This window comes from Triturus cristatus, chromosome 4_2, assembly GCF_964204655.1.
Source record: "Triturus cristatus chromosome 4_2, aTriCri1.1, whole genome shotgun sequence".
In the NCBI taxonomy this organism is placed as follows: Eukaryota; Metazoa; Chordata; class Amphibia; order Caudata; family Salamandridae; genus Triturus; species Triturus cristatus.
The window spans coordinates 587,841,601-587,985,779 of record NC_140586.1 but is presented as its reverse complement, the minus strand read 5'-3'; positions in this window follow the sequence as shown (position 1 = coordinate 587,985,779).

Genomic DNA, 144,179 nt, shown 5'->3' with positions numbered 1-144,179 from the left:
ACTCTTGTGATCCTCAGTTCTAGATATGGGTCAAGTCCTTCTCACTCAGGCAGAAGGGCAGCCGGGCAGCACAGCAGGGCAGCAGAGTGGCAATCCTTCTTGCATCACATCTGCACAGCAGCCCTTCTTTTGATCTTCTGAGTCTTCCACAGGTTTAAATGTGTAATGGACAGTTGAGGTCTGAGGTCCACTATTTATTCCTGGTGCCCACTTTGAAGGAGGACAAGTTTCTAGAAGCTTCTACCCACTTTAAGGTGTAAGGCATCCACTTCGGAATATGCAAGTGCGGTAGTTGACAGTTCTTCCCCCTCATTAAGTCAAAGTGGCCCATCCTGCCTTTGTCTCAGTGTATTGGAGCAATACCTAAAGACAAACTTTCAGCTACACCTAGTCATGTGACTCACGGAATGGCTGTAGGCCCCAAATGCCTGGGACAAAAAAATGCCAAATGTAAATCTGGGCCTACATCTGAACGTAGAAATCTTTGCCACAACTTCTTCTAGGACATTCGTGATGATGCCTCCATTTCGAACACCGCCAGCTCCGTTGCCCTTGTGACATTTATCTACTCAGACATTTTTCTTCAAACCTTCTTCTAAGTCCTAAGGTAAGCAGAGACCTAGCCCAATCCACGTCGTGTATCTGAACCGTGCTACATTTCGGTCGCCCATAACGTTTGACTCTGCCCCAGTCTTGCACCACTAGATGTCTGTAATAGGTGCTATTTTTCACTTAAACCTTTGGTTGGATTGTTGTTGTTTCGTGTCAAATTATTCATTAGAATTTACTCTTTTTTCTCAAATGTTGTGTTTTCACCTTATTTCTGTTTAAGTCCTGCATAAATACTTTACACATTGCCTCTAAGTTAAGTCTGGCTGCTTTTGTGTCAAGCTATTATGGGTTTAGCATAGCTTAGCAACTTTTTGTGCTTTACTCCGACAAGTACTGCAGCTGTTGCTTGCATATGGTCCTACCCCTGTCAACCAATCTAATTTTTCACATTTATGATGTAATAAGGTAACCCAGTGTTAGTCAGTAGTCACAGATAGGACACGTAAAACTTAGACTCACATTTCCTACTTTTTAAATACCATGCACCCTTTCCTATTAGTCTTTAGAGCCTTCATTAGGGTTGACTTATAAAACAGAATATTTGGCCTGGCAAAATGTTTATTTAAAACTGCACCTTTAGCTGTAGTGACATGCCAGAGACATGTTTTAAAAAGGTTACTTTAGTGGGTGGCACAGTGACTGCTGTAGGCCCATTTGTACCATTTAATTTACAGTACCTGGGTACCTGTAGGACCATATACTAGAGACTTACAAGTACATTAAACGTACCAATCAGGTATATGCCAATTGTTTCACATTTGAGGGAGAGATCATAGGCACTTTAGAGCTGGTTAGCAGTGGTAAAGTCTGCAGAGTCCTAATGCCAACAAAACATTCACCAACAGAAGGCAAGAAATCTTGTGGATGCTCAGCAAAATGGGACAGGTCTAACAGTATATCTACCCAAAAAGATTTGTGCAGGCACACGTGTCGCTATCATGTGGCAAACCATAGTGCTGATGTACTATAAATGGCCCACAAACATCTGTGTGGAATATTAATACATTTTCTCCTAAGTGTGCACCCTTTTATGGATCACTTCACAGAAATAATTGAAGGGAAAGGTCAAGGAGGCTTGACCAATCAAAGTATCAATCAACTGTCATAGTTTTAATTTATTTCGGATTTGGCTTCCACCATTGCAAGGAGCAAACAACCCATACAAATGATACAGTAAAGCATCTATGAATAAGGAACCCCCTGCAAGTTACAAATAACATGACATCTGCTTGATGAAAACAGACACGTTTGTTAGATTACAATTAACACCTTATAGAACTAAACATCACTATGAGCACCACTTGATCAACTAATCAACTAGCATCCATTTAAACCAGAGTTATTGAAATATTCAGTTAAACAGTGCAGTCAATTTCAGTTTCAGGTACTCATCCCTGACACAGCATTATCCTAAATAAAGAGTCAATGCAATAATCACTTCCTCAAATCAGTGTAGTAGTTTTTAATACTTACGATTGTAGAACTGCTGTTTTCTTATTACTCCGTTAATGGGATTGATCATGGAGTATTAGGTCATTTAACCACCTTCTTGTAATGATGGCATATGTCCACTGGGTGATCATTATATTGGGAGCTCCTTCCCTTTACCAAGGCAATTTAAGTATTGCAAAGTACTTGAGGGATGGCAGGATGGTTACGATACTCTAATAGGAATACAATTACTCAATAACTAGTTAATTAGTTCACCAGTCAATGAATCAATAATATTTTTTGGAATGAACCATCCAGTGGGTCAATTGTATCTAATAATGCATAAAAGCATATGTAAACCCCGCAAGGTGATGAGCTATACATTTAACTCAACATTTGCTGTCTTGCCCATGTGATCCTGAGGTCCGAGGTTCCTTGAAGGCACATCCCTCTACCAAGGGTACAAGTTATGGAAATAATGATGATTAAAAAAATTGCTAATATCTTCTTTGATATGTTAACTTAAAATGTTCGATGTATAGATAAACTGGTATGGCAAAATCAAGAGATTTGTATTACCTGCAATATACAGTCATGTTTTAAATTATTGCAAAAAACCTTCCTGAACTGTAGCCATTGTGTTTAGCAAAGACCTAATGACATTTCTGGCTGGCTATTATTGAGGGCGCCTGATAACTCAGAGTCTTTTCTTCAGAAATCCTCAGTGAATGGGCCCCCTGTCACTGCCCTGCTGCACACCTGCAGAGACCTCTAACAACGGGTATATTATGAGATAAATGTTATACTGCACTACCTAAGGGGGTGAAGATATGCAGTGTTAGATAAGTAGCGCCAGGACTATTCCCAACATTGAATATCACTGTCCAATTGTTTTGGTTTCCTTTGGTGACCTTGGAATGGAACAGCTTGTTGCTCAAAGGAGACTTGGGTCTGCCTGAGTATGCCTTTAGGTATCACCATTAGTAGTATATTCTGCAATCAGAGTTTGGCCTTTGAGTATGACTATCCAGACTGCTGCTTTGAGAAACCTTTATGGAAGTGACCCTGAGGTTAGGATCAGGGATCTATGGAGAAGGGAAAGGGGAAGAGACATGCATATCCTGTTGTGGTGAGAGCAGTGGGAGAAGTGCTACTTGCTCTTGTAGTTGAAGAATCAGTGCCTACCTCTGGAATTACCCATTCTGGACTGCTAGGAAAGTGTAAGGAAAACTTTCGGTCCCTGGATACTGGCCTGGAGCAGCTGAAATTATGGTCTCATTTTATGGACCCTGAGATGGTGGAGCTGAGTGTGGATGCATGGTTTAGCATGAAAGGATATCACCGTCGAAACTGAAAGCACATGTTGCCTTGATATCCAAATGAGGAATCCAGTTGGGCTCTATATCCCATGGGTGGGTCCAGGGTCTCAGCCATCTCTGAGGTGGAGGGGTTTAGGACTGTATGCTGGGGTTGTTCGATTCAAGGAATGACACCGAGGGGAGTGCTAGCAGGGTTCCTTTAACTGTAGGATAGTGAAGTGGAACCTACAATGATGGCTGGATTAGAAGTCATCTAAAATTGATAAATCAATCTGAGGTTCTATCAGCCACAATGGGCTACCAGGTGATGGAGGAGGGAGGGTTATGGGGAACTAAATGGGACACCAAAGATACCATGAGAGACTTATTGAATATCCTTGAACAGAATCAGATGGAATCTATATTTTTGTACCTAACTTCTGAGCACCATTATCCTCTTTGGAGCACAAACAATTCTTAGTAATCCCTTGCAATAAGCTTTTGCTCTAAGCACCATTCCGACCCATTGCTCTTTTGTCCACTATGTCACAACAGTTTAGATCCAGCCACATACAAATCAGTCTTGACCGTGCTCCGATAGGAATAATTCAGCCCGTAATTGCCAGGCTACATCCTCCTCGTACTGGGACACAAGCAATCCTAGACTGGTTTCGCTCTCATTGGGGCTATTCTGTCAGGTGCAGCTTGGTTCCAGTGGCAAAATGAGCACGGGACCCACATCTGAGCATCCCCTTGCTCATTTAGAGCATAACATCAAACAAATTAGGAATGCTTGCAATGAGGGTAAACTGAATTGAAACCTAGGATGATGGCTGGCCTTAAGCCATCAATCTGAGGTTCTATCAACCACAGTGGACTACAAGGTAATGGAGGAGGGACGGTTCCAGGGCACTCAAAGGTACTCCAAAGAAACCTTGAGAGGCTTTGAATATTCTTGGATAGACTCAGATAGAATTAATACACCTGTACCTGACTCAGAGCACCATTGTCTTCCTTGGAGCACAAACAAATCTAAGTTGTCCTTACGTGATTGGATTTGGAAGCCCTACTGTCCATGGTTATTACATGTCTAATATGTGTTCTACATGCTATAGGGCAATGCTACAATCTTGTAGTACCCTCTCTGGTTGGACATGTAAATCACGTTTGGCCTTGCTCTAAAAGGAACCGTTCAGTTCAACTGCCAGACCAGGTCCTACCTGAACTGGTACACAAGCACCTCAAGATTTGTTTCATTCTGATTAGGGCTATTCAATCTGTTTTAGCTTAGTTCCAGTGGCACCCAGTGATTGTCAGTGGTTAGACTCATTGGAAGCATTTCTCCAATCACCTTTTATTTGTTTGATACATAATATTAAACACTGTGACTCCTCGAACAACTCAATTCAGTTTTTAAGTTTTTAAGCCACAGTGTTTAATATTTCCAAAGCTTCTGTGTCAATCACAGAATAACAAAGACGTATTCTTTATTTCAAGCACAATGTAGATTTCATTCTACATTAAGAAAACATGCTATTTCCTACAATCTTTTATTATGCTGGGTTAATCTCTGGTATTTTTAGGGGTTATGCAATATGCTTGTGATTCATATTTGCTGAAATTTCACCATTATGTCACATCATGCAAAGACATTTTAGTTCAGGTGAAAAATCCTACAAAAAGCATGATTTTTGAACTTTTTTAATGCACTTCTTAGTGAATTTTTATGTACCTTTGATTTATCATATATACTGCTCTTTTATGTGTGGTTATTTTATAACTGTTCTTTTTTTCTACAGTATTAACCCTTATTTTATTTCTTAACAATTTGTATACTTCTAAATGTGCTTTTTTTGTTAATAATCATTATATTTATACATATATATATATATATACATAAAAATGTATGTACATTTTTAATATCTATATCAATATATCTATCTATCTATCTATCTATCTATCTATCTATCTATCTATCTATCTATCTATCTATCTATCTATCTATCTATAGCCAAATCTATATCTATCTGCATCTATCTATAGCTATATATATCTAAATCTATATATCAATCTAGCTATATTATCTACTGGCGGTCGCCAGTAGAAAGTTATAGTTAGGACCGAGTTTCCATAGGAAATCTCAAAATTCAATTTTGAATAACTTTGGCGCCGGTTGACGAATCCTCGTGAAATTTTCAAAACTAATGGGGCGCTCCGCTCAGCTCCTACCCTGAAAGTCTCGGGGTGATTCGTCAAGCAGGGGCCGAGAAAAAGGGGGGTCCCAAAACGCTTTTTCCCCATGCATTTTCCCATAGGACCTTTAGTCGAAGGTACAGCCCGAACGGCTGAACAGAATTACTTGAAATTTGGTAAAGATGTAGTCCTCAGGTCAGGCATGTGCCTTTTGCATATATGGTGTCAATCTGTTCAGTAGTTCCTGAGAAAATTACAGTTAAAAGTACACAAATATCTATATGCGCGCACGGTGCCGTGCGCGAGCGTAATTCTGATTGGTGGTTACATGTCAGTCAACATTCGAATCGGTCGAAATCAGGAAGTGTCGGCCGCCATTTTGTGTGTTGTGTGTGTGACAGGGAAAAAGAAAGGTGGAGAACGTGAAAAGGGTTTTGAGTTTTAGAGGCAGAAGAGAGTTAAAAACACAAGTGGAGAACGTTAAAAGGGGCAGAGTAGAGAGTTCCTGACCCCCTAGGCCTTCTCAGGGGGACCATGAAAGACCCCTTAGGTCACACAAAAAAAAAAATTAAAAAAAATATCACGGGGTGCGCGCACGGTGCGCGCACGGTGGCAAAAAAAACATAAAAAAATAGAATTAAAAATCAAGTTTAAGTGTTTAGATGTAGGTTGGCTCTAAAAAGAGCCGTTGTGTTCATTGAGTGTTTTTTTGTACCTACAAGTAAGTACCGATGCAGAGTCTAAAGTTCAAGAGGAAGACTCTGTTGCCTTCATCTGTGAAATGTACACCCTCTCCTCTATAAATGCCTTGCATGTTATAACGCAAGTTGTTGTGGTATATAGAACCCATACCATAGTCTCTGAGGAAAGCAGAAACAGACTTATTGACGTGCTTTCTTGCTTTGTCAATCTGCGTACAATATTGGTTGGACCAGTTCCACTTTTGCCTTTGGCATATATTAGAATATACAAAGGTAGTTTGTGGAAAAAGTGACATCAATTGCACAAAGGTGTCCTTAACAAGCATTTCCAGACCTACCCCAGTTAAAGTGCCTAGGTCATTTCCACCACCTTGCACAATTATAAGGTCAGGCTGTGGGAGATGTAGAAAGGATTTCACCAAAGGCATTAATTGGTGCCACTTTAACCCTCTCTGACCAATCCATTTAATGTCTACATTTGGCAAAGCAAGGTCTTTCACAATACCTCTTTTTTCTGCATACTTTTCACTCCAGAAGACATAGCCATGACCTACAATCCACACTGTGAACATCTTTCAAGGAGATCTGGATGCACTCAGAAGGTGTCTTTCGGTAGAATGGCAATATGAAAAGAAAGATAGTTATAAAATGGAGGCTTACATACTTTTTTTTAAAATAAAAAGAACTCATTGGCTGTTTCAGACCATTCAACACTAAAAACTAGGCTGTATGTTTACATTTTTAAAAGCATGTTTTGTATTGGTTCAGAAAAATGTGTTCCCACAGAACATTACTTTGGATTTACTGTTAGGTTTGAAAATTCAAGCACTCTTGCTCTTTGGATTAGAAACATTGTGTGCTGAACTTCTGACCTCTCTGCTCACACCAGTGTTCCATGACCTGTTGCTATGGTAGCAGGCAGAAGTCATGTTGGGGGTAGGGATCATTTGGAAAGGGTTGAAATTTGCAACCAATAGAAATGTGTGTTTCCATTTGAAAAAATGTGGGAAGCACTGTGATTTGAAGTTAACATGTATATGTGTGAACAAAAAGAGGGAAAGATTGTCATTTACTGGTTCTGGTGAGAGGTGTACAGCTCAGAGATTCTGGCTCTGATAATCTGCTGTATGAGTGCCACGTTTCTTTCTCAACTAACTACTTTTAAAGTTGAGTTATGAATTTGAGAGGGGATGTATGTGGTGCATTTTGATATAAATAATAGAAATGTGATTCTTGTTTTAAAGTTGTGTTTTACATTTTATGTTTTGGAAGATATTTAACTGCCTTGAACTTGTAAGATATTATGGAGTATCTCTTCACCATAAGTTAAGGTGTACTGGTATCGCCCAGGAATACTGTTTTCTGCCTATAATCACACCATGAGTCTGTATGCACAAAGGAATTGTTGTCAGAGATTTAATTCGTGTTGGTCTGTTTCTGTAAGACTTGCATTCGTAGGAAAGGGGCAGCTTGTTTTCTTGAACTGAGATGGCTAGCATTCAGCACAAATCAATATCTCACAAATGAGAGGCAAATGCTAACACATTTGAAAACAACAGGGTAGAGTTTCCTTCCACTCCTGCAATAGGTGAGGTAGTTCCTACATGTTTAAAACTCCAATTAACCCTTACCCCACATGTACTCTTACATACATCTCTGCAGTCGTCATGCAGTTGTGCAAGCGTCCATGCAGATCTCTCTTGCACCTGACAATACACAGTCTCCAGAAGCACGCTCTTAGCACACAGGCAGCTGCTTCTCCTGCTTTCCCATGCTAAGTATTCAGCACTGTGTGGTATTTTAGATAGTAGTGTGTAACGCTACCACATTCAACATCACCAAGGCTCATTTCCTTTGCTCTAGTCTAATCACTCACCCAGGTTCCACATGCTCATGCTCTCAAGTAGCTGTTAGGACATGTGCTCTTTTCTGCCTCTCTAAACTATACGGAAAATGTGTCAGGGTGTTACAGTAATTATCACTTGCAAAACCACAGTAGTAAATGTGCTTTGAAATTGCCAATCAAATATCGTTTTCTGCCTAGAATCACACCATGAGTCTGTGTGCACAAATGAATTGTTGTCAGAGATTTAATTAGTGGTGGTCTGGTTCTGTAAGACTTGCATTCGTAGGAAAGGGGCAGCTTGTTTTCTTGAACTGTGATGGCTAGCATTCAGCACAAATCAATATCTCACAAATGAGAGGCAAATGCTAACACATTTGAAATCAACATGGTAGATTTTCCTTCCACTCCTGCCATGGGTGAGGTAGATCCTATATGTTCAAAACTCCAATTAACCCTTACCACACATGTACTCTTACATACATCTGTGCAGTCTTCATGCAGTTGTGCAAGCGTCCATGCAGATCTCTCTTGCACCTGACAATACACAGTTTCCATAAGTATGGTCTTATCACACAGCCAGCTGCTTCTCCTGTACTCTCATGCTTACTATTCAGCAATGTGGGGTATTTCAGATAGCAGTGAGTAACGCTTTCACAATCAATATCACTAAGGCTCATTTCCTTTGCTGTAGTCTAATCACTCACCCAGGTTACACATGCTCATAGTCTCAAGTAGCTGGCAGGACATGTGCTCTTTTCTGCCTCTCTAAACTATAAGGAAAATGTGTCAGGCTGTTACAGTAATTATCACTTGCTCTACCGCAGTAGTAAATGTGCTTTGAAATTGCCAATCAAATATCGTTTTCTGCCTAGAATCACACCATGAGTCTGTGTGCACAAAGGAATTGTTGTCAGAGATTTAATTCGTGGTGGTCTGGTTCTTTAAGACTTGCATTCGTAGGAAAGGGGCAGCTAGTTTTCTTGAACTGTGATGGCTAGCATTCAGCACAAATCAATAACTCACAAATGAGAGGCAAATGCTAACACATTTGAAATCAACTTAGTAGATTTTCCTTCCACTCCTGCCATGGGTGAGGTAGATCCTATATGTTCAAAACTCCAATTAACCCTTACCACACATGTACTCTTACATACATCTGTGCAGTCTTCATGCAGTTGTGCAAGCGTCCATGCAGATCTCTCTTGCACCTGACAATACACAGTCTCCAGAAGTACGCTCTTAGCACACAGCCAGCTGCTTCTCCTGCACTCTCATGCTTACTATTCAGCACTGTGTGGTATTTCAGATAGCAGTGAGTAACGCTAACACAATCAATATCACTAAGGCTCATTTCCTTTGCTGTACTCTAATCACTCACCCAGGTTACACATGCTCATAGTCTCAAGTAGCTGGTAGGACATGTGCTCTTTTCTACTTCCCTAAACTATAAGGAAAATGTGTCAGGCTGTTAAAGTAATTATCACTTGCTCTACCACAGTAGTAAATGTGCTTTGAAATTGCCAATCAAATATCGTTTTCTGCCTAGAATCACACCATGAGTCTGTGTGCACACAGGAATTGTTGTTAGAGATTTAATACCTGCTGCTCTTGTTCTGTAAGACTTGCACTCGTAGGAAAGGGGCAGCTTGTTTTCTTGAACTGTGATGGTTAGCATACAGCACACATCACTTTCTCACAGATGAAAGGCAAATGCAAACACATTTGAAAACAACAGGGTAGATTTTCCTTCCACTCCTGCAATGGGTGAGGTAGTTCCTACATGTTCAAAACTCCAATTAACCCTTACCCCACATGTACTCTTACATACATCTCTGCAGTCTTCATGCAGTTGTGCAAGCGTCCATGCAGATCTCTCTTGCACCTGACAATACACAGTCTCCAGAAGCACGCTCTTAGCACACAGGCAGCTGCTTCTCCTGCACTCCCATGCTAAGTATTCAGCACTGTGTGGTATTTTAGATAGTAGTGTGTAACGCTACCACATTCAACAACACCAAGGCTCATTTCCTTTGCTCTAGTCTAATCACTCACCCAGGTTCCACATGCGACATGGTCTAAAGTAGCTGTTAGGACATGTGCTCTTTTCTGCCTCTCTAAACTATAAGGAAATGTGTCAGGCTGTTACAGTAATTATCACTTGCAAAACCACAGTAGTAAATGTGCTTTGAAATTGCCAATCAAATATCGTTTTCTGCCTAGAATCACACCATGAGTCTGTGTGCACAAAGGAATTGTTGTCAGAGATTTATTTCGTGGTGGTCTGGTTCTGTAAGACTTGCATTCATAGGAAAGGGGCAGCTTGTTTTCTTGAACTCTGATGGCTAGCATTCAGCACAAATCAATATCTCACAAATGAGAGGCAAATGCTAACACATTTGAAATCAACATGGTAGATTTTCCTTCCACTCCTGCCATGGGTGAGGTAGATCCTATATGTTCAAAACTCCAATTAACCCTTACCACACATGTACTCTTACATACATCTGTGCAGTCTTCATGCAGTTGTGCAAGCGTCCATGCAGATCTCTCTTGCACCTGATAATACACAGTCTCCAGAAGTACTCAGCCAGCTGCTTCTTCTGCACTCTCATGCTTACTATTCAGCACTGTGTGGTATGTCAGATAGCAGTGAGTAACGCTAACACAATCAATATCACTAAGGCTCATTTCCTTTGCTGTAGTCTAATCACTCACCCAGGTTACACATGCTCATAGTCTCAAGTAGCTGGTAGGACATGTGCTCTTTTCTGCTTCTCTAAACTATAAGGAAAATGTGTCAGGCTGTTACAGTAATTATCACTTGCTCTACCACAGTAGTAAATGTGCTTTGAAATTGCCAATCAAATATCGTTTTCTGCCTAGAAACACACCATGAGTCTGTGTGCACACAGGAATTGTTGTCAGAGATTTAATTTGTGTTGCTCTTGTTCTGTAAGACTTGCACTCGTAGGAAAGGGGCAGCTTGTTTTCTTGGACTGTGATGGTTAGCATACAGCACACATCACCATCTCACAGATGAGAGGCAAACGCTAACACATTTGAAAACAACAGGGTAGATTTTCCTTCCACTCCTGCAATGGGTGAGGTAGTTCCTACATGTTCAAAACTCCAATTAACCCTTAGCACAGGTGATCTTACATACATCTCTGCAGTCTTCATGCAGTTGTGCAAGCGTCCATGCAGATCTCTCTTGCACCTGACAATACACAGTCTCCAGAAACACACTCTTAGCACACTGGCAGCTGCTTCTCCTGCACTCCGATGCTTACTATTCAGCACTATGTGGTATTTCAGATAGCAGTGTGTAACGCTAACACATTCAACATCACCAAGGCTCATTTCCTTTGCTCTAGTCTAATCACTCACCCAGGTTCCACATGCTCATGGTCTCAAGTAGCTGTTAGGACATGTGCTCTTTTCTGCCTCTCTAAACTATAAGGAAAATGTTTCAGGCTGTTACAGTAATTATCACTTGCTCTACCACAGTAGTAAATGTGCTTTGAAATTGCCAATCAAATATCGTTTTCTGCCTAGAATCACACCATGTATCTGTGTGCACACAGGAATTGTTGTCAGAGATTTAATTTGTGTAGCTTTTATTGTGTAAGACTTGCAGTCGTAGGAAAGGGACAGCTCATATGATAGGATTTGAAAATCTCATAAAAAATATAGTAATATATTTAAATTACATAAAGGTATTTTTTTTTAGTTTCTTTCAGGTATTGCTGAACAACACTGAAATAAATTAAAGATGCCTATAAAATCAAGAAAGAGAAAAGAACAGCAACAACATCTATATTTGAAGACAACTGGACAACAAAAATTAGTTGAAGAACCTCATGTTGGAAAAAAGAAAGAGTCTTCTGGTAAGCAGACTAAGGATTTTATAAAAAATATCCTCAAGCAAAGAAAAAATGTAAAAAATATATCCACTGCAAATAGTGTTTCAAGTAGAAAACAACAAGACAATCAACAGAATATACTAAATGCTAATGTACAAATAGAAGTAAGAAAGAATGACTTAAAAAGAAAAATAGATTTTAAAAACATTCGTAGAATAATGATTCAGAGAAGAGTGATGTTCAATTTGCTAAAGGATGTGAAAAAATATAGGAAGAAACCCAAATTTTATAAGAAAAAGAAACATATAGAATCAATTGTTGCAAAGGCTTTGGAACTAAAAAGAAAACTATTCATTTTAATTTTGAACAGGATCCGTACATTAGATAAATTAGTGAATGTAATGAAGTCAAACAGCAAAAGAAAAAGAGAAGTGAAAAAAAAAAACTTTTGTAAAGTGTTCTTAGGAGAATGGAAGCATAGTTCAAGTACTGAACCATTTTTTAATGAAGAGAGTTATCTTCAAAGTAATAGTTTGCTGCATGCAGTTGACACCAGTGGTCGAGCATATGAAGTTAAAGATGGTTGTATAATGGAAAAGGAGAAAATGGTTCCAAGAAATGAGGAAGAAGTGTTAGCTGATGAGGTTATGGGGAGACGTCCTAAAGCCCCAGTGTACACTTGGAATTGTAGTAGTATTTGTACTGTACGACAGGAATCTATTGATAAATTATGTGACTTTCTAAGAGAATATAGTAAAAAAAAAGTGTTAAACAGAAGATTAAGGTGCTTCAAAGACTAGATCCATGCAGAGTGAGAGAGAATACTGGTTTGCAAGGACATTATCTGGCTTGTCTTTCTAGGAAAGTTTGTCAAAGTGTTTTTCACCATTTTAGGATGCTTGCAGTTCATCATACTGAAATGAGAAAATTTGTGAGAAGATTGTATTTTGCTAAAAGTCCAGCACTAAAGTTAAATGAGTTGAATAGTGCTCTGTTCTGTGGATCTGTATCAGATGTGAAGAAGGTTTGTGAGGATATTGAGTTTTGTTACTTTGGTCCAGAGCAAGAAAGTGCAGGAAATGACATAGTTATTGAAGAAAATGTGGAAGAGAATGTAGAACTCACTGTTAGTAAAAATTTTATAGATCAAATGACAAAATTTACTATCATCTCTAATGAAAGACCAAATATTACTTGTATTTGTTGCCGGAGAAGCCATTATAAAAGTAAAACAAGGAATGTTGATCTCTATAAAAAAAGTGAAAAAGAAAATAATTCTAAGTGGAAGGATTTTGCTACATATTTATTTCTGGAAAATTGTTTTGATTTGGGTGAAGATCAGCGTATTTGTAAATACTGTTATAACAAGTTAGAAGAAAATAAAATGCCAGCTAGAGCTGTACATAATAATTTAGAATTGGTTGATATTCCTGCAGAACTTAGTGATTTAAATACGTATGAGTCTATACTCATTCAATGTGTCCATCCATTTCAGACTATAGTTCGTATGCAGCCCAAAACAGGTAAATTACCTCCTTCAGATTTACAAAGAGGTTTAAAAGGAAGAATTATCTATTTGCCATTAGATTTGAAAAAAAATATTGAAACAATTGATGCAGATAGTTTGGAAACTGAAACATTAGTTATTCTGGTTAATGGTGTACCTACAAAGAATAAGAAAATTTGGCAGGAGCTGGTAGATGTACGAAAAGTACAAAGAGCAAATTTATATTTGAAAAGAAATAATAAATGGTATGAATCAATTTATATGGATGAAGATGAAGAAGTTTTAATAGCAGACACAGGAATACCAACTGGGCAAATTGAAAAAGTGGATAAGTCAAAAGAAGAAGAAATTTATGAACATTTCAGCATACATCCTCTTCATTCTAAAGAAGTTATGGGAAACACTATTGATCTGTTTCAGATGAAAAAAACAAAAGGAACTCCCGTGAGTGCTTGGGAGGAGAGCTGGAAGCTCGTTGTTTTCCCCAGCTGTTTCCTACAGGAAAAGGTGGACGATATGATGAACGTCCAGTACAGATTCCTGCGTCTGAGTATCGGACTACAAGATTATATGCAGAAGATCCAAGATTTCGTCAAAGTATTCCTTATTTGTTCCATCTTTTATTTGAAAGTGACTTGTCTGCACTATCTTATGCAGTAAATCACATTTTAAAAACTGGAGTACATCTACATAATGTGTCTGCAAAGGATTTTCTGAACAAAGTGCAACAGCAAGATGATCATTTGGAATCTCAATTGATTAATCTGATGGCTTGTCAGCGTGGGACTAATGAATATTGGTACCGACGCCATGGAGAATTTAAATGTATGTTACGGAATTTAGGAACTCCTACATGGTTCCTTACCCTAAGCTGTGCTGAGTACGCTTGGGATAATTTACTGGATTTTCTTCGAGAGGCAAATTCAAATATTGAAAACATCCAATACAAGACAGCAGGAGAATTGTGCTCATTGGATCCGGTTAATGTTTGCAGATATTTCAATCATAGATTTGAGGCTATGATGTCCTTCATCTGCCATAAAAAAAATCCACCTCTTGGAGAAGTTGTGGATTTCTTTTGGAGAAAAGAGTACCAAGCAAGAGGTGCTCCTCATATTCATATGCTGTTGTGGATCAAGGATGCCCCAAAATTTGTAACAGATTCTGATGATGCAGTTTTATCTTTCATTGAAGGATATGCAACATGTGCTATACCTAAAAGCACAGAAGAAAAAAACTTAAAAGAGCAAGTTTTACGTTTTCAAAGTCATCGGTGTGGAAAATACTGTCGACGAAAGTAAAGATAAATTCTACACAAAATGTCGATTTGGATTTCCACGACCTGTTCTTTCAAAAGGAAGAGTAAACAGTTTTATGTCAGCTGTGCGACATACTATTACAAGAAAATCGCCTAAAAATACCTACAACCTAAGAAGAAAAGAAGAGTCAAAATATATAAATGACTACAACCCAGTCATTTTATCCATGTGGAATGCTAACATGGATATTCAGTATGTACCTGACAATTCTAATGCTGTTGTTCGGTATGTCACATCTTACATCACTAAATCTGAGAAAACGGAATTTAAAGAAAGGTGGGAAGAGATTTCTCACGAGAAGACTGTCAGTAAAAGGCTATACAGTTTCAGTTTAAAGATGTTATCGCATCGAGAAATTGGGTCATACGAATGCTCAGATAGGTTATCATCTGCAAGTCTGTACTCCAAATCCAGAAGAATAATTTGGGTAAGTTTAGGCCTTGCAGGAATGCGAAGTCGGGTATTGAAATCTATTCGAGAAATTGAATATTTAGCAGAGCACGAACCAGAAAGTACAGACATTTTAAGAACAAACATGTTGGACACATATTACCCAAAGAGAAGTCATCATCTTGAGAACATGTGTCTCTATGAAGTGCTGCAGAACTACATTTTAAAACTGAATACCACAGAATACATCAACAATGGAAAATACAAAGTCATTGGTGAGGAAGGATGTTTGGTAAAACAAACAAAAGGAAGTTTGATTAATCACAGAAAGCTGAGTTGCGACACTACTGACAAGAAGGAATTTTACTACTTAGCACTTTTACAGTTGTTTAAACCATGGCGTTCAGAGGAGGAATTACTTGGACATTTTCAAAGCTATGAAGATTACTTTAATGCATGCAAAGATACCATAGAATGCAGTACTTTCACAACTTATGTACAAATGTTAAATGAAGAAATTGAACAAGAAGCAACAATTGCAGCTGAAGTAGCTAGAGACAGTTCTCAAGACAGTCAAAGTTCTGGGACGCTCAGTCAAGATCCTCTAGGACAACCAATCGTAGAAAATGAAGCTGCAATAGCCATGACTGAAGTGGAAACAGCTATGAATCAAGCTCAGGAAGATTTAATAAACTTACCAAATTTGGAACAACAACTGAATGATGAACAACAACAAATTTATGAGGAAGTCACAAAACAAATTGATCATGGATTACTACATGAAAATAAAGAGTGCTCATGCACATCATTTGAACCAATCAGAATGTATGTGAGTGGACAAGCTGGAACTGGAAAAAGTTTCTTAATTAAAGTAATTAGAAGCTACCTACAGAAAAAAAACTGATTAAACTTTGTCTTGTGTTGTTACTGCTCCAACTGGGTTAGCAGCATATAACATAAAAGGAATTACCCTCCATCGTTTGCTAATGTTACCAGTAGAGCATGAGAACAAAATACAATACCACAAGCTAACAGGGGAAGCATGTTTTGAAGTTTCAAGGGTATTGAAAAAAATGAAAGTTCTCATTATTGATGAGGTACGCATGGTATCAAACTTAATGCTTGCCTTTGTGCATTTAAGAATGCAGCAAATTCTAAAGACAGACTATGACGTGCTATTTGGAGGAAAACATGTTATAGTTTTTGGGGATCTACTGCAGCTCACTCCAGTTAAAGGACAACCAGTATTTCATACTCTTACACATGAAGACACGAAAAAGTCGTTTGGACATACTTTGAGTACAAAGAACTCATTACCAATATGCGGCAAGCAAATGATGATGATTATGCAAGTATTCTCAAAGATATCAGAATTGGACTACTCACAGAACATGGCAGAAAAGCTTTACAGAGTCGATTGCTATGTAATTTGTTTCTAACAGAACAAATAGTTCTAGAGAAAATATACAAGAAAATTGCAGGAAAAAATACTGTAATCTGCTTAATGCCAACACTACATGAATGCTCTATATTCAATCAGGAACTTTTGAAATTGGAAAATGAAGAGATTATAAAACTGGAAGCTGTGGATAAAATACAGCATGAAGGAATAACTATTATATTGACAAACAAATTGACAACTTAATTGGATTCTCTAGAGAAAAACATATCGAAAACAGCTGGTTTAGAAAAGAATCTTTATGTATGTATGAACTGTCGAGTAATTTTAAGACGTAATTTAGATGTAGAAAAAGGTTTAGTGAATGGAGCTATGGGTAAAGTTGTGGGTTTTGTTAATTACCAGAAAAAAGATGGAATTGAATTTTTAAAAATAAAATTTGATCAGATTGAAGAGGTTAAAGACATTAGTCGTTGTTCAGTTCGTTTCTTGCTTGTGAAAGACTTATATGTACGTAGGAAGCAGTTTCCGTTTTCTCTAGCATATGCTGTAACTATTCACAAATCTCAAGGATTAACTGTAGATAGTGCTTTTGTAAACATTGGATCTAGTGTGTTTAAAGAAGGTATGGCATATGTTGCTTTGTCACGCGTGAAAAAAATATCTGGTTTATTCATGATAGACTTTGATGAGTCAAAAGTTAGTGCTGATGCAAACTGTGTAAAGGAGTATAATAGATTAAGAAGAAGCTATGCTCCTCATTTAGGTCAGTATCCTGTGTTTGAAAAACGTGTTGTTTGTCGGAAAAGGAGAATTGAGAATATCTGTAATGAGGATGTACAGAAGAGTAAACAAATAGAGACTGATGTGATTGCAAGCAAAAAGAAAAAGGACAATGCTGAAGAGGTTGTTGGTTGTCATTTTGAAAATAGCTCTGGTGTCAACTGCTACGCTAATGTAGTGCTGAATGTTGTATTTTATCTTGAAAGTTTGAAAGAGCAGATAATACTAAATCATGAAAAAAGATTCTGTTCTCTGCTGAGTTTCCTTTATGAGAAGCTGATTAATGATAAAACTAAAATAGAAAGTGCTTCTGATGTTAGAAATCTTTTAGATGTATGTTCTGGATATGTGGTATTTCAGATAGCAGTGTGTAACGCTAACACATTCAACATCACCAAGGCTCATTTCCTTTGCTCTAGTCTAATCACTCACCCAGGTTCCACATGCTCATGGTCTCAAGTAGCTGTTAGGACATGTGCTCTTTTCTGCCTCTCTAAACTATAAGGAAAATGTTTCAGGCTGTTACAGTAATTATCACTTGCTCTACCACAGTAGTAAACGTGCTTTGAAATTGCCAATCAAATATCGTTTTCTGCCTAGAATCACACCATGTATCTGTGTGCACACAGGAATTGTTGTCAGAGATTTAATTTGTGTAGCTTTTATTGTGTAAGACTTGCAGTCGTAGGAAAGGGACAGCTCATATGATAGGATTTGAAAATCTCATAAAAAATATAGTAATATATTTAAATTACATAAAGGTATTTTTTTTTAGTTTCTTTCAGGTATTGCTGAACAACACTGAAATAAATTAAAGATGCCTATAAAATCAAGAAAGAGAAAAGAACAGCAACAACATCTATATTTGAGGACAACTGGACAACAAAAATTAGTTGAAGAACCTCATGTTGGAAAAAAGAAAGAGTCTTCTGGTAAGCAGACTAAGGATTTTATAAAAAATATCCTCAAGCAAAGAAAAAAAGAAAAAAATATATCCACTGCAAATAGTGTTTCAAGTAGAAAACAACAAGACAATCAACAGAATATACTAAATGCTATTGTACAAATAGAAGTAAGAAAGAATGACTTAAAAAGAAAAATAGATTTTAAAAACATTCGTAGAAAAATGTTTCAGAGAAGAGTGATGTTCAATTTGCTAAAGGATGTGAAAAAATATAGGAAGAAACCCAAATTTTATAAGAAAAAGAAACATATAGAATCAATTGTTGCAAAGGCTTTGGAACTAAAAAGAAAACTATTCATTTTAATTTTGAACAGGATCCGTACATTAGATAAATTAGTGAATGTAATGAAGTCAAACAGCAAAAGAAAAAGAGAAGTGAAAAAAAAAACTTTTGTAAAGTGTTCTTAGGAGAATGGAAGCATAGTTCAAGTACTGAACCATTTTTTAATGAAGAGAGTTATCTTCAAAGTAATAGTTTGCTGCATGCAGTTGACACCAGTGGTCGAGCATATGAAGTTAAAGTTGGTTGAATAATGGAAAAGGAGAAAATGGTTCCAAGAAATGAGGAAGAAGTGTTAGCTGATGAGGTTATGGGGAGACGTCCTAAAGCCCCAGTGTACACTTGGAATTGTAGTAGTATTTGTACTGTACGACAGGAATCTATTGATAAATTATGTGACTTTCTAAGAGAATATAGTAAAAAAAAAGTGTTAAACAGAAGATTAAGGTGCTTCAAAGACTAGATCCATGCAGAGTGAGAGAGAATACTGGTTTGCAAGGACATTATCTGGCTTGTCTTTCTAGGAAAGTTTGTCAAAGTGTTTTTCACCATTTTAGGATGCATGCAGTTCATCATACTGAAATGAGAAAATTTGTGAGAAGATTGTATTTTGCTAAAAGTCCAGCACTAAAGTTAAATGAGTTGAATAGTGCTCTGTTCTGTGGATCTGTATCAGATGTGAAGAAGGTTTGTGAGGATATTGAGTTTTGTTACTTTGGTCCAGAGCAAGAAAGTGCAGGAAATGACATAGTTATTGAAGAAAATGTGGAAGAGAATGTAGAACTCACTGTTAGTAAAAATTTTGAAGATCAAATGACAAAATTTACTATCATCTCTAATGAAAGACCAAATATTACTTGTATTTGTTGCCGGAGAAGCCATTATAAAAGTAAAACAAGGAATGTTGATCTCTATAAAAAAAGTGAAAAAGAAAATAATTCTAAGTGGAAGGATTTTGCTACATATTTATTTCTGGAAAATTGTTTTGATTTGGGTGAAGATCAGCGTATTTGTAAATACTGTTATAACAAGTTAGAAGAAAATAAAATGCCAGCTAGAGCTGTACATAATAATTTAGAATTGGTTGATATTCCTGCAGAACTTAGTGATTTAAATACGTATGAGTCTATACTCATTAAATGTGTCCATCCATTTCAGACTATAGTTCGTATGCAGCCCAAAACAGGTAAATTACCTCCTTCAGATTTACAAAGAGGTTTAAAAGGAAGAATTATCTATTTGCCATTAGATTTGAAAAAAAATATTGAAACAATTGATGCAGATAGTTTGGAAACTGAAACATTAGTTATTCTGGTTAATGGTGTACCTACAAAGAATAAGAAAATTTGGCAGGAGCTGGTAGATGTACGAAAAGTACAAAGAGCAAATTTATATTTGAAAAGAAATAATAAATGGTATGAATCAATTTATATGGATGAAGATGAAGAAGTTTTAATAGCAGACACAGGAATACCAACTGGGCAAATTGAAAAAGTGGATAAGTCAAAAGAAGAAGAAATTTATGAACATTTCAGCATACATCCTCTTCATTCTAAAGAAGTTATGGGAAACACTATTGATCTGTTTCAGATGAAAAAAGCAAAAGGAACTCCCGTGAGTGCTTGGGAGGAGAGCTGGAAGCTCGTTGTTTTCCCCAGCTGTTTCCTACAGGAAAAGGTGGACGATATGATGAACGTCCAGTACAGATTCCTGCGTCTGAGTATCGGACTACAAGATTATATGCAGAAGATCCAAGATTTCGTCAAAGTATTCCTTATTTGTTCCATCTTTTATTTGAAAGTGACTTGTCTGCACTATCTTATGCAGTAAATCACATTTTAAAAACTGGAGTACATCTACATAATGTGTCTGCAAAGGATTTTCTGAACAAAGTGCAACAGCAAGATGATCATTTGGAATCTCAATTGATTAATCTGATGGCTTGTCAGCGTGGGACTAATGAATATTGGTACCGACGCCATGGAGAATTTAAATGTATGTTACGGAATTTAGGAACTCCTACATGGTTCCTTACCCTAAGCTGTGCTGAGTACGCTTGGGATAATTTACTGGATTTTCTTCGAGAGGCAAATTCAAATATTGAAAACATCCAATACAAGACAGCAGGAGAATTGTGCTCATTGGATCCGGTTAATGTTTGCAGATATTTCAATCATAGATTTGAGGCTATGATGTCCTTCATCTGCCATAAAAAAAATCCACCTCTTGGAGAAGTTGTGGATTTCTTTTGGAGAAAAGAGTACCAAGCAAGAGGTGCTCCTCATATTCATATGCTGTTGTGGATCAAGGATGCCCCAAAATTTGTAACAGATTCTGATGATGCAGTTTTATCTTTCATTGAAGGATATGCAACATGTGCTATACCTAAAAGCACAGAAGAAAAAAACTTAAAAGAGCAAGTTTTACGTTTTCAAAGTCATCGGTGTGGAAAATACTGTCGACGAAAGTAAAGATAAATTCTACACAAAATGTCGATTTGGATTTCCACGACCTGTTCTTTCAAAAGGAAGAGTAAACAGTTTTATGTCAGCTGTGCGACATACTATTACAAGAAAATCGCCTAAAAATACCTACAACCTAAGAAGAAAAGAAGAGTCAAAATATATAAATGACTACAACCCAGTCATTTTATCCATGTGGAATGCTAACATGGATATTCAGTATGTACCTGACAATTCTAATGCTGTTGTTCGGTATGTCACATCTTACATCACTAAATCTGAGAAAACGGAATTTAAAGAAAGGTGGGAAGAGATTTCTCACGAGAAGACTGTCAGTAAAAGGCTATACAGTTTCAGTTTAAAGATGTTATCGCATCGAGAAATTGGGTCATACGAATGCTCAGATAGGTTATCATCTGCAAGTCTGTACTCCAAATCCAGAAGAATAATTTGGGTAAGTTTAGGCCTTGCAGGAATGCGAAGTCGGGTATTGAAATCTATTCGAGAAATTGAATATTTAGCAGAGCACGAACCAGAAAGTACAGACATTTTAAGAACAAACATGTTGGACACATATTACCCAAAGAGAAGTCATCATCTTGAGAACATGTGTCTCTATGAAGTGCTGCAGAACTACATTTTAAAACTGAATACCACAGAATACATCAACAATGGAAAATATAAAGTCATTGGTGAGGAAGGATGTTTGGTAAAACAAACAAAAGGAAGTTTGATTAATCACAGAAAGCTGAGTTGCGACACTACTGACAAGAAGGAATTTTACTACTTAGCACTTTCACAGTTGTTTAAACCATGGCGTTCAGAGGAGGAATTACTTGGACATTTTCAAAGCTATGAAGATTACTTTAATGCATGCAAAGATACCATAGAATGCAGTACTTTCACAACTTATGTACAAATGTTAAATGAAGAAATTGAACAAGAAGCAACAATTGCAGCTGAAGTAGCTAGAGACAGTTCTCAAGACAGTCAAAGTTCTGGGACGCTCAGTCAAGATCCTCTAGGACAACCAATCGTAGAAAATGAAGCTGCAATAGCCATGACTGAAGTGGAAACAGCTATGAATCAAGCTCAGGAAGATTTAATAAACTTACCAAATTTGGAACAACAACTGAATGATGAACAACAACAAATTTATGAGGAAGTCACAAAACAAATTGATCATGGATTACTACATGAAAATAAAGAGTGCTCATGCACATCATTTGAACCAATCAGAATGTATGTGAGTGGACAAGCTGGAACTGGAAAAAGTTTCTTAATTAAAGTAATTAGAAGCTACCTACAGAAAAAAAACTGATTAAACTTTGTCTTGTGTTGTTACTGCTCCAACTGGGTTAGCAGCATATAACATAAAAGGAATTACCCTCCATCGTTTGCTAATGTTACCAGTAGAGCATGAGAACAAAATACAATACCACAAGCTAACAGGGGATGCATGTTTTGAAGTTTCAAGGGTATTGAAAAAAATGAAAGTTCTCATTATTGATGAGGTACGCATGGTATCAAACTTAATGCTTGCCTTTGTGCATTTAAGAATGCAGCAAATTCTAAAGACAGACTATGACGTGCTATTTGGAGGAAAACATGTTATAGTTTTGGGGGATCTACTGCAGCTCACTCCAGTTAAAGGACAACCAGTATTTCATACTCTTACACATGAAGACACGAAAAAGTCGTTTGGACATACTTTGAGTACAAAGAACTCATTACCAATATGCGGCAAGCAAATGATGATGATTATGCAAGTATTCTCAAAGATATCAGAATTGGACTACTCACAGAACATGGCAGAAAAGCTTTACAGAGTCGATTGCTATGTAATTTGTTTCCAACAGAACAAATAGTTCTAGAGAAAATATACAAGAAAATTGCAGGAAAAAATACTGTAATCTGCTTAATGCCAACACTACATGAATGCTCTATATTCAATCAGGAACTTTTGAAATTGGAAAATGAAGAGATTATAAAACTGGAAGCTGTGGATAAAATACAGCATGAAGGAATAACTATTATATTGACAAACAAATTGACAACTTAATTGGATTCTCTAGAGAAAAACATATCGAAAACAGCTGGTTTAGAAAAGAATCTTTATGTATGTATGAACTGTCGAGTAATTTTAAGACGTAATTTAGATGTAGAAAAAGGTTTAGTGAATGGAGCTATGGGTAAAGTTGTGGGTTTTGTTAATTACCAGAAAAAAGATGGAATTGAATTTTTAAAAATAAAATTTGATCAGATTGAAGAGGTTAAAGACATTAGTCGTTGTTCAGTTCGTTTCTTGCTTGTGAAAGACTTATATGTACGTAGGAAGCAGTTTCCGTTTTCTCTAGCATATGCTGTAACTATTCACAAATCTCAAGGATTAACTATAGATAGTGCTTTTGTAAACATTGGATCTAGTGTGTTTAAAGAAGGTATGGCATATGTTGCTTTGTCACGCGTAAAAAAAATATCTGGTTTATTCATGATAGACTTTGATGAGTCAAAAGTTAGTGCTGATGCAAACTGTGTAAAGGAGTATAATAGATTAAGAAGAAGCTATGCTCCTCATTTAGGTCAGTATCCTGTGTTTGAAAAACGTGTTGTTTGTCGGAAAAGGAGAATTGAGAATATCTGTAATGAGGATGTACAGAAGAGTAAACAAATAGAGACTGATGTGATTGCAAGCAAAAAGAAAAAGGACAATGCTGAAGAGGTTGTTGGTTGTCATTTTGAAAATAGCTCTGGTGTCAACTGCTACGCTAATGTAGTGCTGAATGTTGTATTTTATCTTGAAAGTTTGAAAGAGCAGATAATACTAAATCATGAAAAAAGATTCTGTTCTCTGCTGAGTTTCCTTTATGAGAAGCTGATTAATGATAAAACTAAAATAGAAAGTGCTTCTGATGTTAGAAATCTTTTAGATGTATGTTCTGGATGTACACAGTTTACTCAAAATGTCCAGCAAGATGCACAGGAATTCTTAATGTATATGCTTCTGGTACTGGAAGATGAAGGGGTAGAAATAGAAAATATGTTTGCTCTCTCTTATAAATGGGAACATAGTTGTGAAAACTGTTTGAACACATGCAGCTCTAATGTTGATTCTGAAAGGTTCATATATTTAACATTACCAGAGAGTAAAACAGTGACTTTTAGTACATTAGTTAAAGATGCAAATCACAACATAGAATGTTCTCAATGTAAATCAGAAATGTTATCAACGTCATTTTTAAAGAAATATGGACAGTATGTAATTTTAATGATGCAACGTTGTAGAGCTGATGGAACAAAATTGGACACTTTAATAAAGAAGTTTACAGGAAATCAATTATCAATATCAGGAAAGACTTTTGTTGCAGTTGCAATAATTTTCCATGATGGACCTTGTATAACTTCTGGTCATTACACAGTTTATCTAAAATGTGAAAAAGGCTGGACACTGTGTAATGATTCACAATTGATTTTCAAGCAACGTTTGCCTGCAGAATTACCAAATTCCTACTTAATTTTTCAAAAACCAAAATTTTAGATACAAATTGCAGCATCTGAAGAAACCATTAGTTCGATTTTATTGGATTACCATTGGATATTTCACCAGAAAAGAATTTAAAAATTACAATTTGGCCTCATGGATAGGTAACTGTTTCTATTGTGGACTTCTTTGACAGATATTATTTTGGTGTATGTGCTTAAGCAACAATATTTACAGACGATATTTATTGCAAATAGTTATTGTTCTTGGAAGATATTTTTAATATATAAGTTACATTTCTATCAAGGTGTAGAAGCCACGTTCTGTGGTGATACCAAATGCAGCAAATTGGTAGGCCCTGTTAAGTTAGCATGGCAAACTCTGCGCACTAGCATTATTCTGCTACAAAGAAATAGCTTCAGTAACGCAAGGCTTGCTCATAAACAAATACGTGGCAGGACAAGATGCTCGCTTCAGCACGTACACTTGCATATCGCATTTCTCAACCATGTCTTTGGACATCTCTATTGCTGTTGCAATCATTAACTGGAAAAGCACCAGACTGATATCTTGCATTATAATGGAAAGTCCCAGAAGCAGATCTGGGTCACGCAGCCAGCAACAGTACTTCTCGGTCCTTAAATGGTATGCAACCATTTAGGACCTCGCTAATTGGTCCGGCGAACTATGCTTAATTTGTGCAACGTATAGTATGATGCTACATCCTTTGTGGTTTGGGCCTATAAAACCTGTCAAGCACGTCACCTCAGTGGGCACTCAGTATCTAGGCTGGTACCCCCGTGCTGCACGTTACTCTGTTGTTGGTTCTACCAATAAACACTCTTCTCTCACCCTTGGCTGAGAACTGTTTGTGTGGATTCATTTCTTGCATTTATTTCAGGTTCCACATTTGGTGGAGAATGCTGCTTCCAGATCATTGACGATTTCGCTGCCTGGCAGCTTGGACTCCAGCTTCCTTCAGGGTTCGGAGACCTGAGGTTCAAGGACCTTTACTTTGCCTTCCTCTCTCCTCCGCCTCCCTTGGAACGCTGGGGGCCTGCCTGCCAGTAAGTGGACTTCGCTTTGCCTCTGGTATCCCCCTCCCCACCCCCTGCTTTCTCTCTTTCTTTTCTTTCCCCGTCTTGTTCTCATGTCAAGGGTTGTTTGCGTATGCCCTGGCGGCATCTCTCGAGCATGTGTCACTGATTGGTCAGATACGCAGATGGCCATCATTGCGCCTATCCTTATTACCTTCTTCTGTGTTCTTTTTGTGGCCCTCGTAATTTATGTTTCAGTTTGTCATCATTCGCGTGAGGACTGCGCTCCTGTTTAGTGTCTGCTTACCGTTCATAGAAGCCGTTAGGTTTTCTCTGTCTCTCTTTCTCTCCCTTCTAGTACTGGGCGTAGTTTTTGATCTCTGACATCGCTGCCGCCCTCTTCCAGGATACTTTACATGTGCATCTTTGCCCTCTGATACAGTTTTTTGGTCCGGACACCCTCCCCACCTGGCCGGCGACAGCGCCCTTCTGCAAGTTCCCAGCCCGCAGTGACTCCCCGGTGCCCGGCGGCTCCTACCTGACGGTGCCCCACGGAGGGCGACCTACTGCATCCCCGCCTGGCTGGCAGAGAGTCCTCGGCCGATGGGGGTGGTGGACATATCTGGATTCTTTCCTTTGACTGGAACAGAGGTCGGTACGCTTTGCCAGACTCAACGGACGCCGGTAAGTCTCTTTTGGGAGTTCTGTACTCCAGTTTTGGGTGGTAGCAGGTAGCTCCTCGTTCTAGAGTGTAGCGGTTTGGCTCCCCAGGTTTTGGGTGGTAGCATGTAGCCCCTCGTTTTAGAGTTGTGGCACTTAGGCTCCCCAGGTTCAGGGGGTGGCGGCTTTGCCCCCCTGACTGCGCGCACCCTGTTTGGTACAGGTACGATATCGTGGGAGTGGCGGTCGCTGGACTGCCCCTCTCTTGGTTGCAACAGTTTCTTGGGCGCCAGTTCTCCAGGTCCCTGTACTTCGGTCCCGGCACCAGCTGCCTCGCCCCAGCGCCACTGGACCCGGGTACCCAGTGGTCCGCTGCCTCCTCCTGGACGCCTGAGGCGGCCTCCAGCTGTGCCTTGGGGGTTACCCTGGGCACAGAAAGGGGGGAGTATTAGTTGACCTGTTTGTTATTATTCAATTGATTGTTAGTTCTTTGCTTCTTTTGTGGGTTTCCTTGCCTTTTTATCTTGCACTACTGCAGAAGCCTCTTCATTTAAATGACACCACCTAACTAGGATTTCAGGGCACAGTGAAGTCTCTGCCAGACATACTCCCTTCTTTGGGTATTACGACACTAACATGACTGACACTCGATGCTGCTAATATGTCTGACTGACCGACATCTCTTGTCCAGTACGCCATCACCCACCAATACTAAACAGGGCAAGTGACCCCGGCGTCCTGTCCCTCAAACGGATAAAATTGCCCTCCCTTCTTCGTCTGGGATCAGTGTAAAGGCATCACACATACGTTAAGACACAGCCTCTTTCACAGCGCTGCGCGCAGGGATGCATTCGGTTTCATGTGTGTGCCTGCCTTGAATGTAGAGTTCACCACCTTGCACTATTTAGTGAATCACTTGAAAGGCTCCAATCCCGCCTAGCCGCCCCTTTTGCCCGATTATGGGATAACGGAAGATTGCAAGGAGGCGGGATTACTGAACTTCCTTCCCCCAACTATTCTGTCACCTTCTCTTCTGTTCATGGGACGCCAGTAATTAGCACCCAGAACTATTCCTATATCTATTCTATCGTCTTCTCTTCTGTTCATGGGACGCCAGTAACTAGCACCCAGAACGACCATTTCCCTTTCACTCATGACCGCTTGGGTGGACTTGAATTAATTGCTCTGTCTGTTTGCCTGACGAACGGCTTTGCTTCTTCTAACATTAGCTGGAGAGTGGCTGAAAAGCAGATGACTACGTTCGTCAACCTACTGTGGTGGTGTCTGTCCAGTATATAGCGCGAGGCCCCACCAAAATCTGTCCGGTGTGTTTGCCCTGTCCCCGTTTAGCGCTTGCACACCACACACTGCACACTCACATCTCACGATGGGAAACTCGCTAGGTAAATACAAATTGGATGGCAGTAAGCCAGCCCCTCCCAAGGACTCCCCGGCGTACAATGTGGCCCTAAGCCAAGGACTCAACTCCATATTATTTATCCACAAATGGCATGACATGACCGCTAACAGACCAGACCTGCAGTTCCCGCGGCAAGGTACATATGACATAAAAAAACTGATCTATTTGAGACAGATGCTAAAACTAAAAGGAAAGAAGATACGCCCAGTTGAATGGGAGTGTTACCATAGCTGGGACATCGTATTGCGCGATAGGCGCGCAACTAACGACGTAAAATCAAAGGTCCACAAAGAGCTAGTAGAAGTGAAAAACAGGGTGCTCAATGAGATAAGTAAAACTAAAATAAAAGAGGATTGGCGAAAAACACAATTAGATATGGTAGGGGTATACCCATGTATATCATTGGCAAACGATAATAAAACAGCAAAGGAAGATCAGGGGGAAGAAGACACAATACTAGAAGACTTACTGTTGGGGCGGATGCGACCAACGTCAGCATCACACTCAGCTCCCACAGACGAACCCTCTGAGCTATCAAAGGAGCAGCAGGCAGGCGCCATAGACTTAACGCACAAGCTTATCAATGAGGAAGTTACCAAAATACACTTGGACGCTGTCCAAGACATTGCGGTTTTGCAGCTGATGAGGACGGAAGCAGTCCTCGCAGCCAGAAAATACAGTAAAAAGAAAAAACAGTTGCTGTCCCAATGTACACAGGAAGGCAGAACACTACCGAAATTAATAGACCATAAATGGCAGCAACAATTCGAGGACGAATCGGGAGACTACGCCAGGCCTCTACCAAGGTGGCAGGCCTTGGTGTGGGACCTGTGCACCTACATATTACAAACAAAGCATGACATAAAATTGCTCGAACAGGCGGCCGAAGGCCCTTCACCGGCGCAGCAGCCTGCACCCTCAACAAGACGTAACAGTATAGGAGACATACACTCACCACAAATACCTAAACGATTACTTAAATCAGACACAAAGAAATGTCTGGACTTACTACAGAAAATGGTGGAGGACAAATTAACGGTAGCTGCCCTCATACAACAGTACAACAAACAGTATCTAACAGAAGTACTGTCACTGGCGCGCGCCCAATTACTGGACAAAGGTGCACACGTTCACAACTTATATATACAAAAGGAGAAGACAGCATACACAGGTACTACAGGGATGGCTCCCCAACTACCCCCACAATATGAGTGGGACACGGCACAGTTTGGTTTCACAGACTCAGACTTGCAGACATATACAGAGGACGAACTGAAGGACAAGCTACAGTATGCAGTACACAAGCTGCAACAGTGGAAACAGCTGGTACAGACATTTGCCGTGTTAGAAGTAGCGCAATCCCTCTCCCCTCAGATAAGGACACCAGCGCCATCCACAGCTGCCACACACACACTGGTAATGCCCCTCAGAGAAATACCAGGTGGCTCACTGGACGAATTAGCGTATGTCCATGTCCCCTGGTCCAGACAAGACATTATGTGTTTTACCAAGGACTTCCCGAAACTTAGAGATGAACCAAGGAAATGGTACTCAGAACTAGATAGGATGGCGGGCTTGGGAGGACTCTTATGGCGAGATTTCGATGTCCTGTTCAATATAATAGTTCCGAAGGACCTGTGGGAGGACTGTAAAAAACATGTGGACTGGCCCATGGGGGAACCAGCAAGAGGGAAGGGAGGGGCGCCAGGAGGAGAAGTAAATGACAAATATAAAGAAGTAGTAAAGTATTTACAAGATAAAATACCAGAAGACAAGGTGGACTGGAACAAGATCACACACACAAAGCAAGACAAAGATGAGAGTGTGAACGCGTATTATGACCGCTTGCTGCAAGTCTATCAGCAGAATAGTGGGTTGAAAAACCCAATGGGGGAAGCAATGCCAGCCTTCGTCACCACTTTTGTCCAAGGTCTGAGGCCACCCATTAAAACACACCTACAAACTTCTTTTGTTTGCTGGCAGCAAGAGCCTGTAGAAAAGGTGCTCACAGCAGCACGATACTGCTCTGACTACCAGCTAAACGAACAGTCAATGGAGGCAGAAAAGATAAAAAAGGAAAAAGTTAGACTAATGGTGGCACAGGAAAGGTTCTATTCAAACAGGCCAGGAAGAGAGAGGGGTAGGGGTAGGGGTAGGGGCCTAGGTAGGCAACAGAATAACAGATCCACCTCCCTACCACCTCCAGGTACAGCTTGCTTCCACTGTAAGGACCCGAGCCACTGGAAAGCAGATTGCCCCCTACTAAAAAAGAAATACCAAGAAGAACGGCCAAGGCAGAATAGGAGACAAAATGAACAACAATACCAGCACAATGCCCCGCACACAGACTATAGAAACAACGAACAACAGGGATACCAGTCAATAGATATGCCCCCACCACCACAGGACTGGGCCGGGAGGGATGGGTGGGGACAGCAAGACAATTCTTTCCCACCGCCACCACAGAATTTATTTTAGGGGTGCCCGAAAGTGAAAGACTGCATAATTGCTCCAGTAATAGCAGTGGACCAATCAGGTCCATACATACAAGGGACGGTCCAGGGCAAGACTGTGACCTTCTTGATAGATACAGGAGCGCAAAGATCAATGCTAATGGCATCAGTGATGCCGGAGGCACCACTTTCGGGAACAAAGATTACTGCAGTCGGAATGTCAGGACAACCAATAGATGAATTCCTAACACAACCATTACAGCTACTGGTGGGCACAATAACTGTCAACCACCAGTTCATCCTCAGCAGATTCTGCCCAGTAAACTTACTAGGGAGGGATTTACTTTGTAAAATGCAATGCACCATCCACTGCTCTCCAATGGGGGTATTCCTGGAGAGTAGACCACACGGCCTAATGTTGCAGGCCTTCATGACCTGCACTGACTTCGCCATCCCACCAGAATTACGAGACAGTGTGCCACCCCAGGTCTGGGCAACTAGCGCAAATGATGTAGGGCAAGTGCTGAATTACCCCCCAGTACAGGTCACCTTGAAGCCTGGAGCACCCCTCCCGAGAGTACCACAGTACAAAATATCAAAGGAAGGGGAGGAGGGCATAGCACCAGTGATCAAGGACCTCCTGAGGCAGGGAATAATTAGAGAAATACGCTCTAGCCCGTGCAACACGCCCATACTCCCTGTAAAGAAAGCATCCAAGGGCCCAGATGGAGCCCCTGTATACCGTTTCACGCAAGATTTGAGGGAATTGAACAAAATAGTGGTTCCCTCTTTCCCAGTGGTTCCAAACCCAGCAACGATATTGTCTAACATCCCAGTCACAGCAACACACTTCACAGTACTGGATCTGAGTTCAGCCTTCTTCACCATTCCACTGCACCCTAACAGCCAGCCATATTTCTCGTTCTGTTATAGGTCAAAGCGATATACATGGTCTCGACTCCCCCAAGGTTTTACAGAATCCCCCTCTATCTTCACAAATGCCCTGAAGACAGATCTAGACACCCTAGTGCTAGGAGGTGGCTCAACTCTTGTCCAGTACATAGATGACTTGCTACTGGCTTCCCCTTCAAGAGAGGCCTGCATACAGGACACCATCGCTGTCCTACGCCATCTAGCGATGAAAGGATACAAGGTTTCCCCGAAGAAATTACAGTTCTGCCTCACCGCTGTGAAGTATCTAGGCCATGAACTCTCGGAAGGGACAAGGAAACTATTACCGGACAGGATCTCAGCTATTACTCATTTTCCCCGACCACGTACACAAAAGGATGTTAGGGCATTTTTGGGAGTGGCAGGATATTGCCGCCACTGGATCCCAAATTTCTCCCTCATCGCGAAACCATTGCAAGCACTGACACACAAAGAGGTCCCAGACATAGTACCTTGGCCCCCGGATTGTGAGACAGCATTTAACAAGCTAAAGAGCGAACTGAGTGGGGCACCAGCGTTAGGGCTCCCAGACTACAGCAAAGACTTCCACCTGTTCTGTCACGAAAAGGGTGGATGCTCACTGGGAGTACTGAGTCAGAAGCATGGATCTTATTACCGCCCAGTGGCATACTACTCAGCCACATTAGACCCCGTGGCTTCTGCCCTCCCGCCTTGCCTCCGAGCGGTGGCGGCAGCAGCACTAGCAGTAGAACAGTCAGAGAACATAGTGCTGGCACACACCATGATGTTGCACGTCCCCCATGCAGTAGACACCCTACTGACGTCCACAAAGACCCAGCACCTAACCAATGCACGTCTCACTAGGTATGAACTAATTCTATTAGCACCACATATAATGATCAGGAGGTGTACCACTTTGAATCCAGCATGCCTTTTGCCAACAGAGCATGAGCTGGACGACCTACAATCAGATGATGCCTTTCATGATTGCACCTTAGCAATTGATAGACATACCAAGGTACGCCCAGACCTACGGGACACGCCACTTCCCGATGCACAAAGGGACCTGTTTGTAGATGGGTCATGTCTCAGGGACGGTCAGGGCATTTTGCAGGCCTCCTATGCCGTTGGCACAGCTCATAAACTGCTGGAGGGTGGTAGGCTAGTAAAAGCTAAAAGCGCACAAGCAGCCGAACTCGTGGCGCTCACGAGGGCATGCACATTGGCCAAGGGAACAAGAGCAAACATATATACCGACAGCCAATATGCCTTCGGGGTGGTCCATGACTTTGGCCAGCTCTGGTCAATGAGGGGATTCCTCACATCCGCAGGCCAGCAAATACAACACGCACAATTGATAAGCGACCTCCTCCATGCCCTGCTACTGCCTTCAAGGGTGGCTGTAATAAAATGCGCAGCACATACTTCAGCAAAAGACTATGTGTCGAAAGGGAACGCATTCATTGATGGGGCAGCACGGAGAATAGCACTGACCGGCTGCCAACTAGCTATGCTACAAATGACAAGCCCAAGCAACAACACAGAGGCCACCGATGATACTTTACACTTTGACCCCATACATATTCAGAGCAGAGTAGGGAAAGAAGAAAAAGATGAGTGGGCAAAGGGTGGGTGTGTGCAAAACAGCGAGGGACTGTGGACAGGGCCCAATGGGAAAATATGCCTACCTTCATCAATGCTCCCCTCCATGGCACGCCTCTTTCACGGTCCCACACACATTGGCAGGGACGGCATGATCAGACTATTTGCCCAATGTTGGTACAACTGCAAATTCCGCCAGACAGCAGAGAGACTTTGCAGACAGTGCACTGTTTGCGCACAGTACAATACTGGGAAGGGCACGCAAACTGCACCTGGTCATTTCCCCCCTCCCCACGGACCATTTGAAAGCCTCCAAATGGACTTCATTGAAATGCCCCCCACCCACAAGTACAAATACGTGTTAGTGATCGTATGCATGTTCAGTAAATGGACAGAAGCATACCCGACAAAGAATTGTGATGCACATACAGTTGCTAAATGCCTCCTCCAAGAACTGATCCCACGCTTTGGAATACCTGCCCTTTTGAGCTCCGACAATGGGCCAGCATTCATCTCCCACGTCATAGGGGGAATATGCAAAGGACTTGGGGTAAAACAAAAACTACACTGTGCCTATCACCCCCCTGCTGCAGGCGCAGTGGAAAGAAAGAACGGGGTGCTGAAAAATAAAATTGGGAAAATATGTGCATCAACTGAACTTTCATGGGTAGATGCACTACCACTAGCTCTGCTGGCAATGAGAAGCACACCAGACAGAGTAACGAAGCTTAGCCCCCATGAGATACTGTTTGGCCGTCCCATGAACATTGCAGGCCATATGTCAACAGCCCCACTAGCAGTGACAGATGATTTACTCTTATGTTATTGCAAGAAACTAACTGAGACTTTACGTTATCTTCACCGCCAGGTACTGCAGGCCCTTCCAGAAGCAACAACACCACCGCCGCATGACCTGCAGCCTGGCGACTGGATCTGGATAAAGGCCCACACCCGACGGCACTGCCTTCAGCCAAGGTGGAAAGGGCCACACCAGGTCATCCTCAGCACAGCAACAGCAGTGAAGTGCAAAGGCCTGACGTCTTGGATCCACAGCTCCCACACCAAGAAGGCGGACGGACCAGACAACGAGAAACAAGCGCCACCCGCACCACCTGCGGCATCTGAGGCACCTCGCAGGTACAACCTCCGATCAACGACGCAAGACAAAGACAACGGAAGATAAGAGGCAGACACCTGCTCGGGGCAGGCCAGGCCTCCAACGGACAACAGAAGACACCAGAAAGAAGCTGCATTTCAAGGGAGTGCCTACTGTCATGTGCTAGTAACCTCTGACAGTACCACATCCAGGCATCAACGTTTTCTTCTAATGGTTGACTGGTGCCTGCACCAATGAAAACTTAGGAGGTGCAGCGCCCGCTAGTTAGGATAGAAGGTGGTGCTCCAGAACTTAACAGTATGCAGAGGCCTACAACAGACGCAAGCCGCGATCAATGACAACAAACAGGTCGGGACGGCTTCGGTCTGTAAAAGTAGGAGTTGAAGAGTCACGATTAACAATTCATATCGGGTTGTTGTGTCCTGGACTAGGCATTGGTGTGCTAGAACTAACTGTGCCAAACCCTCCCCTGTTGAGTGGGCTGAGGGATCTGATTCTGCAGGACATTTCATTCCCCACCTTTGGGCTAGAAGCCACAACGCAAGACATTGCCAACACACGCCTTGATATCTTGGACTGCATAACTGAGGAAATAAGAAACATCGGATTGAGCATCACCAAAGACTGTACCTGAACTGATGGGAGACAGAGCAGCAATGCAGAAAAGAAAGAAAAACGAAAGGATATGGCCTTCAGTGCTAGTAGCGGTATTAACACCAGTACCCGCAATAATAGTGACTGCATTAATAATAACATTTGCAAATGAACTTGAAATACCGTTCCTTAACGGCAGGCAAGGAGAGGAGGGGGGCAACAATGTGACTAAGGATGTCGAACTATTTGAGTTTGAAAATGACATGATTCTCGGCAAGGGTGGCAATAAAGATGAAGGGGACGGGGTACTGTGGGATGAGTACAATGGAAACCAATATGTGGAAATGGTGAAAATGTATGTACACATAATGAATATATCAGGATGTTACGTTTGCACGCACTTGCCCACTAACACAGAAAGCGGAATGAGCTACAATGTGTTGCCGGTATCACAGTATATAGGGTGTATTTTAATGAGAGATCTACTCCTCAAACAACACAATATGTCAGTGTCAGTTGCCCCACCAGTGGCCAGCAGAAAGACAACAAAGCAGGGTAGGAAAGCACACGAGAAAAAGAAAGGGCCCTGCACGAATATAGCACACACCACAAGGGACACAGAAATGTTAGCACAAATAGAGGAGGTGGAAAGAACGGATGAGTGGAAGAATAGGAGAGGGTGGGACAACCCGGGAGTTATGAAGGAGGGAAGATTGAAGGTCCCACGGTTCCAGATAGACCAGCTACGACATGCCCCTTCATGTATTCTAAACAACAAAGTAATTCAGATAACAAGACGACCCAAATTGCCCCCGGAGGGAAAGAGCTGCACAATACAAACACTACTGCAGAAAGACGCATGGAAAGACTGCATCGCATTCGGATGCACGATAGTAGAAATGGCACAAGGGAGCAAGGGTCTGCTAGACTGCGAAGATAGGATAAACAAAATTAAGGGAATAGAAGCAATGGGCACAGAAGAGGAGGCGGAGGGACAAATATTTGTGGGCCAGAGTAACTGCACGCACATAACACGGCTGTCAAGAATAAGGAAGAAGAAAGAGGGTTTATCACCCGGATTAGTGGGATTCAAGGGATTGTTCTTCGTGTGTGGCCAGTGGGCTTATTTCTACCTACCACCAGGATGGTACGGCAGTTGCTATCTCGCTTTCATCATACCTAAAATGACCCATTTCCCAGACATAGGCCAGATGGCACTCCAAGGTGCATTTCCCAAGAGGGTCAGAAGGACACCAGAATGGCTGGACCATGTAATGACAGCTGTAGGGGCACTGGTTCCCCCTGCAGGGCTTATCTACACCACTGAGAGAATACATCAGCTAGCGCGCATGATTGAGGACTTGGCTAGCTCAACGGCAGCAGGCATGGGAAACATTACGGAGGAACTCACAGCTATGAGGGCCGTGGTGCTGCAGAACAGGGTTGCGTTAGACATCATTTTAGCAAAGGAGGGTGGAGTCTGCCACGTCGTTCACCAAAAGTGCTGTGCATATATCCCTGATAACAGCGGCAATATAGATGATGCCATTAAAAGAATTATAGACATCAGGGACAAAGCACACGGCATACATACCGGCAGCATGTGGGACAAAATGCTATCATGGCTGGCCGGCTGGGGCTCCTGGATACTGGAAGTAGGCATAGTTATAATAGCAGCACTAATTACCCTGTGTGTGATGTGCCACGTTTGCCCAACATGCTGCGCTGCCTTGGTGTCCCGTTTTGCGCATCGGGGACACCACAGCAAGTGGCGTGCACAACATAGACCCGACTCAAAGTATGACTCAGGGGCAGATGGAGAAGGAGAGGAGCTGGGGGTAATAGCATAGGGGATGGTGATTTGGTATCAGATGGGGCAATGTAGAAGCCACGTTCTGTGGTGATACCAAATGCAGCAAATTGGTAGGCCCTGTTAAGTTAGCATGGCAAACTCTGCGCACTAGCATTATTCTGCTACAAAGAAATAGCTTCAGTAACGCAAGGCTTGCTCATAAACAAATACGTGGCAGGACAAGATGCTCGCTTCAGCACGTACACTTGCATATCGCATTTCTCAACCATGTCTTTGGACATCTCTATTGCTGTTGCAATCATTAACTGGAAAAGCACCAGACTGATATCTTGCATTATAATGGAAAGTCCCAGAAGCAGATCTGGGTCACGCAGCCAGCAACAGTACTTCTCGGTCCTTAAATGGTATGCAACCATTTAGGACCTCGCTAATTGGTCCGGCGAACTATGCTTAATTTGTGCAACGTATAGTATGATGCTACATCCTTTGTGGTTTGGGCCTATAAAACCTGTCAAGCACGTCACCTCAGTGGGCACTCAGTATCTAGGCTGGTACCCCCGTGCTGCACGTTACTCTGTTGTTGGTTCTACCAATAAACACTCTTCTCTCACCCTTGGCTGAGAACTGTTTGTGTGGATTCATTTCTTGCATTTATTTCAGGTTCCACAAAGGTATGTTTTAAAGAGGATAGATTCAGGGCATTTTTTAAACAATCTTTCAGATTGTTAATTTTTTTGCCCGCTGTTAAGTGATGAATGCAATTGATATCACTATTTTCAGTGGATTGTTTTACAGCACCAAAACAAAACTGGGATTTAAAAAACTGCTCAACAGGAACAGAAAAAAAAAAAAAATTATGACCTGGAGCATGTGTGCTGCTGTATACGGTTTTCAATTAAATTTATGCTACTCTCTCCGTAGCAAATTACCTCATTGCACATATTGCAATGAATGTGCACTTTTTGGAACAGGGGCCGGATGTCAAGAGGCCTGGTGCATGGTGAATCTGCAGCCGCAGATGATGTACTCGGCTGAGAAGGTCCACGTGGAGGGTTCTCCCTTATGGCTCTTGTGGTTTCACGAGCAAACCGAATTGGATGCATTGATTTAAAATGCCTGAGCATGCAATAAATGCTGAAGGAGTATTTTTTGGCCGGATCCCCTCTAGACAGGACACTTCCGCAAATTGTACAAGTGACCTTTGGCGCATTCCCTTTTTTTTGCTTGTCTGGAAAAGTGAAATAATTCCAAATGAAAGAGTGCTTCTGTTTGCTCTTTCTTGGTGGTTCTTGAAAGGTTTCCTCACTGTCTGAAGATGACTGGTGTTCTGCCATTTCACTGGAGTAGCTCTTCAGCAACCTTCTCTCAGAAAATTAGTAGAAAAAGTGAGGGGAGTGGGTGTGGTGTTTGAAGATTCTGAAACATCAGTGATGTCATTTGAGATGTCATCAGTGTTGTCATGAGTGATGTCACTGACCATGTCATGAGTGATGTAATATGTGACGTCATCAGCAGTGGATTGCAGGCGCGCGAGTTATAGTTAGCTGAACTAACTATAACGGGGGAATTTCATTGGTTTTTTACGAGTGAAATGTCCAGCTAACTATAACATGTGTGAAACCTATGGTTTTTTCAGTGAATATATATATATATATACATATATATATATACATATATATTACCTACTGGCATTCGCCAGTAGGTAGTTATAGTTAGGACCTAGACTATTTTTTGCTTTCCCTAAAACTTTGGCGCTGCTTGACGAATCTTCACTAAATTTTCTAAATGTATACTTTAGTCGGTTTAGCTGCTGTGCTGAAAGTATCTGTGTGATCCATCAAGCGGGGGACGAGAAAAAAGGGGGGGTCCCAAAGCACATTTTCCTCATGCATTTTCCCTTAGTGATTATAAACACAACTACAGCCTGAACCACTGAATGTAATTACACCAAATTTGGCAGAAAGCTAGATGTTGATCCAGAAAGCGTGCATTTTGGGATTTGGTGTAAATCTATTGAGTAGTTTTTGAAATATTAACAGGCAAGAAAATATAGAGATATCGGTATGCAGATCCCTCTGCAGATCCAACAGACCCTCTCCTGACATCTGATTGGCTGCCAACACTTCTACCAGGAAGTGTAGGCAGCTATTTTAGTACTCGGCTTCAAGATAAGTCCACAAAAAATGTAAAAAATAAAGAAAAGGGGCAGGGTAGGATAAATAAAAAATTATGTGTGTGGGCCACATTGACCTGCCAGCCCCAGGGACCGCCTCCTCCCCGGGGCTGCAAATACAAAAATGGGGAGGCTTCGGACCCCCATGCCCCGGAGGACCCCACCTCCCCAGGCCTATATCAAAAGCCATGGGGGTGCCTCATAGACCCCTGTGCCCTTGGGTCTACCACCTCCCTGGGGCATAACTTTAAAAGGAGGAGGGGGCCACACAGCCCCCTCCTGGATTATAGACAGCCCATGGGACCAACACCTGCCCGGGGCAGGCCCTATGACACACAAATGGAGCCATGCATGGCCCTGGATACCACCACCCACTAGGGCTGGCATCTGCTATGTTACCGGGAGCCCACCCCAGGACATAGCAGTAAGCAAGAGAAAAATGCTCTCACTTGCTGGAGGCGTAGCATTTGCTTTGGCACAGGGAGTTGAATGCTGATCAGCTCCCTGTGAGTCAAAGCAATGCCCATTCCTGCAGAAGGTGTTGAGCCAGCAGAGAAACCAGGATTATTCAGGCTCCTCCTGTGGTCTCCAACAACGATGTCAGTCCCTGAGGGATGGGGTCCCTGAGGTCAAAATTTGCCCTTACCCCCTTTCACATTTGTTTTTCAAAAGGGGATGGGGTTCCCAGGGGTTCCCAGGGCTAAAATTGGCCCAGGGAAGGGGTGCGATGTGGCAACCCCTTCCATAATAAAACCAATAAATGTGAAAAAAGAGACGGCCCGGCAAGTCACAGGAGGCCAGCACCCTTTCACCATCACTCTGCAAAAGCACCTCCTGGCACACTACTTGTTGGGGTATGAAGTACCCTTGTATGCTGAGGGTCCTCGAGGGTCAGGAACGTCTCCTGTTACCTCCAGTAAGTCCCACAAAGTGAGATTGCTGATAGCTCATCTGAGGTCATACTGCCTTTCTTCACCACCCTGCAAACTTGCCTCCTGGTGTACTACTGGTTGGGATGAAGTCCCCTTTGCTGCTGAGGGTCCCTCCTGTTACCTCCAGTAAGTCCCACACAGTGGGATTGCAGAGAGGTCTTGGGAGGCCATGCCCCCTATCTCTACCACTCTGCAAACACGCCTCCTGGCACACTACTGGTTGATGAATGAAGTCCCCTTGGATTCTAGGGTCCTTCGGGGCCAAGAACCCCTCCTGTTATCTCCAGGTCCAACACAGCAGTATTGCTGTAAGCTGGTCAAAGGCCCCATCCCCTTTCTCCACCACTCTGCAAATGCACCTCCTGACACACTACTGGTTGGGAATGAAGTCCCCTTAGATGTTAAGGGTCATTGGGATCCAAGAACCCCTCATGTCACCTTCAGTAAGTCCCACAAAGCGCGATCGCTGCAAGCTGGCCCTTTCTGCACTACTCTGCAAATTCACCTCCTGACGCACTACTCAGTCATTGGGGGATGAAGTGCTCTTGGATGCTAAGGGCCCTTGGAGGCCAAAAAACCCTCCTGTACCGTCCAGTAAGTCCAACACAGAGGAGTTCCTGAGAGCTGGTTGGAGGCCTGCTCCCTTTCCCCACCACTCTTCAAACACGACTACTAGTTAAAAAAACGTAGAAATTCACTGAAAAAAAACTAAGGTTACAGGGATGCTATAGTTAGGAAATAGAATTTGAAAAACCTTAGAACTTCACTTAAAAATCCAAAGGTTACAGGGAAATTTTAGTTAGGAAATAGAATTTTAAAAAAACCTTGGAAATTCACTAAAAAAAGAAAAGGGCACAAGGACGGTATAGTTAGGCTCAGATTTTACTCATAAAAAGGCTATAGAAATTCAGAAGTTATAGCTACCTGAGTTAACTATACCTTACACCTCTGCAATGCACTGCTTATGACTTCACATATTACATCACTCAATGCATGGTCAATGACATCACTCATGACATCATTGATGACATCTCAAGTGACATCACTCATGAAATCACTGATATCCTCCATAAAGCCAGTCACATACCCACTCGCACCCCATACAACCTCTTGTACTTTCACTCACACACCCACACAACGACTCACATACTCATTCTCAGAGCCGTGCCATTACTCACACACCCACTCACTCCTCCATAGAGGCACTCACATACCCACTCACTCACTCATACAGCCACTCATACAACCAGTCACTCACCTGTACCACCAGTCACATAGCCACACACTCACCCAAACAGATACTCATACACCCACTTATTCACCTATGCAGTCACTCACACACATATTCACTCACCCATATAGACTCTCAGCACAGCCACTCACTCACCCATACAAGTACTCACACGCTCACTCACACACCCACACAACCACTTACATATCCATTCACATATCCATACAAGCACTCACACATTCACTCACTCACCCATACAGCTATTTAGACAGATACTCACTCTCCAGTACAGCCACTCATACACCATCTCACTTAACCAGACACCCACTTAAATTGCCCCTCACTTACCCATATTGCCACTTACACACCCAGCCACTCACTCATACAGCCCTTCAGACACCCACTCACTTACCCATACAGTCACTACACACCTACTCAATCACCAATACAGCCACTCACACAGCAACTCACTCATCCACACAGCTACTCACACACCCACTTATACATCCATACAGCCATTGCACATCTATACACACAAGGATACATACAATCACATATCCACTCACATAATATATGTAAGAAGCAGTATCACTCAGTACTAGTGCACCGAGTATGCTAATTTAACTTTTGTTGTAGGGTAGTATATAGGTTTCATAATCATTAAATCCTCAGCAAAAATACTTACACTAACTGGATGATGTAATCAGTGATGTCATCAGTGATGTCATTTGAGATGTCATCAGTGATGTCATCAGTGATATCACTGACCATGTAATGAGTGATGTAATATGTGACGTCATCAGCAGTGCATTGCGGGGGCGCGAGTTATAGTTATCTGAACTAACTATAATGGGGGAATTTCACGGGTTTCGTATGAGTGAAATGTCCAACTAACTATAACTTTCCCTAAAACCAATATTTTTTTCAGTGAATTTACAAGGTTTTTAAATGCTCATTTCTAACTATAAAGTGCCTGAAACCTATGGTTTTTTCAGTGAATATAGATATATATATAGTCACTGAATCCTCGCAAATTTGCAAATTTGGGGAAAGGTCTGCACTCTAACACGGAGTTACTGCATTTGTTTTTATTTACATTTCTCAAGCTAACACTCAGGAACACGTTTCAGCTTTTCAGTAAGCCTTTCTCAACTGAAAGGAAGACCATGTTTGAACTTTATATACTAGCATGTGTGCACAATTAAACTCTGTTCCCAATTTCAATATTGCAATTTCTTGACAATTTTCATTTTTTATAATTCACAAATCAGGAACAGGCATGATTTCAGCACACTATGCCACAATGATTTAATAATAAGAAAACCAACAGTCCTTTACATTACTGGCAGTTGTTATCTGCAGTCCGTGCAACTTTAAAAATAAAATTTATGTCCGCTTTTTCCATGTTTCACCACTTGTAAATACCTTAAATACCTTGAGAGGTGCCCAGCTCCAAAGCACACACATATATATATCTTCGTGTGTGTATAGTGCCTATGAGTTTGTCAGTTTGATTGGGTCCTTTTATTCAATTGTCAATAGCCTATGGTGTCGGTGTGGTTTAAAAGTTAACAAATCAAATTAAATTAATAGAGCACTTTATAGTGCATTTTACGCAGTCACACTTCAGCTACCCATCTTGGCCACAGGTGTTTACAAATTAGAAGGTCAAAATGTTGACTGCGGATTTCATTGTAAATGAGTCAAAATCCACTCTGTACAGATATATTCTATACCGAAATGGATACAATATGTAAGTGAAGATTCAGAGGAACTCAGAATTGTGACTTTCTCCCATGAGCTAAGATCCATTATTCAAATTAAATACAGTCCAGCAAGAGTGATATTGGACAGACACTTCTATTGTTTGCAGAAAAAGGGCATTGTATTAGTAGCGACGGGTGAGCAAAATCACACAAGGTGAAGACTGGGATAAGAAATCAATAACGCCAAGTACTTGTAATGAATACATTGTTAAAATACCTCTTTTGTAAAAATGACATCAAATAATTCCGCTGCTGAATATATATTCAGACGCAGAATCAAATTATGTTAATGGTCTATATGTAATGAAACCCTCTAGCCAAATGAGCACCTGTTAAGGGAGCATATGTCAGAGGAATAGATGTGTGCATATTAAAGTCAAAGAGGTTAAGAGTTCATTGGATTCCATTGGAAGCTGGTAATAAAAGAGCTGGGTTTTTTTCCATTGTTATAATTCCGGTAAGGTTAATGTATCCTGTGTGAATAGAACTGACTTCTGACTTAAAGCAACGGATTATAAGATGTGTCATTGAGAGTCCAGCATAAGCTGAGAGTGGTCTGGCAATAGAGCTCACAATATAAATACTGTCATGTGATAACATTTCAAGAAAACCATAAAGAAATCTATTTTATTTTCAACCTAAACAGATAACAACAATGAATGGATCAAAGGGAAAAAACAAGGTTGAGTATTGATATTGATTTGTTAACTCAAAACAATGAAAGGGATATGTTGCCTGCCACTGGGGGCTTTGTCTATCTTTTGTACAACAGTTAGGGTTTGTTTACTACTCATATGTATCCATGTCCTTGTTTGCTGACATAAAGTGGTGGTAACAAGGTATTGATTGTTGTGGCTTAATAGTTTGCATCAGACCTGTTTTTGTTTAAGGGGCAGCGCAGTCTATTGCTTCCACTCATATATAGTTTTGCTTGGTAGTGACACTCAGATCCTGGTGCTGACATGCCGTGTGCTTGTCTAGTGCATGTGTGCATGGTGTATATATAGAACATAGGCGATAGCGAGACTCAGTGTGTGGTGTGTGTATGACTGCTGTCACCAAGAGATTCATTATGGGCTGACCCTGGTTTAGAACAAGATGGAGGGTGGATACAGTTTCCCAGACAATGGAAGTGTTTTTACATCATTACTAAAGCTGGAGGGAGGAGACCCAAACACCGAGTTGAGAGAAGATGGAGGCATCGCTTTTCTCAGAAATTCTATGAAGACCTTTTCTGCAAAGGATTGCTGATTAGGGGTGTATGAAATTTGCTCAGTTACCAGTAGTGTAATACCACAGAAATCCTCCCAAAGTACATGATATTGTGTGTGATTACACAAAATGCATCTCTTCACATCTTATGCATAAAAAAATGCAAAAAGCACAAGTGGCATGTAGCGCCGCACACACGCACAACCATTTTGATCAGAAAGTGTCATTCTCACTCGAGCCTGCTCCTTCCTTGCGCAAACACTAATCCAACTTCGTCCATTTGATTCCTGTTCATCTCTCTCAGTATCTTAACTTTATTTTTACTTTTTTTTCACTATTTGATCTCTCTTTCATGATATTTGATTTTATTCTTGTCACCCCACAATCATCGCAGTGAGAAGCAGGGCAAATAATTTTGACAGAGAGGATGAGGCAGTTCTCTCTCTCTCTCTCTCTCTCTCTCTCTCTCTCTCTCTATATATATATATATATATATATATATATTTATATATATATGCACACACATGTGTGTGATACATATATGTTCAATGGCGTTCGACCAGGAACAGGTGGAAGCTGGCCATGTACACATTTTGCTGCAGAATTATGCTTTCCATTCAATGCACTTATGATCCAGTGCTTTACTTAAAGTAAATATTTCAGTTGAGCAGGATCAGAATGCTGATGCAGTTCTGTTACCGGTGAACCATTCTCAGGCCTGGGAACCATTCTCATGACCATTAGCTCCTGCCATCCCATCGCAAATAGTGTGCTCCGCTTTGAACAAGCAAAATCATTACACTCTCGCTTGTTCAATTCGGGGCACACTTTGCTTTTTACACCCAGGAAGCTGCATGTTAGCCGCTCCCTGGGTGTAACAGTAATGTTGGGTCCTGCAGGAGGTGGGAGCCAGCTGGGACTGCAGGGGCCTTGAGGCTCCCCTGCCGTCCTCAACGAGAGGTTATGCCCCGTGGGATGGGGTCCCTGGGGCTATAAATGGCTTAGTGAGGGGGCCGTGCAGCCCTACTCCCTAAAAAAAAGAAATAACTGGGCCCTGGGGGATGGAGTTTCCGGGGCTGAAATCTGCCTAGGAAGGGAGGCCACATGGCCCCCTTTCCATTACAAAAAAAAAAGAAATGGCCGGGCTCCGGGTGACGGGGTCCCTGGGGCCAATATTGGCCTGGGAAGGGGGGCTGCACGGCCCACTTTCCCTTTTATTACAGTTTATTAATAAATACCTATCCTCAGTGGATGGGATATCCAGGACAGAAATCGGCCTCAGGAGGGGGCTGCCTGACCCCTCCCACTTTATTTTATTCAAATTTTTAAAAAATGGTGCCACACCCCATTTCTCTAGCATTTTGCACACACACCTCCTGGCGAAATTTTGGCTGGGGGATGAAGTCCACTTCGCTGCTGAGGGTGCTCAGGGGCCAATTAGCCCACCCGTTACCTCCAGTAAGCCCCACACAGTGGGATTGCTGAGAGGTGTTGCAGGCCACGCCCCTTCATCCACCACTCTGCAAATGAGGCTCTCGGTGCACTGCCTATGGGGTGATGAGGTCCTCTTCACTTTGGGGGGCAACTACCCCTCCTGTTACCTCAGTAAGTCCCACGCAGCAGGATTGCTGAGAAGTTGTCAGAGGCCATGCCCCTATTCTTCACGACTCTGCAAACATGACTCCTGGCACACTACTAGTTGGGAGATAAGTCCCCTTGGCACCGGAGGGACCTTGGGGGCCAAGACACCCTCTTGGTACCTCTTGTAAGTCCTACGCAGCTGAATTCCTGATTGCTGGTCGGAGGCCCTGCACCCTTTCTTCACCACCCTGCAAACGTGACTGCTAGTTAAGAAACCTTAGAAATTCACAAAAAAAGCCAAGGTTACAGGGACGTTATAGTTAGGGTCAGATTCTATTCATACAAAACCTGAGAAACTCAGCCGTTATTGTTATGTGAGTTAACTAGAAGTTGCGCCCCTATAGAATCTTCTATATACCCACTGCCACTCCCACACAACCATTCACAAACCCATTCACAGAGTCAAATGAGTACTTACACACCCATTCACTGATTCATAGATCTACACACACATCCGCTTGCTCACCCATGTTGCCACTCATAGACCCAATCACTCATTAAGACAGCCATTGACCTATCCACTCATATACCCATGCAGACACTCACACACTGATCGAGTCATCCATAGAACTACTCACACACCTTGACACTCACCTATACAGTCAATCACACAGCCACTTACTCACCCAATGAGTTACTCACACACCAACTTATTTACTCATACATATAGTAACATATACCCACTTACTTACACAGTCATTGACAGAAGCAAGCACTCATCCATATTGCCACTCTTGCATTCACTCACTCACACATGCAGTCACTCATATAGCCCGTCACTCATATATACTGCCTTTCACATACCCAGTTACTCACCCATATTGACACATGTACTCAATCACTGACACAGCCATACAGGAACTCACTCACCCATACAACTTCTCACACATGCACACATTACCCCACACAGCCACTGACTCACCCACTCACTCATCCATACTGGCAGTCACACACTTTCTCACCCTACACACAGACACCCAGACAACCATAGAGATACTCTGACCACCAATCAATCACCCATATACCCATTCACATACCCACTAACACACTCACACACCCACTTCTACATCAAGTGACAGACAGATACACATATTCACACAACCAGTCACTCACCCATACATTCACTGAGACACCTAATCACTCACTTATGCAGTCAGTCACACACCCACTCCGTCAACCATTCAGTCACTCATACACCCACTGATTCACCAATACACCTTGGTATATATATTTAACACTCATGAACGTGAGGAACTTCGATTTTCGATCACGATCGAATCGACCCGCCAATTTGTAACCCACCGCCATTTTGTGTTGCCATCACTCAGGCAGCACGGCGAACGAAGTCTATTCTGCCTTTCCCGTAGCTTGGTGTCAAAATACGTCCTCGCCTTGTTTGCGAGGCTGGTGTTTGGACTAGCCGAGTACACTAATCCGTGTCTGGCTCTCCTAATCCCTGTATCTGTAGGCTCACACCATTCTTTCCTGATCATATCTTATCGACTGGCCTTCAATGTCTCCTGCCAGCATTCTCTTGTGTTATGCACGTCCTCCAATACACACAAATGTATCTCACCACCTGCAAGTCAGTTGTATTCTGTTAATGAATCAGTTCGGGGGTGGGATAAAAAACATAGTTGGAGGAGCGCACTCTTCGAGACATCTGATCTTTTTGTTTTCGAACATTTCTTACTGGTTCCGCTTTGTTTTCCACTTACCCTATTGGCTCTTTTCTTCTTTGATTGGGGCGTGTGTTTCGTTAATAATTCTGTATTGTATAGTATTTAATCTGATGCGCCACAGAGTGAAGGGGCAGTCTCCTGAGAACCTACTTTGTGTACTTCTAGGATAACTGTACTAGCTGCAGCTAAATAAATCCAATCTTCTAACGCCGACAGAGTGTCCCGTGTCTCTGTGTAACGAAGCAGGTGAACCCAGAAGACGGAGGGCGTACCCTGCGCCGCCAGGTCCAAAAGGTTCTGGTTCTTCAAACGTTTTACAAACACTCAGTCATTGGATGATGTCATAACTGATTTCATCACTGATCTCATTTGAGATGTCATCAGTGATGCATCAGTGATGTCACTGACCATTTTTTAAGTGATGTAATATGTGAGGTCATAAGCAGTGCATTGCGTGGGCCCAAGTTATACAAGTTATAGTTAATTCAGGTACCTATAAAAGCTGAATTTCTCTGGTTTTGTATGAGTAAAATTTGACCCTAACTATAACGTCCCTGTAACCTTTGTTTTGGTGTGTGTGTGTGTGTGTATATATATATTCACTGAAAAAACCATAGGTTTCACACACGTTATAGTTCGGAATTAGCATTTAAAAAACCTTGCAAATTCACTTAAAAAACCATAGGTTTCACACATGTTATAGTTAGCTGTACATTTCACTCGTAAAAAACCAATGAAATTCCACGTTATAGTTAGATCAGGTAACTATAACTTGCACGCCCACAATAAACTGCTGATGACGTCACATATTACATAACTCATGACATGGTCAGTGACATCACTCTTCACATCAATGATGACATCTGAAATGACACATTGTGGATTGCGGTCGCGCAAGTTACAGTTACCTGATCTAACTATAACGTGGAATTTCATTGGTTTTTTACGAGTGAAATGTACAGCTAACTATAACATGTGTGAAACCTATGGTTTTTTAAGTGAATTTGCAAGGTTTTTTAAAGGCTAATTCCTAACTATAACGTGTGTGAAACCTATGGTTTTTTCAGTGAATTTGTACGGTTTTTTAAATGCTAAGTTATGTATTTATTTTTTATTTTTTTTTCTGGTTTTTCACCGTGCGCACACCCTGCGCGCACGGTGCACTTCGCGCACCGTGCCCGCGCTGTGGGCACTCGGTGCGCTTCGCGCACCGAGCACCCACGTTGCGCAGTTCATACCGTGCGCGCCTCACCTTTTTTTACACAGTAACAATTTTTTTTTCTCCCTTGCGGGTCCTTCAATTTATTTAATAAATGTGATTGTTATTTCGTGTATTTTTTTTATTATTATTTTTTGCCGTGCGCGTACGGTAAGCTTACAGTATTTTCAGCGCTGTGGGGAACGTTGTGCTTCCAGTTGGTGGAAATCGAATTTTGGGAAGGTGAGCAACAATGAACTTACATGCTAACCTACTACAGGATTAACAGCGTTTTCATCTGGCAGCATGCACTATGCTAATATTGTGGATACTACATCTACCATGATGCCGAGTGAACCAGGGGCGTGTATTTAAATGAGGCGCAGGTGCGCTTTGAAATGTTTGCTGCTTCCTGAATTTGCCTTGGATTTTAATGCCAGTGATCAAGGGAAATGCTGCCCGAAACATGTTTGGTTTTTAAGGCAAAGCTGAATAAATATGCTTGTAAGGACAATGTTTACGAGCCTTCCTTCTGCCAGCAAGATAGGAATTCATTGCCACAACGTGAGAGGCCCTCTAATGCAGAGTAACTTTTTTGTGGATTTATTACGGTCTGACTCAGATCGGGGAGGGCCCCACTGCAGAAGTGCAGGTCTCTGGCACTAATTATTTTCAGCGCTGTGGGGAACGTTGTGCTTCCAGTTGGTGGAAATCGAATTTTGGGAAGGTGAGCAACAATGAACTTACATGCTAACCTACTACAGGATTAACAGCGTTTTCATCTGGCAGCATGCACTATGCTAATATTGTGGATACTACATCTACCATGATGCCGAGTGAACCAGGGGCGTGTATTTAAATGAGGCGCAGGTGCGCTTTGAAATGTTTGCTGCTTCCTGAATTTGCCTTGGATTTTAATGCCAGTGATCAAGGGAAATGCTGCCCGAAACATGTTTGGTTTTTAAGGCAAAGCTGAATAAATATGCTTGTAAGGACAATGTTTACGAGCCTTCCTTCTGCCAGCAAGATAGGAATTCATTGCCACAACGTGAGAGGCCCTCTAATGCAGAGTAACTTTTTTGTGGATTTATTACGGTCTGACTCAGATCGGGGAGGGCCCCACTGCAGAAGTGCAGGTCTCTGGCACTAATTATTTTCAGCGCTGTGGGGAACGTTGTGCTTCCAGTTGGTGGAAATCGAATTTTGGGAAGGTGAGCAACAATGAACTTACATGCTAACCTACTACAGGATTAACAGCGTTTTCATCTGGCAGCATGCACTATGCTAATATTGTGGATACTACATCTACCATGATGCCGAGTGAACCAGGGGCGTGTATTTAAATGAGGCGCAGGTGCACTTTGAAATGTTTGCTGCTTCCTGAATTTGCCTTGGATTTTAATGCCAGTGATCAAGGGAAATGCTGCCCGAAACATGTTTGGTTTTTAAGGCAAAGCTGAATAAATATGCTTGTAAGGACAATGTTTACGAGCCTTCCTTCTGCCAGCAAGATAGGAATTCATTGCCACAACGTGAGAGGCTCTCTAATGCAGAGTAACTTTTTTGTGGATATATATATATATATATATATATATATATATATATATATATATATATATATATATATATATATATATATATATATATATATATTATTTACTGGCGTTGTCAGTAGATAGTTATAGTTAGAACCTAGTCCCAAAACTTGTTTTCTCCATGCAATTTCCACAGGAAACTTTAGACAAAGCTACAGGTCAAACTGCTGAGCGGAATTACGCCAAATTTGGCAGGGAGAAAGTTCTTGGTCCAGAAAGCACGCTTTTGTTTAAATGGGGTAAGTCCATTAAGTACTTTTAGAGAAATATTTACAGATGTTGATACTTGAGAATTCAGAAATTTGATTGGCTGAGGCGTTACAAGCACAAGAGTGCGGATCATTGGCTGCGAATTGTTGAAACGAGGAAGTGTTGGCAGCCATTTTGTGACTGAGTTGAAAGGCGTAGGGCAAAAAAATTAATAATTGTATAAGAGGGTATAGTAGGAACACTGTGGTCTTAGTTTAAGCAGTCTGTACGGTGCAGGGGCAGGGAGTTTGAATGTTGAGTAGGCCGTGGAAATCACGTCCGCAGAACAACAGTGCGCGGTATTGCGGCAAGGTTGCGTAGGCTCTTGAAATCCCATCGGGAAAACAATGTGCCGTATTGCGGCAAGCAGTGTTTACGGTGCACACACAGGTATTGTGAATGTGCGGTATTGCGGCAATGTTCACTAGGCTGTGTAAATCATATTGGGAAAATAACAATGCACCATATTGCAGCCTTCCTTTAATACAATACGCAGTATTGTTTACTTATAATGCAGTGTTCACTTTTATCACGGACAGTGTCACTTTCTTAGACGAAATTTAATATTACTTTTAATTGGCTGAGGTGTTCCAACAACGAGCTCAATGTTCATTGGCTGCAAACAATTGAAAGTAGAAGTGTTGCCAGCCATTTCCTCCCCGTCCGCGGAGTACCAGGGACATCTGATTGGCTAACGTGTTCCAAGCAGGGCCTTCCCAAGTTTAATGTTCATTGGCCGCGAACCATTGAAACTAGAAGTGTTGCCAGCCATTTCCTCCCCGTCCGCAGAGTAGGAGGGACATCTGATTGGCTGACGTGTTCCAAGCAGGACCTTCCCAAGCTTAATGTTCATTGGCTGTAAACAATTGAAAGTAGAAGTGTTGCCAGCCATTCCACCCCCTCCGCGGAGCAGCAGGGACATCTGATTGCGTAACGTGTTCCAAGCAGGACCTTCCCAAGCTTAATGTACATTGGCTGTAAACCATTGAAAGTAGAAGTGTAGGCAGCAATGGACATTTTATTGGCTAAAGTGTTCCGAGTACAAGTTTGCTCATTATTGGCTGGGAATGGTTCACTGTTGTGAACCATATTGTGACGCACTTCAATAGAGTACGGGAAAACAAAGTAGTAGCGGGGAGGGTAGGAACACTATTAACTCCGTACAGAGGTCACAAGGTGGTGGATAGGGATAATGAAGGTAAAAATTGTTTTTTATATATTTTAAGGGCCATTTATATAATTGGCGTGGGGTGTACAAATCATGGTGGGAAAATAAGAGAGTGTGTTGCAGTCTTCTTTTTATTAAGATTGCGGGAGGGATACTTACCAGGAGCACTATTTACTTATAATGTGGTGTTTACTTTTCTGGCGGGGAGCTGTGGTTGCGCAGCAAAAATTTCAGTCTAGGTTTGAAACCGTTTTTATTAAGCAATTACAAATATACTTTCTTCGGAAACTGAAGCTGTATATATCAAAGAGTTGACAAATAAAAACGCAATTCATAAAATATCCCTTAAGTGTGGCCACACCCTTCCTTTTTTTCTGCTATAGTTTGTAAAAGTGTTGCCCCATATTCTTGAAAATGTAAGAGGGCATGAGCTACTTTTAGATAAAGTAGAAAAGAAATGCTACAAGAAACACTCTTGCACTACATCATCTCAGGTCACAAGAACAATAACAAGTAAAAAACAGTTAAACACAAATGACTTTATATTAAATAGAAATTAACGCTTTATCATTTTTTACAATTTCTATTCTGTAGAATTTGGGAAAGTTCTGTCTTAGTGCTTAGAGGTCGCTCACTGCTCCGCTAACAAATCACATACTCTTTTAAGAATATATAGGATAGTAGAATAATAATATACACTACTGGTCCTATATATTCTATAGGGAGAAGGTGAATAGGAACCGCAACAGAGAAAAATAGAAATACCAAAGAAACATTCAGAAATGTAGGGTTTATCAAAGGTATTCACTAAGAAAGTATTCAAACTATCTTTTTTAAACTGCAATTTTGAAAAATATTCTCACTGTAAAAATATCTGATCAAGCTAAAGGTCAGTAAGGTGTATTTCAGATGGTTTACTCCTGGTGGCGACAAATCGCCAATTCCTGTTGTGTGAAAATATCACACTCTATTACAATATACAGAGTGTCACTGATGCCACACAAAAAGGAAAAGGAACATAAACTCATGAATACAAAACAAAATAAAAACAAAATACTTTCCAGCGATGAATATGTTCAGAGCTTCTTTTCTCCGGGACTTCGAAATTTTTAATCTTCGTGCCGACGGGTCATAAACTCCTCTGAGATCACAATGACTGTTAATATTATAATATACATATTCACAGTATATGATCCCAGGGAGAAAACAGACTTTGAACCAGAAGGTGCTGACGTTACATATAAATCTTTACTCTTCGCGCCGACGGGTCTCCAACACCTCTGAGGTGAAGTAGAGTGTCAATATTATAATATATTATAATATACAAAGTCACACTATATGAGCTCAAAGGAGCCAGAAAAGGAACAATGTTTGCTGTATTCTGTCTGTTTCTGAAAACAAGCTGCGGACGTTACATATAAAGGACAAAAACAACCAATAACACTTTTATCTAAATACAAGTGTTTAAATATTGACAAATAACTACGTATTATAAATATTTACTATGCCATAATCAAACAACTTACAACTCTGGATTATGCTTTGTGGCCGCAAAAGAAGAATCCGACTCTACAAAAGAGCACCTGCATCACTGGATGGACATGCGTAAATAACTTGCAAAAACGAAACTAATCATTTAACAGGTGTGGTTTGTATACTTTTTGGTTATTGAATAGTCTACGGAAGGAAGATGCGGCTCCGCCCATTTAGATGTCATGTTTTACAGTTGACACGTGCTCACGTTTTAACTGTTTAACTTGTACATGTGTTGGGAAAAGTTACAAAATGTGAGGCGGTAAAGGTTTCGATTCTAACACATGTAAGGTCCTTAATATGTACATACGTTGGAGAGCTTAAAAACTGTTACCCTGCAAACCGTGTCATTTCCATTCCTTTGACTAAATACATCTATTAATTGACGTAATTCTAAATAGAAGACATAAAAAAATATCAGAATAGAAACGTGCTAATATTTCTCATCACTATGATTTTATATAAAAACAATGCGAGCATTTGTAAAGCGTACAGCTACCCCTGGAAAGGTATGCCGGAGCTCGGGGGCGTCGGAAAGATTAAGCAAGGTCTTGACCACAGTGACATAGTGGTGGGCTAACGTGCCACTGGATCCGGGAATCGAACTGTGAACGATGTTGTTCTAAGTCAGGTATCATAGCTGCTGCATCACACTTTTTCCACACTTATATGTTAATTAGTGCTAATTAGGTTTTAAACATTGTTAAATTATGACTTATAACAGACTACTGTTACAGTTTGTTTTTCACTACAAAAAGTATGCACGTCTTTTTAATATTTACTTAAAAACAATATAGGTTTCAGGGACATTGTAGTTAGAAATTAGCATTTATTAAACCTTTGAATATCACTGAAAAAAACATAGGTTTCAGGGGCGTTATAGTTAGCTGGACAGTTCAATCGTACAAAACCATAGAAATTCCACCTTTATAGTTAGTTCAGCTAACTATAACTCGTGCCCCCGCAATGCACTGCTCATGACGTCACCTATTACATCATTCATGGTATGGTCAGTGACGTCACTGATGACATCACTGATGACATCACTGATGACATCTCAAATGACAACAGTGATAACATCATCCACGTGAAAATCTGATGCACCTCCTCACAGCCTAATATAACCTTTGATACACCCACTGTAAAATACAGACTACCATTTTCGAAACCATCGAGACTCCAATACCAGTTACTACATATGCACTCTCTGATTCCTAGGTCTACACACACATCCACTCATTCACCCATACAATCACTTATACATGCAGTCACTCATCAATACAACACTATCATATGCACTCAAACACCTATTAAGACACTCACACACCTAGTCAGTCATGGCGTTACTCACACCTAGTCAGTCATGCAAAGAATCAATCACACTCCCATTTACTCACCTATACAGTTATACACACGTCACCTCACTAATTCATACAAATACTAATGCATACTTACTCTTTTATATAATCACTGATACAAGTACACACTCATCCATACAGCCACTCTCACAATCACTCATTCTCACATATAGGTATTTATATATACCATGACTCACATATACTGCCTTTTACATATGTGGTTACTCACACGTACCACTGAGACATCCTTTCACTCACCAACATACCCATACACACACTCACCCACCCATACAGCTGTTTCCACATGCACTCTTGAACCCATACAGGGAATCAACCACTCACACATCTATGCACAGAGTCACACACCTCCAACCCACCCACACACACACTCACTCTCCCATACAAATACTCAGGCAAACAATCAATAACCCATATAGACACTCATGTAGCTACTGACCAACCCATGTAGCAGCTTACACAACAACAGACTGACTGATACAGACATTCACACAGTTTGGTCACTAACCCATGCATTCAGTAAGACACGTTTAATCACTCACTTATACAATCAGTCACACACCTGCTAAATCCCCCATCCAGACACTTATACACCCACTCAGCCTTCAATACACCTAGGAATATATATAAAAAATATTTAAAAATTACAGAAACACACAGTCACTGGATGATGTCATCAGTGATGTAATTTGAGATGTCATCAGTGATGTCATCAGTGATATCACTGACCATGCCATGAATGATGTAATATGTGATGAGCAGTGCATTGCTGGGGCGCGAGTTATAGTTAGATGAACTAACTATAACGGTGGAATTTCTATGGTTTTGAACGATTGAAATGTCCAGCTAACTATAACGCCCCTGAAACCTATGGTTTTTTCAGTGAATTTTAAAGGTTTTTTAAATGCTAATTTCTAACTATAAAATCTGTAAAACCTATTGTTTTTTTCAGTGAATATATATATATATATATATATATATATATATATATTCACTGAAAAAACCATAGGTTTCACACATGTTATAGTTAGCTGTACATTTTACTGATAAAAAACCAATGAAATTCCCCCGTTATAGTTACTGTAGGCAACTATAACTCACGCGACCGTAATCCTCTGCTGATGCTAATACTGAATTTAGACACTTATTTGCTCATGTCTTCTTCCATTAAATTTTAGCTATACATATATTACAAATATTTTTTTTTCATAAAGACACATATGTCATCAGCAGAGCATTACGGTCGCGTGAGTTATAGTTGCCTACAGTAACTATAACGGGGGAATTTCATTGGTTTTTTATCAGTAAAATGTACAGCTAACTATAACATGTGTGAAACCTATGGTTTTTTCAGTGAATTTGCAAGGTTTTTTAAATGCTAATTCCTAACTATAACGTGTGTGAAACCTATGGTTTTTTCAGTGAATTTGTACGGTTTTTTTAAATGCTAACTTACTTTACGCCATTCGTGGCGTGCGCGCCCAGTTAACGCAGTTCGTTCCGTGCGCGCACAGTGAGCACGCGGTGCGCTTCGTGCACCGCGCGCCCACTTTACGCAGTTAGTGCCATGCACGCACGGTGGTCACGCGGTGCGCGCAATGTGAAATGTTTTGTTTATTATTTTCGTTTAGTTGTTAAGCCATGCACAAATGGTGCCATTCGGGCACCATTTGAACATGGGGTGGGGAGAGTGTGGATAATTTTTTTTTTTAAACAAATTTTTACCGTACGCGTACGGTAAGCGTAATCGGCGATTTTTCGAAAAAAAAATAAAAAAAAATTTTGGCCTTGGGGGTTGTTTGGAGGCCCGTATATCACTGCTGGGTGATTATTATCTCAATATACTTCCCCTTTACACATTTTTGGGCTTCATTTATGCTGCCCCACTCAGAGTGCGAGAGAGAAAATGGCGGCCGCCGCTTCCTGGTTTCGGCCGATTCGAATGTTTACTAAGATCTAAGAGCCAATCAGAATCGCGCTCGCGCACGTCACCGTACGCGTACGGTAAGCGCACCGTAAGCGCACCGTAAGCTGGCTCAGATATGTATATTGATTTAAAGGCTATTTTCTCAGAATCTACTGAACAGATTTACACCAAACCTACAAAAGGCACTTCCTTGACCTGAGGACTACCTCTCTGCCAAATTTCAAGTAATTCTGTTCAGCCGTTCGGGCTGTAGCTGTGTCTAAAGGTCCTATGGAAAAATGCATGGGAAAAACGCGTTTTGGGACCCCCCTTTTATCTCAGCCCCCGCTTGACGAATCCCCCCGAGACTTTCAGGGAAGGAGCGGAGCATAGCGCCCCACCTATTTTGAAAAATTCGCGAGGATTCGTCGACCGGCGCAAAAGTTATTCAAAATAGAATGTTGCGGATTTCCTATGGAAACGTGGTCCTAACTATAACTACCTACTGGCGACCGCCAGTAGGTAATATATATATATTATATATATATCTTTTCCTGTTGCTTGTGTTTGCCCGCTGCTGCTCCTGAACAGATATATATGTACATGCATATAGATTACATAGCGGTGGTCACCCCTGTGTATTATATTTGGGTCAGAGATTCCGTTTGAAGAGCGCTTGATGTTTCACTAATAACTTTGGTGAAGACTGGTGAATTTTCACTAAACTTTCCCAAAAAAGTACTTTCACATCAGCTAGTTTCTGCGTAGTTTCAGGATGATCCATCAAGCAGGGGCCAAAAAAAAGCTAAGAGGTCCAAAAACATTGACTAACTGTTAAATCCCATAGAAAAGTTTCAAAGCATTTAAAGGAAAAAAGGCTAAGCAGAATTTCACCAGATTTGGCAAAAACATAGAACTTTACTCAGAAAGCATGCTTTTTATTATTTGGTCTAAATCCATTTAACCATTTTCAAGAAATTTGTGTTTAAAAAAGTGCTTTGGTTGGTTATGAAGGGGTTGAAAAGATAGGTGTATCTGGACAGTTAGTCCCGCTTATGTTCTGTGGAGCCATAAAATCAAAAAATAGAGGCCTCCGATTGGTCAAGAAAACATTTTCTCCTGTTGGGCTTTTCGGTACCAGTCCTGCTGTCTGACTGGCTAGCTGCAACTCGGAGAAATGTTATGGCTGCCATTATAGGACTCGGGGACTCGGTTCATGTATCTTAAAGTTTAAAAAAGGTATTATGATGCAAGGGAGGGATACCCTTATATGGAGATCTTCCTGGTGAAGAAGTTCCTCCATGATTTTCCTGTCATTGAAGAGACTCCTTCTCTGTGAGTTGCAGCACACTATTGTTGGGTTTCAGATTGCTTCTGTGTCATAATAGTGAAAGCTTATGAAGGTAACAGAGGAGTGATTTCATTTGTACTTATACCTAATTTATACATTGAGGAACTGCTTTTAAGATTGAGATTAAAGGAGGAATTGGGTCAGTTACTCAAGCAGTACATTTATTTGCCTGCAAATTCTTTTTACATGTGATTTAATATTGTTGTAGATAGCACTACTAATAATCAGTGTCTTTTTTTCTGCCACCACCAACACAACAGAATGCATTCTCTCTGGTACCAGTAAATCAAATATAATAATGTATTTAATCTTCTTAGATTTCAGTTAATAATCTCACCTATACTAACCTGCAGCGTGGCCTTTTTAAAAATTGTACTTTCTTTTGTTTATTTGTTTCTTAACTTCCCCTTTATCTGCTTCCGTTAGTGTTCATATACCTAGCATACCTATTTGTGTTTCCTGCAATTATTCCCTTCCATTTTCATTGCCTACCTTCTTGTAATTTCTCTACTTTTCCCATCTTTCCCCCATTTTTCAAGCTTTTGCAGTTTTTAATTTTTGAGTATGTGATTTTTTAAATATAGAAGTACAGATTTAAAATGATTCTTTGCTTAGAATACATTCAGATTTTTCTCATAGTAGTGCAAAATATTGTGGATGGTAGTTTAAACAGGTGCCTTGTATTTCTAGATTATGGTGAGGCATATAACAGGAGGAGGGCATCAGAAACATTCTGAGGAGAAGCAAATAGCTGCTGGGGCGAGCAGTAAGTCAGGGTTCCACTCCCTTCTCAATCACAACTACTTCATTTGTTGTGTTTTGTTAAGTTATTCCCCAGCCATCTTGAAGTTCTCCACGTTCCTATCTCTGCACTTCTTTAATATAAAATATTTAGAAGAAGAGGTGTGTTTGTGAACTCACAATGGATGATGAACAACCGGGTGAATATGGCGCTCACTATTTACGGATGTGTCAGAGCATAAATGAAATCAAAATGTGGTGTTCCCAGGGTGGGGGTACCACACAACCCCCTACAATGTGACCACCAAGGTCTGTCTGTAATAAACAACCTCAACCCAAGCACAACTTAGTTCAGTTACATGAGTATCACAGTCATTTAATAAAACACATTTCATAATAAAAAACATCTCTTGGTCTTTATTTTCCTTTTATGTAGTCCGGAGGAAAAGGAACGTATAAATGGCCAGTCTAATCCCTTGTTACATATGAAAACAATAATTGAAGAACATATACTTGAGAATGCACCAAAGATCTTACCATAATGAGGGCGCATAGGATTCCAGCACAACCTTCAGTGGTGTCTAAGTACCCAAGGACAATGATTGTAACTTTTTCAGATTTTCATATAAGAGAAGCAAATTTAGGTAAAGCAATTCAGAAAAAGGATATTTTGTTATCTGATGGATCCAGGGTGAGAGCTTTCTCTGATATGCCGAGACTTGCAGCATGTCGGCGAAGAGAGTTTGTTGGGCCGGTTGGTCATTTTAAGAGTGCAGGAGCACAGGCTTCTATCATCCAACAGTCCAAATTGCAAATTGTATTTAATGGCCAACTCCATCTATGCACTACTCTCGAAGAAGCTCATGCTGTACTACAAACAGTGACTTAAGCAAGTGAAGGCTAGTGCTAACCAGGGATTAGATCAATTGAGGAGAGAATGGGACAATAAGAGAAAAGAAAAACTATTACAGCGATTAAGGGTACAGGTTGTAGATGTTCTGGCTACTTTGGGGGCTGTGGATAGAGGGATTGCTTGATGTGTTATATGAGTTTGGATCTGGTACACTAAGTTTATTCTATTAACGAACTCATGAAAGTTATCAGGTTTAGATCCTCAGCACTTCTGCACTTTACACACTTTACACACTTTACACTTTGCACTTTTATATACCTGTACTTTTTCTATAAACTCTGAATTGGTAATCTTGTTATTATAGCACTTTAGGATCAGCGTAAAGATTGCAATTAATGTTCTGTAGGTTTATAAGTGGTTAGAAGTAACTCCATGCACTTGCACATTGCCCTTTTTTTCTGCTGGCAGGCTAATATACCCATATACCTGAGGAGTGTTTGTTTGTTACAAGGGCTCTTCAGGGATTAGGTAATTTGGGCCCTATTTAGGGTAAAGGGGGCTGTAGAATGATGCTTACCATTTACAGCCCACCAATTTTAACATTTTAGAAAGGTTCTTATCCATTTAACCAGCAAAAGCCTATGGTTTAGGATAAAAGCTAATGTACGGATGGGCATTCCCTAGCCTGTGATGATATGAACAAGGGTTGCACAAGCACTTTTTATCCAAACTGTCAGCACTTTACTGTGGTTTCAGGGTGGTCATGAAGGGGTTATTTAAACGTCACAGAGAAAATGTTTCTGCGTGAATAGGTGATATTTATTCATTATCAGCCGTCTTCAAATTTAGTTCATCATATCGCTTGATTTCGGCAGTGATATACAAATCTGATCATACTATTGGATACAATCATCAATCCCTTCTCCATCCCGATGCATTTCTGGCTGATGAGCCCTTCATCAGGGGAACTTTCTGCCACAGATCACACAGCATGCTCACTTCGCACAGCACTTCTTTTGGGTTGAATTGGCCAGAAATGCATCGAGATCGAGGAAGGGATTTATGATTGCATCCAATAGTACGATCAGATTTGCATATCACTGCCGAAATGAAGCGATATGATGAACTAAATTTGAAGATGGCTGATAATGAGTAAATATCGCCTAATCACACAGAAACATTTTCTGTCTTATTTTTGTTGATAACTCTAACACAAAATAACCCCAGGATCATGGGGCCCTTTCAGTGCTAGGGGGGTTGGACCCTATCAGGGAACGCTACATTGTGACAGCTGATTTACTCCATTGTTCCACTTAAATTATGGGTTACCCTTATAAAGGCTTTTAGAGAGGTGGACGTTATTAACCTTGACATTAGTGGGTCAAGTTTCACTAGTTAAAATGTCAATACTCCCCTTGTTCGTATTTTTGTTTCTGAAACTCCCTTTTTGAGTACCAAACTCACATTTTAAGGAATTAGACAAAGTTATCTGGGAATTTTTATGGGCAAAGAAACAAGTTAGGGTAAAACTCTCTATTCTTCAATTAGACATAGAGCAGGGGGCTAGCATTACCCCACTTTCTTACATATTACCAGGCCTCTTTGGTTAGCCAGGCAATATAATTAGCAGCACCTGCATCGAAATGTGACAATTTTATTTTAAATCATATGTTAAAAGAAAATGCAATCAATTTACCAGTTTCTTTTCGGTCAACGAAACTATCTAAGAAAACAAGGTACAAGGTCATAACAACAATAGCATTACGTACAGCGCAATTCTATAAAGCATATACCGTACCAGAATGCCATGCACTTACCTCTCTCCAATACTGTGGGATTTGGGGCTTACAGCTTCCGCAAGGGGTGTTGCAGTCCTGGAGTGACCTAGGATTTTTGAAGCTTGGTGATTTTTATAGTATTACTAGCTTCAGAACATGGGCAATTTAGTAGCCAAAATCAATCTTTATGGTTAAGTTTTATCCAATTAACATGCTTCCTTAAAAATAATGATATAATTATTAACGAAGTAGAAAGAACAATAATAAGGGTTATTAATGATATAAAATTGTGTGGAGTAGAAAACTGGTTTAGATTTTTTACGCTGGGTGCGAATAGTAAGCTTATTGAGGAGATGCTTACAAAACATTTGCAGGAAATTGGCTGCAGGTTTAACATGAAAGAATGGCAACGACTAAGTGGGATTGGTCACAAAGCTGTGAGAGCTGCTAATTTCAAGAGAATTAGTGTTCTATCTAGATGATTGACATATTACACACCTCTTAGACTTCAAAAAGTTTCCCATCTTCTCTGGATCAATATTTCAGACGTAAGATGGTTGGGGCAGAGGGGTGGGTACATATATTTTTTACATGACCCAGATTACAGTGCTTTTGGGAGGAGTTTTTTAAGTTTATTAGTTATTGCATATCAATAGCTATCCTTCCGTCAACGTCGGTGGCCCTATATGGGTTCTCCCATGTAGGGTTCCAGTTAACAAATATAGGCAATATTTCATTTTCATTGTACTAGCGGTAGCTTAGGTCTTTGCTGCTGCAGAATTGGAAATTATCCAAGGTACCAACAATAGGACAGTGGGTTACTAAGTTGACCCAGACCTTTCAGTTAGATTTAAGGCTAATTGGGTGGACTACTCTTCTGTCTCTTTCTCAATATGAGTATGGTAAACTTCCACTCTCAGTGTAAAAGGGTAATAATGCTTTATAGATCTTAGTATTGGCTCTATGCATATTTATTGTCATAATTTCTTTAGGAATTATTGCACTATGACCGCACAGAAAACCTAGACTTTTGATAGTATGGTCTGTGCGTAATGACGCAGACACAAAACCTATCAACACTGTGGAGCCAATGCAAATAGGGCCACTCAAGGACCTTCATCGAGTGACGAAAAAGGAAGCTGTAGGAAATTGAACTTATGCCTATACTAAAGGAAAGCAGGGCACTCCGCTTGCGATTGTGGAGCTAAAACCAAAGGTGTCTGAAAGGTTGAAGCCACTAGTAAGGAAAACTAGCAAGCTTGACTAGTATAGAGGTTGACTTGGCGAGTATGGTGACAAAACAGACCTCTCAATACATGGCTCATATCCTGGGGCACATTCCTCATCATCTGAATATCCTAGTTACTATGATCATTTCCACGCAGCAGAGAAAGGCCCTACCAATGCTCCTGGATTCAGGAGCCACTTGGAATTTTCTAACATTGTCAAGTGCTCTAAACATACCTAAGATCAGAAAAATTGAGCCAGATATTGTAGGAGCTGTTGACGGCTGCGGCTGTCTTTGGGGTGATTCAAAGTAAAGACTATTCCATTGACCCTTGTTTGTGAGAATGGTAATTCTGAAACACTAACATTCGATTTAGTCAACACACCTACATTTGGAACCATCTTAGGGGTACCCTGGCTACAACTATACAACCCTTTAATTGATTGGTCCTTGTAGTTGATATCACTAGGGTCCCAATATTGTCGATTCAATTGTTATTCCACAGCACAAGCTATGATTCCACTTCTAGCTTGTGCAGTAGCTGAACAAGAGAACAAGGCTCCTCCTCTTCCCAAGGAATATAATGACTAACATGACGTGTTTGATGAGGTAAAGGCCACATCATTGCCTCCCCATTGGAAATACGATTTCTGTATGGATCCGACCCCCAGGGTAGTGCTCCCATGTAGCTGCATATATGCCCTACCAGAGCCTGAAATAAAGCATCTGAAGAAAAACCTTGATGAGCTACTACCGTTAGAGATTATCCGGCATTCATCCTCACCTGCCTCCTCCCCACTATTCTTCATTCCAAAGAAGAACGAGCTTTACTTGCATGTCTCGACTACAGGGCACTGAACAAAGTGACAGTTAAGAATTAACACTCACTTCCTCTGATTCTGGTCTTTTTGGATCAAGTACAAAACTCCATAATTTACATCAAGCTGGATCTGCAAGTGGCCTACCACCTCATTTGGGTTAAGGAGGGCAACGTGTAGAGTAAAGCCTTCGAACAAAGTTTGGCTTGTTTGATTACACCGTCATGCCCTTGGGTCTATACAAAGCCCCAGCAGCCTTTCAGTTCTTCAGTACTGATGTTCTGCAGAATTTGTTGGACATATGTGTCATCATCCCCATTGATGAGATCATTATCTAATCCCAGAACATGACCGAGCATGTGGGACTCGTACAAGCCATCCTAGAATGGCTTCTAAACAACGCCCTTGTTCTAAACTGGAAAAATTTACATTTCACACACACTCAGTGGAATTCCTAGTGTATATCCCATACCCTGAGGGAATCGCCATGAACAAAAAAAAGGTATAGGCTATTCTGGATTGGCAAACTTCTACAGAAGGTTTATCACATATATTTCAGATATAGTAAGCCCCAACACTAAGTTGTTGCTGAAAAAGCTACATTTAATTTGGTCTCAGGAAGCTAATGCAGCCTCCTGTCAGATAAAGAGAATATTCAAGTTTGGCCCAGTACTATGACATCCAGATCCCACACAACAGTACTCTGTCAAGGCAGATGCCTCCCTAGTAGCAATTGGGAGAATCCTTTCTCAGCGAAATCCCACCACTTGGCATATGCACCCATTAGCGTATTTTTCCAATACATTATTACCAACCGAGCAAAATGACACAGTTGCCGAACAGGAACTGCTAGTCATGCCCACACCAAAACAACAGATCAAAAGTCTCGGCATACGGCTTGACAGCTCTCTCAGTTTTAATCATCATACTACTAAGCTCTCGGCCGCATGTTTTGGTCTACTACGTATGCTCAGGAAAATCCTTCCCTTGCTCCCCTTTTAAGCTAGAAGAATCATAGTTCAAGCCCTGATTCTATCCCGCCTGGACTACGGGAATGCACTTTACCTGGGCGCCCCTCAGTCCACCTTGAATAGGCTCCAGGTTATCCAAAACTGTGCAGCACGTCACCTATTACAGATTCTCCGCAGACAGTCAGCCAAGCCTGCTTTAAAAAATCTACACTGGCTACCCATTCGAGCCAGGATCCAGTTTAAAGCTATGTGTCTGACTCACAAAGCTTTCTGGAAATACGGGTCTGACATTATTCAATCCCTAGCTGTTCCCTATCAACCTTCCAGAACTCTCAGTTCTAGTGCTGCCTTCCTTGCCATGCCTCTGAAAGTCCGTAGATCTAGATGGGGCGGCCGCTCCTTCACCCTGAACGCCTCCAATCTCTGGAACACCCTCCCACACACGCTCCGTAGCAAACCTAACATATCGGTCTTTCGTAAACACCTCAAGACCCACCTGTTCCTCTCAGCTTTTCAGTGATACTCCTTCCTTCTGTGCTCTCCGTGTCTGCAAGCGCTAGGAGGCCTCCGGGTAGCTACGCGCTATATAAATATAATTTCATTCATTCATTCATAAAATTAAGTTTTCAGGAATGGTGACTTTATTTGCTCGGAGATGTACATACCATCACAAACACATCAACCATAAGAATCTTCAGTTCTTCAGATCTTTAAAGGCCTTAACACCAAGACAGATCAGTTGGATACTGTTTTTTAGTGAATTAAATTTTATCATCACTTATCACTCTGGCACGCAACATACTAAGGTCGACAGGCTCTCTTGGTGGGATCATAATGGACAGGAGGCAATACCAACATCACCACAGAACATTATACCACCTGAGCAGGTCATAGGTACACGTGACAAACATATGTTCCTGGATAAAACATGATAACACATGACCCACCTCAACATTACTGAGAAGTTAGCAGGAAAAGAAAATCAAATACATGATGGGCTCCAATATCATGGCAACACCTTGTACGTCCCTCAACATGATCTTAGACAATAAGTATTATGTTCATGTCATGACACATCTTTTGCAGAGCATCTGTTCAAGGATTAGCTTGACTACATCCAAGCCTGCCTCATTTGTGCTCAAAGCAAGGCGCCCCATTCTGCACCAGATGGGTTATTGCACCTGTTACCTGTACCTCCCAATCCATGCACACCATCAGCATGGATTTTATTACTGATTTACCTCCTTCCAATTGATTTACCCGATTCTGGGTAACTGTGGCTTTGTCTACTAATATGGCGCATTTGGTACCCTTGAGACAGATTAGAACCACCAAAACATTTGCATATCTTTTAATTTTACATGCCTTGCGCGTGCATGGTCTCCCCTCCAGTATAATTTAAGACAGAGTACACACTTTGTTTACCAGTTCGGGTGTAGTCTGTGCACCTCCTTGGATATTGACACTTGTCTCTCATCTGTAGATCACCCACAAACTGATGGGCAGACGGAGCGAGTCAATCAATGAATGTAACAGAAGTTGCGATGTCAGTTGTTATCGCATACTTCAGAATGGGACTTGCTGTTACCACTGATAGAGTTCGCTTATAACAATTCAGACCTCTCAGCTACTGGAGTGCCAGCTTGTGTTCGTATAACAGGCAAGAATCCGCACATGTTAACCAAAAATCTACCTGTTTCTAGACCAATTGACCAGACTTTAAAACACTGTACAAGAACAGTTGCAGCAATCCAAGAAGGACATGGAAACATTGCAAAAGCAACCTGAGTACAAAATTGGGGATCAGGTGTGGTTGTCCACAAAACACTTATGATTCCAGGGGCCACGCAAACTACAACCTCACTACATTGGGCCGTTCCCTGTCATTTAAATCATCAACTAGGTAGCTGTGAAAGTGCAATCGTCAGAAGATCACCCGTTTCATCCAGTGTTCCATGTGACCCTACCACAACCGTACTGTGCTCAAACATAGCCTATGCAACTACCCCTTCCAATCAGAGAGGATGATCATGTAGAGTTTGAGACTCAATGCATTATGGATGCCCAAAGAATTGGCAGACATTTGTTTTGAAGGGGTGCGGTCCAGATGATCGGTCTTGGTAGCCAGCTGCTAATGTGCATGCCCCTCATTTGGTAGTCTGATTCATACCCAGCATCCTGTGAAACCCCTCCCCATGAGTCATTCTTTGTGAGGTGAACTGTTATGGATACCGCCACCTGTGTTGTATGTGCTCTGGGGCATGCTGCTTAGGCTCAAATTGCTGTACCCTGAAGCCTGTTTGCCTAAGAACCATGTCAGGCAGTATATGGTATGTTATGTGATGCCCCAGGGCTAGCTCTCTTTCATGTGATGTGCTAGCTTATGTTTATTTGCATGGGATTATGTTTTATTATGTGTTCATCAGGGCCGGATCCTCATATTTAGACTGTTCCATTGATTGCTTCTGTTAATTACACATGCACGTGTAATTCCCCGGGGTCTGGCCGTTTTCACGCAGCCGTTGTTGCCACGTGCTACATGTCTAAAGGGGTTAAAAAACTTAACCCGAAGATCAAGCTGGCACTTGGCTTCAGACGGGATGTGATGAAACTCCTCTCCGCCTCAACTCCCCTAGTGACACCTCCTGGATTCCAACTCACCTGTTCCAGCATGAGGGCCTCTATTGTGATGCTGTTCAGCATGCTAGCTCCTGCTCCTGCTTTCTGATGCAGATCAACCTCTGATGAGGAAAAAACGAAAAGGATATTTTTAAAACAAGGTCAGTGCGCTGACTTAATTCTGAAATTAGTTTTTAACTCCTCAGATACCAAAGAACTGTGCAATTCAGCATAGCACTCCAGAGCGTAAGGCCTTGCTCATCCTTCCCCTAACCAAACCATGGACCTCTGACATAATAAAAATGGCACAGAAAGTGCATTGGCACAATTGGTTTGTTTTACTTCCAGACATATATTTGGGTGTCAACGCTGCAAGACAGTTCAGTGCCTGTAACACACCCACGCACAGAATTCTCATGGTGTTTCAAACGTGCCCAAGGTGTTATTGTGCATTCCTGTGCACATTCTTTGATTTTGGAACAAGATATCTTCATCGGACTGCTCAAGAATCAGACCTTATACATTCTTTGCTGTGATAGACTAGGTATGGGCAAGTAAGCACTCAAGCCAAATATAAATGCAGGTAATAAGTAGGTCACTAGTGCAGATGTCCGCACACTCTGAGGCAGAAGACATTGGGTGCAGAGACACAAGCAAGTGTAAGCAGAACACACAACCAGTCTAGAGAACCCAGCCACAGAACCCGGAAGTCTCAAGTTTTTTCTTTGGAATTTTCTTCAACCCATGTTCCCTTCTGGGGCAATGCCTGGCTCAAGTTTCATATTCGTTGATCAGACGCTGTGCTATGACTGCGTGGGGGCCCAGCGTAGTCTCTATGGACAAGTACTCCAGATGAGTGGCATGACAATTTGTAATAAATGAGCGCAAGGATCCAAAGTTTTTCATAGGAGTCTTCCACATGCACAGCTTTTTATCGGGATTGCAAAATACCAATGCTTGGTTCCACCTCTTTCCTCTTTCTTCACCACTCTTTACTTCCTGTCTATTTATCACTCTCTTACAGGTTTCTTATCTTGTCTGCTTCCCCCTTTATCATTTTATTCTTATCTTTCTCCTTTGTTGCTTTTTCCTTTCTCACTCTTGCTCTTTAGAAAAGTCTAACAATGGAAAATAAGCCCAAAATGAATGCCATTTCCCACCCCCCTGAAGCCGACGCCACAAATGTAAGCAAAGAGTGCAATCCCAATTCAATAAAATCCCCCAAATATTTACTGATAACACTTAGCAAACCTGAATTTGATCTCATGACCTTACTTGCCACATCTTTCTTCCCTTTACCCTAACAACTATTTCCAAAGAAAGGGTTCTGGATGTTCGATCTTCTTTAAGTACCTTATTTCAAAACAGTCCTGGCTATGTAGCAAGGTCATCAGGACTTTTGCTTTATATACTTTTTTTCAATGAATCCCCGTCTTCTGCAGTCTTCACATAGAAATGCATCAAGCTGTTTCTATGTGAATTGCCTCTGTCTGGAGCATCGCTGGGGCACGTGGGAAGTGTTCCTCACATTCCGAGAGAAAACAGCCACAAGATAGCAGAAACCCTTAATGACTTCAGTGTCTTAATTATATAGATGCTACTTAAATGCTTACTTACTTACTTAATACTTCTTTATTTCGGCACAAGATAATAAAATAATAGACAGAAAACAATAAAATATAAAGCTAAAACAGTTTGCAGAGATAGTCCAGCAAACCTCTGACAAGACGCCTACATACATAATTCTATACTATTTAACAATCACATCTACATAAAATGCAAGATACAAATTAAAATCACTTTACTCTTAAAAACACATTATTCATAAAAAAGAACAGGAATTGGTCAGCATAAAAACTACACCCACTAACTTATTGATTTCTGATGTCTATACCTCCCATAAATATATCTAACATTGAGAGACAGAGAACACAATACATTGACTGATGTTACTAATTAAAATTCTAGCTGCAGTTCTATAATTTCTTATCCCCAGGTTGCAGCAGACAGGTAAAATCCACTTCATTTCAATTGCTTGACAAGCAGGTCAAAAGAAAATCACATTCTCAACCGTCTCGTCAATTGAGGGGTAAAAAAAAACACAGGTGCTATCCCCAACACCGGGGTGATGGTACCATTTGGCAGTAAAGACACGTATAGGAAAAATCCCCAAACAGAATTTAATATAAAGGGTCTTTGCCATTGAAGGTTTGGTTTCATCCAAATATGCTTCCATACAGTAATCTGCTTTAAATTCTAGAAAAGTGTCAGTAAGCGATCCTTCCCTTGAGTAGCACAATTCCTGGTTATCTATAAATCGCCAGGGACATTTTAGCTCAGATTTGGGGATTGCCCCGGCATCGCCAGGGAAGACCACAAATTGGAGAACCCAATCAGACCCATACAGACTTCCAAAGACCGCAGCAAAGGAATCTTATAAACCTCAGGTAGCCTCATAACATCTTCTAGGGCTATACGAAAAGGATAGAGTTCTGGAGCAACCCACAGCCTTCGTCAGTACAGGAGTGGCATTAGCCAAACAACATGATTAAGCATTCGAAGGCCATGATCCAGCGGTACCAGGATGAGCGGAGTACTCTCTGGTAGACCACACAGACTTCTAACAAATCGGTTTTCGATTAATACTAAAGGGTGGGGGTCGTGAAAACCCCAAATTTCTCCACCATACAGGGTAGCCCCCAAAGCATGACTTTTAGAGAACTCAAGGGCGGGAGTCACTGGCCAATAGGAGGATCCACAGTGCACCCTCAAAATACCCCCACAATGCTGCTCCAGTTTAAAGCCACGCACCTTGATGTGGATTGACCAGTCAAAGGTCTTTGAGAGCGTAATCCCAATATATTCAAACACTTGTACTCTTTTCAGGGGCGCACCATTGAGGGTCTAGTTGGCACAAGTTGTGGGGCAAGGGTTAGAAACCATAACCTTGGTCTTGCCAAGGTTGATCTCAAGCCCTCACTGCTTGCAGAAAGTCCCAAAGCAATCCAAAAGATTCTGACTCCCCATGGGAATGTGGATAGCTAAAGGGTATTGTCTGCAAAGAGGAGGGCTGGTACCTTAACCCCGGCAAGTCAGGCGGCATCTCCATCACATTGCTCTAGTTTTGACACCAAATCATTGATATATAAAAGGAAAACAGCTGGAGCTAAAATACACCGCTGTCTGACTCCCATACTAACCGGAATGGAGCCAGACAATTCACCATGCTGTCCACATCTAACTTATTCAGATGTAATCGGCTGAGGATGTCCACGAGGTACCCCAGTGCCTCTATCTTCCTCAAAAACTTACACAACAGGTCTCTAGGAACTAAGTTGAAGGCAGTATGCAAATCCACAAAGATGACATATAGTCGTCCTCCTCCCAGGAGCACATGATTCCAAAGTAACATTTGCAGGCTAAAAACCTGGTCCATTGTCCTTATACTATCTCTACACTTGAAGAGTATCGGCGGGTCCGTGATCTAAGAACTCGGAGTTTCATGGCGTCGCTTATTTAAGAATTACTGATGCTTAGAAAATAATCTCACCAATCGAAGCGAATTTCTGTGACTACACCCAACTTTTGGAGAAAATTTTCCTTTCTTTCTGTGGTGACTTATTGATGAATTCCTTGATACATTTATTCTCACTAATTTGGACACTTGAGGAGACCTGTCGCTGAAAAGTAGAGTGATCCAAAGTCGATATTGCGTCAATCGTTAGGTTCTGGACTGGATTGTACCACGTTCTGATTTTTGCCCTGAGGAAGCCCGCTGTTGGGCGAAACGCGTTGGCTGTTTCTCTGCTGCCTGTTCAACCTGCAACAATTAAAGAACCTATTTTCTCTATCTGTATATTTGTATTTTAAAATGTTATGTACAATTTTTTGAAGTGTTGCCTCTCTGTCAAATGATTTTTCTGTGGTGAAACGTATATGGTCTTTGGATAGTGGACTTTTGAGGTGGGCAACCTGAACTTTTCAAATTAGTGACACTGTGTGTATAGGTGGGTAGTGCAGCTGTGGCTTTCCCTAACTATCCTTTTGCTTCATATATCTCTAAAACCAGCCTGCTGAGGAGTTAAAATGGTACTGTTGGTTACCCACTAACTCATCCGATTCACGATGACCCGGCTAACAGCTTCTGGGTGCTGTCAATGAGGCCGATCGGCCTATAGTTTGATGGCAAGGACCTAGAACCCTTTTTAAATATTGGAATAATCTCTGCCCCTGCCCAAGTAGGGGGCATAGGTACACCATTCAATATAGCACTAAAATACACTGAGAAATAAGGGCACCAAACATCCCTGTCAGACTTAAAATGGTCATCGGGAACCTTGTCTAGCTCAGGGGCCTTATTAGGTATTATCAGGTCCATGGCTCTATAAATTTTGGAAATAGAAATATTGGAAACTTCCAGCAGTGCAGGCTCAGTCAGAGGGACAATTAAATTGACAGACGTTAAAGTGGGTCTCATCACCCAGAGGGCCAGGCCATTGGAAATTACCTGTGTCGATCCTTGGCCCTCTGTTCCAGAGTAAAACTTAGAGAAGTGATCTTCCTGTACAGTTACAGAAATGTTACTATCCAAAGCAGCCTGCTCACTGGTGTCCTTGTTGGCAACAAGGTGCCAAAATGCCTGATAATTCTTGTTGCTAATGGCATTCAAACAGGGCCTCCCACTTAGACCGCTCCCAGTTCCTTTTTGATTTGGAGATCAAACCCTTATACAATAACCGACTGGATGGTAGCTCTAGACTCAGACTTAATTGTACAGGTAAGGGCACTCCTAGCTAACTGACAAGTTTTACATACTAGTGGGTTACTTTCTTCCCCTTAGGGATTGACTGGGATTCAACCATAAACATGTCCCCATGTGATGAGAACATGTGATTATGAATATCATTGGACTCTCAATTACAGAGATTACAGCATGCAGGTCTGCAGTCACAATCTTAAACACATTGCCCAGGGCATCCTCTGACCCTGCCAAGAAGCACCACTTAAGCCTTTGTCGATTATTGGTAAGAACCAGCCTTCTATCAAGTGGCTCATGTTGGGGGCAACTGAGAGAGTTGCCAAGGGCATGCAGCGACAGCCCCAGAGCTTTGTGATTGCTATCCTGTCTCAGAACTACAGCCATATTAAACAGAGATTGCCATAGCCTCATATCTAGTAGAATATAATCCATAAGGCTAGTACACTGGGGACGGTGGTATGTATGATTCCCTAATCAATCAGATACAGTTCTCCCATTACACTCACTAAGGCCATTGCTATATGTGAAGGCATTTAGCTGGAGAATGGCAGCAGTTCACCTCATGATTGGGAAAAGAGAAAGATCTGGAATGCTCCAAAATTGTTCCCCATCATCCATGGGGTTCACATGGAGGACAGAGAGGGGCTCAAACTTACAAATAAAGCCACGTGCTACGATTTTAAAGGAGTTAGTGGGCAGGGTAGCCATATGTGCTCCAATCAGATCAATGATTTTTAACTCTCCACTTTTACTTTCATGCCTACAATACACAGTATACAAAAAATACACCCTGCCTGACGAAAAAGAGAGGGAGACACACTGGGCATAAATACTCCCCAAGGCGATCTCCTTTAATGTGCAGCAAAGTAAGGTTTTAATCCACACTACCAGTCCGTCTGACAGTCTACCCATCCCCATTGAAGAAGCAGCTACAAAAAAATTAACAAAGAAAGCTTGATAATGTGGATCAACTGACCAATTCTCCTGAAACACACATATGTCATATGAGTCAATAAATAAACCCCAATTGGGGCACTCAAGTTTTGATACCAAACCGGCAACTTTCCAGGAGGCAATCTTGGTAAGAGGAGGCAAGGCAGAGGACACCAATACTATGGGAGACTCGGCTTGAGTCCCCGCACAATGATTTGATGGAAAATCAGGATCTAGAGGAATAGGTGCAAGACGTGGTAGCACAGGAGATAGAGGCGTGATTGGCACATCCTTGGGAAGGGGGACTTAAAAAATGTTGTCCTAACACCCAGTTGGTTGCCATGAATGAAGGGCAAAGCTGGTTGTCAGTCCAAATATATTGGAAGTTGTAACAGAGAAAACCTATTCTCTAGTATTCCTCCAAGGTTGTTGCCAGGAACCCAACCTTGCCCTTGGTGTCAGGTGTTTATAAAAAATAACCAATGGGACAAAGCTTATCTCATCTGTTCCAAAATGAGCTCTAGCTCAACTCCTAATTAACCACTGGGTCAAGTCAGAATTCCTACAATTAACAACCACACAATCCCCTCCAATGCTTTTAAAGGATGGACCCACCCATCCCACCATCATGACCAACAGGGTATCATCATATTCATATAAGCTGAAATCTGTGTGCCTGGTCAGCCAATGGTAAACCTTGTTTTTTAGCTGTGCATATGGTTCTATACCAGGACCTTGGAGCACAGGAACTCTGGTTAAGATAGCAAAATATGGGCAAGATGCAGGGGGTAGGTTCAACGGGCCTGGGAATGAGGAGAGAAAGATCCTGAAGTGCATTGGTCCACGATAAGTGTCCTTCCCTTAGATCCCAGCTGATGGAGGCAAGAAGAATCTGCGACGGGGGCTTGAGGGAGCTTTGGATGGCCCAAATTGGGTACAGGAACAGGTGTGGTGAAGCGTGTGCTATCATGACCAGAATCATGACCAGAACTGAGAGACTGCAGTGGGGGCTCCACTAGAGCCATCTGACCCCAAGTATCAGTGGAAGGGGAAGTCAATTGCTTAACACTAATCTCCAAGGAGCAAAGTTTGTCCACTAGAGGAGAAAGTCAAGCAAGTACATTTGAAGAAATGTTGTCTAGGAGGCAATCCCAATCAAACGGTAATGGGTTACCCACATTAGCTACCGACCGACTCAGGGGCTGCCCTGGTGGAGGCCTAGGAGAGGCCACAAAGGGAACCACATGCTACTAGGACTGGCTTTACATTTGCTATTGGGATGTGATTTGGAACTGCCTTCACGTTTAGGTTGACGCCTACTCTTTGCGCAGGATTCATTATCACTAAGTAGTGTGGTACCCAAATTAGCATTGCCTACTGGAGCAGACATTTTAGGTGATTGTTGCGTGTCCAAGGCAACTAATAAACCCAAAGGGCTAGTTGTTTGACCCACCAAGCTAGCTGGAGCTGTAGACGATGGACTAGCTGGTTGACCCACCGAGGAATTCAGAGTGCAACCACAGGCAACATCAAAGTTTTTAGACAAGCGTCTTTCTGCTAATACAATTTCCTTGGAAACCACTGACCGCACAAGCCAAGAAGGAATCCAGAGTTGTCCCCCCCCAGGGTACTGCCTAGGTTATTTGGTTTCTCCTCTTGTATTTTCTGCTTGCCCATATTTCTTCCCTAGGGTACAAAGGCCACACAAATAAGGAAAAACTCTTCACTCACCAGAGCTAGCAACCACATCCAGGGTAAACAAAAGGAAGAAATATGGCCAGCAAATAGCACAAGAAAGAAAAATGGACCTCTTATGGGTAATGACGGGAAAAGATGGTTGAATATGGACCCCTCCCCATGACCAGGCTCCACCCGCCTGTGTCCCACGCAGCAGGGCCTTGCAGCAATTAATTAGCCAAGAGGAATCTGGGACTTACAGTCTCAAGCAGCAGTAGGATACTGTGCCTACTCCGAGGAAAACTGCATTATGCTGTGCAGGAATGAGAGCAGGCCTCCAGCAGATTCAGGAGCAAAGAGAAGCAGGAGCTCCTCTTCCTTTCTTAAACTTTGTCGTTTTTGGGCTGTGGCTACTCCCCCTTCGATTACTGTAGACCCTCAGGAAACAAAAGTGGTCTTTAGCAGACTGGACTACCAGGTTGTATCTTACCACCAGTCACCAGTAAAGCTGAGTCTTTTCCAGTATAATATTCAGGATCCATTTCTAGTGTACCCCTTGAAGCAAGGCTGTAATCTCTGGGCCCTCACCTGGCCCCTGTGTAGCCCCAAACAAACCCACTACCGCAGTCCCCTTCACCACTCAACTAGTAAACAACTGGTACATACCTTGGACTATGGCTCGTTTACTGAGCCGTAGTATTGTCGATCTCAGCATCCTTTCCCTTGGGGCCGCCGGGTGAAAGCAGGAATGCAGGTGGCGTAGTCCCCTCACTCTACTCACAGTCTCCTGATCCAACCTCCGCTCAAGGGCGCTTGTCTGGTCCTGACCCCTTTCACCCTCGTAATCAGTCAAGGAAAGTGCTTCACACAATGAAAGTGAGAGTCTAATTCCTCCAGGTCAGATGCTTCAAAAAGACCTCATTCATAGACCTAGAAAGTTCCCTTCAGCAGATGTCCTAATCCATCTCAATTGCTGTACATGTCAGCAATAATATCTTGTTTTCAATCCTCCAGTAACACTTATCAGTTAGTGTGCATTGATCCTCACGTCCAGAATCAGCCACATGGAAAATACAGGCCATTCAGCCCAATAGTGACACTGTAATTGGTAGCACAAGTCGCATGAACCCGTCCCTTTCACATCACTTAAATGCATTCTTTATTAGGCCTGGGCGGAGTTGTGCAAGCAGAGGAGTGCATTAGGTCGCACCGTTCACTTTGATTCTTAGCACTGGGTTTTGTCCAGTGATGGAATTTTTCCTGCATGAATGGCACCATGCCCAGCACTTGAGGGCACTGCATCGTTCTGCTGCTTAAGTAGATTTTGTACTCAAGCAGCAGCTTCCTCATCGTGAATGGATGCTTTCTCAACATGAGTGGTTGTGACCAAACGACACTGCCCGCGTTAAGAAATTTCACAGAGAGGTGGTCTAGCAGTGGATCTGTCTTGTTCATGCTTGCCAACTTAATGCATATGGAGCTGAGCTTTTTTGGAACACCACGTGCCCTGTGGAGTGCAGAAAACTCTGTGAATGGAGCAGAGTTCACCTCCCAGGCCTATTATTTATAGCTTTTTTCCAAAGTCATTATTTTGTTCTTTTTTTATTGTTTTGATTGGTCACATTTGAAGTAACCTTCCCCACCATTCACATTCGCAAGGTCAGTATCATTCACAACCAGCGAGTGGCCATTCCTTTCCGCCTACCTTTGTCAAGAATCTTAGCTGATTTTCAAAGTTTCAAGCCGGCACAATAATACAAGTGAAAAAAAGATGCAAGGCCACAGCCCTGCGTTATGTGTATTTTTGCTCTGCAACTTAATGTTCAATTTGTAAAAAAAGTAAGTGCCAGATGACAGGTGATTCTCAGAACTCCATTAGTAATTGCACCACCCACTGTTAGGGCTGCTAAAAGCCAGTACTAAACCCATACAGTAACCATTAGGTTCAAGCATATATGACAATTTCAACTGTTCAAGTCAGCCAAAGCTGTAAGAATGCCCTGGACGCACTTATATTATTATTGCTTTTTTATTGTATTGTATTATTATTATTATTATTATTATTATTATTATTATTATTAGGAGTAGTAGTAGTAGTAGTAGTAGTAGTAGTAGTAGTGGCAATAGTAGTAAAATAAATATTCATGCATATTTGATTGTTAAAGAAAATAGACAGACATCTTCACCATATTGTAAATAAGTGCTGACACAAAGCACCAAGAAACACTGGCACAAATTAAGCAGTGCTTGAACCCTGACAATACCTAGATCCAAGGATATGCATGAAATGTAATAACCACAAGTCTTTCCTACTATTTGTGTTATAACTCTGCTGTGGACACATGCACCCTCACCTTGTTGTTTCCGTTGCCGAGTCTACCCACATCATGAAACATAATAGTGGGGTGCATACAGAGTGCCATCTGACAGGAATTTGTTTCAGTGAACCTCTTACAGGGACCCTCCACAGTGAATTGTATAGGTGACTCTGGAAGAGCAATTTCAAATGTAACCAGAAGCAAACATTTATAGATAGTAGCTTTGAAATGTGTCTGGAACACTTATTTTAAGGCTTGCTCCTGTTAACCCTAACAAAAGCTCAGCTTGTGGTGTTTATGATGGTTTGAATTTTTGACGTTTTCCACAGAATGCCTCAATGTGGGTTTGTTCACTATGCAGGTCGTGGCTACAGACAGCATTTCAGTCATAGTGTTTGGGTGCATTTTATCCTTCCATGGCATACTCGTACGACTCTTTTTTGCTATTTAGTGCTCCACGGAACCACATGTGTTTCCTCGCTCTCCCACCTTTTTCCTTTTTATTTCCTCCCACCTGCCCAGGCGCGCTCTTTTTTCTCACCTGGGTGCCCCACGTTCCTGTCTGTCTCTCCACCCACTTGTTTTTTTCTACATTTAAGTGATTGCACATTTCTGGGATGTGTATATTAGAGATACCAGAAAATGTTTGCAAGTCAGAATGTCTGATGCCCAGGGTGACAACACCCTCTACAACTTCTTGATTTTACCTTCATGTAGTCTTGGGAAAATACACAAGACATTTGTGTACGTTTCCCACTTTTTTGGCATTCACAGACAATGAGTCCTAGGTGTTGTTTTGCTCCTGGTGGAGATCTTCACTACCAGGAGTATTGACTTCAGACCTTCTGGCCTTCAAAGGGTACTTTTGTTGAGGAGCTTGGCAACTTTTGTTAAAGAATAAATACTTGCATGGTAATGTTATGTTTCTTTCATTGAACTTATGAACTTTCTTTTTTACTTCAGATCACCGAAAGATAGCAATAGAAGGTTGAGAACGTGAAATGGAGGAGTCGTATCCACAAGAATATACTAATTGCTAATCGCTTAATACTACTTGCTCACTAATGCCTCTGAAGGACACTATCCTTGCTCATTTCGTTACAATTGACTTTAGATTCACTACTGCAGCACTGACACCAAAATCTGTGCCAAGAGTTAATCAATTGTCTCCCCTTGATGTGCTTAACAGAAAATTAGATATAGTGTGTCCCATTTGTTGAAGGTTCAACTTAACTCCAATATTAACAGAACAAGAAGTTAAAACTCTATTTAGATTTGAATTCTTAATGCCATGAATCTGCGAATAATACTCAAAAGGACATTTAAAAATGCCCATAAACTCTACAATCACACTCCTGATATGTAAATATATTGTAAAATAAAATTGGTTGTTATAATTGTGAAAATATAGTGTGGTATTTTAGTTATACTATGTTTTAATTTTAAAAAGTATTATGCGTTGTAATGAATATGTATTTAAAAAAATAAATATAGATACATATATATATTGGATTTACATATTTATATTTATATTTGTTGTTATTTAATGTAGTTGTTAAAATATTTTATTTCTTTGAACTGAACTACTCTCTCTCTAATGGACTGGAGTGGGATTAGTAAGTTTTACCCCTCCGCTATGCACAGACTGAAGTGGGAATAGTAAAGTTTACTGGTATTATTTTTCAGAATTTTTGCTACTGTTTGTAAATTTATTGTGTGTGTATCTATATATATATTCACAGAAAAAACCATAGGTTTCAGGGGTGTTATAGTTAGCTGGCCATTTCACTCATACAAAACCATAGAAATTCCTCCGTTATAGTTAGTTCTGCTAACTATAACTCGCGCGCCCACAATGCACTACTGATGATGTCACATATTGCATCATTCATGCAATGGTCAGTGACATCACTGATGACATCACTGATGACATCTCAAATGACATCACTGATGACATCATCCAGTGAATGTGGTTTAGTTTGAAATTTAAATATGTATTATATATATACCAATCTGTATTGAAGATTGGGTGGATATATAACTGTCTGGATGGAAGATTTAGTAGCTGTCTGACTGTCTGTTTAAGTGAGTAATTAAAAGCGTCTCACTTAATACATGGATTAGTAACTAACTATGTGAATGTGTGCATCACTGTCTCTGTTGCATAACATGCTGCATCAGTTGGTCACTAACTACATGAGTGTGTATATTAGTTATTGATTAGTTGGGTGAGTATTTGTATGGGACACTGAGTTTGTGTGTGGTTGGATGGGGTGTGTGTAACTCTATGCAGAGATGTGTGAATGGTTGAATGACTAGGTGTATAGGTTTAAGAGTGCATGTGGAAACAGTTGTTTGGGTGACTGAGTGTATTTATTTGTGTGTTGGTGAGTGAATATATGTTTTATTTGTACATCTTCAACAAAGTAAAAAAAATAAAACGCATTGTATATGAGAGTTGGTGTATATAAATAAGTATGTGTAAGAGTCTGTGATTGTGAGAGTAACTATATGAATGAGTGTATAATTGTAATGGTGATTTTTTAATATATTAACTAGGAGTTGCTATGTGTTTGAATACATGAGGTGTTGCTGGATAATTGTGTGAGTAAATGTAAGTGTGATTAATTTTTTTCATGATTGAGTAGTAAAACTGCATAACCGTCTTAGATGACTGCTGATGTGTCAATGCCTATATTTGTATAAGTGCATTTGATAGTGTTCTATTAATTAGTGACTGCATGTATAAATGATTCTGTTGTTGAATAGGGAGTTGTGTGTGTAGACTTAGGAATCAGTGAGTGGGTATGTAGTAACTGGCATTGGTGGGTAAATGGTTTCAAATATGGTACTCTGTATTTTACAGAGAGTGATGAAAGGTTATACTAGTGTATGATGAGGTGTATCAGATTGTCACGTGGATGATGTCATCAGTGATGTCATCAGTGATGTCATTTGAGATGTCATCAGTGATGTGATCAGTGATGTCACTGACTATGTCACAGAACTAACTATAGCAGAGGAATTTCTATGGTTTTGTACGAGTGAAATGGCCAGCTAACTATAACACTCCTGAAACCAATGCTTTTTTCTAAGGTTTTTTAAATGCTAATTTCTAACTATAACGTCTCTGAAACCTATGTTTTTTTCAGTGAATTTCAAAGCTTTTTTAAATGCTTATTTCTAACTATAACATCTCTGAAACCTATGGTTTTTTTCAATGAATTTCAACAGTTTTTTAAATGATAATTTTTAAGTGTGATAGTAGTTATACCTATTTTTTGGACTGATTTTCTACAGTTTTTTTAACTGTTTATTTATAAATATTTATTCACTAAATAACATTATATAATTTTTTGAAAATTGCACCAAAAAAAATTGAAAATAATTCAAACTGAAATATTGATTATTTTTTTGTTTTCATTTTTTATTTTAATATATTTATACTATTTTCTTTTTTAAATTATTTTTTTCCAATTTTTTTGCGGAGTCGAGCACTCAAAGCGTACACATCACGGTTGGTGCACGGATTCTAGCTGCCATTTTAGAAAAGTCGTGAAGGATCCACGTTGAGGACCGCGAGCAAGCAAAAAATGACCGCAGCACTACGCAACACTACGCTACGCGTGTTCGCACTGTGCTACGTGCAGTTCGCGTAGTGCGAAGTAGCGCGAACTTCGCAAACTACGCGAGCGTAGCGTAGTGCTTCACCCAGGCTTACTTTCGAGCCAGAGAACGAGGCCAGCAGAACTGCTCTGGAGTCAGAGAAACCAGGTCAGCAGAGCTGCTTTATAGGGAGAGAACCAGGTCAGCAGAGCTGCTTTAGAGCCAGAGAATCAGGTCACCGAGCTGCTCTAGAGCCAGAGAACCAGGTCAGCAGAGCTGCTTTAGAACGAGAGAACCAGGTCAGTAGAGCTGCTCTAGAGCCAGAGAACCAGGTCAGCAGAGCTGCTTTAGAGGGAGAGAACCAGGTCAGCAGAGCTGCTATAGAGCCAGAGAACCAGAGAACCAGGTCAGCAGAGCTGCTCTAGATGCAGAGAACCAGGTCAGCAGAGCTGCTTTAGAGGGAGAGAACCAGGTCAGCAGAGCTGCTTTAGAGGGAGAGAACCAGGTCAGCAGAGCTGCTTTAGAGCCATAGAACCAGGTCAGCAAAGCTGCTTTAGAGCCATAGAACTAGGTCAGCAGAGCTGCTCTAGAGCTTAAGAACCAGGTCAGCAGAGCTGGTCTAGAGCCAGAGAACCAGGTCAGCAGAGCTGCTGTAGAGCCAGAGAAACCAGGTCAGTAGAGCTGCTTTAGAGCGAGAGAACCAGGTCAGCAGAGCTGCTTTAGAGGGAGAGAACCAGGTCAGCAGAGCTGCTCTAGAGCTTAAGAAGTTGGTCAGTGGAGCTGCTCTAGTACAATAGAACCAGGTCAGCAGAGCTGCTGTAGAGCCAGAGAAAACAGGTCAGTAGAGCTTCTCTAGAGACAGAGAACCAGGTCAGCAGAGCTGCTTTAGAGGGAAAGAACAAGGTCAGCAGAGCTGCTTTAGAGCCGAGGGACAAGGTCAGCAGAGCTGCCCTAGAGCCAGAGAACCAGGTCAGCAGAGCTGCTCTAGATGCAGAGAACCAGGTCACCAGAGCTGCTTTAGAGGGAGAGAACCAGGTCAGCAGAGCTGCTTTAGAGCCAGAGAACCAGGTCAGCAGAGCTGCTCAGGAGCCAGAGAAACCAGGTCAGCAGAGCAGTTGTATAGCCAGAGAACCAGGTCAGCAGAGCTGCTCTAGAGCCTAAGAAGCAGGTCAGCAGAGATTCTCTAGAGCCTAAGAAGCAGGACAGCAGAGCTGCTCTAGAACCAGTGATCCAGCTCAGCAGAGCTGCTCTAGAGCCAGAGACCCTGGTCAGCAGAGCTGCTCTAGAGCCACAGAACCAGGTCAGCAGAGCTGCTCTAGATGCAGAGAACCAGGTCAGCAGAGCTGCTTCAGAGGGAGAGAACCAGGTCAGCAGAGCTGCTTTAGAGCTAGAGAAACCAGGTCAGCAGAGCTGTTTTAGAGGTAGAGCACCAGGTCAGCAGAACTGCTTTAGAGCTAGAGAACCAGGTCAGCAGAGCTGCTCTAGAGCCATAGAACCAGGTCAGCAGAACTGCTCTAGAGGCAGAAAACCAGGTCAGCAGAACTGCTTTAGAGCCAGAGAACCAGGTCAGCAGAGCTCTTTAGAGGGAGAGAACCGGGTCAGCAGAGCTGCTTTAGAGCCAGAGAACCAGGCCAGCAGAGCTGTTCTGGAGCCAGAGAAACCAGGTCAGCAGAGCTGCTTTATAGGGAGAGAACCAGGTCAGCAGAGCTGCTTTAGAGCCAGAGAACCATGTCACCGAGCTGCTCTAGAGCCAGAGAACCAGGTCAGCAGAGCTGCTTTAGAACCAGAGAACCAGGTCAGTAGAGCTGCTCTAGAGCCAGAGAACTAGGTCAGCAGAGCTGCTTTAGAGGAAGAGAACCAGGTCAGCAGAGCTGCTTTAGAGCCAAGGGACCAAGTCAGCAGAGCTGCTATAGAGCCAGAGAACCAGGTCAGCAGAGCTGCTCTAGATGCAGAGAACCAGCTCAGCAGAGATGCTTTAGAGCCAGAGAACCAGGTCAGCAGAGCTGCTTTAGAGGGAGAGAACCAGGTCAGCAGAGCTGCTTTAGAGCCATAGAACCAGGTCAGCAAAGCTGCTTTAGAGCCATAGAACCAGGTCAGCAGAGCTGCTCTAGAGCTTAAGAAGCAGGTCAGCAGAGCTGGTCTAGAGCCAGAGAACCAGGTCAGCAGAGCTGCTTTAGAGCGAGAGAACCAGGTCAGCAGAGCAGATTTAGAGGGAGAGAACCAGGTCAGCAAAGCTGCTCTAGAGCTTAAGAACTTGGTCAGTGGAGCTGCTCTAGTGCAAGAGAACCAGGTCAGCAGAGCTGCTGTAGAGCCAGAGAAAACAGGTCAGTAGAGCTTCTCTAGAGACAGAGAACCAGGTCAGCAGAGCTGCTTTAGAGGGAGAGAACCAGGTCAGCAGAGCTGCTTTAGAGCTGAGGGACCAGGTCAGCAGAGCTGCCCTAGAGCCAGAGAACCAGGTCAGCAGAGCTGCTCTAGATGCAGAGAACCAGGTCAGCAGAGCTGCTCTAGAGCCTAAGAAGCAGGTCAGCAGAGCTGCTCTAGAACCAGTGATCCAGCTCAGCAGAGCTGCTCTAGAGCCAGAGACCCTGGTCAGCAGACCTGCTCTAGAGCCACAGAACCAGGTCAGCAGAGCTGCTCTAGGTGCAGAGAACCAGGCCAGCAGAGCTGCTTCAGAGGGAGAGAACCAGGTCAGCAGAGCTGCTTTAGAGCTAGAGAAACCAGGTCAGCAGAGCTGTTTTAGAGGGAGAGCACCAGGTCAGCAGAACTGCTTTAGAGCCAGAGACCCTGGTCAGCAGAGCTGCTCTAGAGCCACAGAACCAGGTCAGCAGAGCTGCTCTAGATGCAGAGAACCAGGTCAGCAGAGCTGCTTCAGAGGGAGAGAACCAGGTCAGCAGAGCTGCTTTAGAGCTAGAGAAACCAGGTCAGCAGAGCTGTTTTAGAGGTAGAGCACCAGGTCAGCAGAACTGCTTTAGAGCTAGAGAACCAGGTCAGCAGAGCTGCTTTAGAGCCATAGAACCAGGTCAGCAGAACTGCTCTAGAGGCAGAAAACCAGGTCAGCAGAACTGCTTTAGAGCCAGAGAACCAGGTCAGCAGAGCTCTTTAGAGGGAGAGAACCGGGTCAGCAGAGCTTTTTTAGAGCCAGAGAACCAGGCCAGCAGAGCTGTTCTGGAGCCAGAGAAACCAGGTCAGCAGAGCTGCTTTATAGGGAGAGAACCAGGTCAGCAGAGCTGCTTTAGAGCCAGAGAACCATGTCACCGAGCTGCTCTAGAGCCAGAGAACCAGGTCAGCAGAGCTGCTTTAGAACCAGAGAACCAGGTCAGTAGAGCTGCTCTAGAGCCAGAGAACCAGGTCAGCAGAGCTGCTTTAGAGGAAGAGAACCAGGTCAGCAGAGCTGCTTTAGAGCCAAGGGACCAAGTCAGCAGAGCTGCTATAGAGCCAGAGAACCAGGTCAGCAGAGCTGCTCTAGATGCAGAGAACCAGCTCAGCAGAGCTGCTTTAGAGCCAGAGAACCAGGTCAGCAGAGCTGCTTTAGAGGGAGAGAACCAGGTCAGCAGAGCTGCTTTAGAGCCATAGAACCAGGTCAGCAAAGCTGCTTTAGAGCCATAGAACCAGGTCAGCAGAGCTGCTCTAGAGCTTAAGAAGCAGGTCAGCAGAGCTGGTCTAGAGCCAGAGAACCAGGTCAGCAGAGCTGCTGTAGAGCCAGAGAAACCAGGTCAGTAGAGCTGCTTTAGAGCGAGAGAACCAGGTCAGCAGAGCAGATTTAGAGGGAGAGAACCAGGTCAGCAAAGCTGCTCTAGAGCTTAAGAACTTGGTCAGTGGAGCTGCTCTAGTGCAAGAGAACCAGGTCAGCAGAGCTGCTGTAGAGCCAGAGAAAACAGGTCAGTAGAGCTTCTCTAGAGACAGAGAACCAGGTCAGCAGAGCTGCTTTAGAGGGAGAGAACCAGGTCAGCAGAGCTGCTTTAGAGCTGAGGGACCAGGTCAGCAGAGCTGCCCTAGAGCCAGAGAACCAGGTCAGCAGAGCTGCTCTAGATGCAGAGAACCAGGTCACCAGAGCTGCTTTAGAGGAGAGAACCAGGTCAGCAGAGCTGCTTTAGAGCCAGAGAATCAGGTCAGCAGAGCTGCTTAGGAGCCAGAGAAACCAGGTCAGCAGAGCAGTTGTAGAGCCAGAGAACCAGGTCAGCAGAGCTGCTCTAGAGCCTAAGAAGCAGGTCAGCAGAGCTGTTCTAGAACCAGTGATCCAGCTCAGCAGAGCTGCTCTAGAGCCAGAGACCCTGGTCAGCAGACCTGCTCTAGAGCCACAGAACCAGGTCAGCAGAGCTGCTCTAGGTGCAGAGAACCAGGCCAGCAGAGCTGCTTCAGAGGGAGAGAACCAGGTCAGCAGAGCTGTTTTAGAGGGAGAGCACCAGGTCAGCAGAACTGCTTTAGAGCCAGAGAACCAGGTCAGCAGAGCTGCTTTAGAGCAATAGAACCAGGTCAGCAGAACTGCTCTAGAGGCAGAAAACCAGGTCAGCAGAACTGCTTTAGAGCCAGAGAACCAGGTCAGCAGAGCTCTTTAGAGGGAGAGAACCAGGTCAGCAGAGCTGCTCTAGAGCCATAGAAACCAGGTCAGCAGAGCTGCTTTAGAGCCAGAGAACCAGGCCAGCAGAGCTGTTCTGGAGCCAGAGAAACCAGGTCAGCAGAGCTGCTTTAGAGCCAGGGAACCAAGTCACCGAGCTGTTGTAGAGCCAGAGAACCAGGTCAGCAGAGCTGCTTTAGAGCCAGAGAACCAGGTCAGCAGAGCTGCTCTAGAGCCAGAGAACCAGGTCAGCAGAGCTGCTTTAGAGCCATAGAACCAGGTTGCAAAGCTGCTTTAGAGCCAGAGAAATCAGGTCAGTAGAGCTGCTCTAGAGCCAGAGAACCAGGTCAGCAGAGCGGCTTTAGAGGGAGAGAACCAGGTCAGCAGAGCTGCTTTAGAGCCAAGGGACCAGGTCAGCAGAGCTGCTATAGAGCCAGAGAACCAGGTCAGCAGAGCTGCTCTAGATACAGAGAACCAGGTCAGCAGAGCTGCTTTAGAGGGAGAGAACCAGGTCAGCAGAGCTGCTTTAGAGCCAGAGAACCAGGTCAGCAGAGCTGCTCTGGAGCCAGAGAAACCAGGTCAGCAGAGCTGCTTTAGAGGGAGAGAACCAGGTCAGAGGAGCTGCTTTAGAGCCAGAGAACCAGGTCAGAAGAGCTGCTCTAGAGCCAGAGAACCAGATTAGCAGATCTGCTTTAGAGCCATACAACCAGGTCAGCAGAGCTGTTCTAGAGGCAGAGAACCAGGTCAGCAAAGCTGCTTTAGAGGGAGAGAACCAGGTTGGCAGAGCTGCTTTAGAGCCAGAGAACCAGGTCAGCAGAGCTGCTCAAGAGCCAGAGAATCAGGTCAGCAGAGCTGCTTTAGAGCCAGAAAACCAGGTCAGCAGAGCTCCTCTAGAGCCAGAGAACCAGGTCAACAGAGCTGCTTTAGAGCCATAGAACCAGGTCAGCAAAGCTGCTTTAGAGCAAGAGAAACCAGGTCAGTAGAGCTGCTCTAGAGCCAGAGAACCAGGTCAGTAGAGCTGCTTTAAAGGGAGCGAATCAGGTCAGCAGAGCTGCTTTAGAGCCAAGGGACCAGGTCAGCAGAGCTGCTTCAGAGCCAGAAAACCAGGCCAGCAGAGCTGCTCTAGAGCCAGAGAACCAGATCAGCAGAGCTGCTTTAGAGCCATAGAACCAGGTCAGCAGAGCTGCTTTAGAGCCAGAGAATCAGGTCAGCAGAGCTGCTCTAGAGCTTAAGAACCAGGTCAGCTGAGCTGCTCTAGAGCCAGAGAACCAGGTCAGCAGAGCTGCTGTAGAGCCAGAGAAACCAGGTCAGTAGAGCTGCTTTAGAGCGAGAGAACCAGGTCAGCAGAGCTGCTTTAGAGGGAGAGAACCAGGTCAGCAGAGCTGCTTTAGAGCCAAGGGACCAGGTCAGCAGAGCTGCTCTAGAGCCAGAGAACCAGGTCAGCAGAACTGCTTTAGAGCCATAGAACCGGGTCAGCAGAGCTGCTTTAGAGCCAGAGAACCAGGTCAGCAGAGCTGTTGTAGAGCCAGAGAACCAGGTCAGCAGAGTTGCTCTAGAGCCTAAGAACTAGGTCAGCAGAGCTGCTCTAGAGCCAGAGAACCAGGTCAGCAGAGCTGCTGTAGAGCCAGAGAAACCAGGCCAGCAGAGCTGCTTTAGAGGGAGAGAACCAGGTCAGCAGATCTGCTTTAGAGCCAGAGAACCAGGTCAGGAGAGCTGCTCTAGAGCCAGAGATCCAGGTCAGCAGAGCAGCTTTAGAGCCAGAGAACCAGGTCATCCTAACTGCTCTAGAGGCAGAGAACCAGGTCAGCAGATCTGCTTTAGAGGGACAGAACCAGGTCAGCAGAGCTGCTTTAGAGCAAGAGAACCAGGTCAGCAGAGCTGCTCTAGAGCCAGAGAACCAGGTCAGCAGAGCTGCTTTAGTGCTATAGAACCAGGTCAGCAGAGCTGCTTTAGAGCCAGAGAACCAGGTCAGCAGAGCTGCTTTAGAGCCAGAGAACCAGGTCAGCAGAGCTGCTCTAGAGCCAGAGAACCAGGTCAGCAGAGCTGCTTTAGAGCTATAGAACCAGGTCAGCAGATCTGCTTTAGAGCCAGAGAACCAGGTCAGCTTAGCTGCTCTAGAGCTTAAGAACTTGGTCAGTGTAGCTGCTCTAGAGCAAGAGAACCAGGTCAGCAGAGCTGCTGTAGAGCCAGAGAAACCAGGTCTATAGAGCTGCTCTAGAGCCAGAGAACCAGGGCAGCAGAGCTGCTTTAGAGGGAGAGAACCAGGTCAGTAGAGCTGCTTTAGAGCCAAGGGACCAAGTCAGCAGAGCTGCTATAGAGCCAGAGAACCAGGTCAGCAGAGCCGCTCTAGATGCAGAGAACCAGCTCAGCAGAGCTGCTTTAGAGCCAGAGAACCAGGTCAGCAGAGCTGCTTTAGAGGGAGAGAACCAGGTCAGCAGAGCTGCTTTAGAGCCATAGAACCAGGTCAGCAAAGCTGCTTTAGAGCCATAGAACCAGGTCAGCAGAGCTGCTCTAGAGCTTAAGAAGCAGGTCAGCAGAGCTGGTCTAGAGCCAGAGAACCAGGTCAGCAGAGCTGCTGTAGAGCCAGAGAAACCAGGTCAGTAGAGCTGCTTTAGAGCGAGAGAACCAGGTCAGCAGAGCAGATTTAGAGGGAGAGAACCAGGTCAGCAAAGCTGCTCTAGAGCTTAAGAACTTGGTCAGTGGAGCTGCTCTTGTGCAAGAGAACCAGGTCAGCAGAGCTGCTGTAGAGCCAGAGAAAACAGGTCAGTAGAGCTTCTCTAGAGACAGAGAACCAGGTCAGCAGAGCTGCTTTAGAGGGAGAGAACCAGGTCAGCAGAGCTGCTTTAGAGCTGAGGGACCAGGTCAGCAGAGCTGCCCTAGAGCCAGAGAACCAGGTCAGCAGAGCTGCTCTAGATGCAGAGAACCAGGTCACCAGAGCTGCTTTAGAGGGAGAGAACCAGGTCAGCAGAGCTGCTTTAGAGCCAGAGAATCAGGTCTGCAGAGCTGCTCAGGAGCCAGAGAAACCAGGTCAGCAGAGCAGTTGTAGAGCCAGAGAACCAGGTCAGCAGAGCTGCTCTAGAGCCTAAGAAGCAGGTCAGCAGAGCTGCTCTAGAACCAGTGATCCAGCTCAGCAGAGCTGCTCTAGAGCCAGAGACCCTGGTCAGCAGACCTGCTCTAGAGCCACAGAACCAGGTCAGCAGAGCTGCTCTAGGTGCAGAGAACCAGGCCAGCAGAGCTGCTTCAGAGGGAGAGAACCAGGTCTGCAGAGCTGTTTTAGAGGGAGAGCACCAGGTCAGCAGAACTGCTTTAGAGCCAGAGAACCAGGTCAGCAGAGCTGCTTTAGAGCAATAGAACCAGGTCAGCAGAACTGCTCTAGAGGCAGAAAACCAGGTCAGCAGAACTGCTTTAGAGCCAGAGAACCAGGTCAGCAGAGCTCTTTAGAGGGAGAGAACCAGGTCAGCAGAGCTGCTCTAGAGCCAGAGAAACCAGGTCAGCAGAGCTGCTTTAGAGCCAGAGAACCAGGCCAGCAGAGCTGTTCTGGAGCCAGAGAAACCAGGTCAGCAGAGCTGCTTTAGAGCCAGAGAACCAGGCCAGCAGAGCTGTTCTGGAGCCAGAGAAACCAGGTCAGCAGAGCTGCTTTATAGGGAGAGAACCAGGGCAGCAGAGCTGCTTTAGAGCCAGGGAACCAAGTCACCGAGCTGCTGTAGAGCCAGAGAACCAGGTCAGCAGAGCTGCTTTAGAGCCAGAGAACCAGGTCAGCAGAGCTGCTCTAGAGCCAGAGAACCAGGTCAGCAGAGCTGCTTTAGAGCCATAGAACCAGGTTGCAAAGCTGCTTTAGAGCCAGAGAAATCAGGTCAGTAGAGCTGCTCTAGAGCCAGAGAACCAGGTCAGCAGAGCGGCTTTAGAGGGAGAGAACCAGGTCAGCAGAGCTGCTTTAGAGCCAAGGGACCAGGTCAGCAGAGCTGCTATAGAGCCAGAGAACCAGGTCAGCAGAGCTGCTCTAGATACAGAGAACCAGGTCAGCAGAGCTGCTTTAGAGGGAGAGAACCAGGTCAGCAGAGCTGCTTTAGAGCCAGAGAACCAGGTCAGCAGAGCTGCTCTGGAGCCAGAGAAACCAGGTCAGCAGAGCTGCCTTAGAGGGAGAGAACCAAGTCAGAGGAGCTGCTTTAGAGCCAGAGAACCAGGTCAGAAGAGCTGCTCTAGAGCCAGAGAACCAGATTAGCAGATCTGCTTTAGAGCCATACAACCAGGTCAGCAGAGCTGCTCTAGAGGCAGAGAACCAGGTCAGCAAAGCTGCTTTAGACGGAGAGAACTAGGTTGGCAGAGCTGCTTTAGAGCCAGAGAACCAGGTCAGCAGAGCTGCTCAAGAGCCAGAGAATCAGGTCAGCAGAGCTGCTTTAGAGCCAGAAAACCAGGTCAGCAGAGCTCCTCTAGAGCCAGAGAACCAGGTCAACAGAGCTGCTTTAGAGCCATAGAACCAGGTCAGCAAAGCTGCTTTAGAGCAAGAGAACCAGGTCAGCAGAGCTGCTTTAAAGGGAGCGAATCAGGTCAGCAGAGCTGCTTTAGAGCCAAGGGACCAGGTCAGCAGAGCTGCTTCAGAGCCAGAAAACCAGGCCAGCAGAGCTGCTCTAGAGCCAGAGAACCAGATCAGCAGAGCTGCTTTAGAGCCATAGAACCAGGTCAGCAGAGCTGCTTTAGAGCCAGAGAATCAGGTCAGCAGAGCTGCTCTAGAGCTTAAGAACCAGGTCAGCTGAGCTGCTCTAGAGCCAGAGAACCAGGTCAGCAGAGCTGCTGTAGAGCCAGAGAAACCAGGTCAGTAGAGCTGCTTTAGAGCGAGAGAACCAGGTCAGCAGAGCTGCTTTAGAGGGAGAGAACCAGGTCAGCAGAGCTGCTTTAGAGCCAAGGGACCAGGTCAGCAGAGCTGCTCTAGAGCCAGAGAACCAGGTCAGCAGAACTGCTTTAGAGCCATAGAACCGGGTCAGCAGAGCTGCTTTAGAGCCAGAGAACCAGGTCAGCAGAGCTGTTGTAGAGCCAGAGAACCAGGTCAGCAGAGTTGCTCTAGAGCCTAAGAACTAGGTCAGCAGAGCTGCTCTAGAGCCAGAGAACCAGGTCAGCAGAGCTGCTGTAGAGCCAGAGAAACCAGGCCAGCAGAGCTGCTTTAGAGGGAGAGAACCAGGTCAGCAGATCTGCTTTAGAGCCAGAGAACCAGGCCAGGAGAGCTGCTCTAGAGCCAGAGATCCAGGTCAGCAGAGCAGCTTTAGAGCCAGAGAACCAGGTCATCCTAACTGCTCTAGAGGCAGAGAACCAGGTCAGCAGATCTGCTTTAGAGGGACAGAACCAGGTCAGCAGAGCTGCTTTAGAGCCAGAGAACCAGGTCAGCAGAGCTGCTCTAGAGCCAGAGAACCAGGTCAGCAGAGCTGCTTTAGTGCTATAGAACCAGGTCAGCAGAGCTGCTTTAGAGCCAGAGAACCAGGTCAGCAGAGCTGCTTTAGAGCCAGAGAACCAGGTCAGCAGAGCTGCGCTAGAGCCAGAGAACCAGGTCAGCAGAGCTGCTTTAGAGCTATAGAACCAGGTCAGCAGATCTGCTTTAGAGCCAGAGAACCAGGTCAGCTTAGCTGCTCTAGAGCTTAAGAACTTGGTCAGTGTAGCTGCTCTAGAGCAAGAGAACCAGGTCAGCAGAGCTGCTGTAGAGCCAGAGAAACCAGGTCTATAGAGTTGCTCTAGAGCAAGAGAACCAGGGCAGCAGAGCTGCTTTAGAGGGAGAGAACCAGGTCAGTAGAGCTGCTTTAGAGCCAAGGGACCAAGTCAGCAGAGCTGCTATAGAGCCAGAGAACCAGGTCAGCAGAGCTGCTCTAGATGCAGAGAACCAGCTCAGCAGAGCTGCTTTAGAGCCAGAGAACCAGGTCAGCAGAGCTGCTTTAGAGGGAGAGAACCAGGTCAGCAGAGCTGCTTTAGAGCCATAGAACCAGGTCAGCAAAGCTGCTTTAGAGCCATTGAACCAGGTCAGCAGAGCTGCTCTAGAGCTTAAGAAGCAGGTCAGCAGAGCTGGTCTAGAACCAGAGAACCAGGTCAGCAGAGCTGCTGTAGAGCCAGAGAAACCAGGTCAGTAGAGCTGCTTTAGAGCGAGAGAACCAGGTCAGCAGAGCAGATTTAGAGGGAGAGAACCAGGTCAGTAAAGCTGCTCTAGAGCTTAAGAACTTGGTCAGTGGAGCTGCTCTTGTGCAAGAGAACCAGGTCAGCAGAGCTGCTGTAGAGCCAGAGAAAACAGGTCAGTAGAGCTTCTCTAGAGACAGAGAACCAGGTCAGCAGAGCTGCTTTAGAGGGAGAGAACCAGGTCAGCAGAGCTGCTTTAGAGCTGAGGGACCAGGTCAGCAGAGCTGCCCTAGAGCCAGAGAACCAGGTCAGCAGAGCTGCTCTAGATGCAGAGAACCAGGTCACCAGAGCTGCTTTAGAGGGAGAGAACCAGGTCAGCAGAGCTGCTTTAGAGCCAGAGAATCAGGTCAGCAGAGCTGCTCAGGAGCCAGAGAAACCAGGTCAGCAGAGCAGTTGTAGAGCCAGAGAACCAGGTCAGCAGAGCTGCTCTAGAGCCTAAGAAGCAGTTCAGCAGAGCTGCTCTAGAGCCTAAGAAGCAGGTCAGCAGAGCTGCTCTAGAACCAGTGATCCAGCTCAGCAGAGCTGCTCTAGAGCCAGAGACCCTGGTCAGCAGACCTGCTCTAGAGCCACAGAACCAGGTCAGCAGAGCTGCTCTAGGTGCAGAGAACCAGGCCAGCAGAGCTGCTTCAGAGGGAGAGAACCAGGTCAGCAGAGCTGTTTTAGAGGGAGAGCACCAGGTCAGCAGAACTGCTTTAGAGCCAGAGAACCAGGTCAGCAGAGCTGCTTTAGAGCAATAGAACCAGGTCGGCAGAACTGCTCTAGAGGCAGAAAACCAGGTCAGCAGAACTGCTTTAGAGCCAGAGAACCAGGTCAGCAGAGCTCTTTAGAGGGAGAGAACCAGGTCAGCAGAGCTGCTCTAGAGCCAGAGAAACAGGTCAGCAGAGCTGCTTTAGAGCCAGAGAACCAGGCCAGCAGAGCTGTTCTGGAGCCAGAGAAACCAGGTCAGCAGAGCTGCTTTAGAGCCAGAGAACCAGGCCAGCAGAGCTGTTCTGGAGCCAGAGAAACCAGGTCAGCAGAGCTGCTTTATAGGGAGAGAACCAGGTCAGCAGAGCTGCTTTAGAGCCAGGGAACCAAGTCACCGAGCTGCTGTAGAGCCAGAGAACCAGGTCAGCAGAGCTGCTTTAGAGCCAGAGAACCAGGTCAGCAGAGCTGCTCTAGAGCCAGAGAACCAGGTCAGCAGAGCTGCTTTAGAGCCATAGAACCAGGTTGCAAAGCTGCTTTAGAGCCAGAGAAATCAGGTCAGTAGAGCTGCTCTAGAGCCAGAGAACCAGGTCAGCAGAGCGGCTTTAGAGGGAGAGAACCAGGTCAGCAGAGCTGCTCTAGATACAGAGAACCAGGTCAGCAGAGCTGCTTTAGAGGGAGAGAACCAGGTCAGCAGAGCTGCTTTAGAGCCAGAGAACCAGGTCAGCAGAGCTGCTCTGGAGCCAGAGAAACCAGGTCAGCAGAGCTGCCTTAGAGGGAGAGCACCAAGTCAGAGGAGCTGCTTTAGAGCCAGAGAACCAGGTCAGAAGAGCTGCTCTAGAGCCAGAGAACCAGATTAGCAGATCTGCTTTAGAGCCATACAACCAGGTCAGCAGAGCTGCTCTAGAGGCAGAGAACCAGGTCAGCAAAGCTGCTTTAGAGGGAGAGAACCAGGTTGGCAGAGCTGCTTTAGAGCCAGAGAACCAGGTCAGCAGAGCTGCTCAAGAGCCAGAGAATCAGGTCAGCAGAGCTGCTTTAGAGCCAGAAAACCAGGTCAGCAGAGCTCCTCTAGAGCCAGAGAACCAGGTCAACAGAGCTGCTTTAGAGCCATAGAACCAGGTCAGCAAAGCTGCTTTAGAGCAAGAGAAACCAGGTCAGTAGAGCTGCTCTAGAGCCAGAGAACCACGTCAGTAGAGCTGCTTTAAAGGGAGCGAATCAGGTCAGCAGAGCTGCTTTAGAGCCAAGGGACCAGGTCAACAGAGCTGATTCAGAGCCAGAAAACCAGGCCAGCAGAGCTGCTCTAGAGCCAGAGAACCAGATCAGCAGAGCTGCTTTAGAGCCATAGAACCAGGTCAGCAGAGCTGCTTTAGAGCCAGAGAATCAGGTCAGCAGAGCTGCTCTAGAGCTTAAGAACCAGGTCAGCTGAGCTGCTCTAGAGCCAGAGAACCAGGTCAGCAGAGCTGCTCTAGAGCCAGAGAAACCACATCAGCAGAGCTGCGTTAGAGGGAGAGAACCAGGTCAGCAGAGCTGCTTTAGAGCCAGAGAACCAGGTCAGCAGAGCTGCTTTAGAGCCAGAGAACAAGGTCAGCAGATCTGCTCTAGAGCCAGAGAACAAAGTCAGCAGAACTGCTTTAGAGACATAAAAACCAGGTTAGCAGAGCTGCTTTAGAGCCAGCGAACCAGGTCAGCAGAGCTGTTGTAGAGCCAGAGAAACCAGGTCAGTAGAGCTGCTTTAGAGCGAGAGAAACCAGGTCAGCAGAGCTGCTTTAGAGGGAGAGAACCAGGTCAGCAGAGCTGCTTCAGAGCCAGAGAACCAGGTCAGCAGAGCTGCTTTAGAGCCAAAGAACTAGGTCAGCAGAACTGCTCAAGCTGACACTGACTGACTGACACTGACTGACTTACACTGACTGATTGACACTGACTGACCCTGATTGACTGACACTGACTGACACTGATTGACTTACACTGACTGACTTACACTGACTGACACTGACTGACTGACTGACACTGACTGACACTGATTGACTGACACTGATTGACTGACACTGACTGACACTGATTGACCGACACTGACAGACTGACTGACACTGACTGACTGACACTGACACTGACTGACTGACACTGACTGACACTGACTGACTGACGCTGACTGACTACTCTCTACTACCCTACTACTCACTCTCTACTACACTCTACTACTCTCTATCTACTACTCACTCTTTACTACTCACTCTATACAACTATCTACTATTCTCTCTCTACTACTCTACTACTCTCTACTACTCACTCTCTACTACTCACTCTCTACTACTCTCTACTACTCACTCTCTACTACTCACTTGCTACTACTCTCTACTACTCACTCTCTACTACTCACTCTCTACTACTCTCTACTACTACTCTCTACTACTCACTATCTACTACTCTCGACTACTCACACTACTACTCTATACTACTCTCTACCGCTCACTCTCTACTACTCTAATACTCACTCTCTACTACTGTCTACTAATTTCTCTCTACTACTCACTCTCTACTACTCTACTACTCTCCTACTGTCTCTGCTACTCACTCTCGACTACTCTCTACTACTCAATCTACTACTCTCTACTTCTCTCTACCACTCACTCTCTACTACTCTCTCTCTACTACTCACTGTCTACTACTCACTCTACTACTCCCTCTCTACTACTGTCTCTCTACTACTCAATCTCTACTATCTACTACTCACTCTCTACAACTCACTCTTGACTACTCGCTCTCTACTACTCTCTACTACTCACTCTCCACTACTCACTCTCTACTACTCACTCTCAGCTACTCTCTACTACTCACTGTACTACTCACTCTCTACTACTCTACTACTCTCTACTACTCTCTCTACTTCTCACTCTCTACTACTCTCTCTACTACTCACTCTCTACTACTCTCTACTTCTCACTCTCGACTACATACTCTCTACAACTTGCTCTCTACCACTCGCTCTCTACTACTCTCTACTAGTCACTCTACTACTCACTCTCTACTACTCTCTACTACTCTCCACTACTCACTCTCTACTACTCACTCTACTACTCACTCTACTACTCACTCTCTACTACTCTCTACTACTTTCTACTACTCACTCTACTACTCACTTTCTACTACTCTCTACTACTCACTCTCTACTACTCCACTACTCTCTACAACTCACTCTCTACTACTCACTCTCTACTACTCTACTACTCTCTACTACTCTCTCTTTCTACTACTCACTCTCTACTACTCACTCTCTACTACTCTCTACTACTCACTCTTTACTGCTCACTCTCTACTACTCTCTCTACTACTCTCTACTACTCAATCTCTACTATCTACTACTCACTCTCTACAACTCACTCTTGACTACTCGCTCTCTACTACTCTCTACTACTCACTCTCCACTACTCACTCTCTACTACTCACTCTCAGCTACTCTCTACTACTCACTGTACTACTCACTCTCTACTACTCTACTACTCTCTACTACTCTCTCTACTTCTCACTCTTTACTACTCTCTCTACTACTCACTCTCTACTACTCACTCTCAACTACACACTCTCTACTACTTGCTCTCTACTACTCGCTCTCTACTACTCTCTACTACTCACTCTACTACTCACTCTCTACTACTCCCCTGTTCCTGTTCCTTCGTCCAGTCCGTGTTTTCAGACAAGCCATGTGAGCCCGCGAGTGTGAGGAGCAGAGAGGAGCAGTGCTGACCGCGGACCGCCGTGATCACCGTCTGCGCCAATTTTGAGAGCTGCCGAGCTGCCAAGCTGCCGCTCCTGCCCCCGCTCCTGTCTCCGGCTGTTGAGGAGAGAGGAGCCTTTCAGTGCAAGCGAGCTGGCACTGGTGCTTGTTCGCGGCATTGCGAGGGGAGCTGCGTCCGGACAGGACAAGAGTGGAGCCGAGTTTGTGTCAGACTCGAGCTCATTTTGAGCTGACTTTGGAGCCTTTGGAGCCTGGCATCGAGAGCGGAGCTGTGCTGGTGTGGTGTGGCATGGTGGTGCAGTGGTGCAGCAACCGTGCCTCGCACCCACCACCATTATCCACCACCGTTACCCTTTACCGCTACTGCTCACGCCAATGTTCATAGCTTCACAAAGCTCCCCCTCCCTCCTGGCTTTTACGGAAAAGGAACAGAGTGGACCAGGAGATTGGAGAGCAGGGTACAGTCGAACAGTTGTTTTCCCCGCTCCCGGTCCTCTGTTCCAGGCAGCTGTACCCATGTTTCCTTCATTTAATCTTCACCACGCTACAGAGGCGGACTCACAAAACCTAAAGGCAACCTAACGGGAGCAGAGTGGAGAGGAAAGTCGATTAAAAGGACCAGAAGGAGTGGAGCATCAGAGTGTCAAAGTCAGGACATCGGGTACGAGATGAGCAGGTAAAGAGAGCGAGCAACTACATCTTGAGGAGCCCCCCGCTCCCCTGCCTCCTGTCTCCTGCCTCCTGTCTTCTGTCTCCTTACTCCCTCACACTCATTGCATACCTCAAGGCGGACGCAGTGTTAAATGTGACTGTTGAACCAGCAAGTAAACATATTATTAAAACAATAGAGCCTACCAAGTTAGCTACATTAGCCCCAGCAGCCTTCTGTAGAGGAAACAAACAAAAAAAGGGTGTTGCGGCGTAAGTTAATTATCACAACCCCACCCACTAAAATAAGTGGACTTGAGTGCGAGGAGACACAAGCAGTAATCTTCCTAAATCCAGGTTTTGCAGTTGCAGTTGCGGACGCTGTGCGCCAGACGTGAATGGGTGTGTGAGACAACCGGAGGTGAAGGACGCTCTGCTCTGCTTCACTCGGTTTGTCCCCTGGGGGGGTTGCCGAGCTGCTGAGCGCCGTCTGACTTTGCCGGGGGTCTTGTGGCTCCCGCTATTCTCCCGCCGCCGGTTGTGTGGCTTGTACTAAGCAGAAGGAGCAGAAGGAGTGGAGTAGAGACAGCGCTGCAACACGGCGGCAGCTTGCCACCACCATGGTGTAGAAGCACGCCGTCAAGCAGCTCAGCTGCTCAGCCGCCATAAGGGAGTTTGGCAGATATTGGCAAGGGGATACATGAGGGGACATATGAGCAGATATATGAGGATTTGAGCCTGAGCGTGAGCCCGACGGATTACGGACTACGGATCATTGGCTCCTCTGGTTCGTGGGGCCGTGCCGTGCTTTCCAGTAGCAGCCTGTTTCACCTGAATCTGATGTGAATCAGCTGTGAATCAGCTGGTGACTAGCGATGACCAGCGGGAAAACCCACGCTGTTACAGCGGTTAGTGCGGACGATTGCTGATCTGTTGATGTCTGTAATGAGGCAGAAGTAAGCCAAGCATACCGGCTGAATATTCAGGTTTGCTGAAAATAGCAGCTAAATTACCAGATTGACTGAAAATCATTTATTCAAAATCTGCATTGCAGTAATACCAAAAATAACCTCAGTAGCGCTGGAGTAACGTACAGAAGGCTGAGGAGGCAGCAGTCTTAGATCGTGTCATAAGCCATCAAGCTTTAACTTAACTAACTGCCTGTGAGGTGAGGAACGGATAGACAGGAATATAAAAAAATAAAGGGGCGCTATGAGGTCAGGTCGTACTCGTGGTAATATAACAGCCAAACAAGAGAAAAAAAAATACAAAAGGAAAACAAACATGACGGAGGATGCAAAGGATGAAACATCGCAAGAAACTGGCCAAGTAAACTTGAAAAACAGTACACTCATTGAAATAGAAAACCCAGCAGACAGAAACTTTTCCACATTAGATAAGAGCGGGCATAAGAGCGGGCAATCACTAAAAGTCGAAACAAGTAATAAAACCAAAACAAGGCAATATTTACATCAACCGAAAAATCTTCACAAAATTTAGCTTCATAAAAAATGTGGGGGACGCCCTACTATCAAATACGAAAGAGGTACCAGGACTCCAATCACCTCTTCAACCCTTTCAAACAAATCAATTAATATTAACCACAAAAGAGTGGACTTCAACTCATAAAGGTGGAAGTCCAGACCAAAAAAGAGTCGAAAGAGACAACAGCAGAACAGTAAACAGCCCTCTACAAATAACTTCAACCCCGCAATCCAATAAAACATGGATGACCTTTGAAACCACAAATAATATACAAAAAGGAGAAGACGTAGTCGTCCAAATTCACAGACAATGTGAAGCTAACAAAAGGGCTGCTGACGCTCAAAGAAGTATCCAGGATAACCTTGAATCTAGCTTGAACTGGACTAATGTTAACGGACCAGAAAAAAATAAGAATCGATTTGGCAATTGTGCAATAGCTATGATACCAAAAATTCATAGCCAAAAAAGCTCGCGTGAAAAACCCTTGCTGAGGTGCATTAGCCCCAATCAAGAATGGAAGGGGGAAACACAGGAAAAAACAATAACCCCAATTCTATTTTATGTAATACCAAACTCCCAGCTAGAGTTACCTATTGGAGAAGGACGAACCAAAGATCGAACTCCGGGTCCAACCCTGGACCCAAATATAGCTAAGAAATTAGAAGGAAAAGAATTGGCTTTAGATCTTGGAACGAAGGGACTAAACTCAGCTGGGAAAATAGAAGAAACAGAAACCGCTTCAGACCTCGGTACAGAGGACTGGGAAGGTCTCTTGGCTGCCTACACCGAAGAGAAAAGCGGGAGCGGGTTCAACTCTAAATCAAACAACAAAATGCATGAATACAAACAGGACCCTTATGAGGGAAGAAAGACAATTGGAACCTGTGATGAAACAATAAGGACAGAGTACAAGGAGGAAACTCAAAAAAATGCTACTCAGGACACAGCATGGCAGAGTCTGCTAAAAACAGTCCAACTACTGGTAGAAGCATTGCACTACCAGTCAGATAAGATGGACATCCAACTGACCCTCTTAGACACATTGGCGGTCTTTGTGGTCGCGATTGATGGGAAACTGGGTACATTAAATACACTTTTACAAAATAAACAGAATCAAGCTCAAAGCAAGAACCAGGGCTGCGGATGCGGCCCGTTAATTGACAAATTGGCCACACTTCCATCGATGTTGAGCGATCCATGCACATCAATAAAACCATTATCACAAGGAAAAGAGAGCCACTGGCACAACGGACAAATAGTCGGGGAAATAGACAAGCGTCCCCAAGAATGCCGCACCATTAACTAAAAAGATGAAATAAAAATCATGGCACCTCCTGTAATTACTGATAATGTCCATATTGTGGTATCGGAGAAACAGACCCACAAAAACCAGAAAGGAGAGGCCAAGGAGACAAGAATAGCGGACAATGGAATGCCTGTAGATGCACAAACTGAGAGGGCTGATAATCATCTAAATGCAAAGCAAAGGAGGGCAAACAAACGCAAAGGCAGGAACCAAAAAATAAAGCTAGATAGAGCGGGTTTCAGTCACCTCTTTGGGCCATCGTCGCTGTCCAACCAAGTTGAACCAAATGACATCCAAATTGACGACGAAGACACAGAGACTATTAAGGTGACAGACAAGAGGGAAGGTAGAGAAGTTCCTCACCAAGAAGAAACAAATTGATCCTCTCCACCAAGATTAGAACTAGGAAAAAAACAACAAAATTTAGTCCACAGTCAGCAAGGCGGTTTGACCGCCACTTCTATAAGGACTCCTAATGAAAAGAGTGGAGTAACGTCTGGGAGCGAACCTGCCCAGCACTCTCCAATCAAAACAACAGGGAGAGATATGGAAGAGTCAGATACGTACATATCGGCACAAAGTCGACAAACATCGATATCACAATCAAGAGCAACTCCAAGAACAGATATCAATGAAGGTACAAGTGGTGGGGGAACTGAACTACCAGCCCTCAGACAAAGGGACTGGAGCCAAATAATAACCATAGGAGGACAAAAGAAAATACATGACGAAGGGAGTATCGGAGTTGAATCTTCCTTATATCAAGCTCCACCTATAGAAATGCATGCAACCAGATTAGGACTTGGAGGAACTGCCGAAAATATAAACCAAAGGAAGCCGGAAGACATTAGAAACACAACAGCAAATATTGTATGGCTCACTCCGGACTACACTTCAAAAGGAAGTCACGACATACTGAACAGAGGGAATATCTTACGGCTTTTATCTCATATTCCATCTCTGGCCAGCGTGACTACCTTGGATCTAGTCTCCATCGAATTCACTGCAGTAGCATTCTCGAAGGCCGAAAAAACAAAGGCAACATGGACTACTTCTTTAGTTGCACAGAACATATTGGCCGAGAGCCAAACCTTTAAAAACTGGGGAATTTCTATTGCCCCTTATACAAAACCAAAATATCCTGACCTATTAATCCCCGCAGGAAGAGATGGAGTACAGAACCACGGTAACAGATCTGGAACGTCAGTACTCCGAGGTGCAATAGGGAACACTGGAGGAAGAACTAGGGAGGACCAGGAATCCTCAGGACATTCCTTAGACGGCATATCAACAGGTCTACTTGATCTGAGATGGATTGCCAGAACAATTAATAATCGAGCAAAATGACCAATTATGGATCTTTCTACATCGAATGGATACAACAACTGTAGAATTTGCTCATGGAATGTCAATGGTCCTGCATCTAAAATGAGCAATCAAGAATTTGTCAGCTACATAAGATCGTTTGACATCATGACCTTTCAAGAGACCTGGCAAGAAGAACCTCCGCATCTGCTTGGCTTTTTAAATTTTTTCACAAGCGCGGTGAGAGCTGCAAAATATGGCCACTTCCAAGGGGGCCTTGTGACCTATGTTTCAGCAGTAAGTGCCCATAAGATCAAGAAACTTGGACCCCCCAGTCCCAACCTGTTGATATTAAATCTTCTCACTTTGGAATATTGCAAGAGGGGCGCAAATCTAACTCTAATTAACGCCTATGTTCATCCAAAAAGGAAAGCAAAGTTAATAAAAGAACTATGCAGTTACCTAGAGGAAACTACAATTAAAACATCGAACATGGACGTCGTGCTCACTGGCGACTTTAATCTAAACCTGATGGGGAATACAACAGACGATGAAATTCATCTTCAAGATATAGCATGGAATATACCATACCAAGCACTTTTAGAAACATCAAAATACACTAAATTAGATAAACAGGCATTAGAGAACCTTGAGCCCTTAACATTATAGCACTAAATGGAAGACTCATTGAAGATACTCCACCAGCATGCACGTTTCATTCACCAAGGGTTAGCAAGATCTTGGATTATACGTTTATATCACTCTCTCTTTTTCACCATGTGACCTCATTCAAAATAGGCCAAAAAACTGATAGTGACCATTGCCCCCAGGAAATTACATTGAATATCTGCAAGCCGAAATTTGAGCAGTCTTTGGTCCCTACTGACTCAGGTTATACTGTCAACTACAAAAGGATCAAATATTCGGTAGCAAATGAAGGAAGCTTGCATGATATGGCAAAACTGCACTTAGAGGGAAGAAATGGGGCAAGCGAAATCGAGAAATGGGAGTGCTTTACAAAAATAATGGCAGGCTACTCCACAACACCGAAACTTGAATTAAGACGGACAGATAAAAACATGACCTCGCTTACAAAGGAACATCAAGTGAAGATAAAATGTATAAAGAAATGTATCTACCAAATAATGCGTCAATTTAGGTACTCTCCAAGTGACACGGTGAAACAAGATCGCTTACGGAAACTGAAGGCTTCTCTAAAAAAAACAAAGTGGACAGCAAATAAAGAAATGGAGGATAGCTTATGGGGAAAACTACAGGCTGACATAAAACAGAACGATGGGGCGAACTTCTGGAAATCAATCAATTCCTTTTTAAATCCTGTGGATGATGGAGTATCCTCTAACATTAGTGAAGATGCATGGTTCAAGTATCTTAAAGATCATTTTACACAACAAAAGGCCTCTGCCTTTGAGATAGGAAACGAGGGCAATAAACCAACAACACTGTGTGAAACTTCTCATAAACAAGCATGTGGCAATATAATTATGAATATAAGAGAGATAAATCTACAAAAGATAATCACGCGACAAATTAAAAAGGGAAGAAGAGAAGGGGCACCAGGCCCGAAAGGTATACCTCCCATCCTTTACAAACAGAGTGATAGGGAATGGGCTGGAGCATTAGTGCCACTATTCAACGAAATAATACAGTTTAATATATTACCTGCCTCCTGGAAGGGCTCAATTATCTCTCCTATACTCAAATCAGGGGATAAATCACAACCAAGCAACTACAGATTGATTGCCCTCATGGACAATGAGGCTAAGTACTTTGCCGGGATCCTCTTGGAAGAATTACAGTCCTTGGCTACAGAAAACTCCTTAATTCCTGTAACCCAAACAGGTTTTGCTAAAACTGTTGGGACAACAACGAACATCTTGACTATGGGCCTGTTAATCGATAAAGCCAAAACTATCAAAATGCCAATCCATCTGTGCTTCATTGACTATAAGGCAGCCTTTGATCATATCAATCGGAACCTCCTGTGGTCTAAACTGAATAAGTGGGGGATTCCGAGGCCCCTGCTAGATCTACTTATCAATCTGCATAGTGACACCTGGATACAGGTGAAGCCGGGTGATGGATCTCGTCTGTCCAGATGCATCCCAACTAACAAGGGCTTAAAACAGGGATGTGTCTTGGCCCCAACCCTCTTTAATCTGTTCTTAGGTGATCTAATTCCGATTTTAAATAATTGTAACTCCCATGCTACGAAATTAGGATGTCAAATATTACCATCATTATAATATGCGGATGACATAGTGCTAATCAGTCAAACAAAAACAGGGCTACAAAATCTCATAGATGCAACTCGGATGATAATCAACTGACAATAAATCTACAGAAGACACAAACTATGTCAATCAATAAAAAAGGGAAAACCAACTATGGCTGGTACTGGAACAACAACCGCATTGTAGACACAACAGTGTACAAGTACCTGGGAGTAAAAATTTACATTAGCGGCCAATTTACCATTCAGAAAGCAAGCATTAGAGGAAAAGGCATTGCGATATCTATTTCATTAAAAAAATTAAACGGCAAGTTCACCAGTCCCTCTCTCTTGCCCCTGGCACAAGTTATAAGAGCTAAACTACTGCCCACAATCACCTATGGGAGCGTAGTACAGAGAGGTAGGGATGCGGCGACCCTAGACAGAACTGTGGCTTCAGCATATAGAACCATATTCAGCTTGCCAAATCAAACCTCTCCGGCCCAAATCAGGCTGGAGTTTGGAGGACAGAAGCAGTCTTTAGCAAGACAAGGTGCATACATAATGACTTGGGACAAGGTCCGTAAGGCAAATAAAGGAACCTTAAATAGCTACTTATGGTCAGAATTAGAACGGTATCCGGCATCGCCAGCCGCCAAATACTTGAAAAACAGCCTAGTGAATCTAGGGTTACAGGAGCTGTGGAATACCCCTACCGATCATACTATGATCAAAAGAATAGTAAAGAGAACAACAAAATATCTCTCATGGATTGAAGATAAAGCGTGTGTTGCAAAGAGGTCACATGGATGGATCATTCTAAACTCCTACTCCAAACAAGGCCACCAGAGTTATCTTGACCTCGGGTATTCACGTTACATAAAATTGAAATTCCTTAAATACAGACTGGGCGTGTTACCATGCACACACCGTTTCCCGCAGTGGCTGAGGGTTAATGGGGGCTCGCCTCCCTCTGCCGCCTATGTGGCAAGGCGTCGGAAGACATGGAACATCTGCCGTGCTCCTGTGAGAAGCTGTTGGCGGAAAGGAAACGGTTATTGAAACACCACTTCAATCAGCGTGGAATACGCTCACGAAGACAGGCAGTTCTTGCCTGCTTTACACCTAGTGACCCGCAGCTGAATTGTAGCCTGGTGAAGTTTTTGAAAAAAATGCAGAAAACTGACTTACCGGTATGTTTTTAGAGTTTCTTAAACTACGCAGAATCCTATCTATAAAGCATCAATTATGGAAGGTGGAAGAAGAGTGTATACTGGAACTTGTCCCCTTGCCATAAATCATAGAGGACATTTAGAATAATATATTTATTATTTTAATTGTATCAACACATTACATTTTATGAATTTTTGAAAGTAATTATAAATATAGTTTTATGTGAATGTAGTTTTACTTAAGTGATGAATAATGTATTGTGTACACATTAGTGTTTTATTTTTTCTAAGGATGAACTGCAATGGTTTTAATTAACTATGCTGATAAAAATTACTTACTTACTCTCTATTATTCACTCTCTACTACTCCACTACTCTCTACTACTCACTCTCTACTACTCACTCTCTACTACTCTACTGCTCTCTACGACACTCTCTCTACTACTCACTCTCTACTACTCACTCTCTACTACTCTCTACTACTCACTCTCTACTACTCACTCTCTACTACTCTCTACTACCACTCTCTACTACTCTCTCTCTACCACTCTCTACTACTCTCCACTACTCACTCTCTACTACTCACTCTAATACTCACTCTACTACTCACTCTCTACTATTCTCTACTACTCTCTACTACTCTCTCTACTACTCACTTTCTACTACTCTCTACTACTCACTCTCTACTACTCCACTACTCTCTACAACTCACTCTCTACTACTCAATCTCTACTACTCTACTGCTCTCTACGACACTCTCTCTACTACTCACTCTCTACTACTCACTCTCTACTACTCTCTACTACTCACTCTCTACTACTCACTCTCTACTACTCTCTACTACCACTCTCTACTACTCTCTCTCTACCACTCTCTACTACTCTCCACTACTCACTCTCTACTACTCACTCTAATACTCACTCTACTACTCACTCTCTACTATTCTCTACTACTCTCTACTACTCTCTCTACTACTCACTTTCTACTACTCTCTACTACTCACTCTCTACTACTCCACTACTCTCTACAACTCACTCTCTACTACTCACTCTCTACTACTCCACTACTCTCTACTACTCACTCTCTACTACTCACTCTCTACTACTCTACTGCTCTCTACGACACTCTCTCTACTACTCACTCTCTACTACTCACTCTCTACTACTCTCTACTACTCACTCTCTACTACTCACTCTCTACTACTCTCTACTACCACTCTCTACTACTCTCTCTCTACCACTCTCTACTACTCTCCACTACTCACTCTCTACTACTCACTCTAATACTCACTCTACTACTCACTCTCTACTATTCTCTACTACTCTCTACTACTCTCTCTACTACTCACTTTCTACTACTCTCTACTACTCACTCTCTACTACTCCACTACTCTCTACAACTCACTCTCTACTACTGACTCTCTACTACTCCACTACTCTCTACTACTCACTCTCTACTACTCTGTACTACCACTCTCTACTACTCTCTCTCTACCACTCTCTACTACTCTCCACTACTCACTCTCTACTACTCACTCTAATACTCGCTCTACTACTCACTCTCTACTACTCTCTACTACTCACTCTACTACTCACTTTCTACTACTCTCTACTACTCACTCTCTACTACTCAACTACTCTCTACTACTCACTCTCTACTACTCACTCTCTACTATTCTCTACTACTCACTCTCTACTGCTCACTCTCTACTACTCACTGTACTACTCTATTGCTCTCTACTACACTCTCTCTACTACTCACTCTCTACTACTCTCTACTACTCACTCTCTACTACTCTCTCTCTACTACTCACTCTCTACTAATCACCCTACTACTCACTCTCTACTACTCTCTACTACTCACTCTCTACTACTCACTCTCTACGACTCTCTACTACTCACTCTCTACTATTCACTCTACTACTTACTCTCTTCTACTCTCTACTACTCACTCTCTACTACTCTCTCTCTACTACTCTCTACTACTCTCTACTACTCTCTCTCTACTACTCACTCTCTACTACTCACTCTCTACTACTTACTCTCTACTACTCAATCTCTTCTACTCTCTACTACTCACTCTCTACTATTCACTCTCTACTACTCAATCTCTTCTACTCTCTACTGCTCACTCTCTTCTACTCTCTACTACTCACTCTCTACTACTCTCTTCTACTCTCTACTACTCACTCTCTACTACTCACTCTACTACTCACTCTCTACTACTCACTCTCTACTGCTCTCTACTACTTACTCTCTACTACTTACTCTCTACTACTCTCTCTCTACTACTCTCTACTACTTACTCTTCTACTCACTCTCTACTACTCTCTCTCTGCTACTCACTCTCTACTACTCACTCTCTACTACTCTCTACTACTCACTCTCTACTACTCACTCTACTACTCACTCTCTACTACTCTCTACTACTCACTCTCTAATACTCACTCTGTACTACTCTCTCTACTACTGTCTACTACTCACTCTCTGCTACTCTCTCTACTGCTCTACTACTCTCTACTACTCACTCTCTACTCTCAATTACTCACTCTCTACTCTCTACCTCTCTCTCTACTACTCTCTACCTCTCTACCGCGACCTCTCTACCTCTACCTCTCTACCTCTACACCTCTACCTCTCTACCTCTCTCTACCTCTCTCTACACACACACATATGCACATATACATATGCATATAAATGCATATGCATTTATATATATGTATGTGTATCTATATATACATACAGATATAAACATATATATATTCTGCATATCTATATAAATACAAATATAAATGCATGCATACATATACATATATGCATACATATGCATATTATGTACATGAAAGTTTGAAAAACACTAATAAAAGCAAAGCTAAAAAGCCACCTAATTACAAACAGAATTGCTTTAACTTAAACGAGGGCGATACCTATTGCATTTTCAATGCTTGTTTACTTTGGATCCATCAAGAAGGCATTCAGATGTGTCACATAATTTCCATAAATTCTGAATGTTAGCACTCTAGTTGCTCATTAGATCACTGTAGTAAAGCTACTGCTCACCAGGGAAGTCTGCTGCTGGTATTCAAAGCGCATATTTCAGTCTGCATGTCAGAATTTTTTTATGAAATAGAAGAGGATTTGAGAAGTCAAAATGTGCCCTAACTTTTCTTTCTGCAGCACTAATCATAATTTCTATGGCAAAATGAACCCCCTCATTTTGTTCCTTTGCAAATTAAATGTTTTAAGTGTTACCACTTTATTCCAATCAAGATGGCTTCAGGTGTGCCATACTTCTGTCATAAGTAAGACTGTTAGCGCTCTAGTTGTTCTGTAGAACACTCTGGGACACTCTGTCATTGAGCTATACTTGGGCTACATCTGGGTGATATTTGTGCCACATTTGAGCTCTTTTGTCTCTGGTGGCCATCTTGGGAGAATTATTTGTTATGAAATTTCCTCATTTACTACAGTCTCCTCAGTAGGAAATACTTTCAGTTTTTTACTTTGATTCCATCACAAAGGCATTCAGATGTGTCACACATTTGCCATAAATTCAGAATGTTAGCACTCTAGTTGCTCATTAGATCACTGCAGTAAAGCTACTGCTCACCAGGGAAGTCTGCTGCTGGGATTGAACGTGCATGTTTCAGTCTGCATGTCAGAATGCTTTAATGAAATAGAAGAGGATTTAAGAAGTCACTCAAAATGTGCCCTAAATTTTCTTTCTGCAGCACTAATCATACTTTCCATGGCAAAATGAACCCCCTCATTTTGTTCCTTTTTAAATTAAATGTTTTAAGAGTTACCACTTTATTCCAATCAAGATGGCTTCAGGTGTGCCATACGTTTGTCATAAGTAGGACTGTTAGCGCTCTAGTTGTTCTTTAGAACACTCTGGGAAGCTGCAGTTGAACACAAAGGAATCAACTGACAGTGTCTGCCATTGTTGGATGTACATGTTTTACTGAGAATGTCAGACTTCATTCTCACATGACCGAGAAAGATAATGTGAATTTATAGAAAATATGCTCTCAGTTTAGCTGATAGATCACCTTCCAAACCTCTGTGGGAAAACCATGAGAAAATAGTTTTCTCTCAAACATGATTCATGATATCCCAGCAGAAGGCTTTTTCACATGGTAAAATCACCTTAGAACACACCACAATTCCTAAAATGAGTATGGTACCATCAACAAATGATTTATAATGTAACTAAAGTCTTAAAACCTACTATTAACTGCAATGATTTTTAATGAGGTGCTATCATGTATATTGTACCCAAGATGGCTGCCAACACTTCTTGGATGAAGTGCTGACAGCCAATCAGATCTCACGATGAGATGTGTGGTTAGGTTCCGCTCAGATATATCTATGATTTTACTTTTCATTCTCTCAGGAACTACTGAATGGATTTACACCATTTAATCAAAAGGCACGAGTGTGAACAAAGGGCTACCTCTTTGCCAAATGTGGTGTAATTCCGTTCAGCAGTTTGGGCTGCAGCTGCGATTAAAGGTTCCTATGGAAAATTGCATGGGGAAAACATGTTTTGGGACCCCCTTTTTCTCAGCACCCGCTTGACGAATCCCCCCGAGACATTCAGGATAGGAGCGGACCGGTACGCCCCACCAGTGTTAAAGATTTCGCGAAGATTCGTCAACCGGCAGCAAAGTTATTCCAAATAGAATGTTGCAGATTTCTTATGTATAATAGGTCCCGACTCCTAACTATAACTACCTATTGGTGACTGACTGTAGGTAATAAACTTATCTATCTATCTATCTATCTATCTATCTATCTATCTATCTATCTATCTATCTATCTATCTATCTATCTATCTATCTATCTATCTATCTATCTATCTATCTATCTATCTATCTATCTGTCTGTCTGTCTGTCTGTCTGTCTGTCTGTCTGTCTGTCTGTCTGTCTGTCTGTCTGTCTGTCTGTCTGTCTGTCTGTCTGTCTGTCTGTCTATCTATCTATCTATCTATCTATCTATCTATCTATCTATCTATCTATCTATCTATCTATCTATCTATCTATCTGTCTGTCTGTCTATCAGTCTGTCTGTTTGTCTGTCTATCTATCTATCTATCTATCTATCTATCTATCTATCTATCTATCTATCTATCTATCTATCTATCTATCTATCTATCTATCTATCTATCTATCTATCTATCTATCTATCTATCTATCTATCTATCTATCTATCTATCTATCTATCTATCTATCTATCTATCTGTCTGTCTGTCTGTCTGTCTGTCTGTCTGTCTGTCTGTCTGTCTGTCTGTCTGTCTGTCTGTCTGTCTGTCTGTCTGTCTGTCTGTCTGTCTGTCTATCTATCTATCTATCTATCTATCTATCTATCTATCTATCTATCTATCTATCTATCTGTCTGTCTGTCTGTCTGTCTGTCTGTCTGTCTGTCTGTCTGTCTGTCTGTCTGTCTGTCTGTCTATCTATCTATCTATCTATCTATCTATCTATCTATCTATCTATCTATCTATCTATCTATCTATCTATCGATCTATCTATCTATCTCTCTATCTGTCTGTCAGTCTGTCTATCTATCTATCTATCTATCTATCTATCTATCTATCTATCTATCTATCTATCTATCTATCTATCTATCTATCTATCTATCTATCTATCTATCTATCTATCTATCTGTCTGTCTGTCTGTCTGTCTGTCTGTCTGTCTGTCTGTCTGTCTGTCTGTCTGTCTGTCTGTCTGTCTGTCTGTCTATCTATCTATCTATCTATCTATCTATCTATCTATCTATCTATCTATCTATCTATCTATCTATCTATCTATCTATCTATCTATCTATCTATCTATCTATCTATCTGTCTGTCTGTCTATATATCTGTCTGTCTATCTATCTATCTATCTATCTATCTATCTATCTATCTATCTATCTATCTATCTATCTATCTATCTATCTATCTATCTATCTATCTATCTATCTATCTATCTATCTATCTATCTATATATCTATCTATCTATCTATCTATCTATCTATCTATCTATCTATCTATCTATCTATCTATCTGTCTATCTGTCTGTCTGTCTGTCTGTCTGTCTGTCTGTCTGTCTGTCTGTCTGTCTGTCTGTCTGTCTGTCTGTCTGTCTATCTATCTATCTATCTATCTATCTGTCTGTCTGTCTGTCTGTCTGTCTGTCTGTCTGTCTGTCTGTCTGTCTGTCTGTCTGTCTGTCTGTCTGTCTGTCTGTCTGTCTGTCTGTCTGTCTATCTATCTATCTATCTATCTATCTATCTATCTATCTATCTATCTATCTATCTATCCATCTATCTATCTATCTATCCCACGAAGGTACGGATATTGGAACATCTGAGCACGATTGTGAATCGAGATAGCTCCTACCCAGTAGCTCGACATTTCGAGCTGCACCACAAAAGCAGCAGGAATTTACTTAAATTAATTTTTCTGGACCCTGTCCCTCGGGAAGAAAGGGGTTGCACCCGGGAGTTGAGGCTTCGGCGACTGAAGTCTAGATATATGCTAGACATGCAAACCAAAGTACCGAATGGTCTGAAGAAAGGTGGAGAACTAGCAATCCATCTGTGACCTGTATGTGGTAGAACACAAGGGCTGGATGTAGGAGTCATGAGTAGAGGGACCAGGCCCATACAGGACAGAATCAGTACCCCAGCAAGCAAATTATAAATGATGTGACTTTTGAATAGAATTTTGTGCGAAAGTAGATGCCAATGAGAGAGACATCAATTGTATAACAGAATATATATAGATATGATATGGAAATTTGCAATAGGCTGACATCTCCTTCCATGATTGAGAAAAGTATTTTCTATGCAAGTTGTTATATGTTCTAAAATGGCGCCAAACCGAGATTAGGCCCATACAGGGCAGAATCAGCAATCTAGCAAGCCCATTGAGCGCGATATATTTTTCCAGCAGATTTTTGTAAGAAAGTTGATGCCATCAAGAGGGATATTAATTGTACAATTGAATGTATGAATATACGACATGAAAATAACAATATGTTGACATCCCCCATTTTGTATGAAGGTTGATATACTTTCCAAGATGGCGCCTAAAAAAAGACTCATTACAAGCAATGTAAACCTGTAGTCCATCAACTACCGAGTCACAAGCAAATAGTAAAACAAGGTGTAAAATTAAGAAAAGGGGGAAGGGTAGAAACAACCTGACTCCTAGGCCTGCTCAAGGGGTCCCACAAGGACCCCCAGGAACAGAATTATTATTTTTTTTTTTTTTAAACAGCAGAAGTCGCGTTGGGATTGCGACTCCTGCTGAGAACATTTTTTTGAAAAAGCGCAGAGTCTCGTTTTCAAAAACCCCCAGGTGGGCCATGTCCCAGGGGCACTTGCAAATTAACATCCGTGGGCCCGCGGGGCCCCCCGCAGCCCCGGGGACCGTAACCTCCCCGGGCCTTTATTTAATGTATGCAGGGAGCACTACAGCCTCCAGCAGCTCCCCTTGTGGAAAAGCAGTGCCGGCTCCCGCAAGAGGTCGGGAGCCTGCCAGACCGTGGGGGCATTGGGGCTTCCCCCAAGGTCCCCAACTGTGAGGCTATGCCTTGGGGGAAGGGGTCCCTGGGGCCAAAAGTGGCCCAGGAGGGGGACCATGTGGTCCCCCTCCCTTTAAAAAAAAAAAGATTTGGGCATTCCCCGGGGGATGGGGTCCCCGGGGCGAATATAAATTAACGGCAGTAGACACTGTTTTCCGCAAGAGTTTGGAGTCACAACCCTAGCTTCAGCAAAGCCCCTGGTGTGAACGCGATGTGTGCGTGGCTCTCAGCGCAGCCCCCTGGTCTGAACACGATGGGTGCGCGACTCCCAGCATGGTCCCTAGTATGAACGAGATGGGTGCGTGGCTCTCAGCGCGGCCCCTTGGTGTGAACGTGATGGGTGCGCGGCCCCCTGGTGTAAACGCGATGGGTGTGCGGCTCCCGAAGTCACACTGGGTGCACGACTCCAAGCAAAAATAATTAATATTTTTTTTATAAACCTAGGTTATATGTTGGGTTATTGAGTGGCTCAAAAAATAGACCTTATTTTCATTGGGACATTGTTGCAGCTACATGTAAGTTTGGATGCAGGGGTTCAGGTTGTTGAGAAACACTCTGTTGCCTTCATCAGTGAAGTGTACTCCATCACTTCTGTAGATGCCATCCATATTGAAACGAAGATTGTTGTTATAGATGGAGCCCATCCTATGGTCTCTGAGGTAAGCAGAAACAGCTTTATTGACATTTTTTCTAGCTTTCTCAATATGAAGACAAAATTGATTGGACCACTTCCATTTCTGTCTTTGGCATATGTTAAAGTATACAACGACAGTTTGGGGGAAAGAAACATCAATTCTGCAAAGGTGTCCTTCATTAGCATTTCCAGCCCTACCCCAGTCAATGTGCCTGTCATGAGGTCAGGGGCTTGGGGGATGCAAAATGTTTTAACCAAAGGCATCAATTGGTGCCACTTTAATCCTCTCTGTCCAATCCATTTAATGTCTACATTTTGCAATGCTAGGTCTTTTTCAATACCTCTGTGTACAGCATACCTCCTACACCAGAATACATAGCTGTGCCCAACAATCCACACAGAAAGAATCTTGAAGGGATGTCTGTAGGTAATCAAAAGATGTCTGTAGCTGAGGTAGTCAGTTGGTAGAATGAGAGGTATCTAAAATGGTGGAGAAGATGCTGGTTTTATGAAAAAAGAGAATTGAATGGCTCTTTAATAACATTATACATTCAAAAATAGGGTGCATTTGACTTTGTTTAAAAAGCAAGTTTTGTATTGGTTAGTAAAAAATGTTTGAAAGGTACAGTAGAAATGATACTGTCATGTTTTGCAAAGCCAACCACACCTGCTGTTTTCATTTGCAACATTGTGTGGTGAACTTGAAAACATGGTGAACTTGTGACCTGTCAGTTAAGTTGAATATTGAATGACCTGTTGCTATGGAAACTGGCATTAAGCAGAAGGGATGAAGAATTCAGTTGATAAGGGTTATTATCTGTAACCAATGGAAATGTGTTTTACAATTTGAAAAAGTCTTGGAAGCAATGTCATGTGTTGCTTATGTGTATTTGTATGGAAAAAGAGAGGGAAACCATGCCATGTATTTTTTAAGATGATTACTGATGTTCTTAATTAAGTGTGTTTTCTAAGTCTGTTCAAATGTATAGTTGAATGATGCTGCATATTTCTAGATAGTTGGTTGAAGATGCAGTACAAATGTGTAGTTTGAAAGATGTTCATATGAAGTGTAGTTTATTAGCCTTCATGTTTTCTTCTCTCTACAAAGGTATAGTTGAATGATACTTTGGTAAAGATGCAACTAGGCCTGGGCCAAAATTCCGTTCCACTCGCGGAAATTGCGATAATTTGGCATGTTTGCGTTTCGAAGGTGTCAAAATTTCTGCAATCCGCATCTTACTGGTAATTTTTTTCCTGCTTGCGCTGTAAAAAAATACATTCTCCTGTGCGCGCGATCGCCTTACCTGAATCCCCGCGTTCGCCGGCAAGTTTTCCCGATCCGGTCGCGTTCTCCACGAGATGTTGGATTGTTGGTAGCTATTTTGCACTGTCTCGCGACAGTTCGCGCCCGCATTAACGTCATTTGTCGCGCGATCACGTCATTTGTCACGCGATCACGTCTTTCTTCTCGTGATCATGCACAGCAAGAGTATGAGAAGATTGAGATCTCGAACACGTCATTCTCCACCCCGAGCGAGAGCGTGAGGACGCGGGCATGTCATATCGAACGCGAAAAGGAGAAAGAGACCCCGAACACGTCATATCCAATGCGACAGGGAGCGAGAGAACGCAATCAAGTCATTTGGACACACCATCGACATCCGGCGGAAGTAATGTGAAGCTCGAGAACTCGAATATGTAAAATTTGCAATTTGGAGAAGAATATCAGCTCTAGCAGCATGAAACCTTCTGCAAATGATGATTTGGATGAAAACAACTCCTCAGATTGACATTTGGCTGTCCTTTTTTGTGCAAAGAGTCCTTTTTTAAAAAGGTGGGGAGAGGGAGGAAGTGACACAGAATCTCCAACTTCCTGTTCCTGTCCAGCAGGCTCCTCCCAGTGCTTTGTCCATCTCCTGCTCATTCTGCCTTTGGATTTGGAGCTGGAAAGGTCACTCTTTTTGTCTGCAGCATCATTGCAATTGGATTTGAGGATTTTTTAATTGGATATTTTACAAGTAAGTGGTTGTTGTGTCTGTTTGATTGGGGCATTGCAGTTGTTGTAACTACAATTTATTTTTGGTAACTATCATAATTCCTTTTTTCAAAAATGTTGTGGGTAGTAGTAGTCAGTAGTAGGTCCGAGCTAGTCATGGCCTCATGGGTGTGTGCATGATGAAGCAACTGTTCCTTTGGTGTTTTTTGAATGTATTTCATTTTCAAGCATCATTTAGGGCCTGGACGGCATTGGATTTACTTGGGAAATGTGTTTTTTTGGGGTGGGCTTTCTGATGTTGTTGGGCCTGGCCATGTGGCGGGTGGCCATTTTGAAGCCTAGGCCTGCAAGCTTGTCTGGCCTTGTCTGCCAACAACAGGCCTGCTTTCATCCAGTAGGCTCAATGAGCAGGTAGCCACAGCTGTATTAATCAAGTGTTTCTATGGGGTCTGTTGAATTTAGACACCATTTAGGGCATGGATGGCATTGGATTGAGTTGGCAAGTGTGTTTTTTTGGGGTGGGCTTTCTGATGTTGTTGGGCCTGGCCATGTGGCTGGTGGCCATTTTGAAGCCTAGGCCTGCAAGCTTGCCTGGCCTTGTCTGCCAACAACAGGCCTGCTTTCATCCAGTAGGCTCAGAGGCTGAGCAGGTAGTCACAGCTGTATTAATCAAGTGTTTCTGTGTGGTCTGTTGAATTTAGACATCATTTAGGGCATGGATGGCATTGGGTTGAGTTGGGGAAGTGTGTTTTTTTTTGGTGGGTTTTCTGATGTTGGGCCTGGCCATGTGGCTGGTGGCCATTTTGAAGCATAGGCCGGCAGGCTTGTCTGGCTTTGTCTGCCAATAATAGGCCTGCTTTCATCCAGTAGGCCCAGAGGCCGAGCAGGTGACCACAGCTGTATTAATCAAGTGTTTCTGTGTGGTCTGTTGAATTTATCATTTAGGGCATGGATGGCATTGGATTGAGTTGGCAAGTGTGTTTTTTTGGGGTGGGCTTTCTGATGTTGGTTGTCTTAAAGACATGCTTTTGTTGTGTGTGCCTGGTGTGTGTTGGTGTGCAATGCATGCACCCTGCAGACCTTTTTGGGGCCTGTGAATGTTCATATTTGTATTTTGTTGCATTAAACAGGCAGAGCAGTGTGCTTTAGCATGCATCCTTTCTGTCTTTTATAGGCCTTTTGTCAGCTCCTGGTGTTTCCCAGGCCCCCTGCTTGTTTGTGATTTGTGAGTGTCCATGTGGCTGGTGGCCTTTTTTTGTGTTGGGAGTTATTAGTGTCCTGCTTTTGACATATAGGCCTGCATGGTTTTCCTATTGGCTTACTGCTTCCATCCATCCACCCACTTTGCCAGCAGCAGCTCCATGGATGATGAGATGCTCAAATAATTTAATGGCAAATAGGGTCCACCCCACTTCCATTACATTTTTATTTTGGTGGTTCTTATTAACTTTCCTATCCTTCCTGAGAGTGTAGTGTGTGACTGTACACAGTAGTATAACATAGCCCTTGTTGACAAAAAGTCATAAATGGCTAGAATATATCTTTTGTTTGCACTAGTACAGTAGTAAGTAACTGAACCACAACAACAAATGCTACATGAGGACAGGGACTTGAATAGTAATGACAAAAACTCCTAGGCAATATCAATAAAGTAAACAAATTACACAATATCTATGACAATAAGAAGACCAAGGAAGACGGAAAAAATATGTTCAAATTTGTTACTATTTTAATAATTTCTTCTCATATTATTTAAACAAATGATATTTATACAAAACATCTAAAAAATTAAACAATATTTAACACATTACATTTAATCAATATGTATAAATAAAAAGTTAAAAAGTGGCAATATCTTTATTAACTCGACGCGCGTTTCAGCATATACAACGCCTTCTTCAGGAAAGCCACACAATTATCTAAAAAAGAAAAAACATACTCAGATTTCATCAGTGGTTGTCCATATCTTGTTATGTATTCTCATGAAAAACATCTATTTAAACAATACATATCTTTTTTTAAAAATATATCATAAAAAGCACAATATGTATCAATAGCAACAATCTATATACATAATCTGACGGTCTTCCTATGTATCACACATTACGATTTCATATTTATTTACGGTGCTATATCTGAGTGCTCAAAAATGAAGTTTAATGAAAGAGGTCTATTAAATAGTAAAGGCCTGTAACATTATATAATCCAGAAACAATAAGATAGAAAATAAGTAGCCAATCACTCACAGATCCCGTTTCAAGGTGATGAGTTCCTAGTGATTAAAACTTGCAACTCCATAGTTGGTGGATGTCTTTAATTCTAATAAATGGCTGAAAAGAATGTATGTATCACCATTTTTATAGACCTGTATGATAGGGTCTAATCATCATTAATGTACATGGTAGCTGCTGTTTGTATAAGCTATCTATATGATTTCATTTTGGGAAAGAAATCTGATGAGATTTATGGTCGTAAGATGTGCAATTACAACTAATAAATCAATGTTAATAATTCAATAAGACCACAAAGAAATAAGAACTGTACTCTATTCAGTAACAGTGTGAGCAATCATCATGCTCCAAAATTCGGACTGATATTAGCGGACCGGAAAACTGAGATTGGTTATGAAATTCAAAGTATCTAGCATTAATCTATCAAAATTGGTGTTCATTCAGTAATATTATGCATGTTCATTAAGAACAGATAAACCACAATGACGAAAGGGATTACCTGATTAAAATAAAATGCACCAGATGTGCAACGATGTCTTATTAATTTTAAAATCAACAGTTTCACGAAAAGGTCTGAGGTCTACGAAAGAGAAGAGTAAAAAACGACTATTTTTAATAGTAATTAGATTACAAAAAGATAAAAATATCCTTAACATTAAATAACTGTAGGTTTCTATTATCTTTTGATCTAAAGCAAATTTTAAAGGTCAATACCTGGTTGTCAAACAAGCTTCGTATAGGTATATTGGAAAAGCGGTCTGGTCCTACTTAATGTTAAAATCAGTAAACTGATATTCTAGAAAGCCTCTGAAAAAACAATACACAATCTATTGTCAAAATCGAAACCTTATAAAGGAAAAAAGAACACATTATAAATCGGAGTAACAATGAACCCCGTAATTACCTTGCAATAGAAGAAATTCAACGAAGAAACTGGAATAAGCATACACAGTAAAGGACTTATCTAAGAAGGAATGTAACAATATATATCTATGAGCGGGTAAAACTACAGCTTCAGAGTAAATCAAAGTCCCTATAGCTACAAACTAGTAAATACCTGATAAAAGGAGGCTTCAAGTAGGACCAGGCTAAGGATGGCTGCCGGTGACGCCTTCGGAAAAGAGTAACAAATGTGTTGGTGCCATTCTACACATCATATACTCTATGGCTAGTCACATGATAATCATGTGATTCTAAAAAGTGTCATGTGACCGACTTGGTGGTGGTCAGAGAAGACAGACTGAAGTGAAAATGGTCAGACAAAACAGACTATATTGAAAACCATGGAAACTTTATTGTTCTGTCTGACAAAATTTCAAAGACATATCAAACTGTTTGGTATTATTGATATCAATTACTATAATAACCTTGTATTATTTCAAAAACCTACTGGCCTGATATATATTATGTAATAATGAGTGATATATGATAAGTTGAGAATTATGAAGATAGTAACCAAAACTTTGTCCGAATTGTAAAATCAACACAACTAAACGAAAGTTAAATAAAAAAATAATATCAAATGTCGGACGTTGTTTTGAAGGTATCAACCTATCAGATTTGACTGGTATTTCCATAAATGTTTATATTGATTAAAAACTCAGTGGCCTAAACAACTTGAATTATATTCAGTATATCCAACATCCTATCATAAGATGCGATCCCCACTCAGGTTATGGCATTCTCCCAGGGTATTTCACTATTCAGGCCATTCCTAAAAGTGTTAAGAGTAAAAATCCAAAGAACGTTTTTTACGTATTTTGAGACCCCCTTTATTGTTGAGAGTCCTGATTCTTTCCAAAATTCTCCAATGGATGTCTTCTGGTTTATGGTTCATGTCAATGAAATGTTTATCTAAGGGCGCTGTAATTTTGGCTGTTCTGACTGCAGAGCGGTGTTCAGTAATGCGAGTTTGAATTGCACTTGACATCTCACCTACATAACCCAGGTTACAGGGACAGCAAATGAAATATACAGTATTGTTTGTTTTACAGTTCCACATCTCGGTGGCTTCAATAGAAACCCCATTGTGGACCAGAATTTCACCTTCAATAATGGACTCACAAGATTTACAAGAGGAACATGTCATAGTACCTTTAATGGGTAACTTACCATTAATGGATTTTTTAATGAACATAGGTCTATTGGTCTTATTGGTGAACCATGAGCGGACAATGAAGTCTTTGATATTTCTGTTTCGCCGATGTGCGAATAAAGGTTTGGTCAATTTACAACTATCTGGATTACTGTTAAGAATGTGCCAATTACTATTAATAATTTATTTGACTTTAGTATCCATCGTGGAGTGTCTGGTGACACATACCAGCGGAATATTACTGTTGTTAACTTTAGAGGTCAATAAATGGTCCCAGTCGTAAAACCTAGCACGTTTATTGGAATCCCTCACCAACTGGTGAGGGTATCCTCTATCTAAAAACTTCTTTCTCATTGTAATGGCTTGTTTATCAAAATCTCTCAAGTTCGCGCAGTTTCTACGCACTCTTAGAAATTTGGAAAACGAAATACTTCGTTTTTGCTTGCAGGGATGATAACTATTGAAATGCAACAGCGTATTCCTTTCAGTGGGCTTCACAAAAAGATCTACTTCCAAGTGGCCCAAAGAATGTCTAATTATGATATCAAGAAACACTACTTTCTCAGTATCTATGTGTGCAGTAAATTTCAAATTCGAGTCTGTAACATTGAGCCATTCCAAAAATTATGTGAGCGAATCTCTCCCACCAGTCCAGACAAAAAAGATATAATCTATGTATCTGGACCAGTGGGAGATAGATTCGAAAAAAGGGGCAATCTCGTTGTATATGAACTTGGTTTCAAAGGCAGCCATATAAATATTCGCAATAGAGGGCGCCACAGATGCACCCATGCTTACGCCTTTGGTTTGGCGATACAGGGTCTCATTGAATTCAAAGATGTTTTCGGTTAATACTATATTAAGGCATGTCAAAATAAATGGTTTGGAACAAGATATATTATATGTGTCAATGAACCAATCAGTGGATGACATAGCTCCCTCCAAGGGTATGTTACTGTATAAGGACTCTATGTCTAAGGTCACCAAAATGCTTTGGTCAGGGTTAAAATTCATATTCTCCACTTTTTTTTTTGGGGAGATGTTAAAAAAGTAACCCTATCCAGAAAGGCTGCTACTGAGTGGGATGTAGCACGGTTATCACCAACACAGGTTACAGCACCACTACCTCCAGCTGCCATATTTTCCAAGGCCCGGCAGGGACCTACATCCAGCTCAACCATCTCAGCAGGTAGTGGTAGTAAAAGTCACAGTGTAGCTGCACAGGGTCACATTCCAAGCACACCCTCCAGTTCATCTGATATTGAAAGTGGCACATCCAGCAGTGCCAGAAACTTCTCCTCCCCACTTTGGGACTTCTTTTCTGTTAGCACCAAGGTGGAGAACGTTGCTATATGCTCAATTTGTCGACAAGGTGTTCGGCGGGGTAAGCTTGTTACAAACTATGGTACTGGAGGCCAAGCAAGTCCGCTCAGAATACACCACACTATCGTGTGGGAGAATCACCTACTTCAGTTAAAAGAAAATAGAAAAACTCAACCCATTGAAGTTGGTCAGGAAGAATCAGGGAGCAATATTATTGCGGTGGAAGGTGATGAAGAGGGAGGAATTTCTAGCCCTGTCCCCAGTAGTGTAGTCTTACTGCCCACATCCTCCTCAGTAACATCTGAGTGGCACCGCAGTAAGAGCCATATTCAGAGTCAGGCTGAGACACCAAGGCGACCGAGTATCGCAATGAGACAAACTGTGTCGTTGAGCCTAACTGGGTTAATGAAAACAACAGCACCACAAAGGAAAGTGATCCAGCCTACCATTGAGAGCATGCTTAGGTTGGAGGGGCAGTTCCAACGCAACCACCCAACGGCACGGTTGTACAATGCGAAGCTGGCTAAAATGTTAGCGCTGGACCTTCTCCCTTTTTCATTTGTGGAAGGGGTGGGTTTCCTTGAATTTGTGTCAGCCATCTGCCCTAAATGGAAGGTTCCCAGCCGGTCCTATTTCACAAGAGTTGCTGTTCCGGCACTACATCATGATGTGCTGGAATTGGTTGGACAAGCTTTGCAGAAGAGTGCTGTTCACAATATCCACCTGACAACAGATATGTGGACCAGTTGCCAAGCCACAGATTACATGTGCATCACAGCACACTGGGTCTCTTTTGTGGGGGTTAGAGATGAGCTATCTGCACGAGGTGCTGTTGACACAGCTGCGATTTTTAAAGGTACTCGGAAACATGCAACTGTAGCCATGTTCGCCATGGAGAAATCTCATACGGATGTAAACATTTTGCAAGAGTTTTGCAGCAAGGTCTTTGAATGGCTGCGCCCAAGAGGGCTTAGTATTGGTTTTGTTGCCACAGACAATGGCAGTAATGTACTTAAGACCATGGATCTTGGTTCCTATTTCAGGGTTCCGTGTTTGGCGCACTGCATAAACATTATAGTTCAAGACTTTCTGAAAAAAGAACCCATAGTCAGCAACTTACTGGCCATCTGCCGAAGAATATGCACTCATTTCAGCCATTCTTTCAAAACTCGGAAGCAACTGAGGATCATTCAACGTGAATATAGGATGCCAGTCAAAGCACTCATCCAGGAGGTGGCAACACGTTGGAACTCAACATATTACATGCTTGATCATCTGTTTGAGCAGTACAGGCCACTCAATGAATATGTCTGGAAAAGAGGGGATGCTGCTGTTAAAGGCATGAACCTTCAGATGGAGCAATGGAGCCTAATTAAATGCCTGACTGAGATGCTTCGTCCTTTTGAGGTCTTCACACGTGAAGTCAGTAAGGAGGACTGTACAATGGGCCAAGCTATCCGATTATTGCAAATGCTAGAGCATCAGCTGAAGAAGTTGTCTGAATCATACAAAGGTGTAGAGGACAAAAGGGAAGCCTATGACTTGGTGGAGAGCTTAGCCCGTCGCTTAGCTGAAAATACAAGGATAGAAAATAAAATTTTGTCACAAGAACATTACATTTGTGCCACAATTCTGGATCCACGTGCAAAATTTGGACTGAAGACATTCTTTGCTTTTTCAGAGATTGATGTTGCCCGCTACAAAACTTGTATAGCTGAGGCAGCCAGTAAGTTGGAAAACGAACGGCTGCTAATTCGAAGCCCGCAAGATCAACCCACAAGAAGTACTGCAGCAGGGCATGCAGGATCAAGTGCAACTTCGTCGGCTGAGGGCAGTGCGTTTGGGTCACAACACTCACCATCAATATCGACAACAGCAACAATAACTGGATCATTAGGCCCAGTAGAATTGTTAGACGATTGGTATGTACAGTTAGGCATTAATAAACACAGTGCTGATGCACAGAGAAAAGAGCCCGAAAGCTTACCAGCAGCACCCCTGAACATTGAGCGGATGGTCCAGGCCTATATGGATGATCCAACAGAGGTGTACATTGATCAAAACCCATCGCAGTATTGGTATAGGAAAAGGTCTGAATGGCCACTGCTCAGCAGGCTGGCGATAGGCTATCTGGCTTGCCCTGTCGCAAGTGTCTCTTCCGAACGTGTTTTCAGTGCTGCTGGTTCCATTGTAACATTGAGAAGGACCAGTCTCTTGCCCAAAAACGTGGAGAGGTTAACAATGATTAAAATGAATGAGCACTTCATACCACCGAATTACACAATACATGAAGCAATGGAGGAAGATGCGGACAGCGGCTCAGGTGACGGAAGTAGTGTGTCCCATGATTACCTACTTCTGGCTGAACCCCCGAGAGTATGAGGACGAGCTATACTTCCCTGACAATTAGGCTTGCACCTACTGTCTTCCTCCCTTTTTTTCCCCTTTATTTGTGTGTCTGTCGTTCCGTTTACAAACTTGTGAATCACAACAAATCCATTACCACCGTCTTCTACTCTTCTTATTTAATATACAACTTTCAGGTGTCTGCAATTTGACAGTACAGTCCTCCGAATCCAGCTCCTCCGCTCCATCATACTGAATCTCCCGCCTAAATCCATTGCCCTCATGAATGATGATTGGATGATGGAAAATAGAAGAAAAAATAAAAACTTTTCTATTCCCGCCAAAAGAAGTGGAGCATGAATCAGATGACTACTATAGCTATCCTCCTTTCAGAGCTGAGAGAGACTGCCCATGAACTGAAAATGAGACGGAACAGGTAATGATTGATGCCATGCATTGGACGCAGAGTCGCAGACTGAGTGATTTTGTTGTGTTTGTTGTGCATGAAGTTATGTCATTGTGCACTAATCATCTTTCTACAGTACACACTAAACGTAACTCAGCGTGAATTTTCCCCTTCTTGCAAATAAGAAATTTGTACTTCTCCTGCCGCTTGATACATTGCTTTTAATTCAATACAGGAAGGGGACTCAATCTGCGCACTGAGTATGATTGACAACAGCACCGTCCATGATGATGATGGCGAAAAAGACGGCCCGTTAACTTAAGATGAGAAGGAACAGGTAATGACAATTAATGGCATGCATTGGACACCTGACTCTGAGCGATTGGTGTTTGTGTTTTCGTTGTTTGTTTGTTGTGCACGAAGTGAAGTCAAAGTGTACTAGTAGTCTTACTGTACACACTAAAGAGTGACTGAAGTCAATAATATTTCTACTCTTGTTGTGTAATAACAAAATTTTACTTCTACTGCAGACAGATCTTCACAGTCAGTCAGTACAAGTATCGGACATGATTGATGGAATAATAACAAGTCAGGAGGACGTTTCATGAGTGGCATAAAAGCCTAAAGGTAAACACGTCAACAACAACCACAGCAGACCCAAATGTCTGTGTAGAAGTGGAGTCGAGTGTAGCGGTGGGATGACTGCGGTGCATTGATTTACTAACTTAAATTGTAAAATGCTATGTCTGGAATGGATATGTACTTTGCCTTTGACCAACTCTTTAAAAAAAAAAAAGTACTCTAAACGTAGGATGTGCTAAACAACGTGCCATCTGGCCTGTCACTGTGGGCCTGCTCTCTCCTGTTGTTGTTGAAGGTCAATGCTGGAAACAGACTAGAGTAGAGTTGAAGCATACATGCCGCCTCGGAAAGTGTTCTTGTTGCACTACACCATAACTTGTGCATTTGTTTCAACTTTGTTTCTCAATATCCCCTTTGTTTTTCCATCTACAATTACAGGCCGGGCCTTGCCCTATACTTGGGAAAACATTACAATGCACACTTACCTTACCAATAAATCGACATTCTTTTCCAGCCAGGCAGTGGCGAGTGGTGACAACCAAGATTGATGGATGAGAGGACCAAGAGGTATGCCGAGATGAAAATCCAGTCCACATTTTTGACCAGGATAACACAGTAAAAGTATCAACTTTCATCTTCTTTTAAATAATTTGATTTATTTTTTGTCTACAATCTTTACAACAGTGTGTTCTTGTTGTTGTTATTATCATCATTAGGTTTGGTTTTCTCTCTGTTCACGATTCTTCCCTACCAATATTTAAAATTTATATTTGCTATCTGTAAAAGTATTGAGGCCGGAACAAGAAGTGTATGTAATCCGGGTCTCCTTATCAATCATCATCATGCATGCATTTCCTTTTTCTCCCTTAACATATGGATATGGTAGTCTGCAAAGATTGTCGTTTGTTTGTCCATGCGTACTGGTTTTTCACTGTCAAACCTTTCCCCAAACCCCCTTCCCAACCATTCAACAAACCCTAACCCTCTTACCCTGGGCTGTGTGACTTATTGTCAAGGTGTGACTAAATTAAATGTACACCAATACTTAATCACATGCTTGCTGGGGCGGATGTGGCGAAAGCAACAGTACTTCAATTTCAAGGCAGAGCGATGATCTTCGTCTGCTTGCCCACCCATGAGTAGTATATTTTAGAGGTGATTTTATTTAACAAAGGAACATATACCTCAGCATTAATTGCCAGCATTGATTGGATTTGTTGTCATTCCTCATACACAGCACTAACTGTTACACTGTAGGCCTAGTCAAGTGACTCGACACAACTATAGTTTGTAACTCTGTCTAGTAGGCTATCTCAACCACCATTATGTTTTGTTGTAAAATATTTTTGCATATTATTGTTGCTCGGTAAGTTCTGTACTGTACTTCATTCTACTACTCCGCGAGCAGTCTCTCAAAGGTGGCTGACTGTCTCATTTTCTTTTTTTGCAAATGCTGCTGCCCTGCCAGTGTTTACTACTACTATACTACCACCACCACCCCAATCATGGCATGTTAGAAAAAGGAAACTATCTTCACCATGCAGCCATTGCTGTGCCTAAGTTAAACATCAAGCAAAGGTAAGAGAAGTTTGGGGGAGGCAAAATTAATAATGGACATGTTTTCAATTAATTCAATTTCACACACCCCTTTGAGTCCAGATAAAGAATGCATAGACTAGAGGAGAGACTGAAAGTACTAGTAGGACAAGTCAATCAGTGAGGGGTGTCGCATCCATCTGTTTGTGTCTTACACAGTCAGCCAATTATTTAAATCAAACACTGGCTATGGGCGGGCCTGCACCAGCAAGGAAACAGTGTGATGTAAAACAGTAACCCCACCTACAAAACATTAACAACATTCCATTTAACGTAGAAAAATAGATTTAATTGACTATAACAAAAATAAACTAAAAACCCACAAAAGCTGACCCACCCCCCTCCCTAACCCCAACCAATGTCCGTAAGAAAGTCCAGAAAATAGTCCAACAACCCAACGCCCAATTCCCACCCACCCAAACCAGAATTAAAAAAGGGGCAGAAGACAGGGACTAAGGTGTGGGGCGGGATTGTAGGAGGACACGCATCTGCTCCTCTAGATGGGCGACACAGCGTATGAGGGCGTGGCAGTTGCAGCCACAGTGGGGGGGCACCAGAGATGGTATTGCGGTGGCGGCGGGCAGCCGCCAGACGGTAGCGCCGTACCACTGGAGGGCGGTGGCTGGGGCCCGGGGCACTGAAGGAGACTTGAAGTGCTGCTGCAGTCTCCTCCTCCTCGTCTGACAAGACCACCAGCCGCCGATATTCCTGCTGGTTTGCCTCCAGCTTCCGGCACCGTGCCTTGGCGGCCAACTCATTCCGATTAACTTTGGAAGGAGAAGTTGTGTATCAAAAAGAAAAAAACAAGACAATTGTAAAATATACTCTAAGAAAAACAGTAAGACAAGTTAATTATACACATAGTGGCATGGTAGAGTAGCACTATAAAGCACAGTACATAACATTTTAAATCTCGCCCGTCCTTCTTCCTTCCACCGGTCTTTCACTTTTTAGTTGAATAGTGCACCAGGTGATCTGATCTGACTTTTAGTCTTCTCCATAAAACTTTCAAAGCGGAGTTGAAATCAGATAGATGAGGCCATTGGTTACTCAATACTCCCGCCCCAATGCCAATTAAAGGGTGTCTAGTCTAGTTCACTCTTCAAACGTTCACAACAACTCTTACTTACTTAGGACATCGGATGGCCGGCGGACTTTGTCCGCCCGCCCTCCTCACGCTAAAAAGGGTGTGGGTCCCATGGGGACAATTAGGAGGCGGCCGCCACAGTGGCGGGCGCATCCTGTTTTTCTTACATTCTGGTGGGCGGTGCTGAAAGCAATGCTAAAAATACATGTTGTGCTTTTCCAAGCACAACATGACAGGCCCCGCGCGGAGTCTGTCACGTTTTGCTTTGAAAGGCAGGGGGGTACCATAGCATAGGTACCCTCCATGGGAGCCCCCAAGCATACTCCGCATGCCTTTCTTTGGCGGCCAGCAATGCCGCCACGAAAAGGCATTCCAAATGCAGATTATATAGCTGGCGGTGTGTTCAGATACCGGCACCATATTGAACCATTTTCCGCCCGGTCGACATGTGGGGGGTCTGACTCTTTTCTACAGGGATGGTGGGATGTTTGCCCCTGCGAGGTCGGCAGTGACAACTGCCAGCCCGGCGGGGGCAATCCGCCCGCCATCCTAATGGGGCCCTAAGTCTCAACAGTACAGTATACATACAGTACACCCCTGCAGTGAGTGTAGTGTCAACAATAGTTAAGGATTATGAATCTAACTTACCACCACTCGCCACTGGTGCTGGCACTCCCCCTACCGCTCCATCGTCGGTATCGGCAACTGCCGCATCCTCTCCCTCCACGTCGCCTTCGCTGGCCCCGGCAATGGTGGTCGGTGGTGTGCCTAGAAAACATTACACATTTATTAGGCGTCATATACACCTCCCCCTATTGGTCAGTAGCAAGATTAAAAAATGAGTTAATAGTATATAACCTACATCACTAGTACAAATCAGGTAGTAGTAGAGTAGACACTAATAGTTATATATGGTCCCCCCTATGGTCATTCTAGCCTTTGCTTAGTTAGCCCAAGCCATGCAACCATTTTACCTTTGTGTCTTTTATTTTTACACATGTGACGTTACCTTGCAGCTTGTTGTATAAGACACCTTTGAGCCCACATGACCTGCCTCACACTGCTACTGTCTACGCGCTACGTACAAGCGGTCAACAAAAACATTAACAAGCCACTTTTTTATGAAGTACTGGTGTACTGTTAGTCCATATTGCTTATCCATAAATGCTACACATTTTGACATGGCTGAGAAATGTTTGCAAGTTGCAATATACTAACGCGCACCATTTCATTTTTCGCATTACAAACGGAAGATTCCCTTCTACGAACCAGAGCTTTGCAGAGCTTATGATGCAACAACTACCAGTACTAGGTTCTTCTAAGGTGAGGGGTCCCTTCACTCAGAGATCTTCATTTATAAATGTATATAAACTAAACTCCTAGGGGAAAATGGTGCTGCCTTCCAAACACTGTTCAGTTATCATGATTTAATTCCTAACTGTAAGTAAGTGTAACAATGTTTATTGTTTTAATGTTATTGATTTTCCTGTTGGTGCTGCATTATATAATAGAACAATGTACAGAGCTTCTCAATTCAAAATAAACATTTTGAACTTACATAGACTTGGTGGTATTTGGTGTGGACTTACACGAGTAAGCAAATTAAAGGAAGGGTGTGCATGTGCATTGCTTCCACAACTGAGAGGTTGGGTGTGTTATGTTCTGGGTTGTCTACTTGTAGGGTATCTTGGGGGGAGGGTTCGGAGACCGAATTGTTATGACAAGACACTACTATAGTCGGGCAGGGGATTGTGGTGGGTTCTGAATTTCTGATTGAGGTGTGTGAGGAAGGTCCAACCTACCATCACCAACATCCTATTTTCTTGTGTAAAGGTCTGTATGTGCAAAATCCCTACAACAGTAGTAGTATGTCCTATAGGCTATCATATCAAAATAGCAATAAATCTGGTTGAGCATTTGTTGGTGTGAATTGTCAAAGCCTCAAGATTAACAAAAACTCAAGATCAATAAGACTAGAAGTAGTACAAGAGGACGACCCAAAGGACTGGACTCAATGGCTAGAGCTACTGGTGAATCTGAGTTTTATTTACAACCTTTCAAATAAAGAGTGGCCAACTGGGCAAGCTTAGCTACTACAGTACAGACAGACTGATAGTAGTAGTACAGAGAGTCATCATAGCAGAGGCAGGGATAACAAGATTTTTGAAACCGTACAGATCGAAGGATAATTGTTGGTAAAAAATAGCATTGGGAAACTGAAACAATAGTTTGTGAAAAATATGGTGCAGTAAAAGTAATGGAAAAAGAAATATTATTAAAAACAAGAAGACTTACTAGGACCAGCAGAGGAGCCCTCGTTGGTGTCCTCCTGGTGGTGGTGTTCTCCCGCTAACTGCCCACTCCCTGTCTGCCTGCCCCTGGGTGCTGATGAACAGGAAAGATATAAGAAAGAGACAAACATTGATGGATGGTGTCAAACAAATACAATATTTTAGAGAACGGTCAAAAAACACTTATGTAAACAACAATTCCAATAACTAAATTGACCGATCTCATCTGGTCAACAAGTAGTATCGGGGGATTCGCGGATCGACTACTTAAATTACTATTTATCAACAGTAATCCAGTCTTCCATTCTGATTCCAGAATACTAAGTTACAACTAAGCCTAAGTACGACGTACCACCCGACCTAGCCCACCTATTCCAGGCATGCCAATTGTACATTAAGTATGCATTTCCACTTCTTTTAGTCCTCAACAATGCATATGGTCAAATGGAGGACACATGACTACATTTTTGTATACACCAAATTTTGGGTTGATTGATTGATGCTGATCAGCACGTGATGTAACTGAGGGGCCATCATGCATACCACTAAAAAATTACAAACTCATACAAAGTACCTAAACCTAAGTATCAATCTGCCCCTATCTCTTAGTGACAGGAAAAAGTAAGGACTAGAGTCACTGGTGACCACTCAGCCCTCCACAGGGCTTGGTCGCCCCACTCACTGCTGCCGCTCCTGCCTGCCTCTGCCGCCTCCTGCCTGCAGATTCCTTCGCTCGCTGCCCGCTGCTCCTGGGAATTTCCTGCTGCTCCTGGGAATTTCCCGCTGCCCGCTGCTTCTTGGAATTTCCAGCCGCTGCCTCCCTGCGGCCCCGCCCCCCTGTGATTCCATTCGCTGCCCCGCTCCCGCCACCCAGCTGCTCCTCCCTCCCGGCTCCTTACTTAAGGGGACCACAGAGTGTGACCGTTCAGCCCTCCACAGGGCTTGGTCACCCCACTCACTGCTGCCGCTCCTGCCTGCCTCTGCCGCCTCCTGCCTGCAGATTCCTTCGCTCGCTGCCAGCTGCTCCTGGGAATTTCCCGCTGCTCCTGGGAATTTCCCGCTGCCCGCTGCTTCTTGGAATTTCCCGCCGCTGCCTCCCTGCGGCCCCGCCCCCCTGTGATTCCATTCGCCGCCCCGCTCTTGCCACCCAGCTGCTCCTCCCTCCCGGCTCCTTACTTATGATGCCCCCAGAGCGACCGCGCAGCGGACGCGCGCAGCAGGAGTGCCGATTGAGCGCCGAAGGTGCGCCAAAGGTAAGCCCGTCTGCGCCCGTCCGCGCCTGGACCGCACCCAGCGCCAGACCCCCTGGTCCTCGCCCTCGCCAGCACACCCTGCACATCTACGACGCCAAAACCCTCCACGCACTCAATGCCGGCCGAAACACCGCCTGCTACCGAGCCACCCCGAGACGCACCCATGGACCCTTCACCTGCCTGACCTGCCGCTTCACCAGCCTCCGACCCAACACCGCACCTGCTAAACCGAGCCCCAGCAACAAACACCTGATGTGCATCCTGCTCAACACCCGCTCCGTTCACAGGCATGCCGTCGAACTCTGGAACCTCCTCGACCCGACAGCACCAGACATCGCCTTCCTGACGGAAACCTGGATGAACGCCTCCTCAGCGCCCGACGTCGCCATCGCCGTCCCGGGAGGCTACAAAATCACCAGGAAGGACCGCGTCAACCAGACAGGAGGAGGCATCGCCATCATCCACAAGAACACCATCCGCATCACGACCAACTCCGATGACACCTTCACCTCCGCCGAACACCTTCACTTCCAGATACACACCGACCCCAAGACCACGCTCAGAGGCACCCTCGTCTACAGACCACCGGGACCACGCACACAGTTCAGCGAAGACATCACAGACTTCATCAGCCCGCACGCCATCAATTCCACCGACTACATCCACCTGGGGGACCTCAACTTCCACCTGGAGGACAAAAAGGACCGCAACACCACTGCTCTGCTGGACAACCTGGCCAACCTCGGACTCAAGCAACTGGTAACCACCCCCACCCAGTACGCCAGCCACACGCTTGACCCAGTCTTCTCATCCAACAAATACGTCACCTTCAGCCACTCCACCAATCTCCAGTGGACTGACCACAGCTGCGTCCACTTCAGCTTCAGTAAAACGACGACCCACCACCACCCTCAACAAGCCCCCCGCAGGAGCTGGAACAAGATCACCGGCGACCAGCTCACCACCTTCCTCAGCCAGAACCCCCCCACCAGCTCAACGGACCCCAACGAAGCCGCCAACAACCTCACTCAGTTAATCACCAACTGCGCAGACGCCCTCACACCACTGAAGAAGAACCCCCCCAGCGGACGCGGCAGCAAGAAAGCCTCCTGGTTCACCGACGAGCTCATCACCTCCAAGAAGAACTGCCGCTCCCTGGAGAACACCTGGCGCACCAACCAGACCACAGACAACATGACGGCCCTCAAACACGCCACCCGCAAACACCACCAACTGATCCGCGCCACAAAGAAGACAGCCTTCAAGGAACGACTGGACAACAACACCCACAACAGCAAGGAACTCTTCAGCATCGTCAAAGAGCTCTCCAACCCCGACGCCGGAAACAATGACATCACTCCCTCGCAAGACCTCTGCGACTCCCTCGCAGCCTTCTTCCACAACAAGATCGTCAACATTCACAACAGCTTCGGCCCACCAACCACGAACCCCACCACCAAACCGATGCCCCCCACCGCCACCCTCCGCACCTGGACCCCAGTCAGCACCGAAGACACAACACGCACAATGAACACCATCCACTCCGGATCCCCTACGGACCCCTGCCCACACCACATCTTCAACACGGCCGACCACATCATCGCACCCCACCTCCGCGACATCATCAACGCCTCCTTCAACACTGCCACCTTCCCGGAGTGCTGGAAACACGCCGAGATCAGTGCCCTGCTGAAGAAACCAACTGCAGACCCCTCTGACCTCAAGAACTACCGCCCCATCTCGCTCCTCCCGTTTCCTGCCAAAGTCATCGAGAAGACCGTCAACAGACAGCTAGCTGCCTTCCTCGAGACCAACGGATCCCTCGACCACTCGCAATCCGGCTTCCGAGCCAACCACAGCACGGAGACCGCCCTCATCGCAGCCACAGATGACATCAGATCCCTAATGGACAACGGGGAAACTGCAGCCCTCATCCTCCTGGACCTCTCCGCAGCGTTCGACACTGTCTGCCACCGCACCCTGGTACAGCGCCTGAACAACACCGGCATCCAGGAGAAGGCCCTGGAGGGGATCACCTCATTCCTCGCCGGAAGAACCCAGAGAGTCCGCCTCCCCCCGTTCCGGTCAGCGGCCACCGAAGTCATCTGCGGCGTTCCACAAGGGTCATCGCTCAACCCCACCCTCTTCAACGTCTACATGAGCCCCCTCGCAACCATCGCACGTCAACACAACCTCAAGATCATCACCTACGCCGACGACACCCAGCTGATCCTCTCCCTCACCAGCGAACCGGACGCCGCCAGAGCCAGCCTACACGAAGGGATGAAAGACGTCGCCGAATGGATGAAGAACAGCCGCCTGAAACTGAACTCAGACAAGACAGAGGTCCTCATCCTGGGATCATCACCCTCCGCCTGGGACGAATCCTGGTGGCCCCCCACCCTGGGAGCCACCCCCAAGCCAACGGACCACGCACGCAACCAAGGCTTCATCCTGGACTCCTCCCTCTCGATGACCAGACAAGTCAACGCCGTCTCGTCTTCATGCTTCAACACCCTGCGCATGCTTCGAAAGATCTTCCGGTGGATCCCCACCGAGACCAGGAAGACGGTCACCCAGGCCCTCGTCACCAGTCGGCTGGACTACGGGAACGCCCTCTACGCCGGCACCGCCGCCAAACTCCAGAAGAAACTCCAACAGATCCAGAACACCTCAGCACGACTCATCCTGGACATCCCCCGACACAGCCACATCTCCGAACACCTGAGAGACCTGCACTGGCTCCCCGTCAACAAAAGAATCACGTTCCGACTCCTCACCCACGCACACAAGGCCCTCCACGACCTGGGCCCCAAGTTCCTCAACAGCCGCCTGACCTTCCACAAGCCCACCCGCCAGCTCCGCTCCGCCAGCCTCGCTCTTGCCACCATCCCCCGCATCCGCAGAGCCACCGCCGGAGGAAGATCCTTCTCCTACCTGGCAGCCAAGACATGGAACTCCCTCCCCATCCACCTCCGGACAACGCAAGACCATCTCGCCTTCAGGAAGCAACTCAAGACCTGGCTGTTCGAGCAGTAGCGTTCCCCCCCCCAGCGCCTTGAGACCCTCCGGGTGAGCAGTGCGCTATACAAATGCCTATGATTGATTGATTGACTGTAGTATTATGTAACTTAATTTCCCTAAAATAAACTCTTACAGAATCACGCAAAGCGAGTGCAAACGCAAAGTTGCAAACAAGTAAGATTAGTAGTAGCGCAGATGAGCACCTGTGTCATAACAATCACAGAAAACTTTTAAATGTAATTAACCTGGAATGTAAGCAGCAACATTCTAGCTGGTTGGAAGAAAAAAAAGATATTCGCAATATATAACACAGAGCAGAAGAACAGACACAAAGTAGTAATAATTAAATAGTTACTCACCAAGACCCGGGACCTCCACTCCTAGCAGGTCCAGCAGGTCCTGCTCATGGTCCAGGATGTCGGACCACCGGTGCGTCAACTGCGCCTGGGTGCGCCGGACCCCAGAGCAGCGCAACACTGCACGGCACACCTTCCCCCACTGCTGTCGACGCTCCCGGAGGCCGTACCCAGACACAGGCCTGCCACCTGCTGCCAGGGTTGAGGGGAGGTGGCGCTGCACAAAGAAAATGAGTGCAGCCAACTCCACCTCCCCAAATAAGGCCCGTGCCTGCACCCCTTGTGTGGGGTCTCGGCTCTGGCTGCGATGAGCCCTACCCTTTGACATGGTTCTGGGGATGAGAGACGGGGCGGGAAAGAAAAGGTAATACAATTTAAAAAGTAAGTAGAGGAAATAAATAGCAGGCAATAGAAAGAGTGAAAAAGTAGCTAAAAAACAAAAAAAAAAGGAGACAAAAACAAAAAATATAGAAGCAGGAAAATAGTTAGAGAAATAATAAATAAAAAAGTGGCTTCAAACAAAGGATTGAAAAGATGCAGGGAGGATTGAAAATCAGGCCCCAGAACCATGCAATAGAGTGAAAAACAAGATGGCCGCGCCCATTGCGACCACGTGCGCAAGTTTGCGTGATATTTTCTCCCCGAGCATGCAAAAAGCAACGCAAACAAGTAAAAGCGTTCGCGAACAGGAAATACGTACGTCGAACGGGTGCGAGCATGCATTGCGCGATCCAGAACAGGAAGTAAGCATCGCGGGAGGGTGGGACAAGTGAAAACAAGATGGCCGCGCCCGTGAGCAACCGCATGGGTAAGTTGGCGAGCTGCGATCACACAAAAAATACCACGAACAGGCGGGAAAAAAACGTCCACGTCTTCGCGATATTTCCGGCGTGTTTGCGGAGATTTTCAACATTTTCGCGATAGTTTGCGACACTGAATTTCGCAAATTCCGCCCACCTCAGATGCAACACAACTGTGCTGTTTGAAAGATGATCATATAAGCTGTTAATAATTAGGATTCTGTTATTAGTTTGTACAGAAGGTCAAGTTAAATGATGCCATATATTTTAAGATAGAATGGTGAAATAAGGTGCTGGCAATTAGGCTTCTTTTCATAGTCTGAGCAAAGGTATAGTTGAATGATGCTACATATTTTTAGATACAATGGTAAAGATGTACAATAAAAGTGTGTTTTTAAAAATACTCATAAAAGGAGTTGTTGATTACCCTTCTTTCTTAAGTCTGTTGAGAAGTATAGTTTAATGATGTCACATATTTGTAGATTGAATGGTCAAGATGTAGCTCAAAAGTAAACCACCACATATTGCCCTTTCTGGCATGTTGTACTTATCTACTTAACTAGATAGTATGTTATGACTCATCTATGTGTTCAGATTCTATTTATACTGTTATATGTATGCTTAGTGAACTATTGAGAGGCGCCTGACCGATTACAGGAGTGCAAAGGTAGTGAATATGTGATTTTAAAACTACATGAGTAATGATTGACTGATTCCATATTCTGCAATCACCCAGTTAGTATCCAAGCACTACCCATGCACTCCTGCAATGAACCAAGCACTAACTCATGCACTGCTACAATCCCCTGAGCAATACCTATGCAGCCCACTAATCTCCCTGTCACTACCTATGCACTCCTCCAATCACCCAGCCACCCCATGGTCTTATCCAATCACTCCACCAAAACCGAAGCACTTATAAATTCAGCATGCACTCTCCTTGCAGCACTCTAATGATCCAGTCACTAACCATGTACTCATGCAAATATCCAGGCACTAACACATGCACTTCTACAATCCCCTGTGAACTACCCATGCAGACCTCTAACCACCTACACACTACTGATTTACTCCTCCAATTAACCAGGTAGTTCCCATGCACTCCAGCAATATCCCTCTCACTACCTATGCACTCCTCCAATAACCCAGCAAAGCCCCATGTCCTTATGCAATCACTCCGCTTAAACTTAAGCAAAGATAAATTCACCACGCACTCTGTTTGCAGTACTCTAATCAGCCAGTCACTACCCATGTACTCGTGTAATGGCCCAGGCACTAATATATGCACTGCTACAATCCCATGAGCACTATCCATGTAGTTCACCCATCTCCCTGTCACTACTTATGCACTCTTCCAACCAATCATCCAGCCAGCACCATGTCCTTATCCAATCACTCCGCCAAAACCCAAGCCCCTATAAATTCACTATGCACTGTCCTTGCAGTACTGTAATCATCCAGTCACTACCCATGTACTCATGCAATGACCCAGGCACTAACACATGCACTGCTAGAATCCCCTGAGCACTGCCCATACAGTCTTCCAATCACCAAGCTAGCACCATGTACTTATCCAATCACTCCACCAAAACCCAAGCACTTATATATTCACCATGCTCTCTCCTTGCAGTACTCTAATCATCCAGTCAGTACCCATCTGCTCATGCGCTGCTACAATTCCCAGAGCACTACCCATGCAGTCCAGCAATCACCCAGTCACCCCCTGTGCACTCTTCCAATCACCCAGCCAGCACAATGTACTTATCCAATCACTCCGCCAAAACTCAAGCACCTATAAATTCACCATGCTCTCTCTTTGCAGTACTGTAATCATCCAGTCACTACCCATGTACTCATGCAATGACCCAGGCACTAACTCGTGTATTGTTAATATCCCCAGAGCAGTGCCCATGCAGTCAGGCCATCTCCCTGTCATTACCCATGCACTCCTCCAATCATCCAGTCAGAAGTATTTACTTATCCAATCACTCCACCAAAACCCAAGCACCTATAAATTCAACATATACTCTCATTGCAGTACTCTAAACATCCAGTCAGTACCCATGTTCTTATGCAATGGCCCAGGCACTAACACATGCACTGCTACAATCTCCTGTGAATTACCCATGCAAACCTCTAACCACCTACATACTACTGATTCACTCCTACAAATACCTAGGTAGTACCCATGCACATCTAGCAATCCCACTGTCACTACCTATGCACTCCTCCAATCACCTATCCAGTTTTAGGTACTTATGCAATCACTCCACCAAAACTGAAGCACTTATAAATTCACAATGCACTCTCCTTGCAGTACTCTAATTATCCAGTCACTACCCATGTACTTACGCAATGACCCAGGTACTAACACATGCACTGCTACAATCCCCTGAGCACTAATCATGTAGTCCAGCCATCTCCCTGTCACTATCTATGCACTCTTCCTATCACTCAGCCAGCACCATGTCCTTATCCAATCACTCCGCCAAAACACAAGCACTTATAAATTCACCATGCACTCTCCTTGCAGCACTCTAATGATCTAGTCACTACCCATGTACTCATGCAATGATCCAGGCACTAACAAATGCACTGCTACAATCCCCTGTGTACTACTCATGCAGACCTCTAACCACCTACACACTACTGATTTACTCCTCCAATTAACCAGGTATTACACATGCACTCCAGCAATCCCCCTCTCACTACCGATGCACTCCTCCAATAACCCAGCAAAGCCCCATGTCCTTATGCAATCACTCCGCTTAAACTTAAGCAATGATAAATTCACCACGCACTCTGTTTGCAGTACTCTAATCAGCCAGTCACTACCCATGTACTCGTGTAATGGCCCAGGCACTAATATATGCACTGCTACAATCCCATGAGCACTATCCATGTAGTTCACCCATCTCCCTGTCACTACGTATGCACTCTTCCAACCAATCATCCAGCCAGCACCATGTCCTTATCCAATCACTCCGCCAAAACCCAAGCCCCTATAAATTCACTATGCACTGTCCTTGCAGTACTGTAATCATCCAGTCACTACCCATGTACTCATGCAATGACCCAGGCACTAACACATGCACTGCTAGAATCCCCTGAGCACTGCTCATACAGTCTTCCAATCACCAAGCTAGCACCATGTACTTATCCAATCACTCCACCAAAACCCAAGCACTTATATATTCACCATGCTCTCTCCTTGCAGTACTCTAATCATCCAGTCAGTACCCATCTGCTCATGCACTGCTAGAATTCCCAGAGCACTACCCATGCAGTCCAGCAATCACCCAGTCACTCCCTGTGCACTCTTCCAATCACCCAGCCAGCACAATGTACTTATCCAATCACTCCGCCAAAACCCAAGCACCTATAAATTCACAATGCTCTCTCTTTGCAGTACTGTAATCATCCAGTCACTACCCATGTACTCATGCAATGACCCAGGCACTAACTCATGTATTGTTAATATCCCCAGAGCAGTGCCCATGCAGTCAGGCCATCTCCCTGTCATTACCCATGCACTCCTCCAATCACCCAGTCAGAAGTATTTACTTATCCAATCACTCCACCAAAACCCAAGCACCTATAAATTCAACATATACTCTCATTGCAGTACTCTAAACATCCAGTCAGTACCCATGTTCTTATGCAATGACCCAGGCACTAACACATGCACTGCTACAATCTCCTGTGAATTACCCATGCAAACCTCTAACCACCTACATACTACTGATTCACTCCTACAAATACCTAGGTAGTACCCATGCACATCTAGCAATCCCACTGTCACTACCCATGCACTCCTCCAATCACCTATACAGTTTTAGGTACTTATGCAATCACTCCACCAAAACTGAAGCACTTATAAATTCACAATGCACTCTCCTTGCAGTACTCTAATTATCCAGTCACTACCCATGTACTTACGCAATGACCCAGGTACTAACACATGCACTGCTACAATCCCCTGAGCACTAATCATGTAGTCCAGCCATCTCCCTGTCAGTATCTATGCACTCTTCCTATCACTCAGCCAGCACCATGTCCTTATCCAATCACTCCGCCAAAACACAAGCACTTATAAATTCACCATGCACTCTCCTTGCAGCACTCTAATGATCTAGTCACTACCCATGTACTCATGCAATGATCCAGGCACTAACAAATGCACTGCTACAATCCCCTGTGTACTACTCATGCAGACCTCTAACCACCTACACACTACTGATTTACTCCTCCAATTAACCAGGTATTACCCATGCACTCAAGCAATCCCCCTCTCACTACCTATGCACTCCTCCAATCACCCAGCCAGCCCCATGCCCTTATGCAATCACTCTGCCTAAACCCAAGCACTTATTCATGTAGTCCAGCCATCTCCCTGTCACTATCTATGCACTCTTCTAATCACCCAGCCAGCACCATGTCCTTATCCAATCACTCTGCCAAAACCCAAGCACTTATAAATTCACCATGCACTCTCCTTGCAGTACTCTAATCATCCATTTACTACCCATGTACTCATGCAATGACCCAGGCACTAACACATGCAGTGCTATAATCCCCCGACCACTGCCCATGCAGTCCTCTAACCACCGACACACTACTGATTCACTCCTTCAATTACCCAGGTAGTACCCATGTAGTCCAGCCATCTCCCTGTCACTATCTATGCACTCTTCTAATCACCCAGCCAGCACCATGTCCTTATCCAATCACTCTGCCAAAACCCAAGCACTTATAAATTCACCATGCACTCTCCTTGCAGTACTCTAATCATCCATTTACTACCCATGTACTCATGCAATGACCCAGGCACTAACACATGCAGTGCTATAATCCCCCGACCACTGCCCATGCAGTCCTCTAACCACCGACACACTACTGATTCACTCCTTCAATTACCCAGAGCACTACGCATGCATTCCAGCAATCCCCCTGTCATTCCCTGTGCACTCTTCCAGTCACCCAGCCGACACCATATAGTTATCCAATCACTCCGCCAAATCCCAAGCACTTATAAAATCACCATGCACTCTCCTTGCAACACTCTAATTGTAGGAGAGTAGGATCTGCTTCTTATGGTTACCCCCACTTTTTGCTTATGTTTCAATGTTTTTCGACTTTAGTCTGACTGGGGGCCTGCTATTCAGGACCACAGCCTAGCTACTTCCTCTCTAAATTGATTCCATGTACTTTAGGTACACCACAGATTGGATTCTTGGGTACCCTTATAAGTCCCTAGTATATGGTATACTATGTACCCAGGTCATCGGTACCCCAGCATGTATTATGCCACCCCTGGGCAGCCCTCCAAATTGACACCCCAGGTCTGCTACTGCAGCCTGGGTAAGGTTGTGCATGCACCCCTAACTGAGATATAGGTTCACTATATCTCACACTATCACTGCACATATAAACCTATTAGTCACCCCTATGACAGGCCTTATCAATCCTGAAGACAGGGTGCATGGTTTTATGTGAGAGGGTGCCCATGCATGAGCAGAGCCCCTCTGCAGCCTTCGGAATCTATTCTCCGGGGTTGTCTGTGATGCAGCCTGACCATATACTCTTAAGTGCATTATAACCTCGCGGTAAATGCTAACTTTGAAATGGCTGCACGGAAACATGTCTTGTTTGGTGTAAAACACCTTGGAATCATACCCCCACACCAGTAACTGGTGTGGGAGTATGATCCCACCCTTCTAGAGGGAGAGACATGACAGCACCGGTATACCCGGTACCAGCTAACAGAGCCCTGGCATCACAAAATGGATGCTGCCAGCCACAGACACAAATCTGGCCTCCTGATGCAGACCGAAACTCTGGCAGGGGAGACCTGGACAATAGGTTTCGTGTCACAGGGAGGTGTTATCACCTCACAGACAGGCCTTAGTGGATTAGGGCTGGGTGGGTGCCCTCCTGGAGTGCTTTGAAGTCACATTTGGTGCCCCTATGCATAGTCTAGCTCAAACCAGTTGCAGGGGCTCTCAGCCCCTGCTCTGGCGCGAAACTGGACAAAGGAAATGGGTGTAGCCACCCCTCTTTCCTGAACCTCCCATAGGTGGGTCCCCAGAGTATGGCCAACCCCTTCCTTGGGTATAAGGAAGGAACCCTTGGCTACAGGACTGATACAGAATTCCAGAACTTCGACAATCTACACAACTAGATGACTGAAGAATCTCCTTTGGATAAAGGAGTTACTCTCCTGCAAGGCAGGCACTAAAGACGCATCTGACCAGTTTGCATCTTCGAAGGTACCACTGGACTCTGAAGTATTTGCAACACAGGAGGTGGGTTTCCAGACTTCTCAGAGGCTGACCCGAGTCCCCAGCAAAACTGAGACCCGTAGCCCTCATGGGTACCGTGGAACTGGAACCCCTAGACACCGTGCACATTTGCAAGTGCGTTAGCTTCTCAACCGTCCTTGAGGCTGAGCATTGGGTTACTTGTAGCCCAGACCCCGAGCACCTTTTCCACTGAAGATTTCTGGCCTACACTCCACGAGTGTTCCGTGAGCCGGCCCTTTGTGTTTTCACTTGAGGTACCTACGCGATCCCTGGTCCGTTGACTGGTGGGTACCTGTGAAGGCAACTTTAACTTTAAATGGGCTTCCCTGGTTGCTCCAGACGTGCCCTGACTGTCCATCGCTTGGGGAGTCCCCAGGACCCTGCTGGTCTGCACCGAAGCATCTTTCCTCTTTCTGCGTGGGTTGCTGTTGCCAATGCTTGTTGTGTCCAATCTGGGAACCAACACTATAGCACTCGATATCCTTTGTGCAATAGCTCGAACCCAGCTCCTGGCTTGCCTCGACACCTCCTGGTCCTCGTGGCTGAAGAGTCAAACTTCCTCTCTTTGCACCTGATGCACCCGACATCGGTGGGCATTCATCTATCGTGCCCCTGGTCACTGGCATGTGACCCAGACTCTGTCCCCTCCGCTTTCAGGTTCTTCACATCTTCAATCCAGGTTTGGATCTCTTCGGACACTTCTCCTCTTACCGGCAGCAGTACTTTTCAGTATCCTACCATTGAAAACGACAACGCGACAGACACCATTTGGCACCTATGCACCTGGCTTGCCTGGGTGAGGTAACACGAGTAACCCTGGGCGTAGTGAGCATAGTGGGGCTACGTGGAGCATCGCGTAGTGTGGCCAAATCTGCGCGCTCCGTGTAGCCCCACTACGCGCCGCCCGCCTCCCGCCCGCCCACATTTTAAAATAAGTTAAACTATGTTAAAAATAAGATAAAATGCCTTACCTGCGGTGCGGTGTCCCGGGGCTCCCTCTTCCTCGTTGACGGCAACTTCTTTTTACAAATGAGCATGCGCGGACGCCCGCGCATGCGCATTTCTCGCCCTGACGTGTGCGTAGCGCTGCCTGCTACGCCTACTTCGTAAACCGCGAAGCAGGCAGCGCTACGTACACTACATGGGCGGAGCGGAACACTACGCCCGGGTTTAATCACGAGTACTCCAGTGCTCCCATGGGTGTTGGCCCTAGAACCATCTTAGTCCAAAAGGGTTTGCTCCGAGTCCACCCCTAAGTGTTCTTAAACTTTAAAATTCCAATTGCGACTTTCCCCATAGAAGCTAAAGGAGCTCGCAGCTGTGTTCTCACACTGCACACGTCCCCCGTAAGTCCCCTGTGTCACTACCTTGGATGGTTCCTTTGGGTCCCAGCGATTCTACAGGCTCGAGGCCTTGTGTCTAGTTGTTCTTATACCACTTTCTTAATATATGGTTTGGTTCGCCCCTAGGGCCTATTGTGTATTGTGCTAATTGACTGTGATATTTGAAGTGTAACATATGTGCTTTGACCTCTATCCTCATAAAGAGACTAGTCAGGTGTGTTTAGTAATAAATACATATATTGTATATAAATACCTGGTGTGGTTCTCCTTTCATTAGGTCATTAAGGACATTATAGACTGGTAAAACAAGCTGCTTCACATTCCTTCAAGACTTAGCCTGAAGGCTGCTCTCCATAGCTACCTCTAGGATAGCTTTCAAATAAGGTTGTCTTCATCCTATCACCTCTAAGGGGTTGTTTGGACTGGTGCAAGCTGCCCACTATAACTAGTGAGCAGCATATACCAGGCCAACTTCTCACATTGGTGGCAGCGGTTGGGATTCAAGCTTGCCATTGTTTTACCAGATAATCTCAAGTGATTCACTAACTGAAAACCACTTAAGGTACCTGAGGTACATATAATACAAGCTTAAAGTACAGTAAGTTCTACTGAACTTGGAGTTGGGTGTCAAGGGCTTAGCACACCCTTTCTACAACTCAAGAGAGTTTAGTAGGCCACACTAGAGTAGGTAGGTGCATACACCACACCTCACTAGTGATTTCTTCAAGGCTAGGAACCAGTGGGTCCCTGCCAGAAGCCAGTTGCCTTATAGCATCCAAGTATGACTAACTCCCATTCTTGGAATTGATAGCATTGTGTAGTACTAGGAAATTGAAGACAGGGAAAAGTGCAAACACCCAACGCGTCACAGAGGTACTGCTCTTAGATGATCTCAGAAAGACCTCAGGGTCTGAAGGGGTAGGCAGAGTGGGTGGGGCAGCAGATGAGGAAAGGCCCAGGGGTACAGATACCCCTGACCTGACCTCTGGAGCTGGCCAGGAAGATGACAATGATCTTAACCTGGAAGATACAACTCCTCCTGGAGATGAGGAAGATGGCCATGATGGCCCTTTCTTCACCCCACCTGGGCGAGTTGGGAGTGTGCCTAGAAGGTCAAGATCTCCTTCTCAGGAGTCAAACCATTCTGACACCTCCATAGGGACCTCTGTTTCCTCTCATAGGAGGGAATCCTCTCATGAGAGGAAAGAGAGACTGCTCAAATATGAGGAAGCTCAGCTTAGAATCAGAAGAGAGCTGATACCTAGAAAGGGAGTCCCTGGAGCTTCAGAAAAGTTAGGGAAAGGTCTCATGACCATAGAAACCTAAACAAGATTGTCCCTCCCTACCAGAGTGGGAATGACATCCACAAATGGATTATTGTACTGGAAAGGGCCTGTCAAGTTCAGAGGGTCCCCCAGGAGCAGTGGGCAGCAATCTTGTGGCTCTCCTTTGCAGACAAAGGTAGAGATAAGCCCCTCACTGTTAGAGAGGAGGATGCTGATGATTACCAAATCTTGAAGAGTGCACCGATTGAAGGGTTTGGCCTAACCACTGAACAGTGAATACAGGTTAAAGTTCAGGGATACCCAAAAGGCACAGAATCAAGACTGGGTGGTCTTTGTAGATTGTGCTACTAAGGCTCTGGAGGGCTGGTTACTTGGCAGTAAGGTGTGTGATTTCCAAGGATTGTACAACTTAATTATGAGGGATCAGATCCATAATAATTGTCAAAATCAGCTGTTGCGTCAGTACCTGGTGAACTATAATCTGACCTCTCCCCAAGAATTGGGAAAGAAGGCAGACAAATGGGTCAGAAACAGGGTGAAGCAGAAGGTTCAGAACCAAGGTGGTGACCCAAAGAACTCTGACAAGGGTGGGGAAAAGGATAAAGACCAGAAGTCTTCTCCAGGTCCCCAAAAATCTGCATCTGGGGGGAGTCCCAATCTAACAAAGTAAAAGGCCAAAAGAAACCATGGTGTAAAATCTGTAAGCAGAAAACCCATTAGACTAGTGATTGTACAAAGTCCAAAGACTCAACTCCAGCCACTGTTGCCCCTAAGGCAACTGTTCCCCCTAGTGCAGCTACAAGTGGTGGTACTCAGTATAAGGGTGTAGTAGGGTTAACCCTGGGTTCTGAGATGGACTCTGGCCTAGTCAGAGTTTCAACTCAGGCTGTCCTGATCTGTTATGGAGGCATGGGCATGTCCTCCTTTGTGACTCCCTGTAACTTGGGCAAATACAGACAGCAACCTTTGATAAATGAAAAGAGGCTTTGGCATTCAGGGACACAGGAGCAGGTGTCACAATGGTGACAAAAGACCTTGTGGCTCCTGAGCATGTTATACTTGGTGAAATGTACCAAGTGACCAATGCTAGCAATGTCAGGACAGACCATTCCTTGGCAGTTGTTAATTTCTTCTGGGGGTGGTAACTGGCCTCAAGAAAGTTGAGGTAAGTGCAGACCTCCCTGTTGAATGCTTGCATGGCAATGATCTAGAAACTTCAGTTTGGGCAGAAGTGGAGCTCAGGACACATGCAGAAATGCTAGGAATCCCTGCACATGTATTTGCTGTGACCAGGCCACAGGCCAAAATGTCTAACACTGAACAGGCCCTGGATTCTGGAAGAATGGACCAGGTGCCGCCCAAGAGAAGGAATAGTAGGGTTACAGCAGTGCCTTCCCCCCTGACTCAGAGTACAGATCAGCCTCCTGAGGGAGATGATCTTAGTCCGGAAGAAGGAACTGTCCCAGAGGAGCTTTAGCCCGATCAAGTTGAGTTCTTGGGGCAGGGGCGCCTTCCAGGGCAGATCTGAGCCAGGAACAACTGAGCTGCCCCTCTCTTGAACCCCTCAGAAAGTAAGCTGCTGATGAGGCTGCTGGGAATGCTAGTGGCACCCATAAAGAATATTGGGATGATGGACTCCTATACTCAGAGAGTAGAGACCCCAAGCCTTGTGCTTCCAGGAGGTTCATAATACCGCTGAAGTTTAGGGGCTTCCTTTTAACACTAGCCCATGATATTCCTCTAGCAGGTCACCTGGGCCAAAACAAGACTTGGGACATAATTGTCCCTCACTTCCATTGGCCCCACATGTCTGAAGACACCAAGGAGTTTTGTCGCTCCTGTGTCACCTGTCAAGCCAGTGGGAAGGCAGGTGGAACCAAAATGGCCCCTCTGATACCACTACCTGTGGTGGGGGTTCCCTTTGAGAGGGTGGGATTGATATAGTTGGTCCCATGGATCCTCAGACAGCCTCTGGGCACATATTTATCCTGGTGGTAGTGGACCATGCCACTAGGTACCCAGGTGCAATTCCACTGAGGACCACCACAGTTCCTGTGGTGGCAAGGGCCCTCTTGGGTGTATTCTCAAGAGTGGGTTTTCCTAAGGAGGTAGTATGTAAGCTTCATGTCTAGTTACTTGACTGCAAGGTGGAAGGATTGTGGAGTGAATTACAAATTCACCACACCCTATCACCCACAATGCAATGGTTCAGTTGAAAGATTCAACAACACCTTAAAGGGCATGATTAAAGGTCTCCCAGAAAAGCTTAGGCGCAGATGGGACATACTTTTGCCCTGCCTTTTATTTGCCTACAGGGAGGTTCCACAAAAGGGGGTTGGTTACAGCCCTTTTGAACTTTTGTTTGGACATCCTGTTAGAGGTCCATTGTGTCTGATTAAGGAGGGATGGGAGTTACCCCTCAAACCCCCTAAACAGGACATAGTGGCCTATGTACTTGGACTCCGCTCCAGGATGGCAGAGTATATGAAAAAGGCAACAAAGACCTTGAGGCTAGCCAGGGATTACAAAAGGCCTGGCATGACCAAAAGGCTGTGCTGACTGTTTACCAGCCAGGGCAGAAGGTGTGGGTGTTGGAGCCTGTGGCCTCAGCAGCCCTCCAAGATAATTGGAGTGGCCCCCATACAATTATTGAACAGAAGGGAGAGGTAAACCTTGGAACTCCCGGGAGTCCCCATAGGGTACTCCATGTCAACAGACGTAAACCATATGTCGACAGGGCTGACATGGGCTTGCTCATGGCAACTGATGAGGGACAGGAGGAAGAGAGTGACCTACTCCCTGATCTGCTCTCTCAGAACCCTGATGATGGGTCAGTAGATGGTGTAGCCTTGGCAAGCGGCCTCACTGTCCAACAACTAACTCACTGTAGAAAAGTTCTCAGCCAGTTTAGGCATATGCTCTCCCTGA